At 44.2% G+C, this 121,896-nt stretch overlaps 2 protein-coding genes across 5 annotated transcripts in view; both read left to right on the top strand.

The window, feature by feature from the left end:
- The first annotated feature begins 2,078 nt into the window (after positions 1-2,078).
- PGM1 (phosphoglucomutase 1) lies at positions 2,079-57,416 on the top strand. Of its 2 annotated transcripts, none has more exons than XM_075615924.1 (11): positions 2,079-2,478; positions 37,459-37,621; positions 38,489-38,635; positions 40,857-40,982; positions 43,155-43,345; positions 45,042-45,196; positions 47,843-47,958; positions 52,750-52,885; positions 53,147-53,330; positions 53,955-54,089; positions 57,176-57,416. In XM_075615924.1, exons 1-11 carry the CDS (start codon positions 2,233-2,235, stop codon positions 57,263-57,265), a joined length of 1,689 nt encoding a protein of 562 aa, XP_075472039.1. In that variant the 5' UTR covers positions 2,079-2,232; the 3' UTR covers positions 57,266-57,416. The 2 variants fall into 2 exon arrangements, with proteins under 2 accessions (XP_075472039.1, XP_075472038.1); XM_075615923.1 differs by lacking the exon at positions 2,079-2,478 and adding an exon at positions 34,246-34,518.
- A 45,302-nt stretch (positions 57,417-102,718) lies between these two features.
- The window catches only part of ROR1 (receptor tyrosine kinase like orphan receptor 1), a 236,141-nt gene continuing 216,963 nt past the window's right edge, over positions 102,719-121,896 (top strand). For all 3 annotated transcript variants that reach the window (XM_075615915.1, XM_075615914.1, XM_075615913.1), the window contains exon 1: positions 102,719-103,301. In XM_075615915.1, the coding sequence (XP_075472030.1) occupies positions 103,223-103,301 (79 nt within the window). In that variant the 5' untranslated portion in view covers positions 102,719-103,222. The remainder of the gene's footprint in view (positions 103,302-121,896) is intronic.

The raw sequence follows: 121,896 nt of genomic DNA, 5'->3' as shown, positions 1-121,896 counted from the left end.
CACCACCCCACACTTCTCCCTCCCCCCCATCACCACCCCACACTTCTCCCTCCCCCCCATCACCACCCCACACTTCTCCCTCCCCCCCACCACCACCCCACACTTCTCCCTCCCCCCCACCACCACCACCACCCCCCACTTCTCCCTCCCCCCCCACTTCTCCCTCCCCCCCCACCACCCCCCACTTCTCCCTCCCCCCCCACCACCCCACACTTCTCCCTCCCCCCCCACCACCCCACACTTCTCCCTCCCCCCCACCACCCCACACTTCTCCCTCCCCCCCACCACCCCACACTTCTCCCTCCCCCCCACCACCCCACACTTCTCCCTCCCCCCCCACCACCCCACACTTCTCCCTCCCCCCCCCACACTTCTCCCTCCCCCCCCCACACTTCTCCCTCCCCCCCCACACTTCTCCCTCCCCCCCACACTTCTCCCTCCCCCCCACACTTCTCCCTCCCCCCCACACTTCTCCCTCCCCCCCACCACCACCCCACACTTCTCCCTCCCCCCCACCACCACCCCACACTTCTCCCTCCCCCCCACCACCACCCCACACTTCTCCCTCCCCCCCACCACCACCCCACACTTCTCCCTCCCCCCCACCACCACCCCACACTTCTCCCTCCCCCCCACCACCACCCCACACTTCTCCCTCCCCCCCACCACCACCCCACACAACTCCCTCCCCCCTACCACCACCCCACACTTCTCCCTCCCCCCTACCACCACCCCACACTTCTCCCTCCCCCCCCACCACCCCACACTTCTCCCTCCCCCCCCACCACCCCACACTTCTCCCTCCCCCCCACCACCCCACACTTCTCCCTCCCCCCCACCACCCCACACTTCTCCCTCCCCCCCCACCACCCCACACTTCTCCCTCCCCCCCACCACCCCACACTTCTCCCTCCCCCCCACTTCTCCCTCCCCCCCACCACCCCACACTTCTCCCTCCCCCCCACCACCCACACTTCTCCCTCCCCCCCACCACCCCACACTTCTCCCTCCCCCCCCCCCACCACCCCACACTTCTCCCTCCCCCCCACCACCCCACACTTCTCCCTCCCCCCCCACCACCCCACACTTCTCCCTCCCCCCCCACCACCCCACACTTCTCCCTCCCCCCCCACCACCCACACTTCTCCCTCCCCCCCCACCACCCCACACTTCTCCCTCCCCCCCCACCACCCCACACTTCTCCCTCCCCCCCCCACCACCCCACACTTCTCCCTCCCCCCCCACCACCCCACACTTCTCCCTCCCCCCCACCACCCCACACTTCTCCCTCCCCCCCCACCACCCCAAACTTCTCCCCCCCCCCCACCACCCCAAACTTCTCCCTCCCCCCACCACCACTGCCAGCCCACACTTCTCCCTCCCCCCACCACCCCAAACTTCTCCCTCCCCCACCACCACTGCCAGCCCACACTTCTCCCTCCCCCCCACCACCCCAAACTTCTCCCTCCCCCACCACCACTGCCACCCCACACTTCTCCCTCCCCCCACCACCACTGCCAGCCCACACTTCTCCCTCCCCCCACTGCCATCCCACACTTCTCCCTCCCCCCACTGCCATCCCACACTTCTCCCTCCCCCCACTGCCATCCCACACTTTCCCCTCCTCCCCACCACCAGCCCACACTTTTCCCTCCCCCCCACCACCACTGCCAGCCCACACTCTCCCCACCACCATTGTCGGCCCACACTTCCACCACCACTGCCACCCCACACTTCTCCCCACCCACCACTGCCACCCCACACTTCTCCCCACCCACCACTGCCACCCCACCCACCACTGCCAGCCCGCACTTCTCCCCACCCACCACTGCCACCCCACACTTCTCCCCACCACTGCCAGCCCACACTACTTCCTCCCACTTCTCCCCTCCCCACACTTCACCCTACCACTGCCAGCCCAGCCCACACCTTAACTGCCAGCCCAGCCCACACCTTAAGTACATGATGCAAGTAGAGGGAGGACGTGCTCTACATGCAGTAACTGGGAGAGGTGAAGGACATCCCCTTTGCCTCTGTAGCCTGCTATTGGTGGGAGTGGCAGGCGCATCAGCTGCAGCAGGCGGTGCTCCCAGGGCAGCAAAACCCAATGAGCGCTCCAGCACAGGCAGGCACTGTGTGTGTGTGTGACATTCAGCACCCTGAGCCCAGGCACTGTGTGTGTGACATTCAGCACCCCGAGCCCAGGCACAGGCCCTCACTTCCCCGAGCACCATGGCCAAAATCCACACAGTCACAACCAAGCCTTACACCGACCAGAAGCCCGGCACCAGCGGCCTCAGGAAGAGGGTCAGTGTCTTCCAGACCAACGCCAACTACGCGGAGAACTTCATCCAAAGCATCATCTCCTGCACGGAGCCCGCGGAGAGGCAGGGCGGGGTGCTGGTGGTGGGGGGAGACGGGAGGTTTTACATGAAGGAGGCTATACAGCTCATTGTCCAGATTGCTGCTGCGAATGGGGTAAGGGACCAGCAAAGCATGTAACTCTCTGGGGGCTTCTTGTTTACATTGGGCATTTCTCTGTCCTGACTACATGATTATAGGCCTATATATAAATAAAGACGTGTGTGTGTGTGATATATATATATATATATATATATATATATATATTAAGATTGAAGACAAAAGGTTGCACTGTGTGCTCATTTGCATGTCATTTCCCAGAATACCTTGCAGCAGTGGAAGCACTGTATGCTAGGTCAGCGGTGTGCAAACTGGGGGGGCGTGGGAGATTTTGCTGGGGGGGGCATGGGCGGTTACAGAGACCCTGCGCTCTTCCCCACGGCATTTAAATTAAATGCCGGGGGGGGGGGGGGGGGAGCGTGAGGCCTCTGCTGTCAGCCGGGTCTTCGGCGACGCGTCGTCAAATGATGCCGTGGGGTCATGTCGTGACGTCACGTGACCCCCACACGCCGGAAAGAAAGGGGGGCGCGGCGCGAGCAGCGGGGGGTAGTTGGCATGAGGGGGCGTAGCGTGAATAGTTTGCGCACCCCTGTGCTAGGTGATAATGGCGAAAAGCAGGGTCGCAGACCTGTCTAAGACGTGAATGTGCTCACAAGTAATATTTTTATATGCTACATGGTGGAGGGTTTTTAGTCACCTTTTCACCCACCAGAACTTATAAAATGTTATATATTATTTATCTCCAAAGCAGTGTATGATACATTTTAATTGAGTAAGGGATCAATTCTGGCTAAATAGGGGACCGATAATCTGGGGTCCTATCTCGCCAGAAGTAAAGTGTTTGCTATATTATTTGATGGAGGTTACGTGTTTGCCTTGGCAGAGTTCTGCACCGTTAGTCAAATGGTCCTGAGTTTGTGCTGGGGATGCTCTGACTTGATGAATCATTTCCATTAACATTCAATGCCAGACACACCCCAGGCTCAGTCTATCCCAAACAAACATATATACTACGAAAGACTTTGCATTTCACCAACAGTGTGCTGATACTCTTGAGTTTGTGCCCTCATCTTCCCTTTGACATTTGAGCTAACTTTGCAGATATATAAATGTCCGCTAACCGCTGGCCCTGGAGATTCTTGCACAAAAACCTCCTCTTGGTTTAAACTCCCCTCCCACACACAGGTGATGTCCTGATAAGCAGGGTATACATCGGGGGGTGGCAAAGGGTCACCAACAGGTTAGGTTTTCAGGTTATCCCTGCTTCAGCACAGGTGGCTTAGCTTTCGACTGAGGCCATCTGTGCTGAAGCAAGGATATCCTGAACCTGACGGGGGAGGAGAGCTTGAGGACTGGAGTTTAGTACCCCTAGCATAGTGGGAGACTCAATTTTCTGGCCAAAAAGATGCAAGAAAGGGTTACTCATGTGAACTACATACTTATAATGCAACACGGATGCCCAGGAAGTGTTTGGGTGATATAATATCATGTCTTGTGTCACCCAGCCACAGTAACTAGTTGAGAAATCTTAGTTCTCAATATCAATGACCAAGATGTCAGGCTGTGGTAAATCCCAAAGAACTGCAGGCTTTTCACAAACACTCCATTGGCACAACATGATCTTGTAATAACCTTGCGCATAGGACTTGTCTGCCCTTTGACATTTCAAATAACCTTACAAGAATTTAGAATACAGTTTCCACTTTCAGCTTGCCTTTGGAGAACGTCGTCCAGAGTTTTTTTTTTTTTTTTTTTAAAGCTGGTAAGGTAACCATTCTGTTCAGCTATTAAAGTACCAGTTCATATTTAAGCCTGATTCTCTTTCCAACACTGATTCCCCTTCCAACAATACTGTAAAATAAAGCAGTGTTGAGTATGAAACTCCCAGCAACTTCCCAACAACTGCTTGTTATTCAAAAACAGAAACCTCTGTTCTTATTCCATTCCTCCTGATCTCCCTTATTTTATTCCCCCCCCTTATTCTTACTTCTCTCCTGCCCCCCCAAGTGACCATCTCTGCAATTTATTAAGTTCTACCATACTCCCCTATTTGTTTGTGTGTTTATAGCTCTAAAAATTAAGGTTTTTTTTTTTCTGTTAGTGACCAAGAAGCCTGACCAGATTATTATTTATTTGTAGAGCACCGATTGTGCAGTACAATGAGGGTACAGAGAGATGTATATTACATAAATAGTTACATATCAAATATGGACAAACAAGCACAAACCGATACAAAAGGTAATGAGTAGTGTTGTACTGGGTCCTAATTTTTCAGAAAACCGAGTAACGGGTACCCGGGCAAAATTAATAATTTTACCCGGCCGGGTATACGGTTACCCAGACGGCACTTACCTGCAGGGTGAGGAAGACCACGGCGACATCTGGGAGCAGCAGCAGAAGTCCTGGTGGCAGCAACAGAAGTCTGTGTTCAGCCGGCGGGAGCTGCAGGAATAGAGCACACAGCTGATACTAGTGTGAGCCGGGGAACCATGTGAGCGTTCCTATTGGACAGCCAGCTCCTCCCCGGCTGTCCAATAGGAACTCTCCTGTTCCGGTCACATGGTTCCCCGGCTCACACTGGTATCAGCTGTGTGCTCTATTCCTGCTGCTCACGCCGTGTCGCCGTGGTCTGCCACACCTTCCGTCACCGGCTGCAGGTAAGTGATGGAGTATTTTCAGCTAGTATGACATTACCCGGCGCCGGTTCCTACCCCTGCTGCCAGGTCCGGGTAATTTCCGGGTAGCTGAAAAAGCGCTGGGTACCGGGTAATTACCCAGTGCTCGGTACATCATTAGTAATGAGGGAATGAGGGACAATGTTGAAACAAAAAGGTGACGTAGCTGCTCATTGTAGGATGGAGTGCATCTCAGGATGGAAAATGGTCCAGCTGCACAACTGCTCCCAATAGGGTTGGAGGGGGTAGTTGAATGTTAGAGGTATGCCAGATAGGCTTCCTTGAAAATGTGCATTTTCTGGAATTTTTTAAATGTCTGAAAGCTGGGGGAAAGTCTGATGGTATGTGGTAGGGATATCTAGAGAGAGGGGGCAGCACCGGATAAGTCTGGTAGGTGGAAGTGAGAGGTGGTAATAAGGCAGAAGGAAGGGCGGATGTCATTGGCAGAACGTAGGGGGCCTTTGGGGATTATATTTGGAGATGAGGCCTGAAATGTAAGGGCAGCAGCATGAGCTTTGTAAGTCAGAGCTAGGGTTTTAAATTTGATTCTAGAGGACATGGGAAACCAGGGTATGGATTTGCATAGTGGAGCAGCACTGGAGCGGTGAGTGAGGTAGAAGAGTGTGGACGTAGCATTTTGGATGGATTAGAATTTGGACAAGGGAAATGCCAACTAGGAGAAGGTTGCATCATGAGTGAGAAAATGGCATATCCTGGCGATATTTAGAGCAGATGGCCGGACTTGGTGAGGGACTGAATGTGAGGAATTAATAAGAGACCAGAGTCAAAGATGACCTCTAGACAGCAGCCTTTAGGTGTTCATGAACTTGTGGTATTATTGACCGTGAGGGAGAGTTTGGGTATAGGGGTGACAGTGGAGAGGTCAGGCCAAAAGATTGTATTAGTTGACCAAGAGAAGAGGTTTAGAGTGAGAAGAGTAGAGGGCCAAGAACAGAGACATGTGTGACTCCAACAGAAAGAGGGAGTGAAGAGGTGACTCCAGAGAAGGAAAAACTGAAGGAGCGGCTGGATAGGTACGACTTGAACCAAGGGAGAGGGCTGTGTCGTGGAGGCCAATTTAGTGTATTGTGGGCAGGAGAAGAAGCGTGATCAACAGTGTCTGGCAGCAGAGAGATCGAGGAGAATTAGTAAGGAGAAGTGACCCTTAGACTTAGCTGTGAGTATTGGCCACTTTTGTTGGTGCTGTCTCAGTGGAGTGTAGAGGATGGAAAGCAGACTGCAGGGAGTTGGAAGAGAGAAAGTGAGTTGAGCTGTGGTATATATACAAGGTGCTCAAGTAGCGTGGAGGCAAAGCGGAGAAGATGAGAAATAAGGCAGTAGTTAGAGAGGGGGGCTGTGTCAAAATAGGGTTTCTTTAGAATTGGCTTGATGAGCGCATGTTTAAAAGAAGACGAGAATGTGCGGAGGTGAGAGAGAGGTTAAAAAGGTGAACTAGGGTGAGGCTTAGTGTGCTAGGAAGGGAGTGGAAGAGATGTGACGGATTAGGCTGAAAGGGGCTGGTTTTAAAGTGAGATGAGGTGTATGACATTGTTCCTCTACTTGTGTCGCTGCTCAACTAGGCGTGGAGAATAGGAGTGGTTACTGAAGAGTTGTACAATGCACATGTCGCAATTTGATGTCTAGTTCTTCATGTTTAAAAAAAATTTTTTTTTAAAAAAAGGGTGTTTGAGGTGCTGGTGCTTGGAAATCCTAAGAAAGAAGACTGTACACTCAATGATACACACACTCACAATCTTGAAGTGGGCAATATGACAGGATCTTCTTATGCAAACCTGTAATTTAATTTTAAAGGAGCATGCTATCAAAATAAGTTTCAGGCCCAATTTGGCCTTTCCTGGGGTAAGCCTGTTTTGTCTAATGAATCAGTATAACATTTAAGGAGATGCCTTCACAAGGCTCTTATACTTGATATATGCTGTCTAGCTGAAAAAAATGTTGCTGGGCTTCCAATTCATATATGGTCCGCTATGTGTTTACTGAGCCAGACAAAGAAGGGTGGGTAGCCATGTTGGACCTTTCTTCCATGTACACGCATGCCCCGGTAATGTGGCGAATTCCGTTCTATGGCCCCGCCGCAAAGCAAAAAAATTGCCGGGAACCGGCGATTTTCGGCATCTGCGCATGTGCAGACCGGCAATTCCCCCTTCTGCGCATGTGCGACCTCCGTTCTGCACATGTGCGACCTGGGCCGCCCCCGTTCTGCGCATGTGCAGACATGGCGGCCCCCTTCCCGGCATTGCTGTATGAGCGGAATGCCGAAAAGCGGGGCCCTACTGTACTTTCAAAGGAGGGAGAGGGAGTAGGTGGTATGATACATTTTTATTGGACCAACAAGTAGTTGATCTATAACAAGCTTTCGAACCTCTCTGGGTACCTCATGGGGTTACCCTGACCCGGAGAGGTTCGAAAGCTTGTAACATATCAACTACTTGTTCATCCAATAAAATGTATCATAGCTCCTACTCCCTCTCCCTCCTTTTGGTACTTGGCTGAGCTATACTTTCTCCTGGTGCTTTACTACTCCTCATGGCCACTGGTCTGCTCTTTGGTAGTCCTTGTCCTTTTTTAGTGATGACTCTGACTGTACTCGTGCCCTTTTTGCGAGCCAGGGAAATAAGAGGCTGAGGAGATGCACCCTGCAGTTCACAGTGCACTCTCAGGCATGTGGAGTGAGCAAAGACAGGACCAAGTATATAAGTTGCATTTATAACACCTTTTGTGATCATCCATCAGTGGAATCTCGCTTTCTGTGCTCCAAACCTCAACCGTTTTTCTACCAGAAAGTCACTAGGAAATGTTTAAATGTTGGTATGGTTTATCATGATTGCACAAAAAGCACAAAGAAAAGTGCTTAGGCGCTACGTGCAATAAAATAAAATACTAACAATAATAACACAATGTGTACAGGGCAGCCAGGAACACTAGCAGAACAACACCAGAGAGAATACAAAGAACATATACAGACCGGCGCCCAAAAATAATCCAAAGTCCCTAATAGAGTCCAAACAGATGGAAGGGAAGATAATACAAATGCTCCAATCACTGTAACATCTCCAATCCGGGGGTCCGTGAAATAGGGACAGAAAGAAAAATAATAGTGTAATACGTAATGTTAAAATGGGACAAACAACATGAAACACTTAACAGAAGACAAACATAAAACAATCAAGCTGAAAGAAAAATAACTATTTAATAAAACAAACGGAGCCTGCTGCAGCGGGTCATCAAGGGGTTAAAACCCAAAACCCTACTTACAGCAGGACTGGAATAACAACCATGTGTAACCAAGTGGGGCAGACGCCTGCAGCAGTGGGGGTCCTCAGGGGCTACCTGTGTAGTATCTTTCCCTCTAGCTTCAAAACACTCTCCAAGATGGACGCCGAGTAAGGGAACTCCACACTCTCCTGCTTGCCAGCACTGCAGCTTCAATGATGCTGCTTCCTGCTTCACTTGACTGACACTTCTCACAACCAGTGTTACTCCAAGGCACCGTGACCTTTGACCCTACGCGTTTCGTGACTGACGTCACTTCCTCAGGGAATTGTTTTATGTTTGTCTTCTGTTAAGTGTTTCATGTTTGTCCCATTTTAACATTACATATTACACTATTATTTTTCTTTGTTTCTGTCCCTATGTCACGGACCCCCGGATTGGAGATCTTACAGTGATTGGAGCATTTGGATTATCTTCCCTTCCATCTGTTTGGACTCTATTAGGGACTTTGGATTCTTTTTGGGTGCTGGTCTGTATATGTTCTTTATGATTGCACAAAAGTCATTTTTATGTTCTTTATTACTGTCTGAACTCTTGTTCAGACAGTAATAAACGTCGTCTGGAAATCTGCATAGTCGCACAAAACACATTGAATGTGAGCACAGCGGAGGCGGGTCCAGCAACACAGGAAGCAGGCAGCGGCGCACACATCGGGAAGGAGTGCGTGAAAAGGTTTGGGCGGCATTTGTAGACTCTAGTCCAGTTACCAGGTTATCTGGACCAGATCGCCTCGGCAGGGTCATGTGTCCATAACAATGTTACCTGCTAAAGGAATCGCACAATTGGAATGAAGCAATGAATGAGACAATTGGTGCTGTAATTGTGCAATAATGTTTTTATAAATTACTAAACTATCATATCTCCCTCTCCCATTCCCCTTACTCCCCCCTGAGATTAATTTGCACAGGACGGTGCAGGTCGGAGACTTGACTAATCTTTTTTTTATTTCTTAAATGTTCGTTTTTTACAAGAATTTTTCCTTTTCATAAGTCTTTGTAAGATTGTGTGTGAGTCTAATCCCTTACAGCAGGGGTGAGAAATCTGGGGGGGGGGTGCGCTTCCCCCCCCCGGGGGGACGGGGGATTTCCTAGGGGGGCGTGGCGTTTACAGAGGCCCAGCGCCATTCCCCGTGGGGTGACCGCGCGAGGGCCTCTGTAAATTTACTTACTTTGGCTTCCAGCAACGCGTCTCCATGGCAACCCAACATCAAATGACGCGGGGTGAAGTCACGTTGCCATGGTAAGGTGATGTCACATGACCCCGCGGCGTCATCTGACACCGGAGCCAAGCCGGTGTTGGGGGAGATCAGGCAGGGGGGAGCAGACTTAAAAATTTGCGCACCCTGCCTGAAACTGTATTTGATATGCATTTACACTTACCTCTAATCTGAGGATAGGTTTATATACTAAGAAGAGTTTCTAGATCTAGCGCACCAATACTTCTCTTTTTGTTAATAAACGGTGAGCAGCAAGATTTGTATGTGGGGGAGAAACAACATAAGTTAAGAGGAAACAAACAAGAAAAACTACACTGAAGTGCCAATGCCTGGAGCAAGATCTATTTACAGCAAGTATCGAAAACAGAACATGAATGTGCCAGTCGGAGGGTGTGAGCAGCATTTGCACAAACACTGTCTCAAGGCACGAAGTTTATCCAAATGTTGACAATGCGGATTCATAGCTGATGGCTGCAAAAGAATTCATGAGAAGATTTCATGTTGAAAGCAACCAAATAGGATCCTGATTTATTTGTTATACAAAGCGGCAATCCCTGCTATTTCACTTTTATTTTTTAATCTTTCCTGAACCAGGGTTCTGGAGATATTTGTTGTTTTTGACACCAGAAAATAACTTGGCGACAGACTGCAAACATGGCTGCGCGGGTCACCAATAGGAAAGCGCAATGTAGTCTCCCGATTCCATGTCACGGGTCTTCAAAAATTCTGTTTCCTGTGGAGTGAAGGAGGTGACTAGAACATAACATAGTAAAAGACAATATATATAGGTCAGGCGCGCACATGATTATGAGGAGCATGGATGTTTGCTGAAGTGGCTCTGTAGACCCTGCAAGAAAAAAGCTTGAAATAACCGTCCTGAACCTAAAACCATCATCCCAAAAGTCGTCTAAATATCCTATCGATGCCTCCAAAGAATACGTTTCCTCTCAGGAAGTTTCATGCTTTTTTAGGAAGGGAAGTTTACCAACGGGAGATTCAGGAAATGGCCGAGCCTCGCTCTGGCCTTCCCATGTGTCACTGGACACCGACCTAGAATGGGAGGAAGACATAGGCATTACCAAGAAAGATAGAAGATCTTAAAACATTCAAAGTTCTTTCCCAACAGAATTATAAAAAGCCGTTGTTAAATTTAAGGCACAAAGGGCCCCATTGGCTCATAATCTCAATACCACCTAAATACATCAATGGTATACAGGATAAAATAATGCAATTTATCTGGCAAGATAAAAAACTTAGAGGAGCAAGATCAGTCCTATTCACTCCAGGATGAGGGATAGTGGTCCCGGACATTAAGAAGTACTATTTAGCCTCTCAATTGAGAGAAATCACTTATTGGCATTCAAAGCCAAAGCTATTTTGTTGGGTTGACACACTCCTCATTTAGTAAACCTGTTTCTTTACCATCTTTCCCCTGGTTAGATGAAGATAAAAAGCAGAGCCAACAATTCCCATCAGAGGTAATCACGTTTACACTGAACATCTGGAACGTCGCTAAACAAAAGTTTGGATTGGTCTTATCCACATCCAAGCTTATTCCTTTGACAATCCAAATTTTTTCCCTGGGACGACCACCAATTCTTATAATGCTTGGAAAAATAAGAGTATCCTAGATATTGGTAAGGTGCTTTCCAAAGGGAAATGATTTAAATTTGAGGTATGCCAAAAACATTCCCTAGCAAACACTGAACTATTTAGATACCTCCAAATTAGGCACTTCATCGTATTTTTCCTAGACTTGAATTTCCAAATTCAACTATTTTTGAGAGGTCCTATAGGCATAGGAGCTACAAGAAAGGCCTAATTCTCATTGTATATCAGGATCTAGCTGCTATTGATGGACTTCGCAACCATAACTACATGAGACAATGGTGAATTGACCTCGAAGTTGAAATGCCGAATGACTGGGTAGATATATGGGATAATGTTTCTTGCATAGTTACATAGTAGATGAGGTTGAATAAAGACTTGCAGTTCAACCTATGCTAAATATAGACCACAGATACTTTATTCTATATTTGTACTTAGTGTATTGATCCAGAGGAAGGCAAACAAAAACCTCCAGTGACACATCATCTAATGATATCTCGTAAGGGGAAAAATAACTTCAGGTATGACCCCCGTGTCGTTTGTTCTGCACTTGGGATGAATAGTTCTTCTGGAAGCTCCTTGTATTGTTCCCAAATATATTTCTATATAGATTGTTCTAAGACTACATATGGAGATATGTAAAAAAGAAAAAGGATGGTGCAATTAGCGCTAAAAGCTAAACAATAAAAATATATAGTGCAAAACAATTAGAAAACACTCAAAAATCCTTACAATGTTAAGGCAAGGCTGCCAGGAATTACTGACCCAAAGACAAAGTCAGTTATATCACAAAAAATGTCCAAAGACAGTCTATATGAAGTCCAAATGGAATGTAGTGCAAAGAACTGCTTCAATTCTTGCACTTCCAGAAATGTAGATATATCTGTAGAGGGAGAGAGGGGGTGGCCCGGTATTAAAAGCGTTACACCCCATTTGGCCATCCTCTGACCTCACCAGGGAGACAAGGGGTTAACTGGGCTGAGGTCCAGAAATGTGATTTAACCCTTGTTATGACATGTAACTGTGTATTCCCCTGTTCCCCTGTTTTATTATAACATCTGGTTTAATCAGTGTCTGCATCACACACACACTAGGATCCATCCGGGGGCACAAGGGTTAATAGTTGTTTAGTGATTATGGCCCTTTGTGTAATTTTCCCGCCTTTTCAGGCACCATTTTGCAGGCTCCCATAGGCCGCCATTGAGGCTCCATGTGTTTCAATGGCGAATCTTGCTGTTGAGTCCTGTTTCCTGAGAAGACCAGCAGATGGCGTCTGAGAGGAGGAGCGGCGGTTTCCCATTGTAAGTCAATGGGCCCATTGACTTCAATGGAGAATCCTCGAAAGAGCTTTCCAGGAACGAGTTGGCTGCCGTCCAAACCGCTTAACCGCAAAGCGGATACATTTTCAATAGGAGAGCTTTGGTCACTTAACAAGTCAAGTTCAACGACAAGTGGCGTGGGAATAAACAGTTCTAGAGCACCTAGAAATAAAATTCTTTCTGCCCCTAGTTCCTAGACCTTCCCCCACTCGAACACAACCGGGTCCCCGTATCCTGGACCCCCGATAAGGGTCGAACCGAGAAGAGCGGGTCGCGCCATAGGTTCCAATGGCGGCGGCAGAAACGGCTCAGGAAAACGGCTAAGTGTCAAAAGCTGAAATTTGGTAATCCATAGCTCCGGTTCCGGAGGGCCCAGAGGATCAGGGTTTGGGGTATCTGTAGTCACTGCTCCGGCATCGCTGCAGAACCATCCTTGACCCTCTTGGACCAGCCCGACGGAGTATGGACCCCCTTGAAAGTTCGGGACTTTTCCCATAGACTCCAATGGCGGCCAATCTCCATTGACCGGCTACGGCGGAAAACCCCCATTGACTTCAACGGCGGCGTCGCCCCGTTGAAAGTCTATGGCGGGGATTCCCATAGCTGCCAGCGGCATCGGTTTGCCATTGAAAGTCTATGGCGGCGGAGCCCGTTGTTTTCAATGGGGATTTAGTGAAAAACCGTGATTTAATTTACAGCGGAGATTTTTGTATTAAAATGTGAAACGGTTTTAAGTGTATTTGTGTATCTCCGGTTCCAAAGGTCGTAGCAAGTCGCAAATTGGACCATAGGGTGTCCCAGTTCCGGCATTGAGAACTGGGGAGTTTGGACCTGCTGGACCCAATGGAACCGGATATTTTAATATGGTTATGTTTTATCTTTCATACTGTGTTCCAAGGTATGGGTAAAACCCAGAGGAAATTCCTTTGCATACCAGGGTAGCATATGGCCAGAAAGGCGACCCAATGTCTAGGACTTAAGTATGGTTCAAAGGATTTTGTCACCTCCACTGTTTGCATGAGGGCGGAGATAACTCAAACCAGAGTAGTCTTCAAGTGTTCCATTTCACACCTCACAACAAAGAATATCCTGCCAGGAATCCAATCTGGTAGACTAGCTGGCATTCCTGATGCAGGGGAGGGGTTACAGAAATGAGACCCCAAAGCTCTACTGCGCATGTACCAACAAGCAGGGGGGCATGTGTCAAAATGTGTTCCCACGTTAATGAGTGGCTAGAGTTAATTGAAGACCAATCCACTGTACTCAATGTCAAGGATAGGGCACAAAAGGTTTATAAACTGTTGTTCACCCTTTATCCTTTGTCTTCTGATATCATCTGAATTGTTACCTTCTCATTCCCCAACCCCAAAGTAAGTGTACTTCTTGTCTGTTACTGTATTATTCGTGTGTTCACCTATCCAAAGGAATAAATATACTTTATTATATCTAAGCCTCGTTCAGTTCAACCCAGGGATTTGTGTAACCTTAATACCTGTGACAGGCTACCGTCACAATATCCACGGCCAGATGTTACGTCATATGTGGAATATAAACAGAAAAACAGATCATAGTGTAAACTGCTATTCAAATGGACACTATACAAACAATAAACAAATGTAAGCAAGGCTGACTAAAAAAGAGCTAATTTAATACAACAATAATTATAAAATAACAATTAAGTACAAATGGCAGGCAACTGGTCCGGTTGGTCTAAAACCAGAATCCTACTCAAAGAACTTGGGAGTAAAAGCGCAGTGAATTGTAGTCAAACAAAAACCTCCAGTGACACATCATCCAGTGATATATCATAAGGGGAAAAATAACTTCAGGTATGACCCAAGTGTCGTTTGTACTGCCCTTGGGATGAATAGTTGTTCTGGAAGCTCCTTGTATTGTTCCCAAATATATTTCTATATAGATTGTTCGAAGACTACATATAGAGATATGAACTATGACAAAGAAGAATATTTATAAAATCTTGTTCAGGTTCAAGGTTGAGTCAGATGTTCCCTAGTTCTTCAGATCAGTGTTGGAGAAGATATGAGCAGATAGGAGACGTGGCTCACATCTGGTGGTTCTGCTCGGACGTACAAAGATATGGAGTTATGATCCGAAAGCTAATCCCAGAAACCTTGGGATGTTACAATTCCTCTTGACCTGGTCATAATTCTGTTCTCCAAACACATTGAAAATCTGAATTCCTCAATGTGCAAATTAATGTCCCCTATTCTAAATGCTGCTGAATGCTGTCTGTGCATGGAAAACCCCTCTATTCCCCTTTAAAATGGCGGTCACACCAATAATCAACAGGGATGTTGACGGAAAACTTCATAAAGCCTACGGTTAAACATTTCTATAGATATGGAACCCCTGGATTAAGTAGCTTCGGATTAGTAGATCCCCGTGCCATAGTGGTGAATCAGCACTATTGCACCTTCATAAATTACTCCCTTCGTATTCTCTAGGTTTTACCCACGTATTCTTTCTTACAGGGACACTGTGTCACATACTGTGTTGTGTATTACATGTTATTTACTATTAAACAAACAATGGTTGGGGGCGTGCCGATGACGTCATCCAGGGTAGTCGGGTAGAGGGAGAGCTCTGGAGACCCCTCTGCATAAACACTATATTAAAGCGATTTTCTCCGATAGAAAAACCCCCAAAAGGCTCCCATTCACTCCCTAAAACCGCAGGGATGTCTAACAAGGGGAAAAGCCACCAAACCCAGGGGGTTGGCAAATTCTTCACTTCGGCAAAACAACCTGCCGAGGCGGGAGGCAGAAGGCAAGATGGCGCCCGCCCACCTGAGGCACGAAGCAATCAAGGCCTCTCCGCACCGGCAAGCCCTTCCGATAACCCCCCCTCCCAAGACGGGAGGATTACTAAGGAGTTCCTTGAGGAGCTCCACGCTAAGCTCCAGAAATCGCTGGAGACAAACATCAAAGAGGCAGTGGCTGAAATTAAACGTGACATACAGGGCCTACAGGAGCGGACCACTACACTTGAGGCCAGGCTGGATGAGGCCCTCCAACATCAGGCCGAAGCTGATGATGAGATAATCCGCCTAGGACAGGAGATTCTCTCCCTCCGCGATGGCCTAGAAGACCAGGAGAACCGGGACCGCAGGCAGAACCTGCGGATCCGCGGGATTCCTGAGGCAATACAGCCCACCCATCTAAAGGCTTACCTTGTAGACTTTTTCCTCGCTGTCGCCCCTGACCTTGCCTCCCATGACCTGGAGATAGATAGGGCACATAGAGCGCTGGGCCCACGGTCTGAGGATCCAAACCGCCGGCGGGACGTGATCGTGCGCCTTCACAGTTACTCTGCTAAGGATAAACTGATCGGAGCGTGCAGAGACAGGGACACGATCACGTTCCAGAATGAGCCCCTGCAGGTCTATAGCGACCTCTCCAAACAAACAGTGGACCGACGGAAGGCGATGCGCCCCCTCACTTTACTACTCCGGGACAAAGGCATTAAATATAAATGGGGGTTCCCGTTTAAACTTACCATCTTCCACAAAGGTAAATTTCTGGTCATCAGACTCCCGGAGGAAATGGAGTCACTGGCAAAGACCCTGGGCCTTCCCGCCGAGCCCTTTCAAAATGTCCACCAAACCGGCGACAGACCTCGGGGCAGAGAGGACCCTCCAGTAAGAGCGTCGGAGAGACTGGCGGAGCAAAGGCAGTCCAGAGACAGATGAAGGCGACCCCCTGGATTTTATGGAGGTCCTCCCGGGAGAACAACTCCAACATCCCACAAAATGGCGCCTGGAACGACCCCAACGCAGGATCCGAACGGATCCACACCTCTTACCTCCACTCAGGGCTCCCCATCGACTCCCAGAGGACTGACAGCCTTAGTACCTCGCTGCACTTCCCGGGAACCAGCCGCCGCATCGCGGAAACCCGAAGGACGAAGCCCACCTCGTGCGAGCCGAATCCCTACAAGATGGCGCCCGGAGAACCCTCTTCTCGTCAAGGAGCACCACGCGGTGTCCAGCCTGAGAAGATGACGTCATCACTCGCGGCCGCCATCCAGACGACACTTCCCGCCGCACCACGCTACCCCGGATTTGGAAACCCTAAGCTTTTGGCAGCCACAGTTATAACCCGGTCTCCAGCAGGAGCGCTGGCCCCCTCCTCGGCTGAGGGGGGTGCGCCAAGGTTTAGCCGAGTTGCCCCTCGCCGTTCTCATGGACCAGACCGTCCCCCCCCCCCCCCCCCCCTTGGTTTTTCGGTCAAGAGCGGGCCTAGGACGCAAGACAGTCCAACCGCCCCCAAGGGAGAGACACCCAGAGACGGTCTGTAACACTGTTACCCCCAACTACCTTCCCGTTGGAGTTTCCCCCGTTGTCCCAAGTTTTACATTTCACCCCCCAATTGAACTAATGATTATGTACCCTGTTTAAGAAGGTCCCATAGAGAGAGTTGATAGGAACCCCCCCTCCCCTTCCTCACCAGCCCCCCCGCCCCCCCCTCTGTGTTCTCCCCTCCCCCCCCGCCCCCCCCTCTGTGTTCTCCCCTCCCCCCCCGCCCCCCCTCTGTGTTCTCCCCCCCTCTGTGTTCTCCCCTCCCCCCGCCCCCCCTCTGTGTTCCCCCCGCCCCCCCTCTGTGTTCCCCCCGCCCCCCCCCTCTGTGTTCTCCCCCCTCCCCTGACCTAACTTGGCAAATTAGGTCCGTGAATATAGGCAGGCAAGCTATATCCCACAGTACTGTCACAAGGATGTATACATTGTCTGCTCCAAAATATTTCTCAGACACCTAAAGAATTGATAAGAAACCCTTCATAATGATTAGGCTAAGTGTCCAGGTCGACACCCCCTCCCCTTCTACCCCCCCTTCCCCTCCAACCCCCCCTCCCCCCCCATCACCATCTCCCCCCCCTCACCATCTCCCCCCCCCTCACCATCTCCCCCCCCTCACCATCTCTCCCCCCCGTACCATCTCTCCCCCCGTACCATCTCTCCCCCCGTACCATCTCTCTCCCCCCCGCACCATCTCTCCCCCCCCAGCACCATCTCTCCAACCCCCCAGCACCATCTCTCCCCCCCCCAGCATCATCTCTCCCCCCCCAGCACCATCTCTCCCCCCCCCAGCACCATCTCTCCCACCCCACCTTCTCCCCCCCTCCTCCTCCCCTCCCCCCCCCCCCAGCTACCCCGCCTTCCCCCTCCCACCCCCCCCCCCTTGACGGTCAGGCGCTTGACCACTTATCTTTGCTCCAACCGGACTAGGCATGCCCGGGAATATAGGCAAACATGCTACATTACACAGGTTAGCATGTTAGCAACACCGCCTGTATTAATGCATTTCCCTGACACCTAAATGATGAACTGTGACCCCCACACAATGTATACAGCCTATTGTTCAGATTGATACCCTGTCCCCCTTACCCCTTCTCCCCCTCCCCGCGTCCTCCTCTTCCCCTCCTCCCCCCCACTCCCCATTCGTCCTCCCCTCTCGTCCCCTTCTCCCCCCCCTTTTTTTTTTTTTTTTCCCCTCTCCCTACTCCCCCGCCTCCCTTCCTTCCCCCCCACTTCCCCCCTGACCCCCCTGAACAGGTCTGCCTCCCTTTACCTTAGCTCCGCTAAATAGGTCTGCGAACAGGGGTTTGAAAGTAGCGTTATTCAGGGTGCCCATGAGAGGCCACAGGATCTCGGTATAATTGCTATTGTTTGCCGTCTAAACAAATGAATGTGAACTATGTATAATGAATAGGATGTAAGGTCTCAATCGATGCGTCTCCCCCAACCCCTCCTCCACCCTTACCCCCCCTCCCCCCCCTCTCCCGCGCTTTCCCTCCCCCTCCTTCCCCCCCCCCCTCCCCCTCCCCCTCCTCTCCTCCCCCCCCCCTCCCTCCCTCTCCTTCCCCCCCCCCTCCCTCCCTCTCCTTCCCCCCCCCCCTCCCTCCCTCTCCTTCCCCCCCCTCCCTCTCCTTCCCCCCCTCCCTCTCCTTCCCCCCCCCCTCTCCCCCCCCCTCCCTCTCCTTCCCCCCCTCCCTCTCCTTCCTCCCCCCCTCCCTCTCCTTACCCCCCCTCCCTCTCCTTCCCCCCCCCTCCCTCTCCTCCCCCCCCCTCCCTCTCCTTCCACCCCCCCTCCCTCTCCTTCCCCCCCCCTCCCTCTCCTTCCCTCCCCTCCCTCTCCTTCCCCCCCCTCCCTCTCCTCCCCCCCCCTCCCTCTCCTCCCCCCCCTCCCTCCCCCTCCCCCCCCCCCCTCCCTCCCCCTCCTTCCCTCCCCCTCCTTCCCTCCCCTCCCCCTCCTTCCCTCCCCCCCTTCCCCCCCTCCCTCTCCTTCCCCCCCCCTCCCTCTCCTCCCCTCCCCCTCCCCCTCCTTCCCTCCCCACCCCCCTCCCTCGGCCCCTCTCCATCGCTTACACACATCCCACCCTTCGACTCCCCCCCTCTCCTCCTACCGTCCCCTTCCTCTCCCGCCTTTCTTCCATCCTACCCAACCTATCCCGGTTCCCCCTGAACAGGTCTTCTTATCGCTACCTTAGCTCCTGCTGAATGGGTTTGGGAATATGGACTTGAAAGTTGCATTTTACAGGCTCACCACAAGAGCCTCTGTACAATTGTTATTACCCACCCTCCAAACAATTAAATGTGAATTATGTATACGGGTTATGATGCAAGATCTCACTCTGTGCGTCCCTCCCCACCTCCCCCCCCTCCCCCCTCCCCCTCCCCTCCCCCCCCTCCCCTCCCTGTCCCCCCCCTTCCCCCTCCCCTCCCTGTCCCCCCCCTTCCCCCTCCCCTCCCTGTCCCCCCCCTTCCCCCTCCCCTCCCTATCCCCCCTCCCCCCCTCCCCAACCCCCCCCCCTTCCTCTCCCCCCCTCCCCCATTCCCCCCCCTCCCTCTCCCCCTTCCCCACCCCCCCCTTCCCTCTCCCTCCCCCCACCCCCTGCCACGCCCCACCCTACCATTCCCCCCCTCTCCCTACATACCCCCGCCTCCCTACCTCCCTTCCCAACCACTCCCTACCCCCCCATCACAGGTCTATCTACCTTTGCCTTAGCTTCTGCCATAAGGTTTGGGACTACGAGTTCAAAAGTTGCATTATTCAGGCTGACCACAAGAGGCCGCATAACCTCTGTACTAATCCAATCAATTGCCGTCCAAACAAATGTACGTGAACTACAGTATGTATAATGTTCAAGGTGTAAGGTCTCAATCTGTGCGTCCCCTCACCCCCCCTCTACCCTCATCTCCCATTCCCTCCCCTTCTACCTATCCTCCCAGCAACCCCTGTACCTACCCACCACCCCACCCACGGCATCCCTCAGCGTGAACCGAGATAAAGAGGAAAAGTAAATTATGTAGCATGGGCCTGTTACTTGAGAGGACTTACCTACGTGAAGAATCCCACCCTCACCTCTTCCCCCATTCCCCCTCCCCCACCCACTATTCCCTTTCTCCCCCCAAACTCACCCCACTCTTCAGAAGGCAAGGCGAAGGCATAACTACCAACCATATCCACCAGTCTCATCCGATGAAACAAATATCGGAGGAAACTACAGAGCCTCAGGGGTCTCCACTCGGCCCGCCTCCACTGGGGACCGTTCTCGGACCCGCCCCCAAGGGTCTTAAACCCCACTAACCGGTCCCTTACCAAAGGCCGGCTTAATACTTTTCAGACCCCATTAGGGTCGACTTTCCTTTCTTTCTTTGACCCGCTGTTTCTTTCCCAGCGGCCCCCCTTCCCAACCCTCCCCCCTCTACCCATTTTGGCTGTTCCCCTCCTGTACTAACCTAAGAACAACACACGCGACACCCTCTAGAGGGTTAATATGTCCCACCAAAAAGCACTAAAGATAGTCTCCTTAAATGTGAAAGGGCTTCACAACAATAGAAAACGACGCCTGGCCCTCCAGGAGATTAAGAAAACAGGGGGAGATGTTGTTTTCCTCCAGGAGACGCATTTCACGTCTCAAGAGCCGCCTAAAATCTTTCAACATGCGTTTCCACTGAGTTACTTCTCGTCATTCAGCAGCAAACGCAGAGGGGTCGCCATTTTGATCCGTCAAGGCACCCCATTTAATTTAGCGAAAATACAAGCAGATCCTGAGGGAAGATTTATTGTGGTGTACGGCTCACTCTCCGGCACGACAATCGCCCTTATTAACCTATATGCCCCAAACGAGAATCAGACAGAATTCTTGAAGAAAGTTCTGGAAGAAATTGACCCACAGTACCTTTCCTCGCTACTTATCGCTGGGGACCTAAATATGGCTCTCAATCCAAAAGAAGACAAATCGAGCCACCCTGGACGACAACATTCCACTCAGTCACAAAGACTGGGGAAAAAATTTAAGGACATTGTGGGGGACTTTTCTCTGGTGGACATTTGGAGAACACAACATCAGGGGCAAAGGGACTATACCTTCTACTCGGCCCCACACCAGTCTTATTCCCGTATTGACTACTTTCTTACTACCAAGAACATACTAGAGGCCACCTTAGACTCAGACATTGGCCCTATTACGTGGTCAGATCACGCCCCTATCACCATGACCCTATCCATTCCATTTGGAAAAATTATCTCATATAGCTGGAAACTAAATGATTCCTTACTGAACCACTCCGGGACAGTGATGGAACTCAAAAAGTCTCTCAAGGAATATTTTAGAATAAATAAAGGCTCCGTTACATCTCCGGCAAGCCTGTGGGAAGCCCATAAGGCGACAATTCGAGGAACTCTTATATCAATTGCCTCCCACAGGAAAAAAACTAGACTGAAATTAACTAAAGAGCTTACAGACAAAATAATCATTCTAGAGCAGCAGCATAAAAATAATCCCTCCCGGAGAATTTATAAACAATTGACAACTGCCCGCAATGATTTAAAAATAATTCAATTGGAAACTGTAGAAAAAGCTCTTAAATGGACGGGTCAGAGGTACTATGATAAAGGGAACAAGGCTGACAGACTTCTCGCTAGTAAGTTACGAGGAATACAGAAACGGTCACATATAGCGGCGATCAGGAATAATTCTGGTGAACTCCAATATAACGAAAAGAGAATAGCAGAGGAATTCACCAAATTCTACTCCAAATTATATAACTTAAGAACCCACTCTGCTAAATCTAACATAGCGAATTTGGCGTCAGCCGTAGACTACTTATCTGACTGCGATCTTCCATCTCTAACAGAGGAAGAAAATACTATTTTAAACGCTAAAATTACGCTAGTAGAACTAGAAGCGGCCGTTAAGGCCTCCAAGATATCCAAGGCGCCGGGCCCCGATGGTTTCACAAATGCCTATTATAAGAAATTTTTCCCCATCCTGTCCAGACACCTATTAAGCTTGTTCAACTCATTCTTAGAAGGGAATCCTATCCCACCCACAATGTCGTCCGCTAATCTGGCTATAATACTGAAAGAAGGGAAGGATCCCACCCAATGTGGCAGCTACAGACCAATTTCACTGTTGAACAACGACCTTAAATTATACAGTAAAATTCTGGCGAACAGACTTAACCCTATCCTCCCGAGACTAGTACATAAGGACCAGGTCGGGTTTGTCCTGGGCCGGCAGGCCTCAGACAACACCCGTAAAATCATTAACTTAGTTGACCATGCCCACCTTTCAGGCTCAAAGGCGATGCTATTAAGCCTTGATGCAGAGAAGGCATTCGACAGAATCGACTGGCTGTTTCTAGACCAAACATTGATAAAATTTGGCTTCAGAGATTCATTCCTAAAAGGGGTTCAAGCACTCTACCAGAACCCGTCGGCCTCAGTACGACTCCCAGGTGGAGGCCTTGAACGATTCCATATCAAAAACGGCACCCGCCAAGGATGCCCCCTTTCCCCCCTTCTCTTCGCCCTCACGATTGAACCGCTGGCGTCTAAAATAAGACAAAACCCGAATATTCAGGGTATCCCAATCGACAAAGCACAATACAAAATTTCCCTATTCGCTGACGATATCATCCTCACCCTGACTAAACCCCTAACTTCCCTCCCTAACCTTCAGAGGGAACTGGCGGAGTTTGGTAGGGTGTCAGGATACAAAATAAACAGCGACAAATCAGAGGCCCTAAACCTTAGTCTCCCAGATCCCGAAGTCAAGCTCATCAAAATAAATTTTAACTATAGATGGTGCCCTTCATATATTAAATATCTGGGAATTAATGTATCAAGGCACTATCGGGATTTATACCGGGATAATTACCCGAAGCTATGGGACAAGATCAAAAAGGATCTAAATCAGTGGGAAGGTTACCAGATATCGTGGATCGGTAGAATTATTTCCACTAAGATGAATATACTCCCAAGAATGTTATACCTCTTCCAGACACTACCGACCCACGTCCCTGGCACTGATCTAAAACACATACAGACCAAATTGTTCCACTTTATTTGGCAGGGCAAGAGACCCAGAGTCGCTAGAGCGGTCCTGATGGCGGCAAGATCTAAGGGAGGACTGGGAGTTCCTGACCTACACAAATATTATTTGGCGGCACAACTCAAGCAGGTAGTAATGTGGAACTCTGACCCGACCCGTTGTAGTTGGGTGGAAATAGAGACTCGGTGTGCCAAAATGCCTTCCCTGCAAGCCTGCCTCTGGAGCCTGGACAGAGGAGAGGGGCCCTCGCCCAATCTCAAATTACAAGCCGCACGTCACACGTGGGACGTATGGACACGATGTAAATACAAATACGGCCTCACCTCCAAAAGCTCTCAGTTGACCCCTATCTTTAACAACCGAAATTCCCCCCGGGATGTGGATCTAAGCTGTTCGACCAATTCAGCGCGCGGGGTATAGAGGCGATTGCGGACTTACTGAGCCTAGGGAGGCTTCTGAGCTACCAAGAACTGAGGACCAAATATAAAATCAGGGAATTGGACACATTTAAATACCTTCAAATTAGAAATTTCATTAGAACAACATGCCCTCTTCCAGAATACCCCACTCTCACGAGGTTCGAACATCTCTGCGAGACTAAGACCCACCAGAAAGGTCTAATCTCGGACATATATGGAGTCCTGGAGCACTCATCAACCCCCAAGGAGCATGATTACATGCTCAAATGGGCAGCAGATCTAAATATAAATATAGATAGAGAGACTTGGGAAGAAATCTGGCAGGCGGCTTCGGAGACCTCCCTATGCACCACAATAAAGGAAAACATTTATAAAATCTTGTTTGGCTGGTATCTTACCCCAGCACGATTAAACCAGATCTACCCTCAGGCATCCGACTTATGCTGGAGAGGCTGTGGTCATAGAGGGGACATGGTCCACATCTGGTGGACCTGTCCAGAAATTGTGAAATACTGGGCCAAGGTCCAAATTCTGATAAAAGAGGTCACCGACCTGGAACTACCTATCGAACCACTGACCTACCTGTTGGCCGCACCTATGTCAGACATAGTCCGGCCTACCAGGAAATTAATATCCTTCATTCTCACTGCGGCCAGATGTTGTGTTGCGGCCTCCTGGAGGAAAACAACCACCCCGGCAATGGGGACTATCGAAAAAAGGGTCGGAGAGGTACTGATTATGGAGCGGCTAACTGCCACTGTAAGGCAAAAACTCCAGGCCCATGAGGATATCTGGGAACCCTGGAGCTCCCGCTACAGGCCCGGTGGCCCAACCCCGGGGAGACAGAGGGTTACCCCCTCCCCTTAAGAGTCGAGAAACAACCCCCGACAAGACATCCCCCAACAGCCAGATGGGACACCCCCCCCCCCGACCCACCCCTCCCCCCCCTCCTCCCCCCTCTGCCTCCCCTCTCTGGAGGCACTCCCCCCTCTTTTTGACAACAGTTGTAGTCAATTTCTTTCCCCCCCCCCAAAAAAAAAAAAAAAAAAAAAAAAAAAAATGTCAAATGTTAGGCTACATTGCTTTTTATTTCTGTAACAATGTCTAATTGCCTAATAAAATTGTTTGGGAAAAAAAAAACAAAAACAAACAATGGTTATATCCAGTAGAGTAATTGAAGCTCTGCCCTGTTACTAATTGAAGTTGCAACTGTAAAATCCGTTGGACAGACAAATCTCTAAAGCAGAATAACAGAAAAGAATGCACTGCATACAGTAAGTGCTCCACACACCCAGGGAGCTTTTGCTCCATCAGCAAAGTTTTGCTATGTGCCAACCTTGTTCTCGTAGCTCCATGATCTATTCAATCATTCACACCTTGATACAGAATTAAACCACATGATGGAATATTGGATTGTAGTCACTAATTCACCTGATATAACCTCAATGAATATAAGCCAGTTTTCAGTTAACTGCTCCGTTTGCGGTGATGTCTCAGGTTTCTTGTTTTGTTTTTTATATCGGATAAATTAATCACTGGCTCCTTGTAATCTGATTTTTTTTTTTTTTTTTTTTAAATGACTGAAATTGACGAATAGCTGTTTTTAAAAAAGAATGACCACCCTGCCCCTTCGCAACGCTTTTATATTGATTGGCTTTGTCTAATACATTACAATAATGCGATCGCATCCTCGTGAAATGAAACATGTCTTCCCTTGCTTTAAATCTTGTTTCTCTGCATCTTTTGGTTCTTTTCAGAGGTCCATGTAATAAGACACCCTTAAGTATTATTTAATCTATGTATGAAGCTCCACGCTGATTTGCCATTACATTGACCATAAAATAGCCATATTAAGCATGTCTGGTGCAAATTATTGTGATGCACGAACACATCCGTAAAGGATAATGTATGGACGTGTGACGGAAAGTGGGTAATAGAGACGGTCTGGGACATTTAGCTGCCAATGTAACCCCCTTACCGTAAAACCCATAATGCCAACGCTAATCTTTACCCATAAAACATTAACCCCCCGACCCTCTAATCTTGCCCTAAAAAGTTTAACCTTTACCCTAAAGCTAATCACTTACCTTAGGGGTGAAATGGTCGGCAGGTAACTGTCCTTGGTGGTTGACCGGCGGCGGCGTAGTGACCGCAAAAGGTCTAATTCCGTAATAGAGACCATCTCATAGGGACAATCAACGGGTGAGACTCCTGGGAGACTGCCTTCTTTAACCTTCCCATTTATTGTGTGCTGGTTAGGGCATTGTGTCGCCACACTATCTTCAAGATGACCAGCTAATCACGGTACATACATGCAAAACATTTTTTGGGAAGTTCATTGATTTATTTATAAAGTCCGGCCTGACTGGGTTGTCCCAAGGAGAAGGATGAGAACCATTTGGGGTTTTGGGGATAAGGCCCTGGTGTTTTAGGGGAACTAGAACTCCCTTGCCTTTTTATAGAAAATATAAACTCTTGTATTCTGACTGCCACACTAAAGGGGATTTTAGTTACGTGGTCGTAATATTTGTCATTCTGGGTGTAATTAAAGCCATTACATTAAAAAAGAGCAGGTAAAAAGTTGTATTTATTTTTTTCACAAGATATTGACTTTGACCCCCGGGCCTTTTTCTGTTCTGTAGAACTATGCTAAATAAAGGTCAACAAAGCTGATTAAGCAACAAACCACCTAGTTCAGTGAGACGTAACGGTTTATAACCAACCAATCATGTTATACATGACTTGGATAATGAGTTTACTTAGTAAAGATGTTATGAGTTTTAAGTATAAGAACATGACGTTTTCTGCCCAGTCCGGGAGTGAAACACTGGTCGCTTCACTTCTCAATGCAGTTTGTGTTTTGTTAAAGAAAATTGAATCTGGTAATATTTGTTAACATCTCTATTCACCCTCACTTGTTATGCTTACCTGTGTAGATTTTAACGTGTTCCAGATGTGAATAATGGCAACAAAATGCTGTGTGTGTGTGTGTGTGTGTTGGATTGGAATTAAATGCCGGGGGGACCGCGCAAGGCCTCTGCAGCTTCTCCTGCCTTATCTTCGGCGACACGTCGTTATGGTAACCGGCGTCAATTGACATCGCATTGCCATGGCAACGTGACGTCACATGACCCTGCGACGTTATTTGATGCCGGAGCCGAGGAGATGGGGGGGGGGGGGGGGGGGGGGCACAAGCCGGGAGGTAAGCAGGCAAGGGGGGGCGCAAGTTAAAAACTTTGCGCACCCCTGCTCTAAACACTCCATGCTCTGGGTGTATATATATATATGATGTTTGATGTATTTTAAAGTGGCAGTCCAAGTTTTTTTCCCCCCAGGATTGAAGCCAGGTTTCTCCAGAGCTCCCACGCCCTGTGGGCCAATTAGAAGCCGTGATGTCATCAGGTTCAGCTTCCTATTGGCCCGCGGGACATGGGATCCTTAAACTTTAAAGCCCAGTTAGCTCAGCCGGAGCGGCTACCAGCACCTACTGCGGAGGCCTGTATCTCAAGCAGCAGGGGGCACCTGGAGCTGGAATATAATGGGGTTCAGCTCCGGAGACCCCTGCTTCAGTTTCTTGGATTGCTCCTTTTAAAGAGACATTAAAATAAATAGATGAAACAAATTATTTCAAACAATAAAGATGTTTAGGTTCTGTGAAATGTTACTTCTTTTCCTTACACTGTGTCTGTCTTGGCTAATGATGGCCTCATAATTTATACGACAGAACTAAAGAAAAAACGCAGCAATTAACCATTCTCCTGTAGATACAAGGGTTCAAAATAAAGATTGTAAAATACTTGTATCGTCCTCCTTTTTAATAGCTTAAATGGAAATAGCCGTGTTAGTCCAGTCGCGATAGTGTAGAGTAAATGAGTACTGCAGTATTGGGTGTTTTTTTTAATTTGGATTAACTATTGATATTGATATTGCTTTCGCTTGTCTTCTAATATCAATTGTTAGTCCAAATAAAAAAAGGTATCCTTTAATGGCAGAAGATGGTCTTTTTGTGTAGTTGTTCTACCTCTCTTGTACCACAAGGGGGAAATATTTCATTAAAAAACAAACAGCATGAAAAGCAATGACTTCAGATATTACATGATGTGCAACTAAGGATCTGATTCAGTATCTTCCAAAGCGGCTGATCAAACCACCATCTGCTAAGAACTGCTATTGAGGTCAATGGTCATTTTTGCCCACGTGTGGTGTGATCAGCCACGTTAGAACATATTGAATAAAGCCCTGGATAGTACATCCGGGTAGGTGTAGAAAATGACCTAGTTTCTGAATTTTATTAGAGAGGTCACTACCTTGCACCCTGGACTACCCGGATTTATTCGGTTTCTACCTTTCTACCCTGTTCTGCATTCTGCTTTGTATTACAGTAGGCATTTCCCCCCTAATATACCAATGTGAGCACTTATGGAATTAAAGTCGATTGAGCGAGTTCTCGCCGGAGACGTGGCAGACCTCACTATGCTGCATCGCTGAATAAACCTTTAAAGGGAGGAGTAAGACTGTATTATTATTTTTTATGCATTTGCATTAATTATTTGGTGTTGCTACCCTATTTCTGTACTTGTGAATACAGGCTGTACAGCTGTGCAGAACTGTACAGGGGCACCCAATTCGCCCATTTCATGAAGTTCTATTTTCTGTTACAGGCTGTGGATAAGGAAGATTACATTGTAAGTGCTCCCTAAATAAATCCATTGTTCATCTGTTAACTTTTGCTGTCAAAACATGCTCAGAAAATACCACCTCCTTTTCTTTATCGTTTTTCTCCTATTTATTGTACAAAAATGGGAATTTGTTGAGTGATATCCTGTGTAAGGAATAAAATGTGCCCTCTAATGCAGGGGTGTGCGAACTTTATCCCCCCCCTGCGCACCCCTGCCTGCTCTCCTTACCTGCTCGCGCCCCCCTCCTTCCTTGTCTTCGGCATCAAATGACGCCGCGGGGCCATGACAAGGTGACGTCCTGCGATCCATGGCGACGCGTCGCCGAAGACAAGGAATGAGGCCTCACGCAATCCCCCGGCATTTAATTTAAATGCCTTGGGGCAAGAGCGCAGGGCCTCTGCAACTGCCAGCGCCCCCCCAGAAAACTCTTGCGGCCCCACTTTGCGCACCCCTGCTCTAATGTATTGTCAATTTTTTCCCCCAAATGCTTTCTTGCTATATTTTTTCCCTCTCCTATTACATCCAGTCTATGTGCTGCTATAAAACAAACTCAACATATACACATTGAGCAATCATTTTAAATAATTGTGCTTGTGGATATGTCAACTAGACTAATTTTGGAGGGATGATGTATTTCTGACAACAGCAAAAAATAGAATAAAGTAGCACTCGCCCTGTCTACTGTAATTCAGATGGAGGTGCTATGATCCTGCATCTATACCGTTAGGTGCATACAACTATCCAAAAATCCATACTGGATCAGCACTCAAAAAGTAAATGAAAGACATACGTCACGTGTTGCTTCTGATCTCACCAAGTTTCTTCTTTAATGTATCAAAAAAAAGCAGCAATACAGAAAAAAATACCAGCAGACAAGCAGAGAGAAAGTTAGCAGAGACACACTGTGTTATATATGCACAATAGAGCAACGTTTCAAGGCCTCCCGTCAACCTGACGAAGGGGCTGGGAGGCCTTGAAACGTTGCTCTATTGTGCATGTATAACAGTGAGTGTCTGCTAACTTTCTCTCTCCGTGTCTGCTGGTATTTTTTCTGCATTGCTGCTTTTTTTTGATGCATTAAAGAAGAAACTTGGTGAGACCAAAGAAAAATGAAGGACTTGGGATTTGCTTTTGATTTCCTTTCTGAGTGCTGATCCAGTTTGTTTGTTTTGGTTTTTTTTTCTGTGCCAACAATAAATGGCTAATGAAAAAATGCGTGGAACTGTGACCTTAATGAAATTGGCGGGGATAATATTACCGGACTTGGGAGCAAAATACCAGCCCCTCCACCTATCCTGTGCTTCAGAGTGTGAGCAAAGGTCAGCAAAGGGAGAGGAGAACCAGGTGTTACTTGGTCATCAGATTACAGTGGAGTTTCTAGAAAAGAAAAAGCCACCCCTTCCAAAATGGATAAGATGTTCTAAAAGCTGACGCTGTGTAGGTGAGTATGTATGTTCCAAAATAATGTTATTAATAATGCTATAATCTGAATACGTTCATGCATGTAAGACCATGGCTGTGTGTGTGTAAAAATATAAAGAAATAAAAAATGACACATTAAATCAAACCAGTAATGCAAGGGTGCGGAAACTGTTGGGGGGGTGGTGTGTTGGGAAAGATTTTTTTGGGGGGGAGGGGGGGGCGGCAGTTACAGAGGTCCTGCGCTCTCTCCAAGGAATTTAAATTAAATGCCGGGTGACCGCACGAGGCCTCTGTAACTAACTTACCTTGCCTTCCCGGCGTCAAACGAAGCTGCGGGGTCACATGACGTTGCGTTGCCATTTGATGCCCGAGTCGGGGAGGAGAGCACGCAGGGATGCGCAGGGGGAAGAGTTTGCGCACCCCTGCAGTAATGGACGGGATGGTTTGTGCTGTGTTACTTTGTTCAGAGTTCTGCATCTCCCTGCTGTCCCTTCCTGTGATGTCGTTGATGACTCGGCCTATGAGAAGGGCCATTTGGTAACCCCAGGAGAGCGCGTTTTGGAGACAGACATTCTTTAGCAAATGTGTATGGCAGGTCTTTGAGGCATCTGTGTTGCTAGATCATTTTAGTTACACTAGAGGTTATTCATTAAACGGCAATAGTGTCGATCCACGCATGATCATGTGCAAATTCCTGTTCACTTACGTTAGTTTGTGTAGAGTAATACTCGTATGGCTTTATTTACATAGCGCCATTAATGTACATAGCGCTTCACAGCAGTAATACACGTGACAATCATATAAATAACAAATAATACAAATAACACATAAAGGGGAGAAGTGCTTCAGACATAAAAGTAACATTTTGTAAAAGGAGTCTCGGCTCCAAAGAGCTTACAATCTAATTGGTAGGTAGGAAGAACGTACAGAGACCGTAGGAGGGTGTTCTGGTAAGTGCGTCTGCAGGGGACCATGTATACTCTTCCTGTCATCTAGGGAGGGTTAAACGTTCTGTAAAATTACCTTAAGGTCAATGCTACTGGGATCTTCCTTCTAAACATTTAGAACAGGGGCGGCCAACTCCAGTCCTCAAGGGCCACCAACCGGTCAGGTATTCAGGATATCCCTGCTTCAGCACAGGTGGATCAGTTATTGATTGAGCCACCTATGCTGAAGGACTGGAGTTGGTCACTCCTGGTTTATAACATAAACATGCATAACATGATTTAAAAACATTTTAAAACAATTAATAAACAAAGAAAAAGATAGAGTATTCTGACATTTGGGTGACGTCTACCTTTAAACACTGATCTAATATGGAATAGTGCTGAAGTCGGCATCCTAGCGAGGAAGCTTTGGAATCTGTACTTCCTACAAATAAGTATGGCTGTGCAGTGAAACCACTAGACCACCTGCGCCCCCCTGCCTCGCAGCTTCAGCGTTCACGCCCCTCCTCTCCTACGACCCGGTGTCAAATGACACCGCAGGTCATGTGACGTTACGTCACCCCGCAGCGTCATTTGACACGCGTTGCCATGGTGATGCGTCGCCGAAGAGCCGGCTGGCAACAGGTAAGGGATGTTACAGAGGCCTCGCGCCTCCCCCGGCATTTCATTTAAATGCCGTAGGGGGACGGGCGCGGGGCCTCCATAACCGCCGCGCCCCCTCTAGAAAATCTTGCGCCCCCCAGTTTGCGCGCCCCTGCGCAAGACTATCTGGCTGTGTTCAACATGCCTTGTATAGTGTATAGCAATATGTCGTATGAAAATGACCCGGCCACAGCAGGTAAGTTGCAAAGTGTGTAAATCGGACCCGGACGAGCCTCCAGATATGGGGTACAGAGAGTACGAAACTTCTCTCACACCTGCAGTCCCAACCACTGTGCCTCTGGACAGGCTCATGTCCTGGTAAATTCAATCGTTTTATATACAGTGTCTCTTATTATTATTTACTCTTTATTTGATGCCTAAAAATAAGCACTGTAAGACCCATCCAAAAAGAGGGGTATTTAAACGTGGGGAAAGGGAGGGACCAAAATGACTTGGGAGAATGGCTCAACCCCCATAGCACCAATACCAAGGGCGTCACACAAAAGAAAGCCGGGGATCGTACAGGTGTGCTTGTTGGGAAGCCCCAAGTACAAAAGGATGCTAAACTTTAGCACCCCTTTACTCATTCATATGGGGGACATTATGTAAGGGTATTTGTGAGCAGTTGGGTGACGTTAGTGGAAAATCGTGGTCAACATTTTTTTTAAATGGTTCCCCACTGGAAAGCAGAACTAATGCAACTGGTAAGATAAGGGGGGTGACACGGGAAATATTTATTTTTCCCTGTGGGAAATAATGAAGTAAAAGCATTGTCTGTCTCTGCAAGCCACATAAATAGGTATTCTCTACTCTAAGGCTTAGTCTCTGGTGGCCGCGGCTGCGTGCGCGATGGCGTGCCGTAGACAAAGCACAGCCCTCTGTGAGGCAGGCCCCAGTCGGCATGTGTGTGTGCGCGTGCACAAAGCGCGATGACGCGAGCGCTGGAAGAGAAGACGAGAACTTTGTCTTTCCGTGCAGTAACATGGTTGACTGGCAACCAATGGTAGTGCAGATAGTTGAGCCAATAAGAGAGCCCCGTCATGGATGCACCCCCCCCACCCATCCCTGCGCGTCCCATCGGAACCCCTAGACCGCAGATCGCGGCGCAAACTGTTGCACGTGCCGCCAGGTGCTCCGACGTGCACGCAGTCACTGGGACAAAATATGTCTCTGGATCTTTTGATAACTTCCATATTCAATGTGACCTTTAAAGTTACAGGACTATACTGATACATCTTCAGTGTTATCAATCGTTAGCGAGCATTGTATGGAACAAGAAAGGCACAGGTGAAAAATGGACTGTTCTGCTTGTCAGGTTGAAACCATTTCTGCTTCATATTGGTTTAGATCCATGTTTTTCAAATCGGGTTCCTAGGAATTGGGTCCCTGGTTATCCCTAAAGGGTTCCCTGTCATTTGAAAACTTGACCAAATACAGAAGAATTTACAATGCATCTGATCTCAGACGCACTATTTGGCTACGATTATACCGGCTGGGCGTGCGCGCGATGCGGTAATGTCATCAATACTGTCCGGCAAAGCAGCATGTGAACTGCAAGCAGGAGGCAACCGGAGGAGACAGGGAGGCGTTGACGTGAGCGGATCACCCTCATTGGCTTAACCACTCGCGTGACGCGGCCGTCGCTTGAAGAAAACAAAATTCCAGATCTGTTCTCTGGTCTGCCGCCCGGCAGTTCTAAACGCTGCTGTGCTCCTCTACATCCTTGCTGTCCGGCAGTTCCAGTCTGCGCGTGCGTCGAGCTAGGTATGTACGCAGTCATTGTATTGTACCAATTTGTTATTGAGCCGCGCGGTCTGCAGTTTTCTGTATTATCATGGCCTTAGAGAGAGTTGGGGTTCCTTACAATTAATCTGATCTCAGTCGCGCTATTAGAGAGGGTTAGGTTTCCTTAGGTTGCCCTTATAGTGCCAGCGACGCGACGTTGCGGCAAAACACATGCATTGCCGCCATCGCATGTGCTTATAGTAAGCGCGACGTGACGGAGGGACGGCTTGGTCGCGATCGCTGGAAGTCATCTCAATTTGATTTTTCCAGCAACTGTAGCCTGCCGTCGCCATAAGCGTAGCCTTACAATGCATCTGATCTCAGATGCGCTATTAGAGAGGGTTGGGATTCCTTACAATGCATCTGATCTCAGACGCGCTATTAGAGAGGGTTGGGGTTCCTTACAATGCATCTGATCTCAGATGCGCTGTTAGAGAGGGTTGGGATTCCTTACAATGCATCTGATCTCAGACGCGCTATTAGAGAGGGTTGGGGTTCCTTACAATGCATCTGATCTCAGACGCGCTATTAGAGAGGGTTGGGGTTCCTTACAATGCATCTGATCTCAGACGCGCTATTAGAGAGGGTTGGGGTTCCTTACAATGCATCTGATCTCAGACGCGCTATTAGAGAGGGTTCGGGTTCCTTACAATGCATCTGATCACAGACGCGCTATTAGAGAGGGTTGGGGTTCCTTACAATGCATCTGATCACAGGCGCGCTATTAGAGAGGGTTGGGGTTCCTTACAATGCATCTGATCTCAGACGCGCTATTAGAGAGGGTTGGGATTCCTTACAATGCATCTGATCTCAGACGCGCTATTAGAGAGGGTTGGGGTTCTTTACAATGCATCTGATCTCAGACGCGCTATTAGAGAGGGTCGGGGTTTCCTTACAATGCATCTGATTTCAGACGCGCTATTAGAGAAGGTTGGGGTTCTTTACAATGCATCTGATCTCAGACGCGCTATTAGAGAGGGTCGAGGTTTCTCATAAAGTCACAATATAATTAGAATTATATCGTTCCTTAACCAAAAAAGGTTAAACGCCTGGTTTAGAAGAATCTGGCAACAAATCGACGCTACTGGGTGAATCCTAAACTACTGCAAATCTTTTCTACCTTCCATTCTGTGTCTTCCATAAAACATATTCATGTGTTTGTTGTCATTTTATACCGGGTTTAAACACATGTGGAATTGCCGTTCAAGAACTCTTTCCATGTAGCTCTCCTGTAAGTTGTAGGTTTAAATAGTCTCTCCTGTGACAGTGATGGTCTTGGACATGTGCAGCACAACTTCTTCAGTTACAGAAACCACATTCGACTCAAGATCCAAGGAGCTATTTTTGGTCTCTACTCTGCTTCACTGAATGTCTTCCCGGTGGATTTGCCGTGGCTGCTCTTCAGATTGATTTCTTCCATTTTCACCGTTATTTATTTTGGTGTTTTTTTTTTTTGCTTCTATGAACTATTGGAGAAATGGAAGATGGTCCGCTGCCTTTATTGACATTGCTTACAGCTCCCTACTATGACCAGAAACCAGGAACAAGTGGATTAAGAAAGAAGACCTATTATTTTGAGACCAAGACAAACTACTTACAGAATTTTGTCCAGAGCATATTTTTCTCCATAGACCTAAGAGATCGACAGGGATCTACCATGGTAGTCGGAGGAGATGGTAGATATTTTAATAAATCTGCAATAGAAATTATAGTGCAAATGGCAGCCGCCAATGGGGTTGGTATAATGTACATGCTTACATTTTTAGCATTATTTATGTGAGCGTATAGATATCGGTGTAGATGCATAGAAAATTTCATTCATATTTATGCACCCAATATATTTAAAAGCGGTCATAAATAACTCGTTATGCTTTATACTGTGAAAGTGATTGGTAAATCATTTACATTTAAAGTTGCAATTAAAAATAAATCATTTCAATTAAAGAAAAATGTGATCTGTAAATAAAATGATGGTTTGGTGTCAAAGGCTAATAAACCTTTAATGATCTTGTTTAAAACATAAATCGTACATCATATAACTGAACAGTTGACAGACACTGCGTTGAATGGAAGCTTTGGATTTCTGTGTGAGTTTGTGTATTTAAGTTGCAGGATAAATTACTAACACTAAGTGATCTATCTTACTGTTAGCAGTCCTATAATCATTTCAGTATGAAAATCAGCCAATGTCAGCTGTGCATTTAATCAATCTGCAAGCCTTTTAATGTAACATCTTGAAAAATAAATATGACATTGCTTAAATTGCAAAGTGTCTCAAGCTATAATATGCAGATTAAAATGGGACATTTGCATTTCTTAATTACACTTTGAGAGAGAAGAAAAAAAAACCATCTGTGTTCTTGGCCATATTTCAGAACACAAGATGTTTGGAAATCTATAAAACAAATCTGTTGTAGCATGAGCCACACAGTCCTGATATTATCATGCTGCGTGTGCAACCTAAAACATGGCCGTACAAAACGAATGAATGGAGCTGAAATGACACTGAGCAAGGAGAAGACGGCTCCGCAGCATCTAGATTAGGGTCTGGGGAGAATGATTTTTTTTTTTTGCTTTTTTCTTAAACCAGGTTGAAGGAGCAAAGACTCGGACTCTGGCAATTCATGAATCAAGGGGGAACCTGGTTCCAATTCCCGGTGTCCGCTCCTTGTGACCTTGGGCAAGTCACTTTATCTCCCTGTGCCTCAAAATATATTATACGCTCGATGCAGGCACTTGTGCTTGCAACATTTCTATGTACAGCGCAGTGTACACGGGCAGCACAATACAAGAAAAAAATGACTTGTAACCATTTTCCTAAGCTTAGTGTATTTTGAGGAGTTGCTCTATATTTGGTCCTTTTTATGGGGAATGCTGGTTGAATAGTGTGGTTGGTATTACACAAATGATGTACAGTATGCAAATAGGTTGCAAGTAACCTGATTTGTTATGTTTTTCATTATTGAATCTGATGCCTGTTATTTAACACTCACAGTAGAGAATGCAGGCCGCCCTGAGGGGACATTGCTATATATACACTCACACCCATTTGGAGAGAGAAAATGCTCTCCCGTTCATTCACTGCTGGGGTGGCTTCAGTGGGCGCTACACTTTGTTTTCAGTAACAATAGGTGTAGTAAAAGAAACCATTAAAGCGCCGTTGTTTTGCGGGCTACGCTATCGGGGAGGTGGCTAAAGAATTCATTTATTTGGGTAGTAAGGGCAGTGTATTATAGACGTGATGGGTTCATCGATCGACTATTTAGTGAATCTGAAACCTCTTCACTTTTCGCCTCCTTTTTATGAGGGTTTAAAATGTTTTTGTTTCTCTTTTACAAAAAAGTTATGATTTTGCAGCCAGTAACACACAACCGGTGTCCCATTTCGGTAAACGGATATAATTTGTTTTTTAAATGGCGTCCAAGCTACTCTGCAAACAACAACTGAGTTAAGCTAATTCTACGTCATCTAGCCATGGCTTGGATAGAACCTGTATTGCTATTTATTGAAGAAATGAATGGTGTGCACCCACTTTAATCAAATAACACGATTGTATACACATGGATACCATATGCATATCAGTAAGGGAACCGTTTCATACAGAAGTGACGCCGTATGTGCGCTTGTTGAGTTTATTGCTGTAACTTTAGAATAAGTTGTCACGCTTTTTTGTTTTTGTTTTTTCCCCTGTGGTGTATTTTTCGTTCAGCGGTTAAGTGGCCCTGTAAGCTAAGTAGGGTTACTTACTATTCGTATTTAGTTACTGAGAAACATTTGGATAATGGATGTGTTTTTTCTTTCATACTATCAGTAGCAAAAATGTATGTGTTTGTATAATAGGCCTGCTTTGTAACTTTCTTCTGATAAGAAATGTGATTATATGTTGCACACAGTTGGGGTATTTCAATGGCCCGGCTGTTTGAAGCTTTGGGCTTGGCAGTCAAAACAATCTAGAACAGGGGTGGCAAACGTCAGTCCTCAAGGACTACCAACAGATCAGGATAACACCTGTGCTGAAGCAGGGATTCAATCAGTGGCTCAGCCATTGACTAAGGCACTGATTGAGCCACTTGCGCTGAAGCAGGGATCTTGTTTAAAACTGACCTGTTGGTGGCCCTTGAGGACTGGAGTTGGCCGCCCCTGATCTAGAACAAAGGGAACATTTTAGCTTTTAAGCCATAATAACCAACAAACTGCTGAAAATAAAAACACAAAGCACAAGAAACCATGTGACAAACCAAATATTTTATGGGGATTGGCTATTTTATATAAATGTCAACTACCATTGTCCGCACGGCTTCTGCCACACTCCACCACTAGGGATGTATCGGTCACTCGATGCATCAAGAGAAATTGTGCATCGGCCAATAAATATATATTCTTGTGCGTGTGTATGTGTGCGTGTGTATGCACGAGCACATGTTACATAACGTGTGCATAGAGGGGATTACTAGTTCAGTAACTACTATAACAAATGCGTGGCCCATACGCGCAGTATAATTATTTTATTTTTACAATGAAATGTTTGTTACTAAATAATTCTTTTGGATAAGTAGTTTCTGAAGGCAAAAACCGGAGTTCTATGTTGGCCTATTTGTTTGTTTTTACGTGAACTTTGATGCCCGTTTGTATCATTTATCCGGCGTTTTATTTATGCCTTCCTTTTGTATTTCAGATTGGACGGTTGGTGATCGGGCACAATGGAATTCTCTCTACCCCGGCAGTATCCTGCATCATCAGAAAGATCAAAGCCATAGGTGGCATTATTTTGACAGCCAGTCACAATCCGGGTGGTCCCAAGGGAGACTTCGGCATTAAGTACAATACTTCCAATGGAGGTGATAAATGGAAATATACCGAAACAAAATATTGCCCTTTGGAATTGCTGAGCTGCTACCTGGTTAAAAAGATTTGTGTTTGAAAGTGTGACGTTTTTCAGAATCAACAAATGCAAAATAGCATTCTATTTTTGTACTGTACATAAAACACCAGTTTCATACATTATAACATTAAAAAAAAATAAAGTCTGTTCAGAAGGTATGGGTGCCATGGCTTCTGGGTGCTGGACAACCAGGGATAGATACCCACTCGTTTCTGTTGTAAAAACTGTTGTATATGCCGGGTGTATGATTGAATGTTATAAGATGCGTTGTTCTGTAAAATTGTAACTGGACGTGTACCTCCCCCCCCCCCCCCCCTCCCTCTGTCTTTATTTTTTGCACCAACTCCCCTGAAAAACGTAAATTACATTTGAGTTTAAAAAAAAAAAAAAAATTCTGTTGGCTTAGAATTTTAAAGATGGCTAACTCATTATTGGGTGATATTGTGTTGTTTTAAAGCACTTATTTAGAATTTTGAATGCTTAGAAGGTGTGTTATTTACTTTTTTTTAAATTCAAAAGTTAAGTGGGGTATTGCCAATCTAATAATGTGTCCACAATTATATTTGGGGCGTTTGTAACTTCTTTGTCTGAATCTGGTGCATGTTGGTATTAGGACTAAGATGGCCTTTTTAATTGCTGATACTGGCACAATTGTTAGTTGATTGTGCGCACTCCATAAAAAGGCTAAGTGGCTAGTGTTCGGTGCAGTACATCCAGCTCACCATGCATATATGATCAATGTAAATGTCTGACGTGCATCACTTGCCAGTGGTAACGTTAGGCAGGACAGGGATTTGACTGTTACATTTGCTCGTCCATGCAGGTCCCGCTCCGGAAGCCATTACTGATAAGATATTCCAGCTCAGTAAAACCATTGAAGAGTATGCCATCTGCCCCGATCTTAAAGTCGATTTGGGCACTCTTGGAAAGCAGCAATTTGATTTGGAAAACAAGTTCAAACCGTTTACTGGTAAAATATGTCTGATAATAGCTGTTTGTGGAAAAATATTAAGGGGCCTATGCAGAGAGCAGCGAATTTTAAAATTGGCGAATTTATTAAAAAGTAGCTTTTTTGGAGAGTTTTATTCTCCATATGCAGAAAAGTGCGAATTCTGCTATGTTTAACATGGATGCGTGTGGCGAGTTTAAATTGGCGAGATGCGCGCTTCAGAAACGTGTAAAAACAAATTCGCGCCTTTTTTTTCCCTTTGCAATGGCCGCGAGCGGCAGCTTCTTGCCAATTTTTTCTGGCGAGGCAAAAAGGAGACAATCGCGCCATTTTATTGGCGCGAACAGCCGCTAGATGCCGTTCGCGCCTCTCTGCATTAGGATATTTTTAAAACTGGCGAGATTGAGGTTCTCGCCAGCCGCGAGGCGAGTTTTACAAATAGAAAAGAAAAATTGGCGCGTTTTTCGGAACTCGCCATTTTCTGCTGCTTTCTGCGAGATTTTCTCCAAAAAATGGCGAATTTCGAAATAGCGCTGCTCTCTGCATAGGCCCCTAAATGTCTAACAGAAAAGTGCTAGTACGTTGCAGTTATGTTGTTGAATACATTTGGGAAACTTAAGGAGATCATCCCAAACAGCACCTTCCTTGGATGCATCTCTCTACTTTTTGCTATCCTAACAATGGTTCAAATGGCACTTTGATTTAGGAAATGCTCACGTGATAAACTGGCTGTTCAAATAGGAACAGAATCATTGTTTTACCTTCTCACTTTTCTTTTATCTTGTTTATTCCAAAACGCCATTAAACAAATCTCCTCTGACTCTACATGTTCAACACCGGCCTATGAAATGGTATCAAACACATCGTTCGTCCCACTTAGATTACAGAAAAATCTAATAGGTTACCAATATAATTTGATACTTTAAAGATGCAATCCAAGCGATGTTTATTTTTATAGGTTTGAAGCAAGAGGTCTCCCCGTTAATTTCGGGGGACCCCCTGCTTCCCGAGATATTTGCCTCCGTAAGGGGGTGCCGGTAGATGTTCCGGCTGTGTTGGCGGGCGTTCTTGTAATGGGGGCTTCAAAGCTCGTGTGTCTCCGGGGGCCAATAGCAAGCAGGAATGTCATCGCTTGCGGCTTTTTATTAGCCTATGGCCAGGACCTTGAAGCAGCACTGAGATACCGGCACACCCTAGAGAAGGAAGTGTCTTCGGAAGCAGGAGGTACCCGGAGCTGAGCTTAATGGTGTTCAGCTCCGGAGACCCCCTGCATCAATGCTATTTTATTTTTATTTTTTTATTAAACACTTTAACTGAGATCTGGGGAGGAGAAAAATGTGCTTTTAAAGCTGCAGACCAAGCAATATCCTAGATGTGTGTTTTTATTAACAAATCAGTTCTGTACTATGAAAAAATACTTGTACTTTTTTTTTTTCCTTTTAAAACAACTCTGAATTAAATATTTAATGTATTATAACGTAACAAAGCATTTTCTGTTCCTATAGCAACCATTTACACAGTCGCATCCCCTTCCTCTTCTGAAACAGGCTCTGGCACACCCCTTTTTGAGCCCTGCCCTCTCTCTAGCAGTGCACTAATTGTATCTAGTGACTGCCTGGTCACATGATCTTCCCCACAGAACTTTTCCATATTAATATGCAAATGCCTTCCACTGACTGCTGAATACTCCCCGGTCGCCACTTAGTGAGCCCCCGAGCCGAATATTTGTCGATTGATCACAGCAGAACGGATCGATCAGCAACGTAGCTAATTACTTATCATTGTGTAGATTGTATTGATGCACATACTGTATTAAAGGGGGGGGGGGCTGGGGATGACAGCTTGGACTGCTGCTTTATGGGACTGAACATTCGCCCTTGGAAAAGGAAGTGCCACAGACCAAAATTATCCCAACGTTTAAAAAAAAAAAAACTCTTTATCCTTTCTGAAAACATTGAGGTTAAGTATATTTATATTTCTAATTGTCTGATGGCAACAATCACAGATATTTAAACAATTAGACACCTCAGTACCTTTAGTTTACCTTGTTCCTCCGTGGAATGCGTTGAGAAATAAATCCAGCTTTTGAATGAATTAATTTCTGTGGGTTTTTTTTTTTAAAGTCTCCTTTTCTGTGTATTTTGAGAATGAACATGGTAGGAGGCACGATATTGGGGACTAGCACCGCAGTAAATATTCAGGGTGTCGCATTCTGTAACATATTTACTTTGCTTGGTTACAGTTGAAATTGTGGATTCTGTGGAGGCTTACGCGAACATGCTGAGAAATATCTTCGACTTCAGTGCCTTAAAAGAACTACTTTCCAGCCAAAACAGGCTTAAAATCCGACTTGACGCTATGCATGGAGGTAAGGCATCTGGGAGGATATTTGCTATTGGCAAAAAATGACAAATACAATTCCAATTTTGGTTTGTAAAGCAGAATATCGTGATTTTTTTTTATTTGCTGTATGCTATACGGGGGAGGGTTTTTGTCACTTTTTTTTTTTAACCCACCATAACTTATTTAAGATGTGGTTGAAACGTATCCCAGCTTGGATATGCAAAACCAGTATAACCAGCCTCTCTCACTGATGGCACCCATAAGGTTTAAACAGCTGTCTGGGAGTAGGGTTACTGGCAATGCACTTTAACCCAGGCTGTGGTGAAAAGCTGTGTAATACGGCAGGAATAAGTTTATAGGTGTTCATGTCAAAATTGATTTGAAGCAAAAAGTGACACTGGGTGCTCATTTGCATGTCATTTCCCAGAATCCCTGGCTGCAGTGGAAGCACTGTATGCTAAGAGACAGTGGTGAAAAGCAGGGCTGCAGACCTGTCTGAGTGTGCTCAGAAGTGATAGTATTAATTTGCTGTTTTTTTCTTAGTAACTTTCTTATACCATTCTTAAATTAAGACATTTTAGCTAATTATTTATTCCAATGTCCGGATCCAGAATTCCTCACTCAGGGTCTTATTCTATATCCGCCAAGGCATCAAATCATGCAGTTTTCCCCATTGAAATTTGGGGAACTCTTGCCGTGAAACTGCCCAATTGGCCACTTTGGTTATTCTACAGTATATGCACCCGTCTATAGAGTTATTTGCTATAGAAAGAATGTGGTGAAAAACATACATATATAAAATATCCCTTCAAGCAGCTGTACAGATATCAGCATAATGTGTTTAACAGAAATGTGTCTGCAATCGGTGTTTTGGCTTGCAAGTTGCAATTAAAAACATGGAAAGTATTTTTAAAACTTGTGTATAGTGATAGTACCCTAAGTAGCATTCGCAAACCCTCCCCTCACCGAAGGAAAAAAAAAATACAAGTTTATATCACAATTTGTGATAGCGGCAGATTATCAGTAGAAACATATAACCACTAGAGAGTGGCTGTGCAGGGTAAGGGACCCGCGTCACTTTGGTCTGCCTTCTTGGGCTGCGGCCAGGTTGATGCTGGGCGCACGCGCACAGCGCGATCAAACACAATGCTACGTTGCCCGTGAGCGCACGGTGCTCAGCTGTTTGCAGAGACAAGTAAATTTGTTTCTGCCGCTCGCTGTCGCGTCATGTGAGCCATTCGCCCAATGAGGGCGAACCAGCTCCGTGGCGCCCCCCTGAGCGCGCAACTGGCTGGCCACGAATCCCCCAAGCAAAATGAGCGCTGAGTGCTCTCATTCACCCTCGCCGCAGCCTTAGGCCTGGGACAAAGTACAGGCATGCACGCGTGACATCACGCGCGCCTGTACTTGCCGAGATCGGTGTCATGCTGGGTTGAGCGATGGAGGGCGTGCCGGGGGACGTGCCCGTGACGTCACATGAGTGGTTCGCTCTCATTGACTGAACCGCGCAGGTGACCCGGCCGTCCCGCGGCAAAAACAAACCAGTTCCCCGAACGCATCGCCCACCTCGGTGCGCACTATGGACACGCACATTGGCTTCCATTGGTTTGTATTTGGCACGAGCGTTGTCGCTCCCGCCATCGGATCCGCTATGGACTCGGCCTCGGCGAAGTGGTGGAGTAATTGCTACTATGTAAGATAATCCTAATAATGACTGCATACCTTCAACACAGTCACAGAGTAGTTGGTGCATCTGAAGCCTGCTGTTATGGTAACATTGTCTCCAGATTACCACACTCGATTCACACAACCATACTTAGTCATTTTGGGTAGTTAACACATTGTTTGAGCTCCTCTACTGAGGGTTTAGGACAGATGACCATGGCCATTTGGCCGCCAGGACAGTTGGCTGCCGCAGATGACCCAGGGAGTCTGAGAGATTTTGAACCAGTTTAGGTAATGCCGATAACTACAACCTAGGACCCAAATCCTAAACCTTGCGGCAAAGGGTCGGCAGTGAAACAGCCATGGTGAATTGCTCCATAGTGGCTAAACAGCCACGGTGAATTGTCCCATTTCTTCCACTGAAGTATTTGGCCCTACACATTTCAGAAGAACTCCAATTCTTCTTTATAATTGTACAGCAGGCACGTTTGTTGTTCGTATGTTCATGAAGTTTGTGTTTTTGCTAAACCAGTTGTTGGACCATATGTCAAAAAGATTCTGTGTGAAGAGCTCGGTGCTCCTGCAAACTCGGCAGTTAACTGCATACCTCTAGAGGATTTCGGTGGTCACCATCCTGATCCAAACTTAACCTATGCTTCAGAGTTAGTAGAGACCATGAAAACAGGAGAGCACGACTTCGGAGCGGCATTTGATGGCGATGGGGTAAGCTGTAATAAATATTGTGGGGAAAAAATCCCTTCTTTTCCCAAGTTAAATTATCAATGTGATTCCCAGCCATATGATTAAAAGTTGGGAAACAACCAATTATGGTTTAGTGAGTCATTTAAATGACAGAACCACAATTGGTTACTGTCTCTTGTTAGCATGCCTGGCTCTTTATTCTTAATGGTAAAAAGACCATTTGTAACACTACTTGTTATTGAATCAAAAAGAGAATAGAACAGAGTTGTGGTTATGAGTGTATTAAATTTAGCTGCTCACGTGAACTATAATTGAGCCTTGTTGCTCTCAGACTGCATCATCCTTTATTAGAATGGAAAAATGGATCTGTGTAGACCGCATCCAGCAGAGTAATTTGGAGGGCGACAGGAATGTCTAAGAATGCCTGATCATAATCACTGTAAGATGCTAATATTGAACAAACTACCATGTCAACAGCCCGCGTTTGCTGTATGCTTTTCTAGCATTTTTAAATATAGCACAAAGCGTTTCAACAATTTAGTGGCTGTTATTGTAGCCAACACCCGTGTTATTTTAAAGCACATGGGCGATGTCCACATACTAATACCAAGCATCTTGAAGTGCATTGGGGCTCTTTGAATTTCTGTACCATACATCTTATGGGAATCATTTAATGACATATAGAATCAAAAATAAGTACTTCAGTATTAGGTGATACCTTTTTTTATTTGGACTAACAATTTATGTCATAGGACAAGCTTTCGATCGTTTTCCTCTCTCCCTCATGTCAGCAATACTGGTTAACAAAGGAATCTATGTTAATCAGTATTGCTGACCTGAGGAAGAGAGGAGTACTCTCGAAAGCTTGTCTTATGAGATAGCTTTTTTTTATTTGGATTAACAATTTATCACCTAATACTGAAGTACTCATTTATTCTGCACTATCGCAACTGGACTAACACGGCTATTTCCGTTTGATATATAATCAAAAACAAATAGTCGATACCATTCTGTGGCTAACGAAATGCTTTTATTTGTGCGAGCTTTGGAGATACACTGATCTCTTCTTCGGGCGATGTTACAATTGATTAAGCCAAAAAAACTTTCTTAGAAACAAGGCAACTGGAATGTTATCTGTGTCTGAAGCGTACCCCTCCCCCCTGTGAAGTATGCGATTTATGAATTACGGGTTTAAATGGTCCCTGAATGCTTGTGATGTAAAGGAATGCGTGTGTATGTGCATGTGTGTGCACATGCACATTCACACACACATGCATTCCCTTACATCACAAGCATTCAGGGACCATTTAACACCTTAAGTCATAAATCGCATACTTCACAGGGGGGAGGGGTACGCTTCAGACACAGATAACATTCCAGTTGCCTTGTTTCTAAGAAAGTTTTTTGGCTTAATCTATTGTAACATCGCCCGAAGAAGAGATCAGTGTATCTCCAAAGCTCGCACAAATAAAAGCATTTCGTTAGCCACAGAATGGTATCAACTATTTGTTTTTGATTATTAAGCTTGGCTAACAAGGTACAGATACCTCTATGTAGAGGTATCTGTACCGTGTTAATCGAGCTTAATAATCAAAAACGAATAGACGATACCGTTCTGTGGCTAACTAAATGCTTTGGACACATGGCGGTGGCCTAAACCGAGACTGCAGGCTATATATATATAATTTATTTAATATTTTTTTTTCTTCTTCTTTAGGATCGTAATATGATTCTTGGAAAAAATGGGTTCTTTGTAAACCCTTCTGACTCTGTTGCTGTGATTGCTGCCAATATTTTCAGTATTCCCTACTTCCAGCATACTGGTGTTCGTGGGTTTGCTCGGAGCATGCCCACCAGTGGAGCCATTGATAGGTAGGATCAAACGGCTGATTGTAATGACACTCCTATTATTCATTTAGGTTCTAGTAGTTCCTGCCCACGGACGTGAGGGAAAAACTAATATTTGCCCAGCTGACTGCAGATCGGAGTTAGCTTAAAATATCTTTAGAATGCACACTATACAGACCTGTTGGACTGTATGCTTATTTGACTGTTGGTCATTTGTAATAAGATTTAATTAATCAGACCGTATAAAATGAAGGTAAAAAGAGTGAGATGGGCTAGCGTTTTTATTTATAGATTTCTATTTTTATAGAGCGCTATTCATGATAGCACAACATCAGCACAAACCAAGCATGTCCCAGAAAACTTGCAATCAACTTTTTCAGTGACCTGTCTTATAAGGCTGTCTCACATTTTAATCTGGTCTGTAACTGTTACATAAGCCTATAATATGCATCTTCTCTAACTGTGCATGCAATGTATTTTATATAATGTATACCCTGTTCCTTTATGTAACTGTATTTGTAACCATGTATTATTTGCCATATTAACTATGCCCAGGACATACTTGAAAACGAGAGGTAACTCTCAATGTATTACTTCCTGGTAAAACATTTTATAAATAAATAAATAAATAAATATTGCACACAGCGTAGGATCTCAGGCATGGGCCTTACCCAGTCCTCAGTTATCCGACACAATGCGTTACTCAAATTGGCGTTGTAAAGCGAAACGTCTTAAAGCGAAACACGTTTTCCCATAGGAACACTGTTTAAATGAAAGGTTCCGTTCCTGAAGGCATTTTTAACACTAGAATACACCAAATATTTTACGCAGGCAATGAGATATGCAGCACACACATAAATTATATAGTGTATATACTGTATTATATATATATATATATATTATATATTATATAGTATAATATAATATATATAGGATATACACATAAACAACTTTGAAAAGCGTCGTAAGAGCGATGGATAAGCCGTTTTGGCGTTGTAAAAATGAATATAGGTATGCATTGCATAGCGTTGGATAAGCCATTCGTTGTAAAACGAGGACTGCCTGTAAATGTAAAAACACATACAGTAGCATCATACAGTGTTATGAAGCAATGTGACAAAATATAAGAGAATTGAAAAGTTTTCCCATTTAATACTTGAACTGACTAGTCACAATTAGATATACTTTTAATTTTTTTATACATACCTCAAAGATAGAAAACCCATGAGTGTTTCTGCATGTTTTCCACCGGTTCTCCAAACCCGCTTTATACACTGCATCTTCACATCACACAGGATTAAGCTGCAGATAATGGTTCTAGGTCGTAAACATGTCCCATCTGGATTCCTATCCATATTTTACATAGACTCCATAGATCTCTTGCCTTCTGCATCACTCGGCTTGTAAGCCTGGGGCCGGGGTATACAGTGCCTTCTGCATCACTCGGCTTGTAAGCCTGGGGCCGGGGTATACAGTGCCTTCTGCATCACTCGGCTTGTTAGCCTGGGGCCGGGGTATACAGTGCCTTCTGCATCACTCGGCTTGTAAGCCTGGGGCCGGGGTATACAGTGCCTTCTGCATCACTCGGCTTGTAAGCCTGGGGCCGGGGTATACAGTGCCTTCTGCATCACTCGGCTTGTAAGCCTGGGGCCGGGGTATACAGTGCCTTCTGCATCACTCGGCTTGTTAGCCTGGGGCCGGGGTATACAGTGCCTTCTGCATCACTCGGCTTGTTAGCCTGGGGCCGGGGTATACAGTGCCTTCTGCATCACTCGGCTTGTAAGCCTGGGGCCGGGGTATACAGTGCCTTCTGCATCACTCGGCTTGTAAGCCTGGGGCCGGGGTATACAGTGCCTTCTGCATCACTCGGCTTGTTAGCCTGGGGCCGGGGTATACAGTGCCTTCTGCATCACTCGGCTTGTAAGCCTGGGGCCGGGGTATACAGTGCCTTCTGCATCACTCGGCTTGTAAGCCTGGGGCCGGGGTATACAGTGCCTTCTGCATCACTCGGCTTGTAAGCCTGGGGCCGGGGTATACAGTGCCTTCTGCATCACTCGGCTTGTAAGCCTGGGGCCGGGGTATACAGAATCAGTGGACCCGCTGGGAGATGCTTTTTCATCCTTTTTTTTTAAGATCATCGGTTTGAGCTTGGTCCACGCTGGCATAAAACAGGATGAATGCAGTGAATGCAGTGGGAATGGGGGACATGCAGATAGATACATGGGCTACTTTTCTTTGCTGTACTAAGTGTGATAAAGGTGTTTGATAAAAAAAAAAAACACGTTGTTCGGCACTATAACCTAATTGTGTATGGTTTGTGTACTTAAATGGGCTGAAAATGTATTTTAAAAAAAAAATACAACAATTTTGCTGCATCTGAAACCTGAAACACATCACCATGGCAACAGGGTGAAAATAAAGCTTGTAAAAAAACTATTTAAAAAAAAAATGATTTTATAAGCTCTTAACTTTTAAAACTGGATGTGCTTTATACGTATATATATAATATACCACGTAGGTGTATGAAACCTTTTTTGGGGGGGGGGGGGGGGGAATGTGAAGTAAAAACACATGGCACAAAATAGGGTGCTGAATTTGCAGCGACGTGCTATTAATGCTTATAGTAGAGTTCTGCAAATAATCCAGTATTTTCATTCTGTTCCCTGGAAGAGTGGCAAAAGCTACAAAGATTGCTTTGTACGAAACTCCAACCGGGTGGAAATTCTTTGGGAATTTGATGGATGCAAACAAGCTGTCCCTGTGTGGCGAGGAAAGCTTTGGAACTGGTGAGTAAGGGGCAGGGGTTCGCGGCCTTGTAGGAGCCATTTAATTAGCATAGTTTATTGTCGAATTGATTCTGTTCTAGACTATAATTCCAACAAATTCCGAACCTTGTCATATTTAGGTGTGGAATACGACGGCAATCATTTTTGCAGGCACAGTGAGGGCCTTGCCCAAAGAACTTATAATCTAAATGTTGCAGTCTGAGACAGGGAGATAGTGACATGCCCACGGATAGATGGAGAACGGACACCAGGATATGAACCGCGTTCTCTCCCGCTTCACAAGAAGGGTTCTCACTGGAGATGTGCAAAACCTTGCCACGATTTTGCTAAAAGGGCAAATATTTGGCCTTTGGTGATCAGGAGAATGTAGTGAAATTTACAAAAATTCACCTGGTGTCCTATCGATGTATATATGTTTTGCTTGTAGAGAGAGCAACACATACATTATTGATATTTCCCTCTCTGTACTTTAACAAAAAATGTTTGAATGTTGCCACTTTGGCAAAACATGTTATTTGGGAGAGAAACTGCAAACTCCACAGGAGTGTAAACGCTTGTACATTTTAGTTTTTTTTAACAAAATATGCAAAAATTCTTTCACAATTTGCGAAGATCTTTGTGAAGACGAACTATGAGACATTCACACAGCAATGGTTCTTACTATTAAGCTTCTCTTTCAGCCAATAAATGTTTTTGTGTTTTGTCCCTTAAAGCAGTGGGTGTTCAACTCCATTCCTCGAGCCTCCCAAACAGGTCAGGTTTTCAGGATATCCGAGCTTCAGCACAGGAGTCTCAATCAGTCCCTGCTTCAGCACAGGAGGCTCAATCAGAGCCTCAGATTGGGCCATCTGTACTAAAGCAAGGATATCCTGAAAGCCTGACCTGTTGGGGGGTGGGGGGGAATTACTCCCTCACGGAATAATAAATCTATTTTTTCTGTGGTACCCGTTGAAACTCTGCTGTCTGGTCCCTGTCATCAATAATGATGTTGTGTTTTATTACTGAGAGATTGAGCCTTGATAACTTGGAGGGGCTTCCGATATCTGTCAGGGATTGCCATTGAAAGTTAATTTAAAGAAAAATAGCATTAGCACTTCCATTTATACTAGGAATATGTCAAATAAAAAAAATATAACTTTGGGGAGCAACGCTACATCATCACATGAAAAGCAAATATTATATAGTTTATTAGAATGAAGGTAGCATACCTGTATACATTAGGAACGTGTGCAAGAATACCAAGCCTCTTTGTACACTTCCATTCCATATATATATACAGTATATACCTAGCAGAATGGAAGTGTACAAAGAGGCTTGGTATTCTTGCACATGTTCCTAATGTATACAGGTATGCTACTTTCATTCTAATAAACTACTGTTAATGTTTGCGCTTTTAGAGGAACTATTCATGCTTTGCAAAGCAAGGAACTAAATATTTTTTCAATTAATACATTGGTATATGTATAAATATGTTTTCCAAGGAGAATGTTTAAAGCCTCTTAACACATGATTGCACTGGATCAGCACAGAGAGTTAAGATGGCTGAGCAGAGGGAATACAAAACTCCTGATGCTCTGGAAAAAAAGTATAATTGATTTCCACTGGATATAAATATAGTCTAATATTTACAGCTCGTTTCAAGGAGTTGCTTTATTTATCCTAATATATCAAATCCTTTACTGTACAAAAATAAAAGGCTAGTTACACGTCAACAATGTGTGGGATACAGTATATAGTTTCAATCATTGGTTCTCAACTCAAGTTCTTAAAGTCTCCACACAAGGCCGGTTTCCATGACAACCAGACCAGCCGTAAATTACCTATGTATATCTTTATTTGTGTAGTGCCATCTATGTACACCACGTTTTACAGCAGTAATACATATGATATTACAAGAATAAGTGCTACATATATAAAAGTCAACATTCGGAAAAAGGAGTCCCTTGCCCCGAAGAGTTTATTTAAACTTATAGCAACACACACTGCCTCTTAGAAATACAGTTTATACAGAATGTAAGAACCCTCCCCGTGCCAATGTCAGCCATGTGGAAGTAATTTTACAGCCACAGTATTTTGATTATTAAGCATTTGAGATTTGTAATGTAAAGACCTTGAACCACAATTCACTTAACATAAACATGGCAACCTTCACTGCAGGGTCTTGTTCAACGAGACAGAGATATCAACTCAAACTCTCCCAAATCAGAACTTTGAGGGGTTGTTGAAGAAAAAAAATGAAATTTTAGGGAGAAGGTTCTGACTTCAGTCATTGGTACTCAATTGAAGTGAATGAGATTCACTGAAATCGGAGAAAGTTATTGTGATGAGCTGGTCCCTTTAAATCTCCCAATCAATACAGAATATATTGTTGTAAGCCTAAAAAAAAACAGATTGGCGCAAGATCTATCAGTCTATCTCAATGTCTTGCATAGCACATACACAGAGCGAACGCTTTTCCTATGCGCTTATTCGTGCAGGTTTATGCTGTCCTTATATCGCTACTTCCGTAATGTACAGGAAAATAGCTACACTTCCTTTGTCAATGCGGGATACAGGAGCTTGCAAGCAAGCACAGTAAGGCCACGTGTCTAGTGGCTGCACGCGCGTAACGGAGCGCATGACGTCACGCGCCTGTCGCTCACGTGAAACCTGCACTGAGGGCCGAGGTGACGGTGTGGCCGTGACGTCACGTGAGCAGTTCGCCTTCATTGGCTGAACCGCACATGTGAGTCGGCCGTCGCGCGACAATGACAAAATTGTTTCTGTTCCCGAGAATCGCGCGCTCTGCGGGCGGCCTCATAGAGAGGAGGTTTGTTGTTGGCGCCGTCGCTGCCACTATAAACGCGGCCTAATGCATGCAATGTATTCTATGGCAGAGGTGCGCAAACTATTAGAGCTGCGCCCCCCCTGCCTTCTCCCCCACGTGCTTGCGCCCCCCTCACCTCTTGTGCCGGTGTCAAATGCGTGACCCCGCAGCGTCATTTGATGGCGCGTTCACATGGCGACGGCCATGTGACGTCACATGACCTTGCAGCGTCATCTGAGGCCGCGTTGCCAAGGCGACGCGTCACAGCAGCCTTCTGAATCAAGGTAAGGGAGTTACAGAGGCCTCACGCGATCCCCCGCCATTTCATTTAAATGCCTCGGGGAAGAGCGCAGCGCCTCTGCAACCGCCCGCGCCCCCCCAAACAAATCCAGCGCCCCCCACGTTGCACACCGCTGTTCTATGCAATGATAACTGTACCAATGGCTTTATAACTACAACATGGACAAAACAAAATCAGCAATTTAACTCTCGGTTTGAGTCTGACCGTTTTTATCACCAAAATACATTTTGTAAACATTTGTTTTTTTTTTTTTTGTTTTTTTTTTTTTGCATGGAAAAGTTGTGATCATTTTTATTTTTTAAGTACTGCCAATCAATAAGTGTCACAGCTACATCTTCTAGTTCACCCTTTTGTGCCTCTTTAATGACAATAGAATTAGAGAGAGCCCCAGCACAGCTCCTGAGCAGACCTGCCTCTCGGTGAGATGTATTCTTCCCCACACCATGTATTGGAGCCTTTGCTGAGGGCTCAGCAGCTCTAATAATTAGTAATGGGTAACATATCTTTTGTCTCTTGTTGTTTTAAGTAGAAGAAGCTCCCAATGGATGGTTTAGCATTGTCGTAATTGGTATTTCTTCAGATTTCCACATGTTCATTTTTAGAGCGAATCCCAAACAATTAAGTGCTGGTTTAAGTCATTTAAACTCCTAACTATGGCTCACAGTATTATAGAAGAAGAATTATATTTTAGTTCTGGAACCAAATCAGACACAGCATTTTTTTTTTTCAATTTTTTTTTAATTCAATGAGCTATATATATAAATTGGCAGAACTTGGTTTCTTCTTTTTAAATGCATTCTAAAGCATGTATGTAACTGGGAATAAATGAATGAATATAATGAATACTTGACAAGAGACTAACCACACACATCCTTTCCTTTTAGAGGCAATAATTTAGAACTTTTACAAAAACATTATTTTTGGCGACAGGCTTTTAGAAGTTTAGTTTTTTTTTTCTTCTTTTGTACAGATGAACAAATTAAATTCAGCATTTTAGATGGATTTTTATCCTCCCCAAACTTTGCATGTGACCAGGACAGAGTGCTCATATTACACAAAGTAGCAATCCAGTTCTCATTTGTAATGTATTTTTAAAATGTTATGTAATGCAGCACGTCCAAACCTTTTCTTTTCTACCAACCAAACAGTAACAATTTCAGTGAAAGGTGTATGTCCTCGAAGTTCAAAACTGTTATGATATCCGATTTACTGTTGGTTACCTTTATAATACATACCTTACTTTGTATTTTAGGTTTTTAAGTAGAAGTCTCAATTTTCCAAGTTGGGCCCTGTGGGATTTCAGGGGGAAGTTTCTCTTTTTGTTTACTGACCGAAGCTACACATCAACAAAGATTTAAAAAGTTGTTGAGTGGAGGAATCAATTTAGGGAGCAGAAATAGTGTGTGACCATCTGTTAACCTGTGACTTTATTATGTAACCCATTTGCTGCCAGAGTGGCCAGCAATGCATTAAAACAAAATACATGTATATAATTGAGAGTAATAAAGGGTTTGAGAAAAAAAGAAATTGACTAAAAGTGATCAAAGTCGTTCATATCTGTTGGGTGTGCAGAGGTGAGAGTCTGCAGGTAAACATAGACACATGTTACTATGCATGGATACAGTGTATCTAGTTAGAAGCAATAGAAGACTTGACAAGGTTTGTGTTGGCTTCTATACACTAGGCTCTGATCATATCCGAGAAAAAGATGGACTGTGGGCGGTCCTTGCATGGCTCTCGATCATTGCTGCTCGCAAGCAGAGCGTTGAGGATATTCTGAAGGATCATTGGCAGACGTATGGTCGGAATTTCTTCACAAGGTGAGAACTTTTAGCAAAGGGAGCCTTTGTACCCTTTGGGGAGTGTGTAATGTATGTGTGTATGTCTGACCTTCTCCATCTTTTTCACAGCACTAACTTTCCTGGAAATGTCCTCTCATTAAATAAGTTTAAGCTTTTGGTGAATTCATTCATCGATGAACCAAAGTCAACGACATAGCACTCATAGATATTGTAAAAAGAGGGCTGCATTTTGGAGAGCATTTTTCACGACCCTTTTTGTTGCCTCTGCATGTGTTGTAGATATGATTATGAAGAAGTTGATGCTGACGCCGCTAATAAGATGATGAAGGATTTGGAAGCCGTGATGTTTGATCGTTCATTTGTGGGGCAGCAGCTTTCAGTTGGAAATAAAGTTTACGCTGTTGAAAAAGCTGATAATTTTGAGTATAGCGACCCTGTGGATGGAAGTATTTCAAGAAACCAGGTACGAGGCGTCCTAGCTTCTAGATCAGGGATGGCCAACTCCGGGTCCTCATGCGCCACCAACAAGCTAGGTATTGGGGATATCCCTGTTTCAGCACAGGTACGGAGCCACTTGTGCTGAAGCAGGATATTCCTGACCTGTTGGTGGCACGTCAGGAGTTGGCCACCCCTGTGCCAGACTAACAAGTGTGAACACACTCGTAGCGAAGCAATGTGTTGCTATTAGAGGTGGGCAAAGGATTCGCCTGGATTTGTATTTGCCACACATATTGCATTTATTCGCAAGTGCGAATATTCAAGAATTAGTCAGAAGATGAGACTCGGACTCTTCTTTGCTAACATCCCAAGTTGTTTATATACCACCCCAAACACCGCTTTAAATAACACGTGAAGAGACACTGTTGCACACAAAAAGTATATTTGGGATGGTATACTAGCAACTTGGTGCCCTCGGAATCTAGATCGTCTCTCTTGTGTTATAAACCTTTCCCAATGGTTAGGATTATACATTCCTTATTTAAGGATAATATCACTGCATTTTAAGAGTACTTCAGTCAACAGAAGTTTTAATATTGCCAAAAGAAACCGTACAGCACTAATTTGCTTTTCAATTTGTGTTTATTAGGGCTTACGGCTCATATTTGCTGACGGTTCCCGTATAATCTTCAGACTCAGCGGCACTGGCAGTGCTGGTGCAACCATTAGAATTTATATTGACAGCTACGAAAAGGAATCCCCAAAGATATATGAAGACCCTCAGGTAACTTCCAACAGGGGGTTATTAAAATACATGTATGTGGACAACAAGGAAAATATATGGAGTCTTCAAAGGACCGCTGCGCGTGTGCGTGTGTGTGTGTGCGTGTGTACGTGTGCTGCACAGGTAGAAGGAATGTTGCAGGTAGCAGCTTCTCTCCACCCCGTTCCGCTTCTTAATCCCGGCACACTGGTACATTGTCCCAGTCCTGCTCTTTCACTGGGAACTAGTGGTTCGCACACGAGAGGAGCGGGCAGTATTGTTCAGCGCACTGTGATTAGGCAGCTGAGGGAGAGGGGGGAAGCTACGATCCACGACACCAACATCTCCACTCTCTCTGCACTGGGGAGAAGTTGGGGACCACAGGCGAGGGCTGCCTTCCCCCAACGTTATCATGCCTGTTTTTCTGCCTTCTTCAATCTGCATAATCCAAAGTATAGCAGCGTGGTATCTGATGAAGGGGCCTGCGAGGGTACACCAGGACATCACGCCACCACCTCTACTCTATTCATGGGTCACACTAAAATGCACTAACAAAACCCCAGTCTGGCCAATAGCAACCACATGTTTATGTATTTAATACAATACAAAACGTACTATTTTCAAATAATTCATAATATGCAAATAAATGATCAAAAGCCGCAAAATTCTTAATATAAAGAAAACATGAAACATGCAAATAAATATTTAGTGCCTTATTGTATAAAGTGCGATAGCACCGATCTGTCGCTGCTGCATGGAAAGCCTCATTGACGCCCTATAGAATAAGGTCCATAGACACAAAATCAACAAGACAAACTTGCATCAAGTAAATCAGGAATGAGGACTGAAACCCAAACTGACCATGTCTACCAGGTGAGTGCCAACCAAAATAAAGCTACAATCCGCTCCCAGCTTTGATTTGAAACCCTCATTCTTTCACTTGCGGAACACACGAGGCCCGTTCTTGCCACGGAACACACGAGGCCCGTTCTTGCCACGGAACACACGAGGCCCGTTCTTGCCACGGGACACACGAGGCCCGTTCTTGCCACGGGACACACCAGGCCCGTTCTTGCCACGGGACACGTGTTCTCCACGCTCTGCACCGGCAGCATATAAGATGGCGAATCTGTTTTAATATTGGCTTGCTGACATTCAAAGCCCTACATCAGGGGTGGCCGACTCCAGTTCGCCAGGGCCAGCGTTGACCGTGCCACTGATTGAGCCACCTATGCTGAAGCAGGGATATCATTAAAATCTGACCTGTTGGTGGCCCTTGAGGACTGGAGTTGGCCAGTCCTACCCCACATAATCAGAGCCCCAACTATATGAAAGAGATTCTGGTTTCCTACACTCCCGCACGCTAACCCTAACAGTTCCCAGAATCCCCTTGACTTCTTTTGGGAGCCCAAACTTTTAGCCACGCTGCTCCCACACGTTGGAAATCTTAGTTCTGATAATAACTAATTGTTAGTCCCTTCCTCGCTGTTTTAGCCTGTGTTTTACCAGGATTTACCTCCGTGCTGTTCCTGAAGTAGCAGATTTCATTGCGATCAATGAGGAATGTCGGGAAGACCTCCAATATTGCAACCTCTACATTTAATCTATTGGAGATAATTGCAGTCACAATGTGTTTCCAAATATAAGGATACAAACTATTTACTAACTCCATGTTTTTTTTGCAACTTTCCACCGATTCCTAACCCCCTGCATATTTATAAGATGCAGCGTTTACAGTCAATCTTTAATCCTTGGAACATGAGGAAGACATTGTGGTTTGAAACTAGAATTTCAATCAAATTTTTGTGTCTCGTACCTGGATGGATTAAACCCAATAAAACTCCCATACACACCACACATTGCAACAATCAATACACACGTGCGTTTATATAGGTCGTTTTGGTATAGAAAAGCACTGGATTTAAATCCTAATGAGTTCTTAATTGATAATGTCTTTCTCATGTTCTAAGGATATTGTCTCAGTATTGTTGCCAAAAGTGAATTCCTTCACTTGCTTTGTTGTGGTTTTTGGCTTTTCCTACTGTGACACACAGAATGGGCCCAGTAAAATACATTTTGAAAACCAGTACTATTTTCACTATTACTTAACCCTTTGGAAGTTTAGTATAACAAAAAAAAAAACAACCATTTGTACAATAACTCCATAAACTAAAATAGCAGAGAAGGTGCTATGTAACTTATATTTGATTCCCATTCCTTTGTCTCAAAGCAGGAGCACTATGAGACTTGTATGTATCTATCCTTTATAAAATACATACCTGCTTATGGGGTACTCGGCAGCATTCACTGACATAGAAGGGTATATACAGAAGATATATACATACTGTTCTGACTCATGCACCGTGTGGTTAGTGAGTAGAGGCAGGCAGCTTAACTCAATCCCTTTTCTATGCAAAGGGAGGCCTCTTATTTCTGAAATGTTTATTGGGGCACAAAGCAGAAATAAAAGGGGGGAAAAGTACTGAAGGGATACACACTTTGGGAAGGGAACTGGGAATAGGAAATAGTAGTGGTGATAGGGATAGTGATGGCACTAGGGATAGGCAAATAACAAAGCTTTACCAGGAGAGCTGAGGAATGAGACCTGAGCAGCATTCAGGCATGTACTGAAAAGACAGGATAGGAGTCAGACAGAGGAAAAGGAGAAGGACTGCACCAAATAACAAGGGGAGGAGAAGCAGCCAAAGTCAGAGAAGACAAAAGGAGGGTTGCCAAGACAACAGGGGAGGAACCAGGAAATTCTGGGATAGGGGACCCACACACATACAGCAAAGGCTATGGTTCCCACAAGTATTTTTAGGTGGGATATTCTGCGTTCGAACGTGATCTGTTTTGTTATCAGTGGGAGCAATGAAGTCTGCTACATCTGTATATATCACAATACTTACATTTTTCTTGTTGCTAAATATGACCAATCTTTTCACATTACGTTGCTGGCCACTCTTTGCCTCTAGCCAAGAGGTTAAAGAGTGGTAGAAATAATTGAGTGCAAACTATTTTTACATTTGCTATGCCAAGTTCTTTACAAACAGAATGCACATACGCGCCGAGTGACGAGTATTAATACATCTATTACTTTCCCCAAGGTCATGCTGGCACCACTTATTACCATCGCACTTAAGATGTCCAAGCTACAAGAAAGAACAGGCCGCACTGCTCCTACTGTCATCACATAGCGGGAGGAGAAGAATGAAACAGAACAAATGACCCCATACCTGTCACCATAGTCTCCCGTTCCCGTGCAGTCTGTACTAATAAAGTATGTCCGTTACCACTCTGTATGTACCGATAATGTGAGCTGATAAAAGTACAGATATTTGGATTATGGTTTGCAGTTGTGTTTTTTTTTCTTATTACATAGTGTCTTTGAAGGTGCAAAAACAGTTTGCGGATGTTACAAAGCCAGAAGCAGCAACATTGTTTTATTTTCATATAGTAGTACAGGGGTGCTCAACTCCAGACCCCCCCCCCCCCCCAACAGGTCAGGTTTTAAGGCTATCCCAGCTTCAGCCCAGTTGGCTAAATCAGTGGCTCATGCTTCGAGCCACCTGTGATGAACCAGGGACTGATTGAGCCACCTGTGCTGAAGCAGGGATATCCTGAAAACCTGATTTGGGGGGGGGGGGTTCTTGAGAACTGGTGTTGAGCACCCCTGATGTAGTACTTCTGTATTAGGTGATACCGTTTTTATTTGGACAAACAGTTAATACTATAAGACAAGCTTTCGAGAGTTCTCCTCTCTTCCTCAGGTCAGGCAGTACCGATTTACAAATATTCCATAACTTTAACAGCAATGTAAAAATCTAGAGTCCTGGCAGGGGATCGTAAATAAACGCAGGGCAATAAATGGCCGAAAGGAATACAGAGAAAGGTAGAAGCATAAAGAACCATCCATCAGCAGTGTGACCGAGGGAGAAGGGTTTGAAATGTAAGATGAACTGAGGGGCAGAGAGAAACATTACAAAAAATGAGTGTAAGAAACCCCATATCAGCATTAAGTCCTCTTGTTTTAGTGTCAAAGAGCATTATCCGAGGCAGTGAGAAATAAAGAGATGTGCCTGGTATCATGAGAAAATGGAGGCAAGTGACATTACGATAAGGTCGCGAATGTTTCTGTAACGCCAGCACTTTAAAGCGTCAATCCAAGTGCTTTTTTTGTTTTTTTTAAAAACATTTTTATCTTTATACATGATTAAAGCAGGGGGTCTCTGGCGCTGAACCCCCAAATAGCGCTTGGCTTGCCTCTTTAAGCTGCCCACTTGAGCCGGATAAAATGCTTTTTGTGACTGCACATACATGTTCTTATTCTACAGCTGGGAAAGTACCTCCTGTATATCCACGAACGTGGTGAAATGGCAACAATATTTGCACGTGTACACAACCGTTAGATGTGGCGGTACGTAAATACTAGTTAAAAATTGGTGCTCATCGTTTGATTTAAAACCTAAACAGGCACTTCTAGGATTACCCTGCAGGTGGCACTGTTGTCAAGCAACGTGTAGAGCCAGGTAGAAAATTATTGATTTGAGTGGCCCAATAATTTTCTTTTAAATACCTTTTATCTTGTTTATTGAAATGTCATTAATATTACTGAATTAAATCTCTAACGTTTTGCCATTTTCTGCATCACGTTATGTTTAGAGTACAAAATAGTTACCAGCTTTCTATCCTCAACGCTTAAAGCGCCAAGGAAAGCTTGCAATTTTCTTTTTACATAGGATTGAAGCAGGGGGTCCCTGAAGCTGAACCCCATTATTTTCACCCCCCGGTAACACCTTGCTTCTGGAGATACTTAGCTCCGAAGGGGGTGCCGGAAGCTGCTCGGTTAGCAGGGATCACGTAATGGCGGAGTTTCAAAGCTCCCGGGCCAATAGGAAGCCGTGACGTCATCAGCTGTGGCCTCCTATTGGCCCGCGTGACGCGGGAGCTTTAAACTTTGCTGAGATACCGGCGCCCCCTTTTGGAGGTTTGTATCTCGGGAAGCACAGTGGTCCCCCGGAGCTAATATTAATGGAATTCGGCTTCGGAAACCCCCTGGTTAAAACCGATGTTTAAAACAAAATAAATAAATTAAAAAAAAAAACAATAATAAAAAAAATAAAGCATTATCTTTTAATCAAATATGTTGGACAACCGACAGTTAGTAATCAAAGGTCTTCTCCTGAACATAAGCCTCAACTCATGACATCATATTTACATTGAACAGCGCCAAACTGCAACATCATAGACCCGGGTCATTTCAAATGTCATGTTCCAGAAAAGCTTTCTTACATTTTGGCCTCCAGTGAAAACGTATTAAACAAGGTCCTATTTAGGGATCAAGAAGGCCACCTTGTGAAAGCCTTGCCCTAATCTGCCCTCCCCGCTTCCACTGGCGCGGGTGAACTGTGGAGTCAAATATCAACTCTTTTCAAGGATTAAGAATTAGCCGGCATGAAAGGGGCACACTATTAAAGGTTATGCAACTTTCCCCCTTCTGCCAGAAGTACAAAGTTGTATCATTCCTGTGCGTTTCTTGTATTACTAATTTAGTGAACTGTTTGTTCTGCTAATTTGGGGCTGAGACACGCACAGTTGGCGATGGGAGTGTGTAAACCCCTCCGCCCCCAATTAAGAGAAACTTTTTTTTGCAAATCATGGGAAAGGTACCAGCACACATGCAAGGTGAAGGACACAATTAGCACGTCAATGTGGCGAACATGCGTCCAGGGATAGCAAAGGCAACAGTGTTAAATGTTTCCATACTCCCTATTATCTTTCAAGGCTGTCAATAAAATAGCTTTAGGAGGATAGGACAGGAATCATGTTATTTTAATATATATATATATATATATATATATATATATATATATATTCTCAACAAGCACCTCCCATAAAAATGCCATTTAATTTTTTTTTCTCGAAGTAATTGGCAATTTGACAGGAAAATTGTTAAGAAAAGATAAGCAAATAATGCTGCCCAATTGTGGATGTAATCCCTTACCGTTAAATGGAAACAATATTCTGAGCTGGTTTAAATGGTATTCAATGTTACCATCTCCCCTGTAACATAACACTCCTTTGCTACATAAAAATATATTTTTGTGTGTTCTGTAAAGCATAGCCTTCAGCCATCTGTAATGTGTCCGTATATACAGACGAATATAAACAGCCGTATTAAAGCATTTCTGTTTTTTTTTTGGATCCATTCCAGTGATAATAATGAACAAAAGCCAATGAGCAGTATTAATGTACTTGGCTGGGTGTGTTCAGCTATCTAAAGTGTCTTCACCTCGGAGCAGAGAGTTCCAAAGGACAGTGCTGGGGCGACTGCATCGTTCGAAATGCTGATCCCAACGTCTTTACCTAATGTTCTCCGAACACTGACCTGCCGCCGAACGTCATTGGATTATTCCCAGGCAAATGGGAACGATATTATTACTGGTAGTAAGAGGGTAGCAATGGCAGGAACTATACAAATATTTAATGTAACAGATCTTGAAAGGGGTTTAGGCCGGGACAAGAGCCGCCCCACAATGGGGCTGGGCCCGCTGCGAGGGGGGGGCGCCGCCGTGCTGCGCCGACAGTTTCTCCTGCTCAATAGAATTGAGATCAGGACTCGCAACGAAGCGCTAGGCCACGCCCCCCCGGCGGTTCAGCCAATGAGGGCGAACCTGCCGGGTGACCTCACAGCTGCGCCCCTCTCACGCCCCCCTGTCTTTCCCCCTGCAGCTCATTGCAGACCGGGGAACTTGGCTGCACGCGCCGCCAGCCTCGCAGGCGCGCGTGCAGCGCAGGCACTGGGGCCACAGCCTTAGTGTTGGGACTAAAACTCTTTGCCGATGCCATCTTTTTTGGATGGAAATTAAGGGGTGCCGAAGCTGAACTGTGTTATTTTGAGCTCTGTGGGCCCTTTGGTTTCTGAGCTACTTACTGGTAAAAGTACTGGTGTTACTTCCTGGTATTTAAATCCCCTTCATCACTTGGACCAATGGGAAGTTTTTACTGGGCCCGGGGTAGGGTGTTGAACCTTGGCCCGGGGTAGCTGAGTGGAGGGATTTATTTATTTATAAAAAATGTGTTACCAGGAAGAAATACATTGAGAGTTACCTCTCGTTTTTAAGTATGTCCTGGGCACAGTTATAAAAAATATATGATTGCATTAAAAGTACAGGGTTATACAGTGAATTCACAGACATTTCATGGATGGAGGTGTACTGAATCTTGCCGAGGGGGGGCGGGGGTCGGGTTAGAGAGGGCCCACAGCGGAGGGGAGCTTGGTACAGAGGCCCCAACGATCAGACACAGAAGTTGGGCCCGATTTCTGAGCGACCCACACTTCTAACTTTAGTTGGCTGGACCTGGGTGGGGGGCAGCAGTTAGGGAGGGCCATGCAGCGAAGCGGAGCTGGGGACCTGGTTGGTGGATGCAGAAGGTATGCCAAATTCCTGCATGGGCCAGCTGGGCCAGCTGGGCCTGCCTCCCGTTGCGGCCAGGCCCTGGACCCTTGGCAATGCTCCCCCTGTTGGCGGTCCTGGGGAGCCTGCTACGGATGACATTGTGGCTTCCTATTGGCTCATGTGATGCAGGAGATTTAAAAGGGTGAGGGGGTGTAGAAAAAAACACAAGCAGCCAGGATTGCTGCTTTAAGAAGCTGGAACATGCAACTGTGAAATATACTCTGCGTGATTATCCAGTGCTACTTGTTTAAACCACATCCGTCCCATGAGAGAGCGGCGCAGCGCCTTTTCTGGTAGAAAAAGAGCTAGAGAGGGACAGGGCACAATTTATTTTCCCCAAACAGGAAATGCTGCTTTAAAGCAGCAATAAGGGTTTCACTTTAAAAAATATATATTCTCAGTACAGGATTGAAGCAGGGTGTCTTCGGAGGTGAACTGTGTTAAATTTAGCTCCGGGGACCCCCTGATTTCAGAGATACCTCCGTAGGGGGTGCCAGTATCTCTGCAGTCAGAGAAACTGTGTGCCTGACATAATGGCGGCGTTTAAATGTCCCACGTCACGTGGTCCTACAGGAAGCCGTGACATCATCCGGCGCAGCGTCTTATTGACCCGCGTGACCGGGAGATTTAAACTGAAAAGATGGGGAAAGTATCTCTGGAGGCAGGGGGTCCCCGGAGCTGAAATAAACACAGATCAGAGACCCCCTGCTTCAATCCTGTAATTATGTGTTTTTTTATTTTTTTTATTAAACCTGTATTGCTGCTTTTAAACAAGAAAATATTTGTTAATAAATCACACGGTGTGAAAATAATGTGTAGATCTGTTCTAATAGGTGTTAGTTGTGTGTTTATAGGAACCGTGAAACTCCCAAATGGTTATTTATGACTGTACTCGTTATAAAGCTCTCCGCTCGTGATATTCGGCAGGAGAGGTGGTACCGCTCAGAAATAAACATTGTGGTCTATTAAATTAATTAATAGATTTTCTTACTAAAGACTAAATAAATTACGGGTGCTTCATAACCTAATGACCTTTGCCTAAATGCCGTTTAATTAAATTACCGCTGCATTAGCTGTGCTGGGCTGTGTCACATGTTTGCTAAAGCTAATTATCTAAGTGGGTATAATAAAGAGGAAAGGGGAGAGGCGCAATGTTATCTAGTAGCCCATTAATACAGCCCCAGTTACCCTTATTCAGTGAAATATTTTTTTAAACATTTATTTCACAAGGTACGATTTATTTTCCTACCCGTTTTTTATGTTCTTATTTTTTAACATAGGGTGGAAGCAGGGGGTATCCAGAGCTGACCCCCATTAATTTAAGGTCTGGGGATCCCCTTGCATCCCTAGATACAGACCTTCAAGGAGGGTGCCAGTGTGTTGGCAAGGTTTAATGCTGCCCTAGAGGAAGCCGAACTGGATGATGTCAAGGCTGCCCATTGGATGGCAGGGCACCGGAGCATTGAAACTCCGCCATTATGTGAACCCTGGTAGCCGAGTGGAGCAGCTACTGGCACCTACTATTATGGAGGTAAGTATCTCTGGAAGCAGGAGGCTGAAATGTACGGGGTTCAGCTCTGGTGACCCCTGCTTCAATCTTTTGATGAAATAAATTGCCCCAAAATTGGGCTGTTGCATTGCCTCTTCAGACATATATTTAAAAGTTAAATAAGGTGTTACAGCACTGAGACCCAAATATATTAAATAATTCAGGGGAAAACCTCCGTGCAACTTCACTCGGACATACAAGTGGAACTAAATCTAGGCCTGTATACTTTGGGCTATTAAATCTAGGCCTGTATACTTTGGGCTATTAAATCTAGGCCTGTATACTTTGGGCTATTAAATCTAGGCCTGTATACTTTGGGCTATTAAATCTAGGCCTGTATACTTTGGGCTATTAAATCTAGGCCTGTATACTTTGGGCTATATGTATCCAGAGGTGTGTGTGCATTGGCGTCAAAAGATTCGTATTTTTTTCTGTTTGAAAAGCAGCATATTTATCATTGTGTTTGTGCTGTTGTAGTATTTGTCCCACGCTGCGCTAGTATTCTGCGTTAAAAAAACCAAACACTTGCGCCACCTTTAAGGTGACGCACATTTCTTAGTACACCGACCTGCAAGAATATGTAAATGTCACTCCGCCCTAACGCCTCCCACTTGCCCCATCAACCTCTCATGTCTTCACAGACTGACGCAAGCAAGATTAATACACAGGTGCTGTCTGTCGCAGGTATATTTTAAACCTCAATAAACATTGGGGGGTTTTGTCCAACGAGCCTGTTTTTTAAGCCCCCATCTTTCCGAAAATCCCAAAGTTAGTTTTAGAAAATCTAAAAACCTAGAAATAAAATTAGCACCCAGTGATATAAGTGCGGCCATTAACCTTTTACATGTGAATTCTTCCTGGCTGACTAGTAAACCTCAAGGTCATTTTCCTTGTGGGAAATGTGTTAGAATGTAAAATATTACTCCAAGACAGGAAGTCCTTTAAATAAGTACATCCAGGTGAACGTTTGACTTTAAGGAATTGTATAGCTTGTTGCACTGCACCTAGTATATTTGCTGGAATGCCCCTGTGGCTCTCGCTATGTGGCGAAGAATCCTGGAGCATGCAGGAAATATAAAAATAGGTTATGAACAACATAGGGTCTCCTGTCATTTTAAGATTTATCACAAAAAAGATATCTCCAGTAGAGGGGAACGGAATCTATTCCAGTCGTCAGAAGGGGTGGTGATGGAGTGAAGGCTCTTTCTAAACCAGAGCAATTGGATTTTCAAACTTATAACTATGACCCTACAAGGACTAAATGAGACTATAGACATTGCCCCCTTATACTAATCATCTTACCCAATATTGGCCCCTTTGGTTTGCTAATCTTTGATGCGACTATTCACAATAGGTTTTTAATACATATAGCCTGGCCTTCGGCAGCTATTGCTAATTCTGGGCCTTTCCTCTGTCAGTCCTGTTAGAACAGGCAGTGGAAAGGTTAGTTCCTTCAATTGGCCTGTTTGTGAGTTTCAGCTCTGAAGTATTGTAGCAATATTCAGAGGCGGGCCTAAGCAACATTTGAATGTGTTAATCCAAAGGGTGGATATGGGTTGGAATACCCCCTAATGTGTGTGTGTGAGCCAATCGGTATCCAGCTTTGAGTTGTAATGATTCAAAGTTAGAGACACTCCCTGAGGATATTCAAATTGAGACATATTCCCAAATTCAGTTAGAGATCAGGAGTCTAGAGAGAGAGAGCTGAGAGAGGTAGGAAGACAAGAAGAGGTCTCCCCCTCTTGCCCCACCTGGGTAAGGAGGGGGGGAATTCCAGCTGCCATGAGCAGAGAGGCAGAGATTACACCATGCCTGTGATATCATGCTGTATGCTGTCTGCACACCTATGCTGAATAATGATCCACAGAAAAGAAGCTGCTGTGTGTGTCCCTGTTCCTGTGTATGGATAATGGAGTGTCAGTGGGGGTCTCTCCTCTGGAGACCCCAGGGGATCCCTACTGGCTGGAGGCACTGCACCACCCAGAGAGAGCAAGGTAACCTGTCCCACATCACCTCCTGTCCCTGTCCTGGTTCTCCCCACAACACCGCGGAGCACTCAGCCCTCGTGTTTACCAGCAGGTCACAGCACCCAGACCACTCAGAGTGACCAGAAGGAGTGTACCCCCCAATCTCATGTCGGGTGGGGTACCATAGAAGGGTTACATACATATATATCACACATTAGATAAGTTAGTGTGGGTGAAAAAGGTGACAAAGAACCCTCCACTGTATAGCATATAGCAAATAAAAATCTCACTTGTGAGCACATTCACATGTCTTAGACAGGTCTGGCGCCCTGCTTTTCGCCATTATCACCCAGCGTGCAGTGCTTCCACTGCAGCAAGGGATTCTGGGAAATGACATGCAAATGAGCACACGGAGCCACTGATTGAGCCACCTGTGCTGAAGCAGGGATATCCTTAAAACCTGGCCTGTTGGTGGCCCTGCAGGACTGCAGTTGGCCACCCCTGCTCTAGTTGTTTAAACTCCTCTGTTTATTGATATATTTGTAAGCATCTAGTGCTATTTGCTAATAATTGCTCGTGTGAAGTTTAACACTGAGATGCTATTAATATACTGTATGTATGCGGCAAATTATTAGTATTCCCTTTTTCTGTTCACTTTTTTTTTGGATTCACAGATATTATTTGATATGTTTTCATTTACCCTCACTGTCTATTTTAATTTGACTGGTGTTTTTATAATGTTTGCATAATTATTCTATTGATATCATTTAAACTTTTTAAACTCCACCCTTCAGCGCATTAGATATTATTTAAACGTGTATTATTACTAATAAAGTTTACTGACTTTGAAAATAAAATAAAAAAAATGAACTAATCAATAGCTGGAGGCTTTTTTTTTATTAAATGGGGTGTTTTTCACACAACACTAACCCTGATGAATATGTCACGAAACGCGTTGGAAAAATGCTGATCTAATATTCTGCAACATTATGGAATATATTGATGAGCTGTTTGTTTGCCAGCCTTGATTTGAAGGACTTTGCAGTGTGCATTTTTGGTGGATCTTTTTGGTCCGTCCTGGACGCTGTTTGACATCACGGTAGGCGCGTGTGAACCAGCTGCTGAGCAGCGAGGAGGCGTGGTTGGGTATCGTTTAGGTGGCAGAGGTAGACTGGGGCAGGCTGATGTGCCTTTTCCCAAATTCCTGGTGCCTGCACTAATACAAAGGACATCATACCAGACAGCTGATCGACAACGGGTGACTGTACCGGTTAACTTTTGCAATGGCGACGGGTGACGTCATCGGTCGCATCGCCTTCATCGGCACTATAAGCGCGGCCTAAGGGTCTGACTGCCCTGGGAGTATCACACCCTGACGTGATGACATCAGAGCGGCGACCGATGATCTTTTCGCGTCAATACAATGCTTTTTCACAGGTAACCAGACCTGTGTGCCAGAGGCCAGATGGTTGCTATGACAACAAAAACGGAGGTGTTCATTAACTGTTTATGGTCTGGGAGCGCTATGTATTTGACCGAGCCGGAAGCTGAATGTGTTTGCTGTTATGGCGGGCGGGGTGGTAAGAAAACCCTGCGGAGATTATTCCAAGGCACAGACTGGAAGCACATGCTTCAGCGCAACTGGGAAACACATTCACTTGACAGTTGAATAGAATGCTTCTCGTTACCAACATGAAAGTCGTGTTTTATCTTAATCAGCTAAACCTACGTTCTCAATCCTGGGCCTTTGCAGGCCGTGCAAAAGTTTTATATTCTTGTTTCATTTCATTTAAATACATTCAGATGTATTTTCCTGCCAGGGACATGGTGTTATAAGCAGCAATATCTATCATTTTTACTGTGCGGATGAAGCTTTGTGTTTAACTCCCCTTCCTTCAACTTCCCAATAACACACCCCGGCTAAGTCTCGCTTTTATTTATCTTTATCCTGATTCTAAAACTTTTTTGTGCTATTTCTATTTATTTTTTTTAGAAAACATACACAAGAAAATTACTGTTTTAAACAACGGTTACCTTCAAAATGCAGCCGTATCTATACAGCACATGAAATACTAGTTCAATAGCTACTACAGCCTACTGATTCCAAAACTGGGACACAAGTGGCATCGGATTTATTGAAGGAAAAACTGAAATCGCTTGTAATGGGAATTTCTTTTCTTGGATAAATCTGGTGCTGTTTTTTTCCACTGGTTTTACTCCACTTATGCAGCTAGTGTCTTTAGTAAATAGATCAGGGGTGGGCAACTCCAGTGCTTAACGGCCACCAGCGGGTCAGCTTTTCCGGATATCCCTGCTTCAGCACAGGTGGCTCAATCAGTGGCTCAGTAGAAGACTGTGACGTCTCCTGAAGCATCTGAAATGCAGTGTGGAATGCGGAAGAGGAGCACCTGTGCGCCGCTGTGTGTGCACCAGCTGTTTGTGCAGGAGTGGACGTCACTATCCGGTTCCTTCTGGGCCCAGGAACAAGCGCTGTACTGTAAAGTGTAAAGTGTGAGTGTCCACCTCTAGGGTGATATATTCAACAAGCCATCATATATTTTATAACAGTGTTGCACTATATGTTTCTTTTTTTAATTTTCTTTTGTATATACATCTACCGGTTTCCTGGGCTCCCCGCATCTCTCAACAACCAGACGGGTAGCTTGCCCAGAAAATATTTGAAGGTAAGGCAGGAAAGATGAACTTTGCGCCTAGACTCGAGTGATGACCAATCTAGTTCTGTGAGCATTTCGCAGTGATGTGTGTTATAGTTGCATTGGAGAACAAAACGGCATATTGAATTGTAGAGGGTGTCAAGTTTGCTAAGGTGGGTTTGGGGTGCCGAGCCGTACTATGTCTCCATAGTCGATAATTGGCATTAGCATCTGCTGTGCGATATGCTTTCTGACCAGGAGACTTAGGGAGGATTTATTCCTATAAAGTACACCTAGTTTGGCATAGGTTTTGGATGTCGAGGTATCAATGTGCATCTCAAATGTTAAATGGTAGTCAAACCATATGCCCAGGTATTTAACACTAGTAACAGGAGTTAGGGTGGTGTTAGCGTTGGTTCTGATCTGGAGCTCAGTCATTGGAAGCTTTAAAAATGTTGCCTTGGTCCCAAATACCATTGTTACAGTCTTGTCATTGTTTAGAAACACTTTATTTTGGAAAATCAAATTTTAAAGTCTCAAAAAGTCAGATTGAAGTATGTGTTCAAGGTCGGAGAGACTATGGTTGTGTCCATATAAGATTGTGTCATCTGCATACATGTGTATTAAAGCTCCCTTACAAGCTGTAGGAAGATCATTGATGAACACCGAGAAGAGTAGGGGCCCCAGAACCGAGCCTTGCGGGACACCACAGGTGATATCCAAGGGGTTGGAGTTAGAGCCTGAGAGACACATTTGGGATCTACCTGGTAGGTGGGACTGAAACCAGTTTAAAGCATGCTTCCCTATTCCAGAGCACTGGAGTTTGTTAAGCAAGATAACATAATCAACAGTATCAAAAACCTTTGCAAAATCAAGGTATATTGCACCAGTAAGTTGTCCCAGTTCCATTCCACACTGGATCTCATTTCAATTTTTTAGAAGGGTAGTTACCATGTAGTGTTTGGGGTGAAAGCCAGATTGGAATTGGCTAGGGAAATTTGTCTTGGTATTGTAATCGCTTAATTGAGAGTGAACACATTTCCCCATGACTTTAGATAGTATTGGGAGAAGAGAGATTGGCCTTTAGTTTGAGATGGTGTTTTTGTCCCCACTTTTGAAGATTGGGACAACTCTGGCAGTTTTCCAGATCTTAGGGATATGGCCTGCAGACAGAATAGAGTTGACTATGGAAGAAATTGGTTTGGCATTGGCTGGGGCACCAAGTCTTAGGAATTTAGATTGCAGTAAATCAGGTCCACATTGGCTGCTTAGTTTTAATTTGAGGAGTGCTTGTATAATCTCCTCTTGAGATATTGGGACAAATTGAAAATTGTGAGCAGTGTTGGGAGAGGGTGGGTCTATAAGGGTACTCTTAGAATGAGGTTCTTGTTTGTCGTTTGGGTTGCGTTTCGCTAATAAGTTAGTAGCACACCCCACAAAGTAATCATTGAATGCATTTGCAATGTCAGTGGAATTTGTCAGAGTAATATCCTCCATTGTGATATTACTTGGTTGTTGATGGCTTGAAGGCTGGAATATATTGTGGATAACCTTTCAGAAGTTAGCTGGGTTTGATGTATTCTGGAGGAGATTGTCAGAGTAATATTGTGCTTTTGCGTGCCTTGTTTGCCTTGTGCACATGTTCCGCTGGGATCTGTAGTGATTAAGATCCTTTGTAGTGCCAGTTACTTTGTAGCTTTTCCACATGGCATCCCTGAAATGGTAGAGTGCTATAAGGTCAGTTGTAACCCACGGAATGTAGGCCTACCGTACTCTTATTCTGCGTAGTGGGGCATGGGTAACACAGAGTTTTAAGAACTCGGATTAGAAATAGTCAAGCGCAGAATCAGGGCCGGGAATTAAGCGATTCTGTACCAAGGGCAGTTGGTAAGGTCAGCCAGAAACTGTTGTGGGTTAAAGTTTCGAAATGTTCTAGTGAGGAGAACTTTAAGGCTTGATTGTGGTGGTTTAATTTTCCTTACACAGTACACTATTGCATGGTCACTGAAAATGTCAGGAAGGATGCCAGAGGATTGTATTCTGTTTGGATTTGAGGAGAGAATCCAGTCTAGCAAGGAATGGTTATGCGATTTCAGGTTTGTCCATGTGGGTTGGGAAATGAGTTGCGTTAGGTTCAGTGACTTGAGTTGTATCTGGATTTTGTGGTTTTTAGGGTCGAGGAAATGGAGCCAAGAAACTGGGTGATAAGTCAGGGACTGTAGGGGGGCGGTAGATGGCAGCAATCAGGATGGACTTAGAGAAGGGGAGGCAGATTTTGCCAACTAGGATTTCAAAAGAGGGTGGGCTTGGTGGGGCAATTTAACAGTGTGAATTGTAAAGGTGTCTGCAATATAACATAACACCCCTCCCCCTCTCTTGTGGAGACATGACATGTTGGCAATACGCTAATAATTATACTTGCTGGTATTATTGTTCACTCTAAAGATCCAATATCTGCTCAAACACTGGGAAATCCTTTACTGCTGCAAATGACTCCACCGTTTGCCATTACTTTGGGTTATAGAGGGGGAACCAAGCTAACTCAACATGGTATACCTGGCAAGGAATTGCTAATTGGTTATCACTATAGATTTTCCCCAGAGAGGAGTATTAGGGAGATGATATTTAATGGAGATATGTTGGATGTGTACAGAAATGCAGAAATGTTTGGAGTAGAAAGAAGGGTTCGTTAAGTGTGGAGAAAAGAAGCTAGGGAATAGGAATGAAACGGGTGGTGTGATTTACAGCTGCTTTAAAATAAGCCGACTAGGTGGCCAAATTTCCCTGATGTGCCATATATGTCTAAGTTTACGTATTTCTATGATGTGTGTAATAAAATGCGCTTCAACGGTTGAGAACAGAAAGCAACCGTTATGTCAGAACATTATTCATCATATTCATTATTCAGTAAACATATCGGGTTATTTGAATTTGCGTTCCTTAAAGATGTGTTGTAGGCTGTGACACCTTCTAGGAGCCAACGTGAGAATTCTCCGACGGCGGAATTATTGTTAGGGATTCAGTTTTTTCGATGTTTACTTATTTTTTGTGAAATCAGTGTTTATTTTTTTAGTTATTCAGGTATTTTCGGTGTTAATCGGTGTTAATGAACAAAACTTGACACACATTTGCATTTGTTGTTTATCTGTGCCTTTTTTTGTTTTTGTTTTTCATGAGCCCTTGGGTTGCCTTTGTGTCTAGGTTTGCCAGGTGGCTTCTCCAAAACTGGACACAATGATGAAAGGTGAGACGTGTATGAGACAGACAGACACACACACACCTCTCTCATCGCTCCATGCTGTTTCCTCCTCTCCTTGGCCCCACTCCCAGGGCTCCTGACACCGCCTAGTGATTGGCTGCAGTACTCAGCAGCAGCCAACCAGGATGGAGAAGCTGTCCAGCCCCCTAGCAACAGCCCTGCCCTCTCCCTGCTTGGGGAAATCCCGCGGCCCTCCAAGCCAGCCTGGTCACTAAGTCCAGAGAGGTAATACCGGACATATGTCCAGTATTACCTCTACTTTTTTACTGGACATGTGTCCAAATACAGGACCGTCGGGTTCAATACTGGACACCTGGCAGCCCTAAACAAATTGTCTCCTACCTGTGGCCGGGCTGGTATAAGAGATATAATTCAATATGAAATGATGCCACATTTCAGTTTTTTATCGGTTTTGACCGGAAGGACAAGATGGTGTTTTTCGGTTTGAACCTAAAACCGGAATCTCTAGTTATAGCGTACAGAGCTTTGGAAACCTCACAGGCCACCGTTGCTAGTGGACTCACTTGAACTACAATTTACATACCTTGAAGCACGTTGAAAAAGGGCGTAGGATGGTAACATGAGATGAGAAAACAGACCCAAACATCTGTCCCCGGAGTCTCTGGGTTACTCTGTGTGTGTCCATAAATACATTCGTACATATATGTGTGGTTCCGGCCAGTCAGTGGCAGTAATGTTTTATTTCTGTTGTTTTTCCTGTGCTTAGGGAACAGACTGGGCGGATCAGATGAAGACTTCGATGTCTAATTTAGGGGGCTCTCAACTCCAGTCCCCAAGCCCCCCCCTCCCACCGACAGGTCAAGCTTTTAGGATATCCCTGCTTCAGCACAGGTGGCTCAATCAGTCCCTGCTTCAGCACAGGTGGCTCAATCAGTCCCTGCTTCAGCACAGGTGGCTCAATCAGTCCCTGCTTCAGCACAGGTGGCTCAATCAGTCCCTGCTTCAGCACAGGTGGCTCAATCAGGGGCTCAGTCTTTGACTGAGCCTCTGATTGAGCCACCTGTGCTGAAGCTGGGATATTCTGAAAACCTGACCTGTTGGGGGAAGCAGGGGGGAAGGGCTTGAGGACTGAAGTTGAGCTCCCCTGCTATAATTTATTGCCATTCTTTAAATGTGAATAGAGTAGCAGAGGGATACAGTGGGCGGATCGGTGAAAAGGGCCTCGAGCTGAATAGGGGTCTGGCCGAAAAACGTATTAATTTTGAAAAGGGTGACTGAAACTCCCTTGGCATGTTATAAATCCATCGGTACTTGTAGCAGATTAGCTGCAATGTTCGCAGGCCAATACTTGCAAATGTACGCGCATTTTGCTGCCACATTGTGCTGTAAAGATAAAAGCGGAAAGTGAGCATTTAATTACGGCTAGCCTAAAGGGAGAACGCCAATAGTGCCATTGTAAACACTCATTTACTGTTCTGTACGCAGGGTAAATTTAAGTAAAGAGTAGAATTCTGCACCACTAATAGCTTCTAATTTTTCTTAATGACGTGAAATAAGATTTGACTATTTTTTTTTGGTCCCACGGTCTCGTTCATTACAGGTTTTATTTATTTTCACGATACAAAAAAAAAACAATCAAGTAAAATGCAAATAAGCTGCATGTATACTTGATTCATTGCTAAACAAACGGCTCACATTAATGTTAGATAGATGTATTTATATCAACCATTAATGGACGATGAATAGCGCATTGTTATGAGATAACCCAATACCTCTAGATCTTGAAGGTAATGGTATGCTACATATACAGTATTTTAATTCGGATTCGAGCAAAGCTTTACAAATACATGAAAGCTGCAAAGACATGAGAGTAATAACAAAGAATAACTTTAAATGCTCTTGGGGTCGAATTTCCATCTTTGCTTTTGGGGAGCGTCTGTTGGGAGGTGTTAATGGACAACGGTTCTTGCATTTCTCTGTTTGATATCATCTTTATGCTCATACTGTAGAGAGAGACATTTTAATGACTTCCTTCTCGGCTCACATCCTGCACCCCTAAATATATACTCGGTTAATTCTATCCACTGTTTCTATCATTTGTGAGCATTTTGCTGAGCACAGAATACAGTACTTTTGGGGTGTCCTCCATCCTTCCCAGTTATTTCCACATATTCCTCGTCCTCACAATGTCCCCAAACATCAAACGAAAGTTCAAACAAATCCTGTTGTTTGTTTGTTTTTCTCATGGCCGCTCCCTCTCAATACTCCATAACCTTTTATTGTCAAGAAGATTCTTAGCAAGATATCAATTCAGTCCAAATAACATCATTCTGTGTGCAACCCTTTGCATGCTGTATGTCAGGGGTGGCCAACTCCAGTCCTCAGTGGTCACCAGAAGGTCAGGTTTTCAAGATATCCCTAATTCAGCACAGGTGGCTCAATCAGTGGCTCAGTCGAATACTCCTTTGCTGACCAAGATTACCTCCACTGATGGTGAATGAATAACATCCAGAGGAATCTCCTCCTTGTGACCGTCCTTCGTTATTTGAGAGCACGCAGGTTTCCAGTGAAAATGAAGGCCGGCTGGAGAGGACGTCCGTCAATGGCTTCCAACCCGACAGGCACAGGCTTTTGAATGAGAGGAATAGTGTTCCTTAGAAGCAGGGATATCCTGAAAACCTGATCTCCTGGTGGCCCTTGAGGACTGGAGGTAGCCACCCCTGCTGCCGGTGGTCTATTACTAACAGAGATCCCCTTATATGATATACTATGTTAATATTAAAGTAATATTGAAGTATAAAAAAGGAGCACTCCTTGGTCACTTATCAGCTGTACGTGGTTTATTCAAACCCCAACGTTTCCGTCGCAATGGACCTTTCTCAAGGTGACCTCCACTGCGCTGGACCAAAATGTTGATCAGTGACCCTGGAGTGCTACTTTTGTTTTGTTTTTAACTTAATATTACAGGTAGCCACCTCTGAGTTCAGCACTCACAACTATTTAGATGTTTACATAAATTGAGTGCTAGTGTACTATTTTTTTTAATATTGCCACTATACCATGATTAACGTTTGCTTATTCTATGTTATACAGTGATGTGGGGTGTTATCCCTAGGGCCAATGTGGAGTTGTCTTGTGCCTTAGTACTTCCTCTCTGTCCCTCGCCTTCTCTCTACCTGTACACACATCACCCACTCTTTCAGATACAGTTTTCTTACTGCCCTAAATCTGTCATTGCCTTCCTGTTGGTGTCCACCAGGCACCTCTGTCTCCTATCTCCAAGTCCCATCTGAATGCTCCCCATTTCACTTAACCTTTTTAATTGGCTGGAAACGTACAGTATAATGACTACCCATCCCTTGTAGCCATGCCACACAAACTCAGGGATTCCTTTCATCCGATGTGTACTTGTTACATTGAATGCTAATTCCCCTGCATTGTATTACTTTCCCTGCATATAGTGCTGTATAAATATTTGGCACTGTAATAATCAAAATATATACGCAAGACGATGCTTCTGTTTAAATAATCCCATGTTCTATCTACATTGTCTAATATTTACGGGTGTTCAATGGGAGTCTTTGCAACAAAACCCCAAAGGTTGTACAGACGTGATATAAATATGAAGTACAAATCTGTAATAAAATTAACACTTTTTTTTTTACAAGATCTGTATAGGCTCAGATAATTAACAAATATAATTAGCCTTAAAGAAAATATTTCGATTGGTTGGTTTCTGTGAATGGCACAAACGTTTTTGTTTTCTATGACAATTAAGAAAAACAGAATTCTAAGCGAAGTTTTCCTTGCCCACTTCTCCTGTCCCCCTCCTGTCAGCAAACCAAATAGTGCCAGCACTTTACTGTAGAATATCAGCTTGAATGGGGAACAGTTAAAGGAAGTCAAACTCCTGCCAACTTTCATCCCCCCATGTTTAAATCAGCAATTATTTTTTAATCTCACCTGAACTGGAGGGTCACCGATGTCCAAGGTCAAACCCCTCCCCTTCCTACCCCCCCCCCCCCCCCCCACCATCCCAGTTCCAGGCAGGGCTGACAAGGGGGGGTGGGGGTTTTCCGGTACCAATTACAGTGGCCAGGAATGGGACCCGGGGCCTGACTACATATACATTTGCCGCACTCTCTGGCCTATCGGGCCTGATGGGAATGGGCACTTAGCTGTGGCGGCCGGCCTCCTTTTCCTTCCGATTCACAGCCTCAAATGACATCACAACGGCGCGTTACCGTGGCAACGCTACGCCATTGATGACGTCCGTGGCGTCATTTCAGACTGCGGTTCAAAAGGAGAAGGAGGGTGGGTGAGAAAAGAGCTGCTGAGGGTCCAAACATTTTTTTTCACTGGGGCCCAAACTCGCTCTTGGCGGCCCCCCGGCTCTAGGAGCAGCAAATTCAGGGTGTGCTACTGTGCAAACTAAGGAAACAATATGGCCACCGGAATCAGGGCCTGTTCTGGCAGCCAATAGAAACGCTGCAACTTCAGCATTTTTATTGGTGACCTCATGTTTGTAGTCTGCCGCCGTATTTTTATAGTATTTTCTTTGTGTCAAAACTGGCACAAAACAACTACAAATATAATTGGGGGGTGGGGGTCTCCTTAGGTTGGGGGAACACTAGTAAGCTCTTGGGGACCCTTAGTTCAGGTAAGATAAAAATAATAATACACATGATTGCTGCTTAAACATGGTGGGATGAAACTAGGTAGGAGTTTGACTTCCTCTAACTATTCCTTTTCAGGTAAAACTACCAACAACAAAAAACAGGCAATAATCCCCTGGTGTAGGGCCGGCCAACTCCAGTTCTCCAAGGCCACCAACAGCTTTTCAGAATATCCCTGCTTCAGCACAGGTGGCTCAATTAGTCCCAGCTTCAGCACAGGTGGCTCAATCAGCCCCAGCTTCAGCACAGGTGACTCAATCAGTGGCTCAGTCATGAGCCACTGATTGAGCCACCTGTGCTGAAGCAGGGATATCCTGAAAACCTGACCTGTTGGTGGCCCTTGAGAACTGGAGTTGGCCGCCCTGCCCTAGTGTATAACCTTCAGAATAATGATGTGCGCTTGAAGAATAGGTATTGCATACTGGTCTACAACTGTTTCTATTGGTCCAAATAGACATGATTGCTCTTAACTCTGCACAGTTCCAACTGGTAATTGATTGGAAATTCTCAACAACAACAAAAATCCTATTGGTAATTCTTTGCTGAATCTAAGATGTAATTCTGGGTCCCCATCCCGTTCTCACTCCATGTAGAGATACACTGTACTTTTACAGGCACCGTTCACTTTGGAATGCTTTACACATTTTAAGTGACAGTCAGGGATATCGGCTCCTAGCATAAACACCAAGCGTTTTCCATCTATAATAAAGTAACATGACGATGTCATTGACCTGGAGCCAACTATCAGTCCAGTCTGTAGCCAATATTTATTTGCATAGATAGTTTAGCTGATTAAGATTTAGAAGGAATAAGAATAACTCCCCTCCACCAATGCAATCTCCTAACATGAAACACTTTTATTGTGTGGAATGAAAGGCGGTTATCAGAGTCCATCATATCATAAAACCTTAATGCAATTTGATTTTGTGTTGTTTGGAGGTCTCCAGCACTAACAAGGATTATAAACACATGCATTTTTATGAAGCGTTTCACATTTGTGAGGTTTAAAAGGAAATGTAAATGAATGCAGCTGTCCCATTAAGTGAGCACAGTCTCACATTCCAATAAACCGCGGGAGCATGCTGGCAGTCGTTTAGAACAGATCGATATTAAAGCGATTTCACAACCAGTTGTAATTGATTTAAATGAATGAAGAAGTTTTCTCGAGTTGACATACGATGCTCCGTGGAGCACAATGAAGAATATTAATCTTCATATTTTTACGGCCAGGACAGCCGTTCCTTTTCTGTACACACTAAGGCCCTTATTCTGTAGGGTGGGATAAGCGCAGATGACGGGATATTGCATGGAAAGCCCCATTAAAGTCAATGGAACTTTTCATCTGTGTTCTGCGCCATCGCCCCTTACAGAGTAAGCCCCGAAGGGTCATATTCTATGTTGTCTGAAACAGACATTGAGGATATTTTCGGCCACAAATGTCCATTGAAGTGAACGGATTTATATAATATTAATAACCCCTGACTGTCTACTTCATTCTTCATCTTTTACATATTGTATTAGTAACTGCTTTGTTGAGCAAAAAAAGTCTGGGTTTCCTGCTTTGTGCATTTCAGTCCAAATGTAACAGGAATGACCGAGCAAATGAAATGATAAAAGGCCTACTGAGGTTACGGTGTGTAAGAAACATTTAAAGGTGCATCAACACATCCCACACGGAGTTACCAATCGTGCTGCTCTCTAAACCAGGGGTGCTCAACTCCAGTCCTCAAGAGCCCTCAACAGGTCAGATTTTAAGGATATCCCTGCTTCAGCACAGGTGGCTCAATCAGTGGCTCACTGAGCCACTGATTGAGCCATCTGTGCTGAAGCAGGGATATCCTTAAAACCTGACCAGTTGGGAGAGTCTTGAGAATTGGTGTTGCGCACCCCTGCTCTAAACCACTGATTAGATTATAAGCTCTTTGGGCGGGAATTCCTTTCTCCACATGTACGGTATGTCGCGATGCCTGTATCCCACCTGTATTATTATATTCCCCACGTTGTGTTTTGTATGGTAATGTTGTAAAAAAATGGTAAAGCGCGCGGGCGTACCTGATGGGTGCTATAAAAATAAATACATCATCCAACGTTTAAACCATAGATACTCAGACAAAGACGGGCAAATCAGAACGCTGAGCATGTCATGTTTTAGCTTCCATAATCCCCTTTAAACATCAATTAAGTGCTCTTCTCCGAAGCTTTTACTGCGGCTCCCGTGACTTCGTCTCTGGGAAACCAGAAGAGAGGACATGTCTAGGTTGTAACTTGTAAGCTCTTCAGAGCAGGGATTTATTTATTTATTCTGCCAGTTTATTTTTGTCATTTACTATATTTTATATTAGATTTGATTCCTTGTCCTCCAGTGTACTTCACTGAGAAATACACCTGAAAAATAATATAATGATACATAATAATACAGCTGTAGACTTTATTCATTAGTCTTCATTCTATTTCTCATGATTGATCATTTTGTAAACCCCACAGACTGACTTTTCTTATCTTGATCCTAATTATGGCATTGCCTGTCCCAATCTTCTAAAATTGCCCTCTCCAATGTAGCACAGGGGCCTGTCGTAACATGCCAAGTTCCTCCCACTCTACTTATACCTTGACTTCTCTGAAGCTTTTATCACCTTTAAATAGGCCCTATCTTAGGTTTCTCTTTGGCTGCCCCAGCTTTCCACCATTGTCTGCTTTGCATATCCATCAACTCATACTGTGCTGCGGAGTACAATGATGCTTTGTTTTGACCCTTCATACACCCGGCCTTGGCCGAAATAACTGTCTATTCCAGCTTCCAGTCTAGCGAAGATATTCCATCTATATTTACATGCAGTTATTATCTTCTACCTTGACCATTGTGAAAATGTATCTAATATTCTGTACATATGTAAAATACTTATTTAATAATAATTTGACTGTACCTAATGTTTGTTTCTGTAGTCCTTTGAATCCCCGTGCTCAGATTTCTTCTTCATAAATGTCCCTTTTGAAATTATAATAATCATTTTATTTAATATAGCACTTGTCTCCTAGTGAGACTCAAGCCGCGTCCATCACAATGACAGTAAAGTGTGAAGTGCGCAGCACATAGGACTGTTACAGCCCCTGCCCAGGTGAGCTTACACTCTATGATCTTGGAGCCTGAGGCACAGGGAGTTTATATAGAGTGTGTATAGAGTGTATATAGAGTGTATAAAGAGCCGGGAGCTGCAGGTAAGTGTATGTGCGTGTATCTGCATGTATATGCGTGTGTGTGTGTGTGTGTGTGTGTGTGTGTGTGTGTATATATGTTGTATGAGGGTAAGTGTAAGGGGAGTGTATGTAAGATTTTTTTTAAATTAAAAAAAAAAGTTTAATAATTTTTTTTTGTGTGTGCATTTATTTACCCCCCCCCCCCCACACACACATCCATACAAACACGCATACATGCATGCATACATACACACACATCCATACAAACACGCATACATGCATGCATACATACACACACATCCATACAAACACGCATGCATACATACATGCACACACATCCATACAAACACGCATACATACATACATACATACACACACACATCCATGCATACATGCATACATGCATACACACATACACACCAATACATACATTTGAGTGCAGGCAGCGGCGCGAAAAGATGAATTTCTTCATCTTCGCCGCTGTCTGTCGGCTCCCCTCTCCCTGCCGTGCGCGCGCGTCACATCTATAGAAAGCCAACTAAAAATCCGCACGCACGGCGTAGCACGCGCCCGGCACTATAGAACGTGCCTAAGACTATGTATGATATGGATTCAGGCCTGCCTTTCTTTATACTGTATCTTACTCTATTATACTAACCTTGCTAACAAGCCAGCAAACAGGAATACAAGCTAGAACTGTATCACTGCCACACTGATTACTTGGAGGCAGTTAACGGGTACGCGCTGCTAATATTAATGTGTATACTAACTTGTACAGGAGGGCCCCGGGTATACGGCGGGTTCCGTTCCAGGGGCCCGCCATATAGTGAAAATCGCCGGAAAGCGGATCCGGCGATTTTCAGTTGTTTGCATGCGCAAATCGGCATTTTCGCTGTTCTGCGCATGCGCGACCTATGGTCTGCGTGTGCAAACTACAGTATGCACGCGCAACCTACGGTCTGCGCATGCGCGCCAGGCGCAACCGCCTGTTCTGCGCATGCGCGACTGAGAATCCAAGATGTCGGCCCCCTTCTCGGTGCCGCCGTATCGGCGGATCGCCGAAAAGCGGAGCGCCGAGAAGCGGGGCCCTGCTGTATATGGAAACTGATGGACACATTTCATATGGAAGAAGCTACACATAGGAGCAATCTCAAGGTCATTATTTTGACCACTATTTTAAGGGAAAATGTAATTTGATATATCTTTTTTTTATTTAGAAGGTGTACTAGCTCACAGTATTATTATTACATTATTAATAAATACATAATTCCATTCATTTGCTGTTTTTTATTATTATTATTATTATTATTATTATTTATTTCCAGCACACACCATCCCCGTTGGAATCTGCACAAACCAATATGCAAGAGAAAAACAACCAGAAAGACAGAAATAAAGTAGAAATGAGGGTAGTTGCTCAGTATGCACTAAAACAGCTCAGTGTTTTGCAATTCACATTTCCATTGGCCTACACAAGGTACAATCTGTTATTTGCATACTGTCATTAAAATGCAGGCGTTTGCACACATTCTAAAGTCTGTCCTCTACATCCCCAGCGTGTGAAAGCTAACGAGTAATCCACTTCAAACTTCTAACAATTCCACGTTTCAACCCTTTCCCTGCCAGAGGAGAAGGCCCGTCTGAGAGCATATGAGTTAATAAGATCTGAAATATACTTTAGTTCCTCAGAGGACTAAGAGCCTGCTTCAGCACTGATTGAGCCACCTGTGCTGAAGCAGGGACATCCTGAAAACCTGACCTGTTGGGGGGTGGGGGGGGGGGGGGGGGGTCTTGAGGACTGGAGTTGAGGACCCCTGCATGAACTAAATGTTGCATTCAAACTTTGATTGAGCTTTTGTGCGATGTGCAAGGATTCCAATGAATCACAATGTTAGATAATGCATTACCCCGATCAATGACAGCTTTAGGCAACAATCATGGGTTACAATAGCGTTATTTACATGTGGATGAAATAAAAAACAGTTTGATAATCAATTGAGTCATATCCCATAATCCGTGACAAATCGGGAGAAGCGTTTAATTAATCTCCCAGCATTGCGTGCGCTGCATTAGACACGACTCAAGTAAACAGAATCCAAATAGCCGCAGAATATTATTTTTGACTCCATGCACAACAATAAGGCTGATGCATACTAAAAAAATAATTGCATTTTCAAAACAGCTAAATTGAAATCATTTTTGCCTCATGATAAATGGCAATACAAGTTATTAAAATCTAGGGCCTCGGATTAAGGGCCCTCAATTGTTTTCACATGATGCAACTTTAAATCCATCTTTTGAACGGTATTAAGTTTCCTTTCATTCCCATAAACTTCAGAAAGCTGACTGCTCTCACATTTCAGACTCTGACCCAGCTAGTTTGCACTTTTCCCCTTTGCCAGCCTACAGAGCTAAATAATGAAATCCAGACCCCTCTGACTAAATGCACTATGTGGAACATTGCTCTATAGAACACATGGAATCCCCCGGGCTGCTGAGAACTGTAGGAAACAAAACTTTCAAACATGATGGGAATAAAATAATAAGGCTGCATGGTGACTTCACTTCTGTTATCAGATCACAGACATTTATACTCCACGGTTCCTGATCAATCGGAAAAAGCGTACAAAATAACCATTGTAGGAAAATGAGTCTATGACAATATAAGGTTTGATTTATTGAAACACTCATATATAAAACACTCATTGTAATATGGAATTATATCCACGACGGTACCGTGTCTATTGAAAACGCTTGCGAGATCCATTCTTTCATGGAAATGCTGACATGCACTGGAGTTTAGTTAGAATGTTGGTATATAAGAAGCATATGCTATTCACAATATTGTACAAGTGTGAAGTAAAGCAGGGGCACATTGTTGCTAAATGCCCTTAGGCCAGGGGTTCTCAACTCCAGTCCTCAAGACCCCCCCCCTACTTCCCCCCCCAGGTCAGGTTTTCAGGATATCCAGCTTCAGCACAGGTGGCTCAATTAGCGGCTCAGTCGACTGAGCCACTAATTGAGCCACCTGTGCTGAAGCAGGCTCTTTGACGGAGCCACTGATTGAGCCACCTGTCCTGAAGCAGGGATATCCTTAAACCTGTTGGGGTGACATGAGAACCCCTGCCTTAGGCAAAGAAGACTTGTTAGAAATAGACCATTGCTATTTTAGCAAATTAAAAAAATGTATCTAATTGTGACACAAAATGTTGGACTGAGTTATAATAGTTGGTATTTTCTTCAAAGGTAAAGATACAGCATTTTCAATACTGGCAGATGATGTGTATTCTAACGTAGACCGAGCTGGAACTCGATTTGAGCCATGTATGCCATAGGTTTGGCTGAGGGTAGTGAACGTGTTATGGAAGCATTGTATCACTCTGTATGAAGCCAATGATTCGCTTTGCACTGGTTTGACTGCGCCGGGCGCCACATGCCGGAAAGGACTTAAAGCAATAATCCTAGTATTTGATGTTCAAAATAAAAATTTGGAAGATGCTACCTTTCACCTGGCTTTGCACTTCCCCTAAATGACGCTAGTCACATTCTCACCTTCTTCAGAGCGGATTGTTACAGGGTCTCCCCATTGCCACCGTCCGGCCAAGTCCCAAGGACCCAGAAGAATCCTTTCTAACCGAACCATGCTGAATTAAATGTCCAACTTGTTGACGCTTTAAGCAATTGCTTCGTATGCTTATCCCTGTAACACCACCTCTGCCCGTTGCAAAACATACATTTTTTTGTTAACATAGGATTGAAGCAGGGGGTCTCCAGAGCTGAACCCCGTAAATTTCAGCTCCGTGGACCCCCTGCTTCACGAGATACTTACCTCCGTAGTGGATGCTGGTAGCTGCTCCGCTCGGCTAGCAGGGATCTAGTAATGGCAACTTTCAAATCTTCCCCCCCCCCCCGGTCTTGCAAGGTTGTAGTAGATATATCATCATCTTCATCATCTTCAGACAATAGGGAGTATGGCTTTTCCCATCAAAATAGATATAGTACTTTCCCTTCCACAAATATGCTCTCTCCACAACTTCCCTATTTACCACACACATTATTTTCCATATATCGTCTTGTTTTTTCCCCTATTATTATGCTTTTACTATGAAATATATACCAACAAAATAGTACACTCTCAGTAACCAGCCAATGAAGAATGCTTTGGCTGTGCTTCAGGGATTTTTTCCAGTAATCCGTCATTTATTCATTTACCTGTTTCTCCAAATGTCTTTCCACATTATCCTTTAGGAAGTATGCAAGGAAACCAAGACTAATAATTAGTGAACTGTTTCACCAGAGTGAAATATTATAGTACATGCCAATCGCTATTTTTTCGCCGTGCATATGGTTTTATTTGACTACATACAGATGTAGCAGACTTTATTGCGTTAGAACGCAGGATATCCCCGAATTTCCATAGGATTTAATGGCAGTGATAATGTGGACTATCACAGAATATCTCACCAGAACGTGTTAGCAGCAGCAATAACCTTTGCTACATCTGTAGTTAAATATTATGAAGTTGTGATTTCCGGGTCTTTCTTTGGCCCTTGGGATTTTTTTCTGTGTTTCTTCCATGTGTCAGGTAACAAGTTACACTCGAGGTCCCGGCAATGGAGCGCATAAAGGGCTATTCAATAGAAATTCCACTGGGCTTAGTTAGACAGATGCTACGCAGGCCAGCCTGAGCTGAAGTTTCTTTTGGAGCCTTGATTCTCATGCTTTATTTATAGCCTCTTATGAACTAATATTTGGAACCTCATTCATCTCGATAAGATCATTAACATCAGGATAATAGGAAAAAATAAGAACAGGAAGCCAGTTAATGAGTGGCTTGGAAAAAAATAAAATAATACAAAGATATCAACGATGTCACAACGCCGCTGTATATTGCATTTCGGATTCTGCTTCTTAACTTAAAAAAAAATACAAAGAATATTTGCAGGCGGTACGACTTAGCATCGTCCATGAGGGGGTTAGCCAAGCTTATTGAGATAACTGAAAAGAACCAGGGCGAGGGGTATTCAACCCCAGTCCTCAAGACCCCCCAACAGGTCAGGTTTTAAGGATATCCCTGCTTCAGCACAGGTGGAGCAGTCTTCGACTGAGCCATAGATTGAGCCACCTGTGCTGAAGCTTGGATATCTTTAAAACCTGACCTGTTGGGGGCAGGGTGCCACCTTCTACTGAAGGCTAACCTGGAGTTTTTTTTGTTGCAATTAAATAAAAAAAAAAATGTATGTAATGTCACTGAAACAAGGTTAACTGCTGGTGTTTCCAGGGTTTCTTATTAGGGGTGGTAGTTCAGGAGGCTCGAACACAACAAGAAAGAGAAACCCCAGGTGTGGGCACTCGGTGCCTTCTGATGAGTAAATATTACAAATGAAATAAAATAGATCTTGTATTACTAAGAATCAGCGGGTCCCTAAGCTATCAATGACGCAAGCTAAAAACACAAAAAGGGAACGTGTGACAAAGAGCTCCTCTAACTCCACATTCCAGGAATAACTCAGACTAACGCTGGTTAGAATGTGCTAATTGAATACTCAAAGTATATGTTACAGTATGTTTGTATCTCCCAGTCATCTATTACTGTGCTATCAATGGTCTATCAATTGATTTGAGCCTTGACAAAGCGTGTATACATGTGAAATGCGCATCGGCACAGAGTTAGACGACTGTCTGTGACATCACAATTGATAAAAGCTCTATGTCCTAAATAAACTTCTGAATGATCCATTATGTATTAGGTCTATTTCAAGCTTGCACTCATAGCCCCTTGGTACTAGTGCATAGCATTTCTATATGGATCTCTGCTTAGGTGATGTATATATATAAATATTTACCATATATATACCATTCAGCATTTATTACATCTTTAGCATAGTAATAGATGACCTATACTGATTACTAGGAAGATACACATATAACATATACTTTGAGTATTCATTCACCACATTCTAAATAACACAGGAAATATAGTGCACAGCCAGGAGAGTGGGTCACAAAGTAGAATAAAAAATTAATTCTTTATTGGTCCATTAAAAAACGGAGGTGTAACAAACCTCCTACGCATTTCGTGCGCGTTGCACTTTATCAAGGAGTATGTGGTAAACAAATACACATACCTTAAATACACATTTCTTGATGTTCCGTTTCACGCCATCTGCGTAATGACGTCACCCGTCCGGCTTCCCGTGCGCATGCGATGATGTCACCAGACTGCGCAGATGTGAATTGCCAGTTTCTAAGGCCCACCTCTGCAGCGTCATAGGCTGCCACGAAGACCAATGAGAATCCTACATTAGACTCAATCTATACATAATGAAAACAAATTAATTGAATACAAAAACTTTAGCGAATGTGTACAAAGAAACTACACTACTCTAAATAATTAAAAAAAAAATTAAAAACATGTATAATTTGCAGGTTAAAAGTTAACCTCCTCAGGCACAGGCAATACACACAGGAACAGTCTGAATACTCAAAGATCAATAACCCAAATTGTCTTTATAAAAACACCTAGAACTACAGTTGCACAGCAGATATATTGATCAAAATACATAACTCCCCACAAGGGTCAATGTGAATCTAATATATAGATCAATAAACTAAATCCTATGAATAAGGATACAAATATAAAGAATTGGGAGAAAACTTTAAAAAAAAAATAATAATATATCTATATATACATATCAAATGGAACTATTACTGTGTGCTCATTTCCATGTCTTAGACAGGTCTGCAACCCTGTCTTTCACCATTATCACCCAGCACACAGTGCTTCCACTGCAGCAAGGCATCTGGGAAATGACATGCAAATGAGCACACAGTGCCACCTGTTACTTCAAAACCATGTAACATGGTCCCCTATAAGTTTATGCTTACTGCATTTCACAGCTTTTGAGCACAGCCTGGGTTAAGATGCATAGCCAGTAAACCCACCCACAGACAGCCGTTTCGAACTTAATGGGTCTCATCAGTGTGGAGTTGGTTATACTGGCTTTGTATAAATACCTATATTTGTATGTGGATATACGCGTTCTGATGAACAAAATATTATATAGAAGTATATTCCAATCCACACTCCTAAGTAGTTTACATTCAAAAACTAAATTAAAATTCACTTTGATCTTAGAGGGTGTCATGAGACCATTTCTAGAGTTACATCCATACCATACAGCAACCTGGTAGTATTCAATCTTCCATAAAAACTTTGTTATATCTAGTATTAGCAACTAGAACAAAATGGGTGAACTCAGGACCAGAACTTGAAAACCATTTGCATCAAGTGCAATTATAGTGTGACTACAGCTCAATCCCCTTATAACTCTGTGCTTGGGGTCCAAAGAATCACATCGCGCTTTAAGCGGATCGCGTTAGAAATAATGTACAATTGTATGCATTGTACAATAAAGTATTTAAGATCCCAATAATCGTGTTGTAAAGTATTCATAAATACGAAAATTGGGAGCCACGCTTGCATCGCGTTATAAGCGGATTTGCGTTGTAACGGATCGCGTTATAACGGGGTCGAGCTGTATTTAGTAATTCGAAGGGAAATAAGCAATTCAATACGTAAAAGTGAATACAGGCATACCCCGCATTAACGTACGCAATGGGACCGGAGCATGTATGTAAAGCGAAAATGTACTTAAAGTGAAGCACTACCTTTTCCCACAGATCGATGCATGTACTGTACTGCAATTGTCATATACGTGCATAACTGATGTAAATAACGCATTTGTAACTGGCTCTATAGTCTCCCCGCTTGCGCACAGCTTTGGTACAGGTAGGGAGCTGGTATTGCTGTTCAGGACTTGCTGACAGGCGCATGCGCGAGCTGCCGTTTGCCTATTGGGCGATATGTCCTTACTCGCGAGTGTACTTAAAGTGAGTGTCCTTAAACCGGGGTATGCCTGTATGTTCATGGGATGCATAAAGAGAATCTACAAGACATAACTACAGTACATTACCCCTATGTTCACTGCAGTACATCACCAAATTCACAGTGAAAATTAATACTCTCCTCTCCTAAACCTATGTCTCATAGGTCTCTCTACATCCCACCAGGTCTACATAGGCCAAGGGTCCTAATCCTCATCCACAGTAATGTCTCCCTCTAGAATAGATTTGTCAGTGCGTAAACCATAATACCCATCCTAATGTAGCGTTGCGTCAAAAAATAGAAAATTCTGAACTAGTTCTAGCTGTAACACCAACCCAATTGAAGTTCCCGGCATTTTAAAGTATGCTAATAGGCCAATCTATTAAGGAATGATAAAGGTTTAGGTAACCATCCCAGAGGTCCCATTCCATTAAATGTCCCCATTGATATAGTTCTTCCAAAATCCGGATAAGCCCATCAATGAGAATTATGTATACCAGGTCATCTTAGAAAGTGACTTAAATTCCACTCAGGGATTTTAGTCTTTAATGGAAAAATCCACTGGGCTTCCCTACATTCCAGAAATTTCACGATATCCCCCGTTCTTTTCGTGTGACCTTATCAATTCCCATAAACGCAAAATTCCTAATCCCCCCCTTATTGCATTCACAAAAATATTTGGAGACAGGATGCAGAGTGTCCCCCTTCTTGATCAATCTAATATGTTCTTGAATTATTGTTTTCAGGTTTCTCGTCGTTCTTCCCACGTATCTTTTCTCACAACCACATGTAATCAAATGTATAACATACGTAGAGTTACAGTTGATAAAATTATTAACTTGATATTTTTTATGTGGGTTGTGAGCAAAGAACAGACTGAGTGGCTTCATGTAGCTGCAAACAATGCAGGTTCCACATCGGAAGGAACCTTTCGTAATGAAAGTATCCACATTTTTGCTTACCATAGTGACTTCACTAGAGCTATAGGCAGCTATAGTTTTAGCTTTGCGAAATACGCATCTTGGACCTGATTTAATGTAATCCTTTAGGTCAGCATCTATGTGTAACAGATCCCAATGTTTATGTAGGATTGATTTAACCTGGTTTCTCTTTTTCTTGTATTGAGATATAAATAATGGCGTATCGTTATATTTTTGAGAATAATTCCCCATCTTCTTTCTCTGCTGCTGGGAAGATCTTTCCTCTGTGTGTCAGAAAAAGCTAAAAGGGAATCCCTATCAAGATTGAGCACCTCTTCAAAGGATTTGTCTATGATTTCAGGTTGGTATCCCCTATCTATAATGCGCTTCCTTAGTTCCTCAGATTGAGTGAGAAATCCATGTTGCGCAGAACAATTTCTCCTCAATCTGAGGAACTGACCGTTGGGTATGCCTGAGACCAAAGGCCTGAGGTGGCAGCTATCTGCCTCAGGAATGAGTTCCTAGAGTTCTCCTTCCTAAAGGTGTCAGTTTGAATTTGCAAATCCAAATCTATATACAAATGGAGGTCCAGAAAGTGCACATGTTGTATATTAAAATTAAAAGTGAACTTATATTAAAAAAAAAAAGAACTTAGGGTTTTACTGTCTCCTTTCCAAATTATAATTAAATCGTCAATGAAACGCTTATAAAATATAATCTTATTCCTAAAGTGATTAGTGCTACTATAAAGAAAATGTGTTTCCCACCACCCCATAAACTCGTCCCCATTGCTGTGCCTTTTAGTTGTAAATAAAAATATGTGGTTCAATAGAGATCCAGGGACTATCCTAATGAGGTTCTGCGGAGTGGGTTACAACCCCCTTACTCTGTTCCTACAAGGAATATTGTCTCTTTTAAGGACTTCATACCACATGGGAGTTGCCTCATCATTATCAGCTCCGAAACCTGTGCCTTTGATTAATTTTGATTATTGCAAATAAATGTGCTATATGGATCCAGCGCTGGAGCGCGTATACCACGAAAATGTCTTCTATACGCACATTCTAACCAGCTGTAATCGGAGTTATTCCCCAAATGTGGAGTTACACGTTCCCTTTTTGTATTTTTAACTTGCGTCATTGGTAGTTTAGACACATGCTGATTCTTGGTATCAAAGGACGCAGCAAGGCTGCCGGAGAAGGTCCGCGCGTCATGGTAAGTCCCCTTAACTTTTTGTTTACAGGGGCTCCCCGCAATGCCTAAGGCTGGCCCTGTGGACCAGGGCACACCTACAGCATATGGGTTTCTGGCACCTTAATCCAGGGGTTCTCAACTCCAGTCCTCAAGAGCCCCCAAACAGGTCAGGTTTTAAGGATATCCCAGCTTCAGCACAGGTGGCTCAATCAGTGGCTCAATACTGAGCCACTGATTGAGCCGCCTGTGCTGAAGCAGGGATATCCTGAAAATCTGACCTGGTGGGGGGTTTGAGAACTGGAGTTGAGAACCCCTGCCTTAATCTGTATGCTGTGGGGCTGCTTCCCAGTCCTGGAGAAGAGCTCAGCTCCTTTTAAATAAACAGCCTCTTAAATAAGTGATCATAGTTTAACCCTTTCACTGCCAGGGTAGCATTGTGAAGGCCTAAAGACACTGCCCAGAATAAGTGAAATGTTAGAGGTCTCCCAATCTGTTAACCCCTTTGCTCCCGGAGGGACCTGCAACACAGGGCATACCGGAGGAACCGCAGACTCCTCTGTCATCCAAAGGGGTTAAGTAGGATCATGTAGCAATTAAATGCTAAGTCAATTTGTATTTGCTTATTAATAAGTTAATTTATAATGACCAGAAGAGACACGATGTTTCACTTAAAGCTTTTCTTATGGAAATGTTTTTCCTAAAAATAAATTTTAGAAGCTCGCATTATTTCTATGCGCTGGAGAATTGTTTCCAGACAACGGCCTAATTATCCAGTTTAAGAAATAGATGGGCAGTGTTTTGATTTCTCCTCTGGGGAAAACATGCTCTTGAAAGATCTTAACCACAAGCAAGTATTGTGACCCCCTCGTAAACATTTATTTAAAAGGTAGAGGTACTGGGCTTTTGTTGTTGTTGCAGCGACGCATTATCATTTTAACCTCTTAGTGACTCGTGTGACATTGATACTATTCTACATCTCAGCATTTTGTCTTTGCAGATTGTATGCAATTCATACAGCATAGATCGACATGTTTCTCAGTGTGTTTGTTATGTACTTGTGTGTTCCATGATGTTTCAGTCTCGGAGCAGTGTACTTGTGTGTTCCATGATGTTTCAGTCTCGGAGCAGTGTACTTGTGTGTTCCATGATGTTTCAGTCTCGGAGCAATGTACTTGTGTGTTCCATGATGTTGTAGTCTCGGAGCAATGTACGTGTGTTCCATGATGTTTCAGTCTCGGAGCAGTGTACTTGTGTGTTCCATGATGTTTCAGTCTCGGAGCAGTGTACTTGTGTGTTCCATGATGTTTCAGTCTCGGAGCAATGTACTTGTGTGTTCCATGATGTTGTAGTCTCGGAGCAATGTACGTGTGTTCCATGATGTTTCAGTCTCGGAGCAGTGTACTTGTGTGTTCCATGATGTTTCAGTCTCGGAGCAGTGTACTTGTGTGTTCCATGATGTTTCAGTCTCGGAGAAGTGTACATGTGTATTTCATGATGTTTCAGTCTCGGAGCAGTGTACTTGTGTGTTCCATGATGTTTCAGTCTCGGAGCAGTGTACATGTGTGTTCCATGATGTTTCAGTCTCGGAGCAGTGTACTTGTGTGTTCCATGATGTTTCAGTCTCGGAGCAGTGTACTTGTGTGCTCCATGATGTTTCAGTCTCGGAGCAGTGTACTTGTGTGTTCCATGATGTTTCAGTCTCGGAGCAATGTACTTGTGTGTTCCATGATGTTGTAGTCTCGGAGCAGTGTACGTGTGTTCCATGATGTTTCAGTCTCGGAGCAGTGTACGTGTGTTCCATGATGTTTCAGTCTCGGAGCAGTGTACATGTGTGTTCCATGATGTTTCAGTCTCGGAGCAGTGTACATGTGTGTTCCATGATGTTTCAGTCTCGGAGCAGTGTACATGTGTGTTCCATGATGTTTCAGTCTCGGAGCAGTGTACTTGTGTGTTCCATGATGTTTCAGTCTCGGAGCAGTGTACATGTGTATTTCATGATGTTTCAGTCTCGGAGCAGTGTACTTGTGTATTCCATGATATTTCAGTCTCGGAGCAGTGTACTTGTGTGTTCTATGATGTTTCAGTCTCGGAGCAGTGTACTTGTGTGTTCCATGATGTTTCAGTCTCGGAGCAGTGTACTTGTGTGTTCCATGATGTTTCAGTCTCGGAGCAGTGTACTTGTGTGTTCCATGATGTTTCAGTCTCGGAGCAGTATACTTGTGTGTTCCATGATGTTTCAGTCTCGGAGCAGTGTACTTGTGTGTTCCATGATGTTTCAGTCTCGGAGCAGTGTACATGTGTGTTCCATAATGTTTCAGTCTCAGAGCAGTGTACTTGTGTGTTCCATGATGTTTCAGTCTCGCAGCAGTGTACTTTTGTGTGCCATGATGTTTCAGTCTCAGAGGAGTGTACTTGTGTGTTCCATGATGTTTCAGTATCGGAGCAGTGTACTTGTAGACTGGTACACGCAGTGGTAAAGGCCTGACTAAATCTACCATTTATATGACTACTTGTAGTAACATTAACATTGTTATTTTAATTAAAACAGTGAGGGAAACACACATAAGTATAAACCACTACCAGATAAATACTCTATTCAATGATATATTTCCAAATTATTATGTTGGTGCACCTGTGTAAAAAAAAAAATTAATTTGAATTTTTATGATATGTATAATTGATCTATTACTGATCCCAGCAATACTGGTGCACAGTGTTTTTTTCTGGTTGAAAATGATTTGCAGTGAAAGACCTGCATTAACTATGCTAGTATTATACTTGTTGTCACTATAATCAGGCAGCTAGATGCTACAACCAATTTTTAGTTGTGGTTTCCTTCTGGTATTAACGTCGGGCTACACAGTGACCATGTTTAAGGGATATGATCCCAGTAGTCAGGGCTCAGCCGCAAAATGGAACATATATATAATCCAGAAAGCAATGATATTGGGCAAAGATGACAGAGCTATAATAAAAGCTACGTGAGACTCAATGAACCTGTATAGGTATAGCAGTATAAAAGTTAATACTATAGAGATAATAGCAGATCTAAATATATACCATAAAGGTCATGCTAAAGCTCCTAGTAAAACAAGCTGTACATACCATAATTTGCAGTCCTGGAGTAAACAGGTGAGAACTCACTCGTGTAGCAGCTCAACCTTTGCCTGTTGCGTGCATCACGCCGATGTGTGCATAGAAAAGATAGTCCCGTGTGGTCCAATGGCGGAGCACAGCTATAGAAGAATGGGGGCTACAAACCAGTAAAAACTATTTAAAAGACCACCAAATAAAGTCTTTTAAATAGTTTTTACTGGTTTGTAGCCCCCATTCTTCTATAGCTGTGCTCCGCCATTGGACCACACGGGACTATCTTTTCGATACACAGTGACCATTATTGCACATGGATCCGTAGATGATGGGTTAATGTATCCTAATTATCGGTGACGTGGCTAGATTGAAGTGACTACTTAAGGGAGGGTGTTCCCTCCTGTGCTCAATATACCCCTGAGGAAGTGAGACGTTTCTCATGAAACGCATAGGGTGAGGTTCGCCATTCTTCACAACTTTCGAATATCCTGCGGCTCGCGGGACTCCCTGGAGGTCCTAGGATCCGATGTCGGAGAAGTTCAGGGAGTAGTGAGGATTGCAATTGCAGTTGGACACATCAGCGTTGCTGCCGTGCCTCCACACCGTCGCGTCCTCATCACGCGATACAACGTGTGATGTCATCGTGATAGGCGACGCAGACCGGGAAGTAACGTCAAGGAACATCCCGAGTGTGGAGACCGGAGCATCAGGTCGGAGCACATCCTACAGCTAACGGAAGCAGTGATCCAAGCAGGTCCACAAATAGGACACTGTAAAGGGCCCCAAAACCAGGCTTAAAAGGTTTGAAGGGGTCTAAAGGATGAAAGAATTTGTGAGTGGTATTCCAGGTGTTTGTTTTTATTAAATATTAGTTTTTAGCAGTTCTGTGCTATGTTTTCATTTTTCTTTTCTATATACTACGGCTGAGGTTTCATCATCCAACAGCGGAACCACTCATTTCCTCAAGTTACTCAATTGTGAGTTTGTTTTAAGTAGCAGCCATCCACGGTGTATTAAACCTATACCCTCTTCAAGATATATTGTAAAGGGTTATATTTAACTCCTTGGGGACACACTGCTAGACTGATTTAGGCTTCAAAGAGTATTTATCTGCTAGTGGTTTATACTTATGTGTGTTTCCCTCACCGGTTTAATTATTTGCTGGAATAATATTGGTGATATTAGTTTCGTACACGGAGGTGATATTGTTCCACATTAAGTGTGTCACTATACACTGTTTTCTCTATTTTTCATGAAATGCCCTGAGCACGAGTAAAAGACCAGCACCAAGGAGGACTCTTTTGTATAAGGACTATTTCTATGGGATTTGGATAATCCCAGAGTGCTCACGGCTGCAGGACTTTAATAACGAGGTGGATACCCTAAACTCATTTTGTTTATATTTGTGATGCTAATTGATGGAACGTTCCTTTTACATGAAGTTGCCTGTGAACCTGTTTCGATATATTCGATATATTTGTATGCGTGGGGTATAGCGCTATAGTTGTGTATTTGCCAAATTGTCATTTTAATGGAGCTCGGGATACAGATTGGGGTCACAAGGGAATAAAACTCATTATTGTAATAAGTATTTGAGAACGTGTAAAAATGGGCTAGCTTTGCTTTGCCTGTGTCATCCGTGTGACCTGTTTCATTGCTTTCAGTTCTTATTGCAAGGTGACCAATGACCGCAGTTACCAAGGGGAGTGTTAACGGCGTATTCCTGCACAACTGGAAGCACTGCAGCAGTCGTTAACCAGTTACATCCGCCAGTCAATAAAATCAGTATCAATTGTATTGCGTTGTTTTATTTTTGCGTTTGGAATCTTTCTTTCAGGCACAATTTGAAAACCCTTCTAAGGCCCAAATCCACGAAAAGGGGCCAAGCTTCAGCACAAATCAGCTCCCAACTCACATGAATGGGAGTAAACGTGTGAGAAAAGCTTAGCACCGTTTTGTGGATCTGTGCCTAAATGAGTTGGTTCTGGCACTTGACTTCACTCATTGTAAATGTTTCCATTCATTTCATGGAGTAAAGAAGGCAAATGATTCCTTTTCTGATTTTGATTTCCCTATAACCAGGTGACAGGACAGAGTGATACCGGAAGGGGAGAGAAAAGACCCGAATTGTGTGCACTCGGAGTGGTTTAAATTTGGGGAGTGCATCATTTGTTAGTGGCGGTTCCCCTCCTAAGTGTGTCGGTGGTTATGAAACAAAAAAACAACATTAAGGTTATTATTATTATTATCGTTTATTTGTAAAGCGCCAACATATTCCGTAGTGCGGTACAATGCGGGGTACAGAGTGATATCAGTTACATAAACAGAGTTACATACCAAATAAAGACACGCGTGCACAGACAGATGCAGAAGATAACGAGAGCTTACACTCTAAGGCAGGGGTCTCAAACTCAGTCCTCAAGGGCCACCAACAGGCCAGCTTCTAAAGATATCCCTGCTTCAGCACAAGTGACTCAGTCAAAGACTGAGCCACTGATTGAGCCACCTGTGTGGAAGCTGGATTATCCTTAAAACCTGGCCTGTTGAGGGGCTCTCGAGGACTGGAGTTGAGAACCCCCGGATTAAGTCGAAGACTGAGCCATCTGTGCTGAAGCAGGGCTATCCATAAAAGCTGGGCTGTTGGTGGTCCCTGAGGACTGAGTTTGCGACCCCTGATCTGAGTGGCGGCTCATTGTGGGATGCAGTATGGTATGCGGCTATGTCTCAGGACGGAGTATGGTTGGGAATGGCTTCATTTTGTGATGTGGCTAGATTCATCGCACATTGTATTCTGATACTTGTCAGCAAGGCAACATAATTCAGAGATACAATTATAGTGTACAGAGATTTCCAAACCTAACCGCTCTCTGCTTCAAGTTTGCTGTGGAGTCCAACAGAAGGTATCATAACATGCAATCAATGTACATTTGTCCTGGACCAATACTAATATTAGACCGTTTAAGTACAAAAAGTGGTTATCATCATGTAATGGTACAGAGCAGCAATACTGCTGTGAGAGGTCAGTTACAGACATACACAAGGAATGTTCCCCATCACATGGAGATGAGGTTCTTCCCTAATGCTTCTTTGAAACATGAGCAAATCTATCACATACAGATGTGACCCACACCACTGGATAGTGTGCTTTGAAATATTGTATACACTGTGCACGCTGTAATACTGAGTCATAGGAAACCTATGCAATGCTATGAATGATTGTGCTAATATTGCAGCAGAAGTCCCATCTCTACGTTGTGAAAGGGATGAAGTACATTCCATTTGACAAACCCTTGGATTTATTTTTCATATATTATACATTTGTGCTATGTAGTTGTAAATGGGGGTCATGGTAAAAATGAATCAATGCATGCCAGTAAGCCACATGTTATAGGCACAATCTGTAGAATTTATATATCTATCCCCCTGAGGAAGGTCCCATTCTGTAGGACCGAAACGTTGGGTTTCTGGATGTATTTTTGCTTTCACTAATACACTTTGATTTTCAACATTGAGTGCTGTCTCTTGTTTACCAATCCTTGGAACGGTAACGTATAACTATATATATATTTATATTAAAAAAAAAGGGTCCGCAGCACTCTCAGATAGACAATCGTAGTTTCATGAAACATCAGGCAACCAATGTAATCCGGAGCAACGTACGTTTCGGACCAACAAGGTCTTTTCTGTGAGCTTAAGAAAGTATAACCAACCTCACACTGATGAGACCCATTAAGGTTCTTCCTGTTCTGCAGTGCGTGGCCCAGACATGGCCACCTTCGAGCAGAACCTGTCAGGAGATCTCCATGGCAGTGTTCCGCTTTGTCTGGAGAGCCATGATGGAGAGGGACAAACGCGAAGTGATGTACAAGGAGCCACGCTACAAGGAGCCACGCAAGGGGGGTAAAGGAATCCCTGACATCCCTACTATGCTGCCTGTTTTCTTTGTAAGCAACTGCGTGCGGATCACCCTGAGAGACTGCGACAAGGACTCTTCCGGCTACTCCATGTCCCGCTTCCTACTCCAGCCGCACAGGAGAGCACTGGGGTGGGACATCTCCATCCCTTACAACTGGCACATGCCCTGGATCTACAAGGACGTGAGGAAGTACATGAGGCAGAGCAAACTGGAGAGAGGAAAACCAGATCTGTGGAAGCCCAAGTTGATCAGGGCAAAGGACATCATAGAGTCGATCCAAGGACTCCACCCCAACACTTTTGAAACGGTGTGGAGGAATGTGACATCGAAAGGACTAACGAACAAGCATAAGGGCATTGCATGGTGGGCCATACACAGGGGACTCCCGTGAGGGCCGACAAGTATGAAAGCAGATTTAGCCTTGTGAGGCACTGCCCCAGGTGCAACCCAGTGGAGGAAACTGTTTTTCATCTCTTCTGGAACTGCCCCTTTGCGCGGGCCTTGATGCGAACTCTGGACTCTGAACTAAGGGACTGTATACCGAGGAAGTACATTATGTACTATTCGGTGTTCCACTGACTTTTTTCAGGAACACACACACAGAGAACACAATCGAAACCGGTTGGCGTCTAATGTGTTATTTCAAGGACGTGTTGCTATTCGCCAGGGAACGTTTGACCAAGGAGAAGAAGAGGATGTCGGTACAGGACTGTCGCAGGCGGCTTCACAGCCTGCCCAAAGACTATTCCATCATTGACGGCCCTGAGGAGGAGGACTAAGAGGTATATCCAGGGAGACGTATTTAAGGAAAAATAAAAATTGGCTTTTATTTAGCTAGGCCTCTTACCAACCTCTGACCGAAAGTCCAAAGAGGTATATTTTATCTGGACCTCTCCCTCAGTCTGGGTCTGGGTTGATGCCCGTGGAGTGCACCCTCTGGCGGGTTCCAGGGTCCGCTGCATCCTGGAATTCAGGGTCTTGTTCCCTGGGATCTGTCTCGGAGAGCACCCACTTCCTTAATGCTAGAGAAATTCCCCTGCAATTTATGCAAGAGGCTTTCCTACCTGACTGATGAGCCAGGTGGAGACTGGCTAATTGTCTGTAGCTGCAGTTAACCAGCTCCCTGCTGGAATCATCAGTCAGATACAGGCTTCCTATTTGGAGTCCTATTTAGACAGGGGTTAAGGCGCTGTCACATACCTCCCCTGTAGCTTGGGCTAGCCATGGCTGAAGCCCATCCCTCCACTCTCTCAAGATGTACCTGCGGCCCCAGTGAGAATGGGTGGAGTCAGAGGTCCCCCAGTCACGCTGGGATTGGAGCCATTTCTTAAGGTAACCAGTGTATTTTCCAGAACGTGGTTGAAATCAGTGCACCTTAGTCGCTCGAGGAGGACTTTTCCCAAGCACAGTCTTTCCATGATGTGCTTAGCTTCCTCACCTGTGAAAATGTAAGGGAAACCCTTGTTTTATCATCTAAATTAAAGGGGATAATTAGAATCATGTGTTTAAATAATTAGTTAGATCTTTGGGGGTGAGTTTGGGAGGCCCCACCCTATATAAAGATCAGAAACTTTGTGTGTTGGGTCTTCACCATACAGGTGTGTAGAAACACATCATACCACAATCAAAAGAAATCTCTGAGGACCTTAGAAATGCAGTTATTGATGCTAATCAGTCTAGAAAGGGTTACAAAACCATTTCTAAATATTAGGGGCTCCACCAATACACTGTCAGACAGATCTACAAATGGATAAAGTTCAAGACCAGCCACTCTACCTAGGAGCGGTAATCCTACCAAAATATCTCCAAGAACAAACCAGCAAATCATCCAGTAAGTCACAAAGAACCCCAGAGTAACATTCAAGGATCTGCAGGCCACTCTCGCCTTGGCTAATGTGAGTGTGGAAGGTAGCCATGAGGAAACCACTAAAAAGAACATTGCTGCCCATCTGAAGTTCGCCAAAGAGCACGTAGATGATCCACAACATTTCTGGAACAATGTTCTCTGGGCAGACAAGTCAAAGGTAGAACTTTTTGGCCTCAATGAGAAACGTTATTTTTGGCGAAAACCAAACACTGCTTTCGAACAGAAGAACCTCATCCCAACCGTCAAGCATGGTGGTGGGAGTGTGATGGTTTGGGGCTCACGCGATGCGCAGGCGCTCGTGTGCGGTCACGCACGCTCACTCAAGCTTGGTGCTTGAGTAAACGAAAAAAATTTACTTTATAGTGTGCTCATCTTGCCCGAAATGCCCCCCCCCCCCCGCACGCGTGCGCGAAGTATCCAGGACACCCGGAGCTCACCGCTCTCAAGCATGAGCGCGGTCAGCGCCAGCGGGGCCGCAGCCTCAGGACCTGGACGGCTTGTTGACACAACCATACATTCTGCATTGTATCAGAAGATTCTAGAGGAGAATGTCAGGCCATCCGTCTGTGAGCTGAAGCTGCAGCACAGCAATGATCTCACTATACAAGCAGATCTACAAAAGAATGGCTGTTGTGGCAGGACCTGAAGCGAGTTGTCCATGCAAGTAAGCCCTCAAATGTCACTGAGTTTAAGCAGTTCTGTAAGGAGGAATGGGCCCAAATTCCTCAAAACCGATGTGAGAGACTGACCAGCAGTTAGAGAAAACGCTTAGTGCCCATACGCTCGCGGGCTTTAGGCGCTTGCTGAGACAGATACAATTGTCTTTCAGGCGTGCTGAAGGGTCACAAGACCTCCTCAACCAATCAGCGCCAGTCACTGCTTGGCCGCGCCCCTGGCCACGGCCCCCCCGCTCACACTTAACAAAAAAATTGCCGTACAGCTCATGTTTGGAGAGTTGGTGACGTCACCGCTCTCAAGCATGAGCGCGGTTAGCAGCACCGAGGACGCAGCCTAAAGGTTCACATACTTTTTCACACATCGATATTGAATGTTGAATCATTTGTGGATAAATAAATGTTGAAAAAGTATCATGTTTTTGTGTCATTTGTTTGATCAGGTTATCTTTAGCTATTATTAGGACTCACAGTGAGGACCACAGTCTGAACTCTGAAGAACCTGCTTCTAGAACAGTGGGTGGAGCTATATATACACACTTCTATCTCACTGGTTACAAGACATACAAAGGAGTGGCTTCCCTTTCCACATAGTCATCCTACATCATATGATGCGGAGAGGAATAACCTGAGTGAACCCACACAGATATTCCATTAAGGCAGTCAACCAATATAGAATTAGCAGTCCCCAGAAAGGGATAAAGGGATGGAGCTCTCTCGCTCTCTCTCGCTCTCTCTCGCTCTCTCGCTCTGTCACTCTCATTACAATTTAACCTGAAAATATTAAAGGTGGCAATGTGGTAACGGAATCATTGTATAAACCAGTGTTTCTGTGCTTGTTCTGCGATTAATCTCTAGCCCTGGCAGAGCAAAGTGAAGCCAGAGATGTCAGGCTGACGGGTCAGTGGAGGTGAGTGAAGATGTAACTGTTTATGCAATAGCTCACCATGATATATTCCATTTATGCAGTAGAACTACATTTTGGTTTGTTTTCCATTTTCTGCTGGTTACTGTCTCAGCTGCCCGCCACTCCGGAAATTCGGCGTTTAGCTGTTCCTATTGGTTGTAGCGCAAAAGCTTTTGCTTCTTAGAGAATTTGGGAGATAAATGATAAACTTATTGTGTGTAAAAAATAACATATATATGTTTCATATTTCATATTGCCAGTATAACCAGCCTCCCACTGATGGAACCCAAAAGGTCGAAATAGGTATCTATGAGTAGGGTTACTGGCTCTGCACTTCTTTAACCCACGCTGTGCTGAAAGCTGTGTAATGCGGCAGGAATAGCTTATAGGGGTCCATGCTAAAATGGACATGAAGCAAAAGGTGAAACTGTGTTCTCATTTGCGTGTCATTACCCAGAGTCCCTGGCTGCAGGGGAACCAATGTATGCTAAGAGATATAGATGAATAGCAGGGTTGCAGACCTGTCTGAGATGTGTGAATGTGCTCACAAGTGATATTTTTATTTGTTATATATATATATATATATATATATATATATATATATATATATATATTTGTGATTAATACTGCATTTCTTTTATATCACTATGTTTCATAATCCTCTCATCCTATTATCCATACGGGATACACCCAAGCGTACTAAGAGGGATGAGAAAGTTATTAGCTCTACTCACAGACTTGTTTAACCAGTCGCATTAATAGGAGTTGCTCCTGAAGATCGGGAAGAAGCAGCTGTGGTCTTACTTTGCAAGAGTGGGAGTAGAGAGAAGGCTGGTAAGTAAAAAGCCAATGCATGGCACTACTCTCTGCCAGTGAAAGGTTTAAAACAGGGGTGGGTAACTCCAGTCCTCAAGGACCACCAACAAGTCAGGTTTTCAGGATATTCAAGCTTCAGCACAGGTGGCTCAATCAGTGGCTCATTATTTGACTCTGCCACGGATTCAGTCACCTGTGCTGAAGCAGGGATATCCTGAAAACATGACCTGTTGGAGTTGCCTATCCCTTGGTTAAATCTTAAGCATGAACACCCTGGAATACAGTGAGCACAAAACAAATGTCACTTTCATTAGGCCTCCACTGTTTTGTCCCTGATGAGCAAAGTTTGATTACAGTGTGTATAAAGGTTTGTCTCAGACTATACTTTATGTCACACACAGAGCCAGTTGGTGGAGAGTCTTACTTTTGGCTCAGCTTGTGTGCTTTATCTATCATTCAGTAAACCCGCTTAAAGAGTAGTGGATGCATGTAACAGATCCAAGCAGACGAGGTAGAGTTAGAATAAGAAAATAATAAAACCTACAGGAGGGCCCCGGGCATGCTGCAGGTTCCGTTCTAAAGGCCCGCCGCAAAGCAAAAAGCGCCGGAAAGCGGAACCGGCAATTCACCCTTTTACGCATGCGCAACCTCAGAAACCCATCATTCTGCCAATGCGCGACCTCGGCCCGTTCTGTGCATGCGCAGACATGGCGGGTCCCCTTCTCGGTACCGCAGTATCGGCGGATCGCTGAAAAGCAGGGCGCGGAGAAGCGGGGCCTTGCTGTATTAAGGGTAGAAAGTAAAATGAAACGACATGGTTAGAAAGGACATACCGTATTTCCTGTAAGATTGATTTAATAACAATTTTCGGGGGGAAAGAAACACTGTATTAAATGTACAGAAAACATGTTTTTACTTATGAAGCCCTGCTTCCTATCACTAGCAAGCTGCTACTATGTGCTGTGTTACGTGCTGGCTCACAGGGCCTAAGTCTCTGCCACGGAGAGCCTGGGGTGCGCGCAATATCTATATCAGGTGCAGCGCCTCCATCTGCGACAGATCCCGCCAAAGGGGGAGTGAGTCTTCGCAGGACGTATATGCAAGAATTACACTTACACAACCAAGTCATAAAACCAATCTCTTTTACTGGCAGGTCAAACTCACGGTACATTACATGCCATGACATTCCGGTATACGGGTACACATGATATAACACGCCACAGCGGACGTCACCCTCACTTGCGCCTCGGCGGACGCCAACAATAACTTGCGCCTCGGCGGACGCCAACAACAATCCCCCAATCCCGCCACCGGGTGAGCGCACCCCGTGTCCAATCCTACTGCTCAGTCCTCCCGCTCACAGCAGGCCCTATGTGTGTGTATGGGTGACTGCGCAGCCACTATGTCTCGGGTGAATGAAAGATACAGTTGGTGCACTTGATGAAATACCTGCCGAGCACTCCGGTGCTCGGAACTGCCACGATCTTCAAAAAGGGTCTCTGTGTGTCAACACCGCTCTATCTCTCTCTTTTCTCCCTAGGGTCCGGGGCGCTCCCTCTCGGACTCTGGCAACTCCAAAGGGGTCTGAGCCCAGACCTCCATCTCGACAGAATAGTCCCGGGCAAAACTAACAGTACGGGGGCAGGAACCTCACTAAGGCGGTCCCTAGCTCAGCTTGTCTCTAAGGTGACTCAGGGCTAGCTGGGCCTGAGGCACCTGGCCTGCGCCTGGGGGGTACAACCTCCCCTTGCAGTTTCTCTGTCTCCTCTCCTCTCCAATAAGCTCTCTCTCCACGTGCGCGCAACCACTGCCTATATCTCTGGCAACTCCTCCGCCCATAGGCTAGACGCTCTCACCTGACCCTCCCCGCAGGGCTGCTGGGTCAAGGGACTGCTTTCTCTCCCGCCAAATGCACTCTCCTCCTTCGCGGGCTTTTGCAACTACTCTTTGCAAGCGCAGCCTCCCGTCTTTGGGGTGAATCAGGGGTCACGGCTACATCTACTTTCAATGCTGCAGCATAGTGACGTCTTTATGATGGCAGCAGGCAATGACAATTTAAATGAAGGCACCTTCAGCCTGTCATAGAGCAACAGCAACCCCCTTCTCCGCACTACGGCGGCGCGCTTGGCAGCATCGCGCTCTAGGAACGTTATTCCACAACGTAGGAGATCACGTGATCCTCAGTTGACTCGCATTAGCGGCCATATTGGTACAGGAAGCGTACCCGTTTTTCAATTACATCGATTGTACGGCGCATCCCGATTTCAGAAATCGTAAAATGTGAAGAAGAAAAAGCGCGTCTTAGAATCGAGGAAATACGGTTATACACGTTTAGACGCTTCAGTCTCAGTCAGTCTCATGCTACCTGTGATTTTTTTTATTTATTTTTTAGCAAATGCAGCCCTTGGGGGTTGGGGTTACCCTTACCTTTGCATTAAATGATGTTTTGTGTGCAATATCCTGAATATAATGTATGTAAAGGCTGGCTCCATATAATAATGACAATGTATTAAAATGCTTGTCCAGAAACAACTGAACGCACAGATGCCATAATCACACTGAGCCACCAGGTGGCGCTGCGCCTCCTGCACCGGACACTGTCTGGGTCTCTTCCCCCCCTCCTTCTAACTACAGATTTTGGAAAGTGACAAGTGAAGGGGGAAAGAGGTTGAGAAAGTTGAGACAGGGGGAGGCAGAGGGAGTCAGAGAGTAAAACCAGCTCCGACCTTTCAGAGCCCTCCGGAAAGGAGGAAAATCTGAACAGCAGAGAGAGGGAGAAGGAGAGAGAGGAGGGAGAAGGAGAAAGAGGAGGAAGAGAAGAGAGAGGAAAGAGAAGAGAGAGGAAAGAGAAGAGAGAGGAAAGAGAAGAGAGAGGAAAGAGAAGAGAGAGGAAAGAGAAGAGAGAGGAAAGAGAAGAGAGAGGAAAGAGAAGAGAGAGGAAAGAGAAGAGAGAGGAAAGAGAAGAGAGAGGAAAGAGAAGAGAGAGAAAGAGAAGAGAGAGGAAAGAGAAGAGAGAGGAAAGGGAGAAGTCTGCAGCTTCAGGGACCAAGAACACCCAGTGGTGCCCAGACCCAGAGACGCCAGAGGAACCTCGCAGGGCAGCCGGGGAGCCCGGGTGTGCACAGGGTGATTTTAGGCTCTGCCATTGGAGACCCGGAGGGATGTGTCCGGAGGGGCTGAACTGCCCGTTCTTACTGATCACTGTCCTGCTGGAGCTGGGCTTGGGGTACCGAGCTGAAGGTAAGGCGCCTGTTACCCCCAATTTGTGGGAATCCTAATGCTACTGATCTCTGGGGCTGGAGCCTCCTCCAACACCCCACCCCCAGGGCTGGGTGAAAGGGGGTCCCTGTTTGGGAAGTTTCTGAGTAGATGTGTTCAGATCTGCTGTGGGAGCTGGACATGAGGCCACTTGCAGGGTGTGATACTGCAGCATTCATACTCACTGTGCTAGAGAAGGCAGCACCAGACTGGAGTATCCATACTCACTGTGCTAGAGAAGGCAGCACCAGACTGGAGTATCCATACTCACTGTGCTAGAGAAGGCAGCATCACACTGGAGTATCCATACTCACTGTGCTAGAGAAGGCAGCATCACACTGGAGTATTCATACTCACTGTGTTCTAGACTAGAGAAGGCAGCATCACAGCATCACACTGGAGTATCCATACTGTGCTAGAGAAGGCAGCATCAGACTGGAGTATCCATACTCACTGTGCTAGAGAAGGCAGCATCACACTGGAGTATTCATACTCACTGTGCTAGAGAAGGTAGCATCACACTGGAGTATTCATACTCACTGTGTTCTAGAGAAGGCAGCATCACAGCATCACACTAGAGTATTCATACTCACTGTGCTAGAGAAGGTAGCATCACACTGGAGTATTCATACTCACTGTGTTCTAGAGAAGGCAGCATCACAGCATCACACTGGAGTATTCATACTCACTGTGCTAGAGAAAGCAGCATCACACTGGAGTATTCATACTCACTGTGTTCTAGAGAAGGCAGTATCACAGCATCACACTGGAGTATTCATACTCACTGTGCTAGAGAAGGCAGCATTACACTGGATTATTCATACTCACTGGGCTAGACAAGGCAGCATCACACTGGAGTATCCATACTCACTGTGCTAGAGAAGGAAGCATCACAGCATCACACTGGAGTTTTCATATTCACTGTGCTAGAGAAGGCAGCATCACACTGGAGTATTCATACTCACTGTGCTAGAGAAGGCAGCATTACAGCATCACACTGGAGTATTCATACTCACTGTGCTAGAGAAGGCAGCATCACACTGATGTTTGAAAGCAAATAAGGGGGATTGTGCATCAACATGAGGTTTATGCTGAGATTTAATGTATTTCTATCATTGACATAAAAAAACACAACTTTTTTTAGACCTAAAATTCCGCAAATATTTCTATGCATTAGTAATATTTTTTGATGAATATCATTATTACGGTGTGGTATTATGGAAGAGTAATGTTATTATTACTGGTATTTGTTACTCACGTTCTTACACACAACCGGTAGAGTAGCAGATATTCACAAATAGGGATTCCAGGTTTTTAACCGAAAAACACTGACAGATGATCTCGCACTTTTGGTTAAAACCGATAAAAAAATTGGGAATGAAGCCACCTTTCCTATTGATTTGAGTACCTCTTCCTTCTGGCTTGTCCTGTCTAGCAAAACAATTGTATACCATTTTAATTTGTTTAACTGTAAAGTATTGCGATGCTCTCTTAAGTGGAGGCGTGGTTTTGCTCAAAAAATAGATGATATTGGTGATGATTTTCACCTCTGGTAGCAGCAACAGGTAGGAGACAAAGGCAACCCATGGGCAGTATGGAAACTAAAAATAGGTGTACAGATAAACGCCAAATTCAAACGTGTGTCCATTTTTATTTCACTATTAACACCGATAAACATTGATTTTAGTTCATAAATAAAAAAACACAATGATTTTATAAGAAAAATAAACAGGGAAAACCAAAATCCCTATTCATGAGCTATAAATATTGTTTATATATGGGTAAAAAAAATAAACTCAATATCGAGGTAACGTTCCCCCATTAACACATGCAAATAGTGGGATATGGAATTCCCTGATCTGAAGAGCTTACAATCCAAGAAGCAATGGGAGGCCAAACAGATGAACGATTACTACTGTATATGTGTAATGCACTTCTTTTGTAAAGCAAATATAGGGCACAATTGTCCCTGCCTCTAGCGAGGGGTTTGATAATGTTGTTCTGTCGCCTATCTGCAAGTCCTGTGGGGGCAGATCATTTTGAAGAAGGATGCTGAAGGATGTGTGGCAAAAGTCAATACTAATACAAGCATAGCCAACTCCAGTCGTCAAGGGCCACCAACAGGTCAGGTTTCCAGGATATCCCTGCTTCAGCACAGGTGTCTCAATCAGTCCTAGCTTCAGCATAGGCGGCTCATTGAGCACTGATTGAGCCGCCTGTGCTGAAGCAGGGATATCCTTTATAACCTGACTTGTTGGTGGCCCTTCAGGACTGGCGTTGGCCGCCCCTGGTCCAATACATCCCCTGCTCTCCTTCTATCAGGAATGCCCCGTGCCCAGTCTTACTCCATGAGATATTCCCCATTTCCTTTCAGACTCCAAAATCGCTTCCACGTGATTGCAATCTGCATTAGTTAAATAGTGGCTGGAAGATAAAGCAGTGACAGAGATAGATGGTGCTGACCATTTATCATTCGCACACCGGGTTTTTTTCCCTGTTGATTATCAGCAGCAGTTCAAAGGGGGGGAAGTAGATAAGTGGTCAGTAAGCACTAAGTGTGGTGGGTTTAACAGTATTTTAATGCATTGTTAATGTGGCAATTGTGAAAGACAAAGGCAATATTTAGGGGAAAGCTTAATAGGAAGACTTTAGGCGTTTTCCCTTCTCCGTGGGATGCCTGCATTGCTTGCCCCTCTCCCTGTGCTGATACACAATGAGGATTTAAGGCTACAACTGAGCTATTGTTTCCCTGAAGGACACTTAACTCTTCTATTTCTGCAGGAGCTGGCTGGGCATCGCAATGCCTACCTTAAAGCCATGATATGCCTCGATCCGCATTACATACCGTAGCCCTGGCTAATATCCCCTGAAAATACCAAATCGTATGGTTGATATACGCGGCCTTCTAATTATTTATCTGAATGGCTCAGAATTTCCGCTAACTATAAAATGACTTCATTTGCATGATTTTTTTGCTTGGTAGGTATTTGCAACAGATGTAAAACTATGTCCGGAACTTTGTATCTGCAAATGCATCACGTTATTAAATTAATTCAATGTAACTTGCTGTGACTACACGCAGACCAGCACAATGATGCGTGACGCAGTGGGTGGGTCCGTCTTGCACAATGCCCCATCTTTCTCCGCAAGGCAAAACGTTTAACTTCTGATTGTGGGGGTGAAATTAGCGAGGCTCATGCTTTTTATTTATTTGTTTGGTGTCAGGGAATGGTTAACGGTTTGACTTTTTTTCCCGTTGAGATAAGTTATCTGGGAAGATACCACATTTACATTCCACTTCTAAATGTACGGCCTCTGCTTACGTCTGCTTAATAGATATATTTGTTAATCACTGTAGCATGGTTTATGGGCCCTTGAAGAGTGTTTCATAAATGGACTTTAGCTGGTAGAATACAGCAGTTATTGATACTAAAGAGGACAGTTTCTGGGTATCTAAATGTGGTTGACAATAATAGTTGCCATATACTGGGAATAAAAAAACAGATTTCTGTGTCATATAACACAGATTTCCTTATAGAGCACCTGATGAAGCACGCGGGAGTGCGAAACGCGTTGAGGTATTGTTGTCGAGCCATAGCGTATCTCACGTCTTACATCATCACTTGCTGTGATGCGTACATGCTCCTGCTTCTCCTGGAGTTGCGGTTCGGGGACCCGATGCACCAGGTCCTCGCTGATTTCCATCAAACGGACACGTGGAGCGCATTTTAATTGTACGTTTTTTGATGCACATTGTGTGAGTTTTAATACATCCTTTTGATACTCACCTCTGGTGCGCTTTTTATTTTCATGCGGATATATAAATGTGTTCGACAATAATAGCTGCCATATTCTAGGAATAAAAAGAAGATTTCTGTGCCATATAACACAGTTTTCCTTGTAGACAGGAATAGATGTAAAATAATTATGCATTTAAGGAGTTTATACAGATTCCTTTAAGATCTGTACATATGTTGCTGAAAAAAGCAAACGTTTGGATGATGTTTCTGCCTCTCAGAGAATAGATACAGCAATTTCTATTTTGCACTTTTTTCTGTGTAATGTTCAAAACAAGCCCAGATACTGTGATAAAAACACAGCCCTGCAAATGATTTCTGTTTTACTTGTGGTATCTTTATCAATGCTAGACTGGACCCAGCTAATTATTAGTTATGCTCTTAACAGTATCAAAAGGATTGTGCTTTTCGCGGCCTCTTTCCAGTATTTCAGTTCTGCTCTGAAGTCTGATGGACAGTATTTAAAATCGCACCTCAGGGAAGGGTTCTCGCCCAGACTTGGGTATTTACACGGATGGGACTCAACAAAGCTGTGTGTCTGTCCTCAACTTAATCTATTTACAGAGGCTTAGTTAAAGTAAACCAGGATTCGTGATGTGTACGCATGAAGTACATATCGAGAGTCACCTGGTGCAATCCTGTAGAAACAAAGGAATTTGTTTAATTATGGTCCATTAATACCTGCTGCTGTTCCACATTCTCTTGTGTTCCTTTGTGCACTATTTAGGGACACGCCAGCACACAGAAATACATTCGTCAGCCCAAGAACATTTCTGCACTCTGCAAACTGCCAAACCAAAAGTGCAATAAAACAACTAATTGTGTTTGTCATCACATAATTGGCTCAGTTAATCAGTGAAGCTGAACTGAATAAAACAAATGGAAGCGTTATCACATTGGTGCTAATATTACAATGTATACTTAAGTTATTCTTTACCAAAGCAAACCTGGAGGCCATTAACAGGAGGCAGTGTCAACTGAAAATATTTTATTATGAGTATTATAATATTATTATAATGCTGCTTCAGATGTTTTCATTTCATATAGGAACATGCGTATGTATAGAGACGTTTTGTATGAGGGCAGAGGTACCATGCATGGGAAGCGCATTGACTTCAAAGGACTTCTTGTGTATTATCCCTGTTTAGTGAATAATCCCCCATATGTTAGTGATATATTGTCTTACCCGGTATATTAGTTTAGAGATTGAGACAGCTTTCTAGCTAACTTGCTCCTTTGTGTCTCGTGAGCAACACATGCTTGACTTCCAAAAGAATGACCACATCTTTGCCTATGAAAACATAGTTTTATTATTGATTTTGGCTTTTGTTATATTTATGTTGCTTTGTGTAGTTGGTTATTGTTGATATTAATTCTGTTAGTGGGGTTTATACTTAAGATGTTGCTTTCTGTTTTCTTTTTAGCATGCTGTCATAGAATTACCTGCAAATCCTACTTTGCAATACCATGTTTAAAATCATGAAATGATTGGAGATTGGAGAGATATATATATATAAAGCAGAAAATAGCCGTGTTAGTCCAGTTGCGATAGTGTAGAACTGAAGAACTAATTTATTCTGCACTATATATATATATATATATATATATAATATATATATATATATATATATATATATATATATATATATATAATCTCCAATCATTTCATGATTTTAAAATATATATACATTATAGATTTTATGTGAACACACAGATACCCAACAAGCTCTGAGAAACCCCAAACATTACCACATAATATATATGTGTCAAAAGGAGTGCTAGTGGGCGTGGCTAATTGTACACAACAAAAACAAACAAAGTGTGACAAAAATACACAGTGCAATAACTATATATTCTCTTGAAAAAGGGTCATTTAGTTCAAGCCTTTGGCCAAAGCGTCTTAGCCTGCTGCCACTTCAAGGCATGCCCGTTAGCAGGTCCTAACACTCCCTGAGTTAAAATTCTTATTTACCTCTATAATTAGGGGAAGAATGATTAAACGTTTGATCTGTCGTAACCCAGATTTTATGTGAACTGAATATTGGTTGGTACTGATCTTCTGTGATGGGGAACACATTACTTTTGCACTATTGCAGGGGTGGCCAACTCCAGTCCTCAAGGGCCACCAACCGGTCTGGTTTTAAGGATATCCCTGCTTCAGCACAAGTGGCTCAATTAGTGGCTTGACTGAGCCACTGATTGAGCCACCTGTGCTGAAGCAGAGATATCTGTAAAACCTGACCTATTGGCCTTTGAAGACTGGAGTTTGCCACCCCTGGTATAAACAGATGTGGCAGGTCCAACACCTGACTACATCTGGGTCACCTGTGTGATAAGGCTCCAGGACATCATTTTATCCCATCGTACTCTAACAGGGGGTGGCCAACTCCAGTCCTCAATGGCCACTAATAGGTCAGGTTTTAAGGTTATCCCTGCTTCAGCACAGGTGGCTCAATCAGTGGTTCAGTCAGAATGACTGAGCCATCTGTGCTGAAGCAGGGATATCCATAATAGCCTGTTGGTGGCCCTTGAGAACTGGAGTTGGCTACTCCTGCTCTGTAATATCAATGCTGCCAAAAGGACAGCCAATGGGATTACAATCCCGGAGTGGATTACAATCATACAGGGGATTTGGAGTCACTTGGCAAGAGAGTCATTTCTATGCCATGTTTATAAAAAAACCCGAACTACAGAGATTTTATTGGGATTAAGTGACTAATGAAATGTAACAAGACCCTGCAAGAAAGCTACGGCTGTGTCATTTACCACATGATTAAAACGGCTACATCTGTGTAATATTGACGTAAATCCGTTAATAGAGCATTTTACAGAGTTTGGGGAGGAAATAAAATCCTGGCCTTTATACCGGGTTTATATCTGCAGTGGATTTGTATTCTGCCAGCTTCTGAATGGATGAGACAGGAAGAGCTGCCGTTAGCTGAGGTTGGGTTGCAGAATGTAACAGACATTGACAGCAGTGGATAGTTTAAATGAACATGGTTTAATAAACCATTGACATTATTTTAATCAAGAACAAAGTAAAGACGTAACGTATTTTTTCAACCATTCCAGAAACAAACGCAGTCCACGTGCAGTTGTTTGATTCTGATCAATTGAAGTATTGATGTAAAGTCCAGAATATGGAAATAATGAACATGTTCCAAACCTATTACTCATTTTGATTTGTAGTGCCACACTGGGGAGCCATATATATTTTTACCCTTCCGAAGCCAACATTAATATTTTTTTTGCCAGGTTGTAAACCCACTTACTAGCAGTGATACAAAGTGATACAGAGGACTCAACCTTTCTACATAGGTAGCCGTAATTCAAAATAATATACAATACAATATTTGAATTATGTTTTACTGCGCACAGTGCAATGTACATTGTATTTACAGACACAATGAATGCCTGCTCGAAAGAGTGTACAATCTAATTTGGAGACACAAGGAGAGAAAGCCCCAGATTTCCTAGGCAAAGCCTTAATGCTCCATATAGAACCAAAATCTGCAGTGCTTTTATGCACCTTCATCTTAAATGTGCATTTCGTTTTGGGTAATGTACTATGTATCAGTATTGGTCTTGATGAAAGACTCCTTGAAAAAGCGCCTATCGGTGCGAAACGCATGGGAGGAGAGACTTCCCCCTTTTTTGTTCTTGTGGTTTGCTTTTTAACATGATCTAATAAAGTACTTTTCTATTTTTTTCAAATATCGGGTGAGTTCCTTTCCCCTTTTTTCCCTGGGGTTCTCGATTACTACTACCTGTTGCTTTATTTATTTTTTTATTACACACCATTTGCTGTCTGAATTGTAATTATGAATGTGATTGTGGAATCCTCTGTTCCTTTTACTATGGTTATTTATATTACATTATGATTTGCTAGGGTAACAATTACAAATACTAGGGTCTTGAGTCAGACTATGTTTTTTGCTTTATTACGTTCTTCACAGCATGACTTGATTTCCGGTAGGCAGAGGAGAGGCGCACAAGCTGGTGAATGGGGCTTTGCTACTTGTAGCCGAACCACGTGAATCTTTGTACTGTTTATTCTCTCTTGTACAAGCTCAAAGATCTTGGGGATTGGAGGAAAAGACATGGGACCACTGTCTGGAAAATGCACCAAATTTGGCATATCCTACTGAATAAAGCTGATGAGTGCCACGCCACTCAAAACAATTGGGACAAAGTCGACAGAAAGCAAGAAACATATCTCTCGCGCAGCATGTCAAATATTAGAAAATAAACAAAAGCTTGACGCTGAACAATTAGCCCATTTATGCATGAAGCAAGCCTTTATGTTTCCCTGTGTATGTTGTGTCTTATTCGCAAGCAAGCATGCTGTGTTTTTCCAGCGAAATGGACCTGAAGTCAGCCCCTAACTATAAAAATAAACACAAGTGCAACGCTTCAAAATGACATTTGCTGAAAAAGCATAATTGTGCCCCGATTTCTTGTCTTTGTCAGTCACATGTCAAGGAAACTTTAGTAGTAGCTCACACACGTCAACCTTACATGCTACATACACCAGAAGCTCTGATTTTAAGCCCTTTGCTGTGATTTCAATTGTATGTATGTCTTTATTTATATATATATAGCGCCATTAATGTACATAGCGCTTCACAGCAGTAATATACATGACAATCATATAAATAATATAAATAACACATAAAGGGGAGAAGTGCTTCAGACATAAAAGTTACATGTTGGAAAAGGAGTCCCTGCTCCGAAGAGCTCACAATCTAATTCAAATAAAAACATTGTAATGAAAAGAAGATACATTAATGCAAGAATGCTGTTTGTCTGACTTGCTGTTTACTATAAGTGCAGGTAAGGCTGTTTTAAGCCTTGAAACGATTCTCAGTGTTCCTGAGCAGATATGAGAATTTCTAAAGCATAGTGTCACAGCTGTCACCTGTACTGTAACATTATAATGTTATGCTTAGCCTAAGAATACGTCACGCTAATAAACTCTAAAATAGTGAGCATGCAACGATATAGCATGTTTATATAGCATACAGAAAATACCGCTTTGATAACAATTTGGCAATATGGTTAACTGAACCGTTTGTTTGGTCAGAGGGATTAAAATTTGGTTCATAAGAATAGCAGATAAGAGAAAGCATTTTCAGCCTGTATTTTATGTATGGAAATATTTGATCTTGCGGAGTGCGTGCAAAATGCCACCAAATTGTAACAACTTTATTAATTTTTGGACCTTTTCTGATGTATTTTCCATGCTTAGTGCTAGAGTCCCCCATTTTTTAATTGCCAGATATTATTTTTGAGTACATGGAAGACAGATTAAGCCAGTATTTGAAAGGGTGAGTTAGAAAACAAACCACAGCTATTTACATGTGAACTTAAAGAAGCTGTCATTATTAATGAAGTTTACAATACAGAACCCATTTCATTTTTGTTTATCAGTAGTTATCTAATTGTTTGGTAAATAGGTTAAAGGCCAACATACCATTGATGACCCTTGGTAAATTCAGCCCGACATGTTGCTAAGAGACACGAATTCCAAAAAACATTACATTTAACCCCAAGAAGGGACAGCAGCACATTTCTTTGCAGGAGGGGGACCCAGAAATATAAATATACATTAGCACCTGGAAAGAAGTCTCTTGCGAAACATACGCAGTTTATTTTCCCTGTATCCATAAATAGATTATAGATGTAATTATGGGGCTGAAGGAGCAGCTCAGTGAGTGAAGTCACTGCGTGAAGCAGGGGAACCTGGTTCAATTCCCGTTGTCGACGTCTTGTGACCTTGGGCAAGTCACTTTGTCTCCCTGTGCCTCAGGCACCAAAAAATAGAGTGTAAGCTCACCTGGGCAGGGACAAAATCCTATGTGCTATGTACCGTGCAGTATACTGTAATTGTGAGGTGTTCTGAGTACCATTGGCAGAAAAGCGCTATAGGAAATAAAGTTATTATATCTCTACTACCTCCAAGTGCACCTTGAGTAGGAGATACGTTGACTTAATATCATTGTTTATGATGATTTTATCAGCAGTGGTTGGCGGATGTTTTGCTGCATCGGAGAAAATTCCTCCTCCCAGTTGCTGTAACGATGCTGGTATCTGTCCCTTGGAACTGTCCCTGGGAAACGTGCATTCACTGCTGGGAATTGTGAGCGCACACGGTCAATGTTAACGCACACGTACTTGCAATGTATATGAGCTTCTATGACCTTCCTCATCACTGATAGGGACTTTTACATATAGGGTAAGCATGCACCTCATATGGCTGCATCCATAAAGGGGGGAGCCGCGCTCCGCCGCGCTGACGTTGAGGCTCGTCTGCGCAATCAGGAGCGATTGCATGAACTAGCAGACGAGCCAGCGTGCGCGATCGGGAGGCGGGGGGAGGTGGGGCACTGATGTCACTGGGCCAATAGCCCGCGAAGCGCCAACGTCAACGTCACGGCACCGTGACGTTGACGCTGCTTCGCTCTGATTGGAGGTTTTCAGACGACAGCGCGCTCAGAAACAGGTTCTGCTGTCGGCTGAAAATCCCTGCGCCTCAGCACGCCTGCGGACGCTCGCGGGAGCCCCCTCTCAAGACATCCTCATTGAGGATGACGGGGCTCATCGCGGAGCGTCCGCATGGCTCAGCGCTGACTGTGGCCTAAGGAAGGACAGGGGATCATTTTATAAGAGAATTGGTATTTATTTAGGAAGAAACCATATATGTATGCCATGGACAAAATTAATAGATTCAAATGACAGTTATCCATGTATAGCTCATAATTACATCTATCCCTATACTTCTTGTAGTACATCTATAAATATACAACTGCTATAAGCTGATGATTTTTACTCTTTCATAATACTACGTTTTAATACGCTCACATAGTCATTTCCTATAATTACCCACATTAAGTCATAGGAAATTAGGGGGATTTTAAGAAAGTAATGTGGGAAAAACTCACAGCGATACAGTTTATTGCAACCATCCTAATATTTAAATTATATTCAAAGCCATAAAAATATGTTGCTTTAATTGTCCAATTTACCTCATATGTTATATATCTGCTTTCACTATTGCTTTGTTTTGTTTAATAAGGAGAACTATATCCGTAAAGATTCATAATTGTATACGACTCAACAACATAGTTCTGATAATGTTCCATATAATTGAGTAATTTCTTTTTCATTCAGTAGTTAAAATAATCTTGTATACAGAAAACAAAACAAAATAATTAACAGGCTTTACTCCATTACCCCATTACCATTTGTAGGAGTATCACGGTAATATTTGGATACCACATACAGTATGTACGTAATGGTATTGTCCTTCCAGACAAAAGTGAACAAAAGTTAACTGTAGGGAATAAAACAACAACTTTCTGCACTCCAGGGGACCTCTATTAGGGAGTCAGTAACTGAGTACATTTAACTCCAAATCAAAGAGTAAAAATATATGAATAAGAGTCCTATATGGATAATATGAATAATTGGAATCCTATACAGAATAAATGTCCAGTTACTCAATGAATGGTTCTTATACTGCTCTTGTAATAGGGTTCTGACCACCTTCTTAACATTCAACACTTCTGCAAACACAAAATCACATGCAATGTTGGAATATCCGTTATTTTTAATCACAATTAATTAAATCCACTGATTGATCCACCTGTGCTGAAGCGGGATATCCTGAAAACCTGGCCAGTTGAGGGGTCTTGAGGACTGGGGTTGAGAACCCCTGCAATACGCCAAACCCTTTGTGTCATTGCATCTTTAAAAAAAAAAAAGGTATTGCACTGCGGGTGTGTGGGTACCGTCTCCCGTACCTGAAAAGATGCAACTGCAGGATTACACAACACCTATCATTTATTATTTTACTAGCTTAGTTTCTTACTGAAAGCATCAATTTGGGCAAAGCCAAATTACAGGAAGCCTTTTACCATGAAGACCTTTTGCAGCTTTGGGAAAATAAATCCCTTAATGAGTTAATGCCCTCATTATGCAATCAAGAGAAACCTTTTATTATTCAGTAATTAAATAAACCAGCAGTCAGAAATATCCTTAGCCTCCATGTGCCTATTTTTTTTTTTTTTTTTTTGCTTTTTCTTCTACAAATGAATGGGTCATTTAATATTATTTAAAGTTTAATGTTAAATATTTTGAGGCATTTTGAACCTTTATTAGCGTAGCATTGTTTTTTATTTGGGACTGGTTTCCATACACGTGAATGGAGGTCAATGGATCATTAACAGCGTTGAATACCTTTCTATTAAAATCGTATGACAAATGATTTAGTTGCTTCAAAAAACGATGGCATTATGTTCGCGAAAGAGTCATATCCCTTTTTATTATGCTACAGCAGTCAAATATATTCTTTCAAACATCAGATTAATAATAAAATTCCCATTTCAGGATATTTCACGTGAATACAAAAACAACAAGAAAGTACTGATTACTGATTACTTTAACGTTCTTTTTAATTTCCTGTGTTACAACATTCTTTGAAAGGATTGCTCCTTTTAAGTGCTTATAGTGGAACCGAGTCCTCCATTAAGATTTGTCTTATCTTATCTATATTAGGACATGAAGAAATATGACTTTTTGTTTATATATAAAGCTACGGTTCTTTGATCTTTCTCCTGTCCCCGGCTTGTGCTTTTTATATTCACTTCGCACGTAATCTGTGTGCTAGGCGGGAGTATTAATGCGGATCTTTTATACAACTTATCCCCATATAAACATGTCCATACTGGATGGGGTAATAGCATCATTAACATGCGGGTGATATGGCAGACTGGGAAAGTTTTGCAAGCAGGTGTAATAGAACGTACGACTGACAAGTGCTGATTGCTTAATTGCTTCTGGCTTCTCATTAAGCAGACAAGCTGAGGTGGGTGCTGCTGGTAAGAAAATAACACTTACTTTACACAGCAACAAGTTACCAAACTCCTGGAAGCTCTGCGGATGTGTTCTGGACTGTTTTATTTTCCTGTATCACATACCGATTGCACGATTCACAGAAGGCCCAGGGCTACTTCTGGGCAGTGGCAATGCCAGACGTGCATTTTGTAACATGTTAAAATCGCAACAGACATATTTATTATGATATCTCCTATGTGCTCTGCGGCAGTCACATTTATATGTTCTGTAACATTTTAGTCAAGACCTGAACAAATCCTTCCACCACTGCTATTGTTGGAAGGAAGCTCTTTATTTCAGAATGTAAAGAACTTTCTATGGATGGCCGGTTTATTTCCCATTGCTCTGTATATTCTGAAATACAGGGGTTGTTTTTGTTTGTTTTTTTGCTCCAGTTGAACTTGACTATGTTTTTTCCATTTGTGACCTGAACATTGTCATATTGTGCATGCCCAATAAAAGTTATTTTTTGGGGGGTGGGAGAAGGACGGGGGTAACCATTGCATGAAGCTTCTCAGTGTCAATGTAGCAGTTACCTTGGTATGGGCCCAGTATGGGTTATTGTGTAAGTGTGTAGATGCAGCGTTGTGTCTGCACCACCCAGTACTCCTGTTATTTAACGGAAAAGTAGATCATATTACAGATGCACGTTACATAGCCCAGCATTATGGGGATTTCACTGATTTAGAATTTACTAAATTATACATATTCTCCTTCATAGGACCTCAGACCTTCCATTGTAGCATATACTGTGATTTGCTCTAGTGGGCAGAGTTATGAGTGGGATACTAGCACCTAGTGGGCAGAGTTATGAGTGTGATACTAGCACCTAGTGGGCAGAGTTTTGAGTCGGATACTAGCACCTAGTGGGCAGAGTTATGAGTGGGATACTAGTACCTTGTGGGCAGAGTTATGAGTGGGGTACTAGTACCTAGTGGGCAGAGTTATGAGTGTTGATACTAGTACCTAGTGGGCAGAGTTATGAGTGGGATACTAGTACCTAGTGGGCAGAGTTATGAGTCGGATACTAGTACCTTGTGGGCAGAGTTATGAGTGGGGTACTAGTACCTTGTGGGCAGAGTTATGAGTGGGGTACTAGTACCTAGTGGGCAGAGTTATGAGTGGGATACTAGTACAGCTCAACCCCGTTATAGCGGAATCCGATACAACGCGGTGTGAGCTTGGCTCCCGTTTAAAAAAAAAGAGCTTACAATCTAAGTCAAGAGTGTTTCTTTTAAGAGTAATTATTATAAAATGTATGTAGTGAATATACATTCATTTTCTTTCTGGGTTTTACAACATGATGGAAAAATGTGCTAAGATGTTTCTATCTCCTGTAACGTGTTATTTATATAGGGCATAACGGAAAGGAACAGGTATGTTTAATATTCAGATTATGCCGTGTAGACTGAAGGAATGTGTCCCAGAAAAGTAATTCATGGAAATTATATTCTGATGTTTGAACGATGGAAAATGAGACCTTTTTGGATTTGCAGTGTACATTTTTAGTAGGCCACAGCAGTGTATCATAGGGTTTAAAAAATAGTGTTCATAATTCCAATAAAAATAGCTTTATTGACAAAATTAGGTTAAATATGCAACTGCGAGCTAAGTACTGAAAGTAGAACTTCTTTTAACACTGATATTGAATGGAACGTTCCACCAAAATCCACAGCACTGCAGACCAATGTATATGCAATGGAGCAGCAAATGAAAGGTTAATCTGCGAGAAAGCGCTGTCCTCTATATCTAAGAGATAATAAATGGCATGCCTCGCCATGCAGCAACTGATTCCGTCTTTTAATACCAGGCCGGTAGCATATAGGGAAATTAAAGGGTCTGGCGAGCGCCTAAGGGGGGCCACGGAGACACCGGGATACAGAGTCTCGGCGGACACCCGCAGGGACCCACCTGAGCACAGCTGCAGGTAAGTGATCCCACTATAAGCTCCAAATAACTTGATTGAACAAAGTACTCGCGGACCGGATGGCTGCGGAGGGCAGAGGTGTGCGCGCTCCCTGCCGAGGAGATGTACAGAGATCCAAAAGGAAACCGGTACGGTGGCGTACAGCTACTGGAAAAAGTACGGGCCGGAGAGCTGAAGAAATCGAAAAAATGCGTTATTAGCGCGTGTTAAAGAAACCCGCCCCTTCTGAGACAGGCTCTGGCTCTTGAGCCCCGCCCTCTCTCTAGCAGTGCACCAATTGTATCTAGTAACAGCCCGGTCACATGATCTTCCACGCAGAACGTTGCATTGTGGTTACTGTTCTGCAGCAATAACGGAATTAAATAACCCAGAGCAAAGCGATTGATTACAGGAGAACGGATCGATCGGCAGTTTAGCTAATCCCTTGTCAGGGTGCAGATTGTATTGATGCACATAGTGAATGGGAACTTTTTTTTTTTTCTAAACTGCAGCTTTAATTTCGATTTTACTAGAGATCAAACATAACATGTCATTATATTGTATGGAAATAGTTATTTATTTTAGTGGCAGTAGTTTCAGCACCTCCTTAGAGGCATTTATTCACACCGGCATATCACCAAGGTGATTGACATGTGGACAGTTCCAGCATCTGTATGGGCCCGACAGAAGTGGGGACTAGACACGGGGGAATTTATTTGGTGAATTTGGATCTGCAGGGGATCGGACGGTGCCTTTTGGTCAGCGGAGTTCAGCGGATCAATCTAAAAAAGGACGATTAGCGGTTTAACGGATTTTTAAATTATTATTACCAATGCACTCCGCGGATTCTGTGCGCCGTGGACGGATTTGTAGAATGCGATCCACGGATTCAGCAATCCATTAGCGGATTCAACGGGATTGCTGAATCCGCGGATTGTATTCTACCAATCCGTCTACGGGTTGTATCCAACGGCGGTTTTTGATGAATCCGCGCGGATGGAAACCGCCCAAATCCGTTTGCGGATTTTATACCGGGAAATATATTTTGGGCATTACATCAGGAAAATCCGGGAAACTAATTTGGGCGGATTCTCCTATCTTTAGTGGGGATTGTATAGGCCCTATAGAAGTGGGGACTATATGGGGCCTGGATAAGAGAGGACTGTATGGGCCTATGAGAAGTGAGGACTATGGGCCTTAGAGAACTTGGGACTGTATGGGACTATAGAAGTGGGGACTGTATGGGCCTTAGAGAAGTGGGGACTGTATGGGCCCTATAGAAGTGGGGAGTGTATGGGCCCTATAGAAAGAAGTGGGGAATGTATGGGTCCTGGATTTGTTGTATATTTTCATTCCTTCTAATGGGAGCTCTTTATAGAAAAAACAAAAACAGTTATTATAAAATATCCCGGCCTAAAACACATTGATAAATAAACCGTATGTCCTAAGATTATTACGGTGTGCTGCTTTTTTATACTAAAGGCACAGTATTCATTAAAGGCCCCTCAGGAATAACCCCGCCTGCTGAAATATAACACACATTTTTACTGCGTATTAGCATATTTTCCACATAGCCCTAGAATTGTTCATGTACTGTACAGTTTACATTTTGTGGAAACGCTGCTTATCCAATGAGACTATAGTAGCTGCACAAACTCGTTTTAAGGCCAGTCGGAAATATTTACCTGTCTATTAAACCCCTACAGCGCAGAAGGGACGGGGAATGTGTCAGGCCCATACAGCAGGGGGGGCGCAACTCCAGTACGCAAGCCCCCCCCCCCCTCAACAAGTCAGGATATCTCTGCTTCAGCACAGGTGGCTCAACCAGTCCCTGCTTCAGCACAGGTGGCTCAATAATTTCCGGCTTCAGCACTGGTGGCTCAATCAGTCCCTGCTTCAGCACAGGTGGCTCAATCAGAGGCTCAGTCTTTGACTGATTGAGCCACCTGTGCTGAAGCTGGGATATCCTTAACACCTGACCTGTTGGGAGGTCTTGAGGACTGGATTTGAGCCCCCCACATATACAGCACCAGTGGGGCTATTTATATGCTATAAATATAATATTTACATTCATTAATTGTAAAATGTCAATAAAACTTTGTGAAACAGGAAAACAAAGTACTCTTGAATAAACAGCGTTTTCCATTGACATTTCTTTAATTCTCCCTATTAAAGGCGGAATGAATGTTTTCGGATGAGCGCCACGGAATGGATTACATTCTTAAAAATACAAACATCACATATTTATGGTGTCTTTATATCTTTCAAATATATATATTATATAACAAAAAGAGACACACACAGCGCACCAAAGTTGAAGAAAGATATAATTCACCAATACAGATAAAAGTAAGTGTAGGCTTATGTAGCGCACGTTCCCCCACCCCTGGGAGATGTGTGGCTACGGTGTGTGTGGGGTGCGTTACCTGTGGCGCACAGGAGATCTGAGTCTCCCCTGCTGGGAACCTGGGGTGTACCTGGATCGATGTTCGGTAGCGCCTCCACCTGTAGCAGTATTCTACTATGTGGAATGACCCCGGTACAGGAACTCATGCAGAAAAACACACTTTACAGGTTTAATGCACAGCCTTATTATATACATATACAGGTAAACCCCGTTATAACGCGGTCCTCGGGGTCGCAAAAACAAAATGGCCACCGCAAAAAAATTAGTTAGAACAGTGTTTCCCAAAGGCCTGAGTTCCTTTCCCCCCCGGCCAAAACCGCCACCCCCCGGCAGCATCGGCGCATCATCACCCTCCAACCCCACAGCACCCTTCACCCCGCGGGGCAGGAGATGGGAGCGGGGATGTCCCTCCGGTCCCCGCTTCCCCCTGTCACCGCGTGACAGCCCGCGGGGCAGGAGATGGGAGCGGGGATGTCCTTGTGGGTGTGTATATGGGTGTGTGTGTGTGTGTGTATATGGGGGTGTGTGTGTATATGGGTGTGTGTGTGTGTGTGTGTGTGTGTGTGTATATGGGTGTGTATGTGTATATGTGTGTGTGTGTATATATGGGTGTGGATGTGTGTGTGTATATGGATGTGTGTGTGTGTATATGGATGTGTGTGTGTGTATATGTGTGTGTGTGTGTGTGTGTGTGTGTGTGTGTGTGTGTGTGTGTGTGTGTGTGTGTGTGTGTGTGTATATGGGTGTGTATGTGTGTGTGTGTATATATGGGTGTGGGTGTGTGTGTGGGTGTATGGATGTGTGTGTGTGTATATGGATGTGTGTGTGTGTGCAGTGAGCAGTGTGAGCAGTGTGTGCAGTGTGCATTGTGCAGTGTGTGCAGTGAGAGTGTGCAGTGAGCAGTGTGTGCAGAGAGTGTGTGCTGTGTGCAGTGTGTGCAGTGAGAGTGTGCAGTGAGCAATGTGTGCAGTGTGCTGTGTGCAGTGTGTGCAGTGAGAGTGTGTGCAGTGAGAGTGTGTACACTGTGCAGTGTGTGCAGTGAGCAGTGTGTGCAGTGAGCAGTGTGTGCAGGGAGTGTGTGCAATGTGCTGTGTGCAGTGTGCTGTGTGCAGTGAGAGTGTGCACTGTGCAGTGTGTGCAGTGAGAGTGTGCAATGAGAGTGTGTGCAGTGAGCAGTGTGTGCAGTGTGCAGTGTGCAGTGAGAGTGTGTGCAGTGTGTGCACTGTGCAGTGTGTGCAGTGTGTTCAGTGAGCAGTCTGTGCAGTGAGCAGTGTGTGCAGTGAGCAGTGTGTGCAGGGAGTGTGTGCTGTGTGCAGAGTGTGCACTGAGAGTGTGCAGTGAGCAGTGTGTGCAGTGAGCAGTGTGTGCAGTGTGCAGTGTACAGTGTGCAGTGAGAGTGTGTGCAGTGTGTGCACTGTGCAGTGTGTGCAGTGAGCAGTGTGTGCTGTGAGCAGTGTGTGCAGTGAGCAGTGTGTGCAGTGAGCAGTGTGTGCAGTGTGCAAAAAAAAAAATTAAATTTAAAAAAAATGGGAGCCACGTGAAAACCGCGTTATAACGGGCCGCGCTATAACG

The sequence above is a fragment of the Ascaphus truei genome, chromosome 10 (genome assembly GCF_040206685.1).
Source record: "Ascaphus truei isolate aAscTru1 chromosome 10, aAscTru1.hap1, whole genome shotgun sequence".
Lineage (NCBI taxonomy): Eukaryota > Metazoa > Chordata > Amphibia > Anura > Ascaphidae > Ascaphus > Ascaphus truei.
The sequence above is the reverse complement of the archived record's forward strand: the minus strand, read 5'-3'. Positions and strand labels throughout refer to the sequence as shown.

What these genes read in the sequence shown, in the direction of transcription:
- PGM1 (XM_075615923.1), top strand. Translation starts at nt 34,261, where the DNA reads ATGGAAGATGGTCCGCTGCCTTTATTGACATTGCTTACAGCTCCCTAC. An exon ending in AAATGGCAGCCGCCAATGGG is followed by an intron (nt 34,519 to 37,458) that starts GTTGGTATAATG and finishes TTTGTATTTCAG; the next exon opens with ATTGGACGGTTGGTGATCGG. An exon ending in CAAGTTCAAACCGTTTACTG is followed by an intron (nt 38,636 to 40,856) that starts GTAAAATATGTC and finishes GCTTGGTTACAG; the next exon opens with TTGAAATTGTGGATTCTGTG.